Below are 144,179 nucleotides of genomic sequence, written 5' to 3' on the forward strand. Positions count from 1 at the left end.
CGGAAAGTACCGAAACATGGGGGCAGGAACTTATATTGGCAATGTTCTGCGACAGGAGGTGGATGAAACTATAAGTACAGAATTCTAAACAATTCTGTTAGAAAATATTGTCTAAATCGTTAAAATATCGAACAATGAGATGTACTGTTAGTTAGGGTTAAAAGTGAACCCATATATATATATATATATATATATATATATATATATATATATATATATATATATATATATATATATATAATTCGTTAAAAACTATAAGTGCTGAATTTTAAACAATTCTGTTAGAAAATGCGATCTAAATCGTCAAAAATACCGAATAGTGGTACAGTTATATGGGGGCTATAAGAAAACGTGAACCTATATAAATAATATTCTGTGAGAGTAAGAGTATTGAATTTTAAAGAATTCCCTTGAAAATGTGGCTTAAATCGTTCAAATACGAAAATGTTTTTACACAAGAGGAAGAACCCATAAGGAAATCTACGAATCGAATTTTAAACAATACCGTATATAAATGTGGTTGTAGTACCAAATATCGGGAGAAACCGTTGTATGGGGCCTGTTAAAGTATGTATATTATTAAATTAGAAAATTTATTTATAATCAGTAATTGAAATTTTGAATTTATTTATACTTAACATATTTAATTAAATTAAAAATAATAAAAAACTAACATTGATAAAGAAGAAATTGATAAAGAAAATGAACGAAGAAGAAATAAAAAAACAATTTTATTTCAAAATAATAAAATGTTGATGCCCCGTCGCATTGTCCTACAGACAGAGGATATAATCCTTTGACCAGACCCGCCAGAACCTCTGCTTGAGAGTGGAGAGCATCTGCCAACGCTTGGAGTACCTTTTCCTTTTGTAGTTGTCTCCTACGATGTATTCTGGCGGCTGCGATCGCAGACTCGCTTCGATTAATAGATGCCCGGGAGTCAGATTTTCTCCATCGTTTAAGTCTGAAGGCAGGGGTGCTATCTTGTCTGTTTGGCACCATTTCTACTTCTGTGGGCATGTTTCCATCTTTTCCCGAGCTAGCAGCATTTTATCTACAGGTCGGCAAAGCAGGAACTTCGTCTGATTCCCACGTGCCTCCGAAGTGAGGTGCCCTTGGAGGAATGAATCAAAATTGCATGTTTAACGATGTAATGTACTCTTCCACGGCGGCTTGGTTCGCGAGGCTCCGATGAAGTTCCCCGCGTTGTCGCACAATATTTGCAAGGGGGCCCACTGCGTGCATTAAAAAAAGTACGAAAGCGTCAAGGACAATTCCATTAATAATTCTAGGTGAACCGCTTTGGACGTGGAGCAAACGAAGACTGCAATAAACTTTTTGATAGGTGGTCTCTTTCGTATTTTCAATGTAATATCAACAGGACCACCAAAGTCTACGCCTACCATTAAGAAATGACGTAAAGTGTAGATTTCCCCTTATTTGAGTCATGATCTTTTACTTATATCGCCGATAAATTTACCAGCATGACAATTATTAAAATGTAAATCTCTCTAATAGACCGATACGGAATGATGCTTTTTTTGGAAGAAGAAAGGTATAAACGGCGTTAATTCGATTTCAAGCAAATACATTTATTTATTTTGGAAATCTCATCTGAAAATTATAATTCCGAATTGCTTTCAACCTTTTCAGGAATGCCCAATTCAATTCCTGTGTTGTACGACAGATAGATTTCGGAATTTTTCGCATCTTAATTCGATCTACAAATCGAAACATACATGTAACCACTCTCAGAAGCTATTTATAATTCAAAATAATGTTTTCAAAACTTACCTTATGTGTCTTGCTATCTGACCCCAGTAAAAATGTCTGTTTCCTAACTTTCAATAACGTGTGTTCCTCCATGCATCTGAGAATCCACAAATTTGGATCCCAGAAGAAGTGATCGTGTTTACGCATCGTGGAATTTGAATAATATCTAGCCGTGATAAATTACATTTGGAGTCTTCCCATGCTAAACTCAGACGCGTAGGAATCGATTCATCCCAGACGAATTAATTAATACAAATTCTTGCAGGAGCATTTTAGCTTTCATAATAATTGGACACAGAAGTCCGACGGGATCTAATATTCTTGAAGAAATTGACAGAAAATGTCTTTTAGTAGCTTTCATATCTTAAAAACACCCAGAGAATTCCTAATGCTCTTGCAGTTTCTGAACCCAAGTGTAATAATTTTTACTGCAACCTGACTCGTTGAAATCAGCATGATTTGATAACCAGTTAGTTGGTTCGAAGTCTGCTGAACTGAGAAAGTGACAGCCACGAATTGTGACCAAACACTCTAAGGCAGCAGCACCTGTCAATAAATCATACACGTAGAAATTGTTGCGAATAACTTCGGCCCCTATTGGCAAAATCTCTTTGGATAAATCGCTTAAATGGTCTCCAAATGATCAAGGGAAAAGATCTTTTTCGTCAATTAAAACTTGATTATGCATTTTTTCAATATCTTTCATATTTATGTAAACGAATGGAGTAAAGTGGAGTACACCTCTTCTTGAATGGTTGGTCCCAATATCAAGATATCATTAAGCGATAGCTTAGAATTTTTGGAATTTTTTACAATTGTAACAATAGTTCACTATTTTCAATTGAATTAATTAAATGGCATACATTAGAAGTGGACCTCTGCGACTTATTGTATTTACGAGCTACGATCCAACTAGGCGAATTTTTTTGCAAAATTGGAAAACTCGGGTTGCGTTTGATTTAGCCTACATAAAGAAGTTCGTAGAAAACTTCAGGCCCATTTACAAATCTACTTTCCCAGGTTCATTAAAGTTAGGGTTTGTGGGTTCTATATTTTTATGAAGATTACATCAACAAATCTATATTATATTACTTGCTTAAATATTCCATATAGAACTCAATACCAAGAACTTGGATAAAAATTGTGTTAGAATTGGTTGGCACACTACTCTTTCAAAATGATTCTAAATCTGAAATACAAACTAATTTCAGCCGACCACTTTCATGGTTTACTTTAAGCCTCTGTTCCAGGTCCTCAGTTATCAAATTAAGAACCGTAATCTAAAAAGAGATCTAACCAAAATGTATTTCTCAGAACTGTTTCTTACACGAACTAAAGCTGTGGCCAAAACTACGTCTTCATGAAACGCAAAATGGTTGACCGAAGAACTGATAGTAGGGGTTGGTCTTGGTACTTATTCCCTCCTGAATTGCACTTGGCGACAGTATGACCATTTTTTTTAAGAATTAATGCAAGCAGGGACGGCTTTTATAAATCGTTGGAGAACTGGCAGTAAAAGACGAACTATTTGTTATGTTGAGTTACAAAGATCAACAGAATACAAACTTTTCAGAAGATTGTTTTTGCTTAGAAACTCAAAGTGATGTCTTGAAATTCTTCTTCGGCTGATATTTATATTTTGGTCTTGCACCAGAAGATTCTTGAGCAGAGATTTTTAAGCTGGCTAAAGCCTTGGGGTATTTTTTTAAATTATTATTGAATAACTTATTGAATTTTTTATGTTTTTAAATGTCGAGTCTGTATAAACTAAATTTTCAAAGAGACTTATGTTTTCTCTGTTCCATAACCTACAAGAATCTACTAGCTTTGCAATTTTTCTCGATATCAAAAAGGAAAAATCGGTTATCATTGTAAAAAGTTTAACATTCTTTCAGTTCTGGAACAGACCAGATATTTTTGTATTCGGAATATATTCAAATTAGGCAACCTAGATGTGTGCGATTGGGCGCACAAGGAAGTTTCTGGCATATTGTTCCTCCTGTTTTTAAATCAACAGTATTGAACAATATTTCTTTCTCTCGGAAGAAAGATTTAATTAACTAAACTAAACAAAAAGTAAAAAAATATATATTGATAATATTTTTTCTATATTTAGATTTAATTCTCCAAAATAAATGTTTTAAAATTCTTTTTTAATGTGTTAAATTCAATAGAAAAGCTATTTAGAATAGAATTTAAATAATTTAATCCCCTTAGTAAGGGTCTATTAAGTGAATAATTTCTTTCATGTATTTCAGTGCAGTATAAGTTTATATGTATGTACATACATATACATACAAAACATACATACAGGTATATAAAAAGGGAATTTATTTAGAAGATGAGGACAATCAATGTTTCCATTTATTAAGTCATATATAAACAACATTGAATTAATTTTCCGCCGCTTTTCGAGCGATATCATACCAAGAAGAGCACAGCGAGACTCATAGGGTGGCTAACGATCCTATAATTTTCTTAATGACAATGTATAGTATACTTCATAAGTTTTCATAAACTTTCCGTTGATAGCAATATTGTACCGGCAGAATTGTCCTGGAACGCATATTGGCCAATGGACATATCCTGATTCTTAATGCCAATGGATAGTACACTTCATAAGCTTTCTTGAGCTTTCAGTTGATAGCAATATTGTACTGGCAGAATTGTCCTGTACTGGCATATTAACCAATGGAGTTATCCGGTTCCAAGGATATCTCCAGAAATGACCATATTGGCCATTGGCCGGTAATTCCTGTAATTTTCCTAATGCCTATGGAAAGTACACTTCATAAGGTTTCCGAAGGTACCCATATTGTACCGGCTGAAATGTCCTGGAAGGCATATTGGCCAATGGAATTTTCCTGATCGAACGATATCTCCAGAAATGACCATATACCTTGGAATTTACCGGAATTTTCTATACTTTTCATAAAGGCAATGGATAGTACACTTCATAAGCTTTCCGTAGATACCCATATTGCCCGGGAAGACATATTGGCCAATGAAATTATCCTGATCCAAGGATATCTCCAGAAACGACCATATACCTCGAAATTGGCCGGAAATTCCTATAATTTTCCTGCAGCTTATGGAAATGAATTAATTTTCACCGGTTCTTTCTTTATTATATTTTTTATTGTCCACTCGAGGATTTTACTCGAGAAGGAAATTGATTTTTACAGATCCTTTTTTATTTTTTATATGCACTCGGGGATTCTACCGAGTTTTTTTCAACGCAAATTTATTTGTTGAGTATTGCAGTTTATTCTCAAAACCGTTACAATAACTAACTTAATATGTTTACAATTTGTCTTTTATATTTTTGTTTAACTAAAAATTTATCCTTAGCTTGCATTAGTAATTCTACGGAACTCAGGTGATTGAGTTTTTTGCATTTTTTTGTTTTAATTGAACGGACGTTTATTATTGAAATAAATATTAGCTTTTCCAAAATATTGGTCTGATGATCGAGATATTTACAATTGATGCCATGGAAATTTTACAAATGCAACAGAAGCACGTGTTTAGTAAAGTAAAGCACGTTTTAGTAACTCATCATCGGTCGTTTGTAATTGCATTTGAAAAATTTTTGTGATAGAAAATTTTGAGATAAAACTCCCAATAAACCGGATATTGACTTTTGTGCAGAAAATTTAGAACATTTCAAAAAAACTAGCAAATTTATAATCTACTAGTTGGCCCTTCTTTAATGCAAATTTTCTATAGCATAATATTTCACAAATCTCATAAAGGTGAACAATTTTTAACATAAATATTGATCCGACTAAATAGAAATAAATACCTATGGAAGGAGGGCAAAATAATTTCTGAATAGTCAAAGTTAATTACGCTTTTACACCCATTACCATAGCACCTCAGATTGCGCTTTAGAGTCCCCAAGAAGTCTATGTTCTTGTTCATAGTGAAATTCAATGACGAATCAACAAAGTCCGTGTTGTTGTCCGCCAATCGGTAAAAATCACTATAGATCGGCGGCCCTGTGGGCTATATGGGGACTGTACCAAAATATTTACCTATGTTGGCATTTTTCTATAAGATGGTTTTCTACTCACAAAGTAGCCTAAATACAGCAAATTCGATTGGAACATGTGGTCAAGACCCTTGAAAAAGAAAAGCCAAGATGCCCAATAAATGTGAAATCGGGTTGTACCCTTATCCGTGAGTTATGATCGATATCATGACCTCCAGAAGCGATTTAAGGTATCTTGAATGTTTGGGAAGAATTTCTGGAGAATAGAAATCCTTTTCTTACTAAAAGTCCCATTCGCTCTACTATTTTGCACCCTTTAAATTTGGTATTTTACTGATTGTATTCCCAAAGAATATTGCATTTTGAGCTCTCATTGGACGGATTATTGTCACATGAAGAAGTAGGTCCACGCTTTTAAATGAGCCCCATTAGGCTTTTTCGGTCATTTTTGTTTGTTTAAAAGTGTTCGCATCTTCCAGCTGAACCACGATGTAGGTCCTGGAGTTGAAAGGTAGATATCACTTAACATCGTATTTCGCACTTATTTCATTTTTTTTTTTTTTTTTTTTTGTGAAAAAATGTATATAGTGAAAAATTATTCTTTATTTTGTTCACAAAAAAATCACTGAATTCAATATGATAGTACAAACTGAACAAAAAAAAAATACAAAATGTTGTACTCTTACGTTCGTGTAAAAGATTTAATTGTGCTTTTACGTTTTTAATAAAAGACTTGTTGATAAATTAACAAACTTGAGCAAGATTTATTCTGGTTATTTCTGTAAATAAAATACGTTACAAATATGAGGTCGCGCGTTACTACTTACTACTTGTGCGCGTTACAATTGTGATGTGTAGTGACTGAGTTGTCTGAATGACTGAAAGAGACTGAGTGAGAAAGAGTGTAGCTGAGGGTAGTGTGTGTGTATGTGTGCCTTCATAATAGCAATGATGCCTACTGAAATCTTCTTCCGTTGGTGGACTAATGTTGAAGTCTTCTAGTAGGATTTGAAGAGTAAGATTATCATTTTGCTTTGCAGGTACAACATCGTGATCGGCTTCTCTTAGTCTGAGTTGATCTGCGTGAGATCTCACGAGAATTTTTCGATTATTCACTTGAATGAGAGTGTTGTAGGTAACATTTCCCACTTTGTAGATAATTTCACCTGGAACCTAGTAGCTTTTATTACCTTTGAAGTGTTTAGCGTAGACAAGATCTCCAGTAGTGAAATTTCGTTGTTTGGTGCCGTGTTTACGGTTGTACTGTTCCTCCATTTGAATGTTTCTCTCTTGACTCACTGGTAGAGGCTTTGCTTTAAGTCGAATACTGTTCTCATTTTTCGGCCTAGGAATGATTCCGCTGGAGAAAGTTCATTAGGAGAGTTTTTGTTCGGCGTTGAACGATACAATTCTAGGAATGTTTGTAGTGCATTATATGCCGTCTCCTTTCCCTCTGATTTTTTTAAAGATTGTTCGAGAGTGTAGACGAATCTTTCTGCTTGACCATTGGAACTTGGGTGATATCGAACTGTTCGTGTGTGTTTTATTTCTCGTTGAGAACACCAATTTTCGAAATCTGTTGAGGAAAATGTTGTTGGATAAAATTTTTCTGGATTTCCAAATTGTGAACAATAAGTTGTTAGTAACCTTAATGTTGTTGCGGTCGTGGTTGTTAAAGTTTTATATATGACAGGATATTTGGAATATGAATCCACTATTACGAGGTAGTAAATGCTTCTTACAGGACCGGCGTAATCTATGTGAACACGTTCGAGAACGCGTGTTGCTGTGGGCCAAGGACAAAGGTTGGTTTTGATTGGACTTGTTGCTGCGTTTTGGCAATTGCTGCATTTCTTGACGTAAGTCTCTATGTCCTTGTCGATGTTCGGCCAATATACGTAGCTGCGTGCGATAGATTTTCTTCTTTCTGCTCCTATGTGTCCGCTATGCAGTTGTTTGAGAATTTGTTTTCTGTAGCATTCGGGTACTATTATGCGCGTATTGAACATAAAACAATCATCTGTTATTAATATTGAATATTGCCTGCTGAAGTATGGAACAATTGATAAATCTATGTTATTTTTGTTTTCTGGCCAGCCGTTGTATACGTAGTTTGAAACTGTTTGTAAGGTTGGATCGTTTTTGGTAGCAATTTGTCTCATTTTGAAACTAACTGAGAGTGTTGATACAGCGTCTGTGATATCATACCTTATGTCTTTTTCTAGGTTGATGGAAGCTATGATGTACTCATCTGATGGTTTTTTATGTGCGTTTATCAATCTTGACAGAACGTCTGGGGGTCCAAAATCCTTAGTGTTGGTATACTTTATATCGAAATCGTAGGTGAGAAGGATAAGAGCCCAACGTTGTAACCTGTTCGCAGTATAGACCGGAATACCTTTTTTAGAACCAAATATTGTGAGCAATGGTTTATGGTCGGTATGTAGGGTGAATTTTCTTCCGAAAATCATTTTGTGGAAACGTTGTACGGCGAAAACTAGTGCTAGTCCTTCTTTTTCGATTTGACTGTAATTTCGTTCCGTTGGAGTAAGTGATCTTGAGACGCGATGAATGGCTTTGGCACTGTTGTCTGGGCAAGTATGGTATATTACCGCTCCGATGCCATGTGATGATGCGTCCGCTGCAATGTGAATTGGCAGTAATGGGTTGTAATGAATTAGTAGTAAATCCGATGTCAGAATGCGTTTGAATTCGTCGAGAGATTGTTGACATTCTTTGGTCCAAAGGAATTTGTGATCGTTTTTTAAGAGATCATCTAGTGGTTTTCGGATATTTCTCATGTTGTAGACATACTTTCCATAGTGGTTTATGGAGCCCAGTAAGGATCATACTTCTGAAATGTTTTCGGGGACCTTGAGATTCTGTATTGCAAGAATTTTGTCTGGATCAGGGCGTATGCCGTTTTTGTCTATGATTTGACTTAGACAATTGATTGATGGTTTGAAAAATTGACATTTTTTGAATTTGAGTTTGAAACCGTAATCTTGAATTTTCTGAATAACAAATTAAGATTAGTTTGTGATCGTGAAGAGATCTGCTTGCCAAGACTATGTCGTCTATGTACGCTCGAGCTCCTTGGATGTCTGTGCATAGCTCATCCATGATTCGCTGGAAGGATCCTGGTGCTGATTCGATACCTGGAGTGAGGCGATTAAATCTGTATAACCCTTTGTGAGTATTAATAGTTAGAAAGTCTTTGCTTTGGTCGTTGACTTCTATTTGAAGATATGCGTCAGAGAGATCCAAATGACTAAATATCGTGCAATCGTGACAGTCTGATAGAATTTCTTCAGGAGTATGCAAAGGATACTGATTTGGTTCAATTGAATTGTTGAGGCCTGTATAATAGTCTGCACAAATTCTATTTTTACCGCTCCTTCTACTCATGACTATTGGCGCTGCAAATTTTGAAGAATTGACTGGTGTGATGATGTTTTCTTTTTCAAGTCTATCTAGTTATGTTTCTATGTCTGTTCTCACGGCGTATGGTACTGGACGTTTTGCAATGAATGTTTCTTTTGCGTCTGGAAGAAGTTTAATATGCACTTTGATTTTTGTACAGAGGCCCAGACTGCTGTTATCGAAAACAGGTTTGTACTTGCTTCTCAGGTTAGATATGTATTCATCGTTTGATATTTGGCGACACCAAGCTGAAATTGGTTTGTCCCAAATGTTAAAACTTTGTATCCAGTCGATACCCATAATATTTAAGTTATCGATTTCCGTGACGTAGCATTGTAGAGTTAGCGTTTTGTCTGATACATTGATTGACACTTTCCAATTAGGCTGATGCTGTTGGAATTTACGTCTGTTGCAGAATCATATGTTTTGTGTAGGTGTGGTTTACCTATATGATTGAAATATCAGATGCTGTGTCTATTTGTAATTTGACTTGTTTCTCGTTTATCTCAACGGTAGTGCATTTTCGCAATTGTTGGAGTTGGAGTTGTTTCGATGAGAAAACGGCGTTGGCGTTGTATTTTGTTTTGTCCGACTCGACTTTGGCTTTGTCTGTAGTGGACTTGCCTCGTTTTGCATTTTTGCAAAAGTTATCCTTGTGACCTGTCTACTGACACTGTGAACATTTATGATTTTTAAATGGACAGTATTTTGAGCAATGCATATCTCCGCATAACCAGCATGGCGTTTTAGGAATTTTTTGGGAATGCTTGTTGTTGTACTTGGCGAATTTATTAACTGCGCAAATTGATTGCGATTGATGCTCGATCAATGTATTGTCCGTTTTCAAATCTATGAGTCGTTGAGTTTCATCTAAAAGAGTGTTTAGAGTTGTGGAGTCCTTTGCTTCGTCTAGCTATTTGAGTAAACGTAAGCGAATGTCGTTGTCTTTGCTTGATTGTAAACCTAAGACACTTGAATTGATCCGCTTGCATTTTATTAAGCTTGAAGAGTTCGTACTGTAAGTTGACTCTACCGGCGTATTCCTTATAGTCTTCTCCAACAAGTTTTTTCATTTGTAAACACTTGTAGCGTTGAGTTTCTCTAGGGTGTCCTTGAGACTCATTTCTGTTGGATTCTTTGGAAGAACGTAGTTCCTGAATCTTTCGTGAACACTGTTTGACATCTTTCTCCAGAGTAACGCAACTTTGTCATGATCGTCAAAGGATTGGGCTTCTTTCTCGAAAACGTGTTGGTAGCGGTTGTAACACGCTTGGAAAATTAATCCGCTCTCCGGTTCATAAACGAAGTCTGTCATGGAATGCGAAAGAGATTCCATTAATGCTGCCTTTGAAGTGCTGGGACTCGTAGCATTGTTGGTGTTTCCAGTAATCTGTGCTTGAAGTAGATTTGTTAATTGTTCTAGTAACTGCGTTTGAAGATTCATAGCCGTTTGCTGTTCAGCTAGTAATTTCACAATGTTATCGCTTGACATTTTTTTGCAGTTAATTTTTGCGTAGATAAATTGAGATGAAAGAATTTATTTCTTTATTTAACGTCCACGCCGCCAGTTGTTGTACTCTTACGTTCTTATTGTGATGTGTAGTGACTGAGTTGTCTGAATGACTGAGTGAGTGAGAAAGGGTGTAGCTGAGGGTAGTCTGTGTGTATGTGTGCCTTCATAATAACAATGATGCCTAGTTTTTGAAAGTTTACAGTAGAACCCTAACAGGATTTTTGGCGATTTTGAAAAAGTAATTATCTTTTCACTTTGGTGTGAATGTATCCCTGATTTCAGCTATGACCGTGGTCTTGTCTTTACCACATTATCCAATCCATTTTGCTGTATTTAGGCTACTTTGTGAGTAGAGAACCTTACAGAAAAATGCCAACTTAGGTAAATATTTTGGTATAGTCCCCATATAGTCCACAGTGCCGCCGATCTATAGTGAGTTTTACCTATTGGCGGAAAACAACACGGGCATTGTTTATTTGTCATTGAATTTCACTATGAACAAGAACATAGACTTCTTGGGGACTCTAAAGCGCAATCTGAGGTGCTATGGTAATGGGTGTAAAAGCGTAATTAACTTTGACCATTCAGAAATTATTTTGCCCTCCTTCCATAGGTATTTATTTCTATTTAGTCGGTTCAATATTTATGTTAAAATTTGTTCACCTTTATGAGCCAGATTTGTGAAATATTATGCTATAGAAAATTTGCATTAAAGACTAAAACTACGGGCCGGCAACGCGGACCGGGCCAGCTAGTATTTTTATATTTATAAAAGAGTAAAATAATTGACTGACTGATTGACTGACTTAAGGTTTCATCAACGCCTAAACGAATGATTTGAAGGTGTCAGATAAGGCTGGGTTTTTGGACATTTGTACTAGAATAATACGAAATTTGACGAATCAGTAGAGCTAGAGCTCTTAAATTTGGATTGAGGTCGTTGATGAAATGTATGATGAATGTACAAAAGGGTGAAATTTGGAATGTGAATTAAGGGTGAGGAGTAGGGTTGATATAAGGAGGCAGTTTTGGAAATGTGTACTCATGTATACGAAAAGTACTAAACGGTACTAAATTTGGTTCTTAAAAGTTAGAATCCTGAAATGTAAAAATTATATTAATGTCGGAATGTAAGATTGGAAATTTGTAGTTTTATGTACTTAATTTGGTACAATTTTGATTTGGGAAACCTGAAATTTGGAATTAAGATTGCTGTTGGGGTGTAGGATTGGGTAGGAAGTTTTGGAAATTCGTTTTTACGTGTACAACATGGAACTAAATTTGTCTTAATCCAAATGTTTCTCTCACGATCATCCAAAATGTTGACCATAACTTCCTCAGATAAAAATGAAAATCAGACTTAAAAATGAACATCTATTCAGTACCAAACCAACAGAAGTTGACATTGCTAATAATTTAGTGAAAATTCTGTTATTTTTTATTGGTTTTATTTTATACGATAACATATACGTACATTTTGATAAGTATGCTATAAAAATGTGCGAATAATACCACTATAAATATGTATACCTCTTAAATAAAAATTGGAATAAACATGTTTCAACACATTGCAATAATATTTTTAACTTATTATGTTCAATTAAATTGTGCGTATGCATCTTGTAGCTTGGAAACAATATCAGTATAGAATTTAATTTGCTCCTCTATCAAAGACTTTAAAGTTTGTTTCAGATGGATTTCCCGTTCATTTCGAAAATGTGTCATTTCAGCCATAACAGCATAAGACACAATATCAGTACGACGATTTACATCTACCATTTGTGAATTACTCATCTTCTGTTCTGCTGCAAGACGTTCACATTCCTTTCTCTTCTGCATAGCTCCTTTGTGCGTGGACAAAATATCAGGGAAAGAGTTAAGTATTCCCCTATAAAAACAATAAAAATGATAGAAATTATAATAATGTGTATGATTGTTATAGATTAATGCTCTGCAAGTACTGCTAGAACTTAAAAACCTATATAAAAATATAAGTTTTTTTCAAAAATTGTGCGGGTAAAATATGAATTTTTCACAAAAAATGTAAAATGTACATTCAACACAGAGTGGACTGAGTAATATTCGATATTTTGCATCCAAAGCCAAAAGAAGCTCCATCGCTTTTCTAAAATGAGAACACGCTGAACCTATTTCGCTGCCCAGCCAAGCCTACTCACCTAACTCCAGTCTCGTTATGGACACAACCCATACAGGTTGCATCCCTTTTGAGACTGGACTTAGAGGCAGAACCTGATTGAATGGAGTCAGAAAATGGAAACCGAACGAACACAGATGTATGAGCTGCTACAACAACAACAACAGTTGATAATGAATGACCATCAATATTATATTGCAATATGAGAGAAGAAGATCTGGTAAAGCACATATGCTCACATTTGCTTTAATTTAAATCCAAACGATTTAACCTGTACCATTAAAAGAGGCCATTTAAATCGTTTTGAAGTAAACTAGCTTGTTTATCACAATTATGGGAAATTAATAATTTAACATTATCTGCGTATATTAACAATTTCGAGTAATTTATGGAATTAGGTAAATCGTTGATAAATAAAAAAAGAGGACCGGCCCAAGGTTACTTCCTTGCGGAACACCCGATGGAACGTTAATCGATTTGGATAGATAATCTTCAAAAAAAACTAGTTGTGATCTATCTTGTAAGTAAGATGATATCCATTTGATTAAGTTTGTATTGAAACCTATATAATTTAATTTATATGTTTGAAGTTCTTGGTTAACCCTATCAAAAGCTTTACAAAAATCAGTATAAATTGTGTCAGTTTGTTTACGCTGAACAAATCCTTTTATTACTGTTGACGTAGTTTGTATAAGATTTGTTGTAGTTAAAAGACCACTACGAAAACCATGCTGATATGGACACAATATAAATTGAATTTTCAGTGAAATTACTCCAGTTATCAATTTTGGAATGACACTACATTTTGCAATTCCTCTATAACTCGTAAGACTACCAGACTTATGTAAAGGTATAATATAAGATTTTTTTCCACAAAGTAGGAAAGTCACCAAATTTAAGTGAATAATTAAACAATATGGTTGAAGGAAGTGTTAAGTTTTTGAACAATATTTAAGAATTATTGTAGGTATACCATCCTGTATATTTAATTGATTATAAACTACAGACTATTGGACACTTCTTTACGTTGTAGAAAAGGCATACAAATTTGATCAGCCTGAGACAACTTATAAGGATACGAATCTTTAATATGGCAAGATGTACTGGAATAGATTGTGGCAAAAAATCTGCGAAACATTCAGCAATATCTGTGCCTTTGACAAATTCTTTATTGTTATATTTCAAACTGATGGCTTTGAGGAAACCTTTCGTTTTAGGTCAACGAAATCATAAAAAGATTTAGCATTGGATTTAATTTGTTTCAATCTTGCCGAGGTAAAGATCGTACAATCTACGAGACTCTAAAGTATATTTAGATCTAGCAGCAGAGTAATAAGTATAGTTTATTGTTAAGCCTGAGTTTTTATATTTACGAAGAAGCTTATTTTTAGAATTTTTTAAACTTGATAACTTAAGGGTTATCAATGGATATTTATTATAAGTTTTAACTCTAGTAGTTGGAACCCATACCAGTTTAAATCTATTTAAAATTTCATAAAATTTATCAATTACATATTCCAGATTTTTATGGCTGTTACACAGGCACACAGATGCCATTTTACGCAGGAAATTAGGGTATTCAGTTTTCGAAAATTATTTTTTTTTTGTAATTAAGGACTGTTTTAAATGAATCGGACTCGGAGATATATAAAGTTCTGAATGTATGAAAATGCTGTGTTATATTTACAAACACAAATCAAGAATTTTGCCGTGGGAATTTTTTTACGCCGGTTATTTGATAAAGATTTAAGTCATGGGGTTCCGGAGTAATACAAGAAAATTGATATTTATGATGTACATACTACACTCTAGCCTTTCCAAAATCTGCTGGTATCTCTTGTAGTTCGGAAGATATTAGTCATAAAATTCATGAAAGCCGGCCTTCGGCTTGGGATTTTCTCCTCTCCGGTATGTCCAACACCGGCTACGCGATTCAAATTTTTTTTTGCCATAAATTCAACCGACCAAACTTTTACCCTTCAAACACTATTGAAGAGATGTCGAGAAAGAATAATACAGGGCTTTTAATACTATAAAATAATATTATTTATAATAAAGTGCAAAAACCATAATATAATTTTTCCAATTTTTGGCTCCCAAGCTATAATGATATAATGAAACAATAAAATATATTTTGTCCAATTAAACAATAGCTCAGAAAACATTAACACAATGTAATTAAAATGAAAATCGTTCCATTAAATTAACGACAAAAAGAGTTGTTTTAAGAACGGTAAATATGATTGTTTTGAATCACTTAAAACTCAATTAGTAGAAAACAAAGTGCAACCCAAGATGAAAAAACTTGCTGCAATTGCCGAAGAAATAACTTTGGCATTCATTTCGAGGAAAAGATGTAAAACTTTGAAAAGTTTGGGGGAATATTTAACCTATTTTTGGGCCAACTAATATGTCGACAAATGCGAGTGAAGAGCTCATTTATTTATATAACTGAAATGTGCTTTCAATCGCAAACAATAAACGAAATTCTGGCTCTGGGTTGCTGGGAAGTATCTTTGCCTATTTCATGAAGCTATGAAAGTCCTCCTCAACTTTATTGCCTCATATCTATGTGAGGCTGGATTTTTGGTTATGGTCAATGTAAAAACTAAATGTACCAAACTCACAGCGACCGAATATTACTAATATTGAAATTAATGCTAAATCTAAAAAATCGAAAAAAAAATGAATTCTTCCCATTGAAATAAATTATTTATACGCTATTGGAGTAATACATAAAAACTTCGATAATTCGTAATTCAATCAAGGGACCAGCAAATTTTTACGAATTATCGAATTATCGATATTACGAATTAACGAGATTAAAATAAAAAAAATACGAATTATCGAGGTTTTTTCATTTATTAAAATATTTATATAAAAATTCAGAAAAAAAAAACAAAAACTTCAATTCATATAGCTTAAATAAGCACACTTGATTTAAAAACTAAAATAAATGAAATTAAACATGAAAAAAGTCTGTGATATAAGGTTGTTTAAGGCTATTTTCTCGTATTTTATCTACTGAGTTTTCTAAATAGTTAAATAATGATTCGTCAACAGCATGGTTTGATAAAAAAAAGAGCGTAGTTTTTGATTGATGATTTAGCATCTTTTTGGGTCACAACTTCTTCGCGATTGCCAACATCATCGTCATCATTTTCGACTGAAACTTGTTCCAAAATATCGCCATCTCCCAGATTTCCAGTAACACCAACGTCATTATCAACACATTACGTATTCTTCAAATGTAACGACATTCTCGGAATTAAAAGGAATACATTGGAATTCGTTGTTGATATTTACAATCGGTTCATCGGATACATTGTAGATCACATCCTTAACAAAACCGCAAGCTCGGAATCAATTTTGAATACACGATTGGCTTATGTTCATCCAAGCTTTATAAGCCATAAGCATAGATGTTTGTAGTGTAAATACAAATTCTCTTTTCCCATCTATACAACTTACTAGGTTTGTAACCATATCTTTGCGGTATAATGTTTTAAAATTTTTAATTATACCCTTATCCAAAGGCTGCAGGACGGAACTAGTGTTAGGCGATAAGAACTCTACCTTTATATAGCTAAGATCGGGGTACCTGTTGTGTGCAGTGCAATTGTCAACGAATAAAACAATCTTTCTGTTTTGACTCTTCATGCTATTGTCCAACATTTGAAGCCATTCGTTAAATATTTCAGTTGTCATCCAAGCTTTTTTATTGTACCGGTATTCTGCTGGGAACGTTCTTATGTTCTTAAAGCACCTGGACTTTGCTGACTTTCCAATCAATAGAGGCTTTAGTTTTTCCGTGCCATCCATGTTTGCAGCAAATAGTAAAGTCACTCTTTCTTTACTGTGTTTTCCACCATGACACTTTTCATCCTTAAAGCAAAAAGTGTGATCTGGTAAGCATTTATAAAACAGACCAGTCTCATCTGCGTTAAAAATGTCATTGGCATCATAATATTTTATGAGATCCTTAAGTTTTTCTTTCCATTCTAAGCAAACATTTTCGTCGACGGCAGCACTTTTTCCACATATTTTTTTATACGTGATGTTGTTTCGTTTTTTTACCTTATCAAGCCAGCCGTTACTTGCTTTAAAATTGTTCACATTTAACTTTTTTGCGAAAAAATTGGCCTTTTCCATTAATAATGGGCCTGAAACTTCCAAATTAGACTCTCGGCATTGTCTGAACCATAAAACTAAAGCCTTTTCTACATCGGGAAACTTTGGTAATTTTTGCCGTTTTGCTTTGCTGCTAGGAGAAGATTGCAAAATGAAATCTCTCTTTTTTAATATTGAAGTAAGCGTCGATGGAGCGATTTCAAATTGTTTAGCCACGTCAATTTTTTTTGTTCCATTATCAACTGCTTCAATAATGTTTTGTTTTTGCGACAAAGACAAAGTTTTGTTCGTACGTTTGCTTGCCATTCTATGTTTCGCTCTCCTTCTTGTCATACCACCACTGAGTCAGCGAACAAACTGACAATGAAACACACACACAACATCATAAAGAAAAACTAACGGTAAAAGCCGTTGACTGCGCTAAGTGATTGTGTAATTTCGCAAGAATTGTTGACGGTATGCATTTGGTGCGTTACCAGTTGTAATAAAAAGATATTAACAACAAAATTATAACATTTTTATGAGATTATAATTTGTTTTGAGATGAAAAATTTACGAATTATCGAGGGGACCAAAATGCGTGTAAATTTTACGAAATATCGAGATTTTTTCAAGGGACCGACAGTTTATTACGAATTATAGAAGATTACGAATTGTCGAAGTTCTACTGTACTGGTATTTATGTGTTATTTTGAAAGCAGCTAATAGGTGTGTCGCAACATTTTCGAATTTTTGTTAGAGCAATAGATCCTCTTTATCATTTATTCATTTATTTATTATTATTATTTATTTATTTATTTATTTTTTTTTTTTGAAAATGATAAGCTATCAATATTTTAAATGAAAATTATAAAAATGTCATCTGCAAACTTCAAGGTTCCACAAGATTCAAAGTGCATGGTATCACGCAAGTCAGTAACATAAAAAAGGAACAGATGTGGTCCCTAGATAAAACCTTGAGGTACACCACTAAATAGAGACAGTGTGTCAAACTGTTTACCGTTGACAGCAACCAACTGTGATCCATTTCCCAAAAATGAATAAATCTTAATTTTGAGCCTAAAATACACAAGTTAAAGGTATTAAACACATTTAACAGATCAAGAGATAGTAGAACAATTAATTCCCATTCATTTTAATTGTGGAGGATAAGATCAGTTGCCTTTAAAATGTGTTATGTCCTTGATAACAAATTTGACTCTTCAGAATCATGTATAAATATCGGAATGGAAATAAAAACCTTCTACCCTACACCACTATACATATTTAGTAGAGCTCCCGTAACAAAAGAATTTATTTGAAGTAGATCATACCACTTATCAACATTAGGCTTTAGAGCAGTTATAGTTTGGTTTCAGAAGGAACTAATATATAGGAGGCATATCCAATTCTTAATTTGACGGAGACATTTTAATCTTTTATACCACTTCGAGAAGGATTATATTAAAAAAAATATATACTGGAGCCGAGTTCCACAAAATGGAAAATGGGTTTCTTCGCTTGGCCGAAAGTGGTGATCTGCCGAATTTGTCCAACAGTTTGTAAACAAACAAAATGATCGTGTCAGATGAAAATGTGCATCTTCGGACATTTCAACAGGACTTTGGACATTCCAACAGGACTCAGTACCATCGCACTCAGCACGCGCCACCCAAGAATGTTTACAAAATGAGGTTCCTCGCTTCATTGCCAGCGCACAATGGCCACCTAAATCTCCGGATACCAATCCGTTTGACTATTGTGTCTGGAGTATTTTGGAAAGCAAGGTTGGCACTAAAAAATACCAAAGTGTCGATCACCGCAAGCAAGCGTTTCGCCGGGAATGGCCCAAAATACCGAAGAGCAACATTCGGGCAGCGTGTGACGGTTTCATTGGCCTTTTGAAGGCCGTAATTCGTGCCAAAGGTGACCAATTCGAACAAATCTAAACTTATTCTAAAAACTGATGCTATTTCCGACATTTTTTGCTTTCATTCAATTAAATTTGAAAAAAATGTAAAAATTATGTCGTTTGAATTTGTTGCAGTTTTTTTGAACTGATTTTCTCCAAATTTGATGTACTTGCTTCTAGACTGAATTCGGTCGAATGTACGAAAATTCAGGTCATTAGAACTGATATTCAGGTCATTAGGTTTGAACGGTTTGAATAATTTTTTCAAAATGTTCTACCCCGAGTTAGGTTTTTATGAAAAGAAACAGTGGCCACGCCCATTTGGTCGATTTACCTAAAATTCTATTTTGCAATTTACAAAAGATGAAGATATCTGTTCCACAGTATACGACGTAATTTTGATTCGCCCTCCACCCTAGATATCTGCATGAATTCAGAGCAACTGGACACACCTATTTCTTTAAATCAATATGTTAAAAAAAAATATTTTAAAAAGTTTAGCAGTTGAGAACAGCTTTGTTTATTTGTAATTAGGGTGAAAACGTTTTCATGAAAGAAAATTTTGATAAAAACCTCTATAAAAATCGCGGAACTGAAAAAATTGACTCTTCTATTTTGATATGGATTTTTGTGTAGAATTGTTTCAAAATGCATTTTGGAATTGAAAATGCTTAAAATTCTTAAACATTTATTGTGGGTATTGATTTCACAATACCGAAAACTTTAAATGTCAAGTTACAGATAATTCGGTAGAAATTGTAACCAAAACATGCACAATTTTTAGTGGTATTATTATACCTAAACAAAACGGACATATTATAACTTCCTAAGAATATTGTATAAAAGATGAAAGATTAACCTAAATATTTTACACACGAACGGCCGCACACACAGACGGATATAGTTTAATTGACATAGGATTTTACGGTGGTAAAAACTAAATACCTTACAACATGATCTTCTAAAATTTACGAATTTATAATTACTTTTGATTTGGAAAATATTGCTAAGGCCTTTATAATACTGATAATAGAGGTTTGAAAATTGAATTAAATACGATGAAATATCGTAAAGTGGACTTATGTTGTAATTTTTAACAAATGATTTCTAACCTCAAAAATGCTTTTGAGCACTTTAAAATACCTCAAATCGGTCAAATTAGAGTACATTTGGTCGACGAATATTAGGATATAATATTATATGAGGGCTATATCTAAATGGGAACAAATATATAACTCTTGCAACATCAATCATCCTAAGAATAATATAAAAACCTGTGCAAAGTTTGAAAGACACATATTAAATCTATCGTAAATTGCAAATGGTGAACAAAGAGGCTCACGGACATAAAAAATTAATCAACAAAGATTTTTACTCTTTAACATACTTTATGGGATCCTTAACTTTTATAAATCGATGAAACTTTATTTATGATAGTTAAATTAAAGTCATATTGCCAGGATTTCAATTCAGAAATTACTATCGATTTTTTGACCGGTAAATTCGATAACTGTTAGGGTTCTACTGTAAACATTCAAAAACTAGGCATCATAGTTATTATGAAGGCACACATACACACACTACCGTCAGCTACACTCTTTCTCACTCACTCATTCATCATCATATTTGTAACGTATTTTATTTGCAGAAATAACCAGAATAAATCTTGCTCAACTTTGTTAATTTATCAACAAGCCTTTTATTAAAAACGTAAAAGCACAACTAAATCTTTTACACAAACGTAAGAGTACAACAACTGGCGACGAGGACGTTGAATAAGGAAATAAATTCCTTCATCTCAATTTATCTACGCAAAAATTAACTGCAAAAAAATGTCAAGCGATAACATTGTGAAATTACTAGCTGAACAGCAAACGGCTATGAATCTTCAAACGCAGTTACTACAACAATTAACAAATCTACTTCAAGAACAGATTGCTGGAAACACCAACAATGCTACGACCCCCAGCACTTCAAAAGCAACATTAATGGAATCTCTTTCGCATTCCATGACAGACTTCGTTTATGAACCGGAGAGCGGATTAATTTTCCTAGCGTGGTACAACCGCTACCAATACGTTTTCGAGAAAGAAGCCCAATCCTTGGACGATCATGACAAAGTTGCGTTACTCTGGAGAAAAATTTCAAACAGTGTTCACGAAAGATTCAGGAACTACGTTCTTCCAAAGAATCCAACAGAAATGAGTCTCAAGGACACCCTAGAGAAACTTAACAAATTATTTGGTAAGGTAGAAACTCAATTGTCTCAACGCTACAAGTGTTTACAAATGAAAAAACTTGATGGAGAAGACTATAAGGAATACGCCGGTAGAGTCAACTTACAGTGCGAACTCTTCAAGCTAAATGAAATGCAAGTGGATCAATTCAAGTGTCTAATCTACGTCTTACGTTTAAAATCAAGCAAAGACAACGACATTCGCTTACGTTTACTCAAATTGCTAGACGAAGCAAAGTACTCCACAACTCTAAACACTCTTGTAGATGAAACTCAACGACTCATGGATTTGAAAACAGACAATACATTGATCGAGCATCAATCGCAATCAATTCACGCGGTTAAGAAATTCGCCAAGAACAACAACAAATATTCCCATAAAATTCCTAAAACGCCCTACTGGTTATGCGGAGATATGCATTACTCAAAATACTGTCCATTTAAAAGTCATAAATGTTCACAGTGTCAGCAGACAGGTCACAAGGATAACTTTTGCAAAAGTGCAAAACGAGGCAAGTCTACTACAGACAAAGTCAAAGTCAAGTCGGACAAAACAAAATACAAAGCCAACGAAAATACACTACCGTGCGAAAATACACTACCGTGGAGATAAACGAGAAACAAGTCAAATTACAAATAGACACAGCATCTGATATTTCAATCATATCATGATCAACATGGAAATCTAAAGGTAAACCACACCTACACAAAACAAATGATACTGCAACAGACGTAAATTCCAACAGCATCAGCCTAATTGGAAAGTGTCAATCAATGTATAAGACAAAACGCTAACTCTACAATGCTACGTCACGGAAATCGATAACTTAAATATTATGGGTATCGACTGGATACAAAGTTTTAACATTTGGGACAAACCAATTTCAGCTTGGTGTCGCCAAATATCAAACGATGAATACATATCTAACCTGAGAAGCAAGTACAAACCTGTTTTCGATAACAGCAGTCTGGGCCTCTGTACAAAAATCAAAGTGCATATTAAACTTCTTCCACACGCAAAAGAAACATTCATTGCAAAACGTCCAGTACCATGCGCCGTAAGAACAGACATAGAAACAGAGCTAGATAGACTTGAAAAAGAAAACATCATCACACCAGTCAAATCTTCAAAATTTGCAGCGCCAATAGTCGTGAGTAGAAGGAACGGTAAAATTAGAATTTGTGCAGACTATTCTACAGGCCTCAACAATTCAACTGAACCAAATCAGTATCCTTTGCCTACTCTTGAAGAAATTCTATCAGACTGTCACGATTGCACGATAGTTAGTCATTTGGATCTCTCTGACGCATATCTTCAAGTAGAAGTCGACGACCAAAGCAAAAACTTGCACACTATTAATACTCACAAAGGGTTATACAGATGTAATCGCCTCACTCCAGGTATCAAATCAGCACCAGGATCCTTCCAGCGAATCATGGATGAGCTATGCACAGACATCCAAAGAGCTCGAGCGTACATAGACGACATAGTCTTGGCAAGCAGATCTCTTCACGATCACAAAACTAATCTTAATTTGTTATTACAGAAAATTCAAGATTACGGTTTCAAACTCAAATTCGAATAATGTCAATTTTTCAAACCATCAATCAAATATCTAGGTCAAATCATAGACAAAAACGGCATACGCCCTGATCCAGACAAAATTCTTGCAATACAGAATCTCAAGGTCCCTGAAAACATTTCAGAAGTACGATCCTTACTGGGCTCCATAAACCACTATGGAAAGTATGTCTACAACATGAGAAATATCCGAAAACCACTAGATGATCTCTTAAAAAACGATCACAAATTCCTTTGGACCAAAGAATATCAACAATCTCTCGACGAATTCAAACGCTTTCTAACATCGGATTTACTACTAACTCATTACAACCCGCCACTGCCAATTCACATTGCAGCGGACGCATCATCACATGGCATCGGAACGGTAATATACCATACTTACCCAGACAACAGTGCCAAAGCCATTCATCACGCCTCAAGATCACTTACTCCAACGGAACGAAATTATAGTCAGATCGAAAAAGAAGGACTAGCACTAGTTTTCGCCGTACAACGTTTCCACAAAATGATTTTCGGAAGAAAATTCACCCTACATACCGACCATAAACCATTGCTCACAATATTTGATTCCAAAAAAGGTATTCCGGTCTATACTGCAAACAGGTTACACCTTTCGATATAAAATATACCAATACTAAGGATTTTGGACACGCAGACGTTGTCAAGATTGATAAACGCACATGAAAAACCATCAGATGAGTACATCATAGCTTCCATCAACCTAGAAAAAGATGATATCGCAGACGCCGTATCAACACTCCCAGTTAGTTTCAAAATGATACAAATTGCTACCAAAAATCAAAATCCAACCTTACAAACAGTTTCAAACTACGTATACAACGGCTGGTCAGAAAACAAAAATAACATAGATTTATCAATTGTTCCATACTTCAACAGGCAAGATTCAATATCAATAACAGATAATTGTCTTATGTTCAATACGCGCATAATAGTACCCGAATGCTACAGAAAACAAATTCTCAAACAACTGCATAGCGGACACATAGGAGCAGAAAGAAGCAAATCTATCGCACGCAAAAACATTCAAATGGAGGAACAGTACAACCGTAACCACGGCACCAAACAATGAAATTCCACTACTGGAGATCTTGTCTACGCTAAACACTTCAAAGGTAATAAAAACTACTGGGTTCCAGGTGAAATTATCAATAAAGTGGGAAATGATACCTACAATACTCTCATTCAAGTGAATAATCGACAAATTCCCGTGAGATGTCACGCAGATCAACTCAGACTAAGAGAAGCCGATCACGATGTTGTACCTGCAAAGCAAGATGATAAACTTCCTCTTCAAATCCTACTAGAAGACTTCAACATTAGTCCACCAACGGATGAAGATTTCACAACTCCACCATCATCACCGGTTATGCTTCCACAACGCATCACTTCTCGAAGACATCCTGTACAGCCAATATCCAGGACCCCCGAGAAGTCTCAAAAAGGGAGATGTTAGGGTTCTACTGTGAACATTCAAAAACTAGGCATCGAATATTATGAAGGCACACATACACACAAACTACCCTCAGCAACACTCTTTCTCACTCACTCAGTCTCTTTCAGTCATTCAGACAACACAGTCACTACACTACACAATTGTCTTACACTCCAAGTAGCAACGCGCTACATCATATTTGTAACGTATTTTAGTTGCAGAAATAACCAGAATTAATCTTGCTCAAGTTTGTTAATTTATCAACAAGTCTTTTATTAAAAACGTAAAAGCACAACTAAATCTTTTACACAAACGTAAGAGTACAACAGTAACCTTAACTCACATGTAAGTGCTATCGTCAGGAATTACACTGCGGGAAATTACACTTGGGAAATTTTTCGGGTCAAACGTTTTTAGTGTCCATTTTATATAGCTCAACCATACACAAAGGGCCTCAAATGTTTTGGTCTATACTCCGCAAAAGTTATGATAGAGTTTTAAATTTGATACAATTCTAGGGGTTACATGAAGAATCATTTGTACAAAATAATGAGATTTTTAAAATTAAGGATGTTATGAATAGTTTAGTGTAGTCATGTATAGGAATTCTTGGAACCGTCAATCAATTGTTAATTTTCTTCAATTTTTTTGTTAATTTGTTTTAGTGTTTAATTTTAAGTAAGTCTTTTAGGATTAAGGATATTATAAATAATTAATGTATAGAAGTTTTTGGAATCGTCCATGGCCCTGTCGGCTAGGTTTCTGTACTAATTGAAAATAAATAAATAAAAATATCTATGTTTCAAGTCGGGCTGCATTGTGATATAGCACCCCTTTAATGATACATCCCTATTCAAATTTTTCAAATGTTGGTAATTTGAGATTTAAGAAAGAAGAACACATTCTTTCGAATAATTATAAGTATAGGACCAAGTATTGGTATAACCCTTATATGAAGGTATTCGCTGATTACAGCTATTTCCAGGGTCTCGGTCATTTTTCAATTAATTTTACCTTTATTTGGCATCTTAGCCAAATCAAAATATAATCAAAACCCTCGAAGTAGGTCAAGGGCTACCAACACTGTGTATATATATGTGTGTGATAGCCCATGTAAGGTGGTTCTCTACCCCCATATTACCCTAAACAAACATTTTAAGCCAAATCGATTCGAAAATATAATCAAAACCCTCGAAAGAGGTAAAATCAGGAGATACTTTATGTACTTTGCACGTCCTCAAACAGTGTGGCATGATTGACCGTATCAAATGCCTTTGGTAGGTCAAGGGCTACCCACACTGTTCTGTCACACGGCCTGTTCTGGTTCAGTCCTCTACTATGTGTGAAAATGGCGTGTAATGCTGTTGTGGTACTATGTTGTGGATGGAATTCGTGCTGATGGTTGGCAACTGTATAGCTTCCTCTAATGCCGGGGAAGAGTAAAGCCTCAAGAGTCTTAGCTACTGGCGACAAAAGCGAAATCGGCCTGTACGATTCGCCTTTACTGGCATCCTTGCCTGGCTTCAGTAGCGGGACCACCCGGCCCATTTTCCAGGTTTCGGGCACTATGTGGGTGGCTAGCGACAAATTGAGAACTTTCGTTAAGTACTCGACTCCCGGCGTATCCAGCTGCTTAACATTACCATTGAGATTCCGTCCGGGCCCAACGCTTTAGATGACTTAGCGTTACGGATGACATTTGCAACATCACCCATCGTAAACTGTGGTGGTTCCACCTCGGCGGTGGTTCCACTTTTTCCTCTTATGCTCCTGTACCAACCGGTTGACTTCCACTGTCAAATCACTGATTCTAGGATCAGTAGGGTTGGTACGACGGAGATCATCACGCTCGTTTGCTAATCCCGCTGCCTCTGCTGGGAAATTAAGTCTTATCTCGGGTATTCGACCAGCAGGTATATAGCGAGCGGCTGCAGCTCTGATGATGTTTCGGAAAAATCCTTTCTGCTACCCGAACATCAGAAGGGTTGGGCAGTTCTCTGAAGCGGCGGTTGGTGAATTCTCTGAACTCTGGCCAGTGAGCTTTCCCTTGGTTAAGGAAAGTGCGGCGGGAAATTAAGTCTTATCTCGGGTATTCGACCAGCAGGTATATAGCGAGCGGCTGCAGCTCTGATGATGTTTCGGAAAATCCTTTCTGCTAACCGAACATCAAAAGGGTTGGGCAGTTCTCTGAAGCGGCGGTTGGTGAATTCTCTGAACTCTGGCCAGTGAACTTTCCCATGGTTAAGAAAAGTGTGGCGTTCAGAGGTTATGATATAGGGCGATCTGCTTATGGAGACGATTATCGGCAGATGGTCTGAGCCAAGAGAAATAACGGGTTTATCAGACCGGGTGACACTATGGTTAAGTCTGGCGAACTGTGACACTCTCTTCTTATTTGGGTGGGGGCATCCTCGTTAACCGTGCAGAATGTGGAGCAGTCAATCTGCTCTACCAGCGCTGATCCCCTCTGGTAATTACCTAGGACGGAATGCCACAACTCATGGTGGGCATTAAAATCCCCTAGTACCAGGCGGTTATTGCCTACCGATAATGCACTAATATCAGGCAAATAACGCGGCTCACAGCTAATAATCGGCGGGATATACACATTAAGCACCTCTACCTCGGCAGTTCCACACTTGACTGCTACCCCCATACATTCCATGTATGGGTCACTAGAGACTAGCTCAAGCGAGATAGGTCTGTACTGAACAGAATGGTTTAACAGGAACGCTAATCCCCACCTCCACTTCTTGTGCGATCCTTCCTTAGTACGTTGTAACCATAACAACGTTGTAGGCTGCAATTTTCATTCAGCTTGGTTTCCTGCACCGCTGCGATCTTAATATTCCTCCGACTCATAAATTCCACTATCTCATTTATTTTGTCTCGGAGTCCGTTGCAATTGAATTGCAAGAATGATGCCCAATCCGGAGTTGGAACAGCAACATGTGGCGTTAGGCGCTGCGGTGTTGGCTGCTGTTCTGGAGACTGCGGTGGAGTGCCATACTCCGACGACGTCTCTGATGAGGACGACGACGAAGTGGACTCGCTGGGGACTACGTTACTGCAGCAAGTCGCAACATAATCCCTTTCGCTGTAGTCTCGCAAACGCCTTAGTCCGGAACAGTTCTTAAAGTGCACCCATTCTCTGCATCCATTACATCGCACCGAAACAGATCTGTGGTGGATGACGTTCTGACAAACCGAGCAGAACCAAGGTCCGGGGTTTTCCTCAATCCCGGCACGGACCAATAAAATCCGGAGCAAGCATTCCGGGATATGCTGCTCCCAATGCAGAAAAATAAACAAACACAAACATGTACATACTGGGTTGGCAGCCGCTGGCCGAAACTGGGATCTTGTTGTTTCGGGTCAATCCGGTATCGTAGAACCCGCCCCCGTGGGATTGCTCTCCATTGGTAGTACTTACTGGGTGTTAATCTCTTCACTTATTTAAGAGCAAGAGCATTTTCCATTTGTTATCTTATTTTCAATAAACTTGACATGTTTGTTGTTGTAGCAGCTTTTACTGCTGTGTTCGTTCTGATTCTTCTCAGTCTGGTTCTGCTTCTAATTCCAAATTCAAAAAGGAAGCAACCTACATAGATAGGTACAAACGATAACGAGTTAGATACGTAGGTTTGGCTGGGCAGTGCAGCGTGTCGTGTGGGCTACTACTCGTGGCAACTCTTGCCCTTCATATGTGATGGGATACGATATTTACTATATGTTTCTCTTTGACTTCCTTGGCCGCGTCAGAGTGAATACCACTCAGTCCTGCTTGATATGCCTGTTGATCTAGAGGTTCGCACTTATACCAGAGAATGCCATTCACACGATGGTGATTGGGATGGGTCGCTTTATAACACCCAAGCAGGTATTGCATCCAGTAAGATCTCCTTATGTGGATGGTCGACAAGTGTCATGAGAAGGTAGGGGTTCTAACGGCGGTGTTTTTATACTGCGTAGCACTAAAGTTGGCGGACCACACCGAAGCCAAATAGTTTACCTCAGAAGACCCTATCGCGTTGTAAGAGGTCAACAAGGGTTCCTTTCTCCCTGATTCTGGAATTATTAGGATTAGTACGGTGTATCTCTTCTCGCTCGCTCGATAGATATATCCGGTGAGCTCTGGCAGTCTCCCTTTATTATGGTGTGTTCGTTCCCATTAAGGTCTCTACTGAACAGAGTTGCAATACCTCACCTCCACCTCTGGTGCGATCCTTCCTCCATACGTCGTATCCATCGCAACTTTGAAGCCTGCAGATGGGACTTAGCTTCCTCTGCTATATCGGAGCGACCTTGAAGTAACTGCGTTGAAATAAATAGGTGATTACACTACGCTTTGTTGAGTTTCAGGACATAACGACATGAATTAGCTCGATGATAATACTGTTAAACCTCCAATAAGCTATTATATCAGCTACTTCAAAAAATATCTTATCGATGAAGCCCTAAGAATATGGCATGGGAGCGGTTGGAAGTTAGTGTTTAACGAATATATAGTTAGCTATCACTTGGGGTTTTGTAATTCTGTAATTGTACCTTTGGTGGTAGTGATTGCAGAAATGAAAAAAATATTACAAGTTTTATTTGATAGTCGGTTGGCCTTGCATTGCCTAAAACCAATGGCAAGGGGAATATTTTGATAAGTTTTTATGAAGTTAATAAAACATGCAATTTTTTTGATTTTTTATTTTTCAGTTTGAACTTGGCTTCTGGTAGATTATCAATTTATCTTAGTCTGGATATTTTCTGAACTTACTGTAAGCTAATATTTTATCCCTACGTAGAACGGATAAGTACATATTTATTCCTCCAGAGCACGCTGAGCTTTCTATGCGAAATTATAAGGATTGGAAGATCAAATTTTGAAATAAGATAAAATTCGCTTTTTTTAAAATTGAATTTGCGAATGGGTTTTGTTGTGGATATCAGACGACCCAATGTTATGTTGCTCACAATGGGGAAGTGATCGCTTCCGTGAAGATCAGTTTGCGTACGACTTTGTGTAAATTACAGAATAGATGGCAAAAAACAAGTAATGTCAGTGTTGGATAAATGAGTTGGTTTGCAGTCGTATAGTATGCAAACATTATGCATATTAAAGGTGTAACTGATTTCTAAGTCTTATTGATTGTTTTTTTTTTGTGTTTGACACCCATAAAACATTAAAAAAATTAACATTGCCTAAGAACACGATATTAGTTTGTTTTAAAATTAACTTGGGAAGTGTATTAAAGTTTTTAAGTTTTAATCTTATTCTTGTGTTTGTAGGCTAGGCTCAGGTATTTTTTTTTGTTTCGTGTAGAAAGCGTATAAAAAGTTTCATGGAAATAAGGGTTTGTGTGCCACAAGGTTCTGTTCTGCGGCCCTTATTATTTACAATGTACATTAATAACCTATCCTGTCGTATTGTTTGTAGAAAAACAGCTTGTCGTTTGCTGGAGATGCCCAGTTTTTGTTTTTGGGTGATTTAGTGTTTTTGGACGTTCTGACCGTAAATTGACTAAGCATTATTGTGGAAAACACCAACGCTGTGTTTTTTGGTAATACACCCGAAATTTATAACATATATAATAATTTTATAGATGTTGTATGTAAGCTTAATTTAAATAATAATAGTTTTAAAAATATACATGTTCACCAGGTTTAATTGCCGTCAAATTTAAAGTGGTTTGAAGGTTCTTATCGCATATTCCAGCCACATGGCTCTAATTTGATACTTTAGCATTCTAATGGCATGGGTACTACACCCATGTCGTTATTTGTCAATAATAATAATCAAGGTCGGCCAGGAAGACAACTTTTGACAACAATTTGACAGCAAACCTAGCTGAAAGATGGGCTTAGTGGCCGACCTTATATAGGCCATTAACTCAATAGTTTTATTTATAAAATACAATTTCAAATGAAAAAAGGGTGTGCTTGTGGGCTAACAGTAATTTAATGAAATTGAAACAAATTTGAAGTGAATCTCAATGAGGTTTACATCACATTCAAAAACTACTCAATTGCTTTAAAATAATAATAATAATAATAATTTCAAAACGATTGCGAGTGTTATGTTATAAACAAACCCAGCAAGAGTACCAGTTTTGGTTTTTCTTTTAGTGTCAAATAAACTAAAATATTATGTTCTAAGGGCTCCATTAGGACAAAAAAAATAATCGATAACTATAAATTTTATTCATACATATATAACTTTTGTTATTACAATTATCACTTAGCTCTGATTTTTATTTGGTAATACTACTTGCGACAATTGTTCGCCTTCTCTTTTGAGCTTGCCCTTTGCATTTATATAAGGGAATTTTTTCAGCCATTTTCGTTTTCTTCATTGCCTTTTCTTCTATTGTTATTTATATTTTTGTATGAAAATAAAAACACAAAAGTAATTTCCAAAAAATTGTCAATAGGAGCAATGTTTACCCATTTCCATTCGCTCGCACACACAAAAATTTGCCGCAAGTAAACTCGTGTAGTGTTACTTTCTTTATATTAATCTATTTTTTATATTAATCCATTGAGTTAGAAAAATTTGCATTTGCATTCATTCGTCAGTTGAGAAAGGATTTAAAATTAAAAGTTTTTATTTCATAATTTAATAGAACAGTGTTGGAATGTTTGTTTTTGCAAAATGGTCAGGCGCAATCCCATTATTGTTTTTATAAAAACAACTTTTGTTTATTAGTGGAGAACGATGTTAATGTTTCTAAAAGAGACATCAATCCTCATCAGTTACCTTGTTTTTTTTTTTTTTTTTTTTTTTTTTTTTGTCATAGTTTAATTTTTCCCAATGAAATTAATGTATTTTTTATCTTTTTGGAGAGAACCTACCCGCCGTAGAGAACCTACACCTGCACGGCGATTGAAACATTTACCGCAAATTGTTGTAGATTTATTTTAAAACAAACAAACTTCTATCGCGCTCATAGACAATGTAAATTTTTGGAGTGTTATGGGGGGCAAAAAAATGCATAATCTTTACATAATATACGATTGCAAACCAACTCATTTATGTACTTTTAACCCATTCATAACATTGACATTACTTGTTCTTCGTCATCTATTCTGCGTAAATAGAGTCGTATGCAAACTGACCTTCAACATTGGGTCTTCTTATTTCCACGACAAAACCCATCCGTAAATTCAATTTTAAAAAAGCGAATTTTATCATATTTCAAAATTTGGTCGTCCAGGAACTAAGTAATAAGTGTTATCAAACCAATCCTAATAACATAATTTCTGCAATAAGAAACCCGTGTAATTAAACATCGCATAGAAAGCTTAGTGTGCCCTGAGGAAATAAATGCTTATTCGTTCTACGTAGGGATAAAATATTAACATACAGCAAGTTCAGAAAATATCCAGACTAAGATAAAATAATCTACCAGAAGCCAAGTTCAAGCTGGAAAAAAGCAAAAAAGGCATGTTTTATTAACTTCATAAAAAAATGTATGAAGAGATTCTCCCCTGTCATTGGTTTGAGGTAAGGCCAACCGTAATAAAAACTTGTAATAATTTTTTTTATTTCTGCAATTAATACCAACAACGGTACAATTACAGAACCCCAAGAGATATCTAACTATTTTCCAAGTCGCTGGTTGATGGACTCGCTAAACACTAACTTCCAACCTCTCCATTAAGCTTGTTTTTGTTTAGTTTAAGGATGCACAGCTGCACGGAAGTCGGGAACTGCTTCACTTGGAGGCCTTCAAAGGAGACTGCCTGAGCTCACCGGACATATCTATCGAGCGAGTGATCCTATGGCTTTCATTGAATGTGCAGGTATTTGATTTAATTCTGACCATTAATACCCCAAGGTATTAGAGGTCACATCACAATTTGATTCTCAAGTCTATAACCAGCAGCACTTGGGGAGCTGATACGGAAACAATGTTGACCTCTTACAACGCGATAGTCCGGTCTGAGGTAAACCATTCGGCTTCTGTGTGGTCCACCAACTTTAGTGCTACGCAGTATAAAAACACCGCCGTTAGAACCCCAACATGGTGCCTTTTCATGACACCTGTCGACCATCCGCATGAGGAGGTCTTATCGGAAGCTGTCAAAGCAATAACTGCTTGGGTGTTATAAAGAGAGCCATTCCAAGCACCATCTGGTGGATAGGCATTCTCCGCCCGTGAGGTCCGTGAGGAAAGTAATTCATGATCTAGGGAGAGTACACTGGTATAAGTGCGAGTCTCTAGATCAACAGGCCTATCAAGCAGAACTGAGTGGTATTCACTCTGACGCGGTCACGGAAGTCAAAGAGGAATATAGAGTAAATACCGTACTCGCAGAACACTTGCCCAGCATGTGGAAAAGGCCCACATGACACGCTGCACTTTATTCACTGCCCAGCCAAACCTACGCACCTTACTCGTTATCGTATGTTTACAGATTGCGTCCTTTTTGAATTTGGATTAGAAGCAGAACCAGGTTGAGAAGAATCAGAACGAACACAGCAGTAAAAGATACTACAACAACAAACATGCCAAGTTTATTCAAAATAAGATAACAAATACAAAATTCTCGTTTGCTATTAAAAAAGTGAAGTGATTAACACCCAGTAAGTAATATCGATGGGGAGAAAAAATAATGAATCTAGAAAAAGAACTCTTTTTCAGACGTAAAATTTTAAAGTATCTTTCCAGTCAACTTAATCTCCTAGTCAAAATAAATATATTAAATAAAATTGACTATGGCTTACATAATATTTGAAAGTAGTCCAAGTTCTACAATGAGATACATAACCTCTATGTGTCACGATAACATACGTGCGTGCATTACGCAAACCACGCCAATAAAATATTGTTTGAATCCGGATCACCCACGTTAAATGACATGGTGATTGATACAAAAAATATGACCCAAAATCACCTCCTCTATTCATTTATTATAGACGAAGACGTTTTTAAGGAAATTTTGGCGAAGAGAACGCAAAAAACCTTAATTATCTACGAATACGTCAACTTTTATGTAAATGTATGCGAGATAAACTGATGAAATACAATAAAATGCATTCGGTCTAAATGCTCCGGGATAAAATATACATTTCTCTTTCTATTTACAAAAACGCAAGCAACTTTTATTAGTCAGCATGCGGAGTGGAAATTTCTCTACACCGCAAATCGCCGTATGCATCAAATAATCAATTCAATTCAACGTACGCAGTTATCGACGATTATTGCTTAATTTTTGGCTGCAAAATATTGAAGAGCACGTCCTCAATTTTCAGCGCGGAATACGCTGGAATATTATTTGCAATAGATATTGTCAAACTCACCAAATGTAAGACTGCCATGTTTTCCGATAGGCTATCATTGCTTAAAGACATTGCAAAACACGTCTAATACAAAACGAAAGTGTATTAATAAAATTCTAGACTTTCTAATATCCCATACAAATATTATAAAACTATTTTGGCCACCTATTCATATTTGGTTAAAAGATTATGTAAATGCAAATTTACCAGCCAAATATGACTGTATGGCTCCAATACTACATGATTTTTTAATTAAGAAACTCGATCATGGAAAACATTCACTTTTCAGCACTGGCACAACGTTCAAATTAATGTGTATGCCGCCGACATTGACAGGAAACGAATTCCTATATTTTCTCGTATACGAATGGGGTATTACAAAACCACACATCAAAATCTGCTAAATAAAAATTTAGATAACAAATGTATAAAATGCGGCAACACAAACTTCGTCCAACACATTTTGAAATAATGTACCTGTCTCTCACAATGCAACAGGCCTTTCTCAACAATGGCATAGAAATGCTCAAAAGCCTCTGCACGGACAACATCAACAACATTTTATTAATTTTAATAAAATAATTATATTTCTATCTCAAAGTCAATATATAAAATCTATGAGCTGTACCAGAAAATATAATTATTTGAAGTTAGGTCAAATATTTAAATCGCTGTGGTAGAAAGTTTTATTATATACATAATAAAATTGAAGTGAATTTGAAGGAATTGCTTCTGTACGGATTCGATTTTATCGGAATAGAGAGTATATTGAGGGTCCCACACAGTGGAACCGTTTTCTAATATTGGTCTAACAAGAGATAAATATAATTGTTTAGTTGCATATGGATCAGAAAATGATTTGGTTCAACGTTTTATAAACCCTAAGACACCGGATGCTTAATTTATCACAGAAATAATATGGTTATTACATTTTAATTTAGTGTCTATCAAAAGTCCCAGATCAATGAAGGAATCTACTTGAGTAGTAGTAAATCAGTTTTCCAAAACTGCAACAATTTCCCAGTTAAGAGGGTTTTCAATTAACGTGATGTAGACGAAGAAATGCTCTCACCGTTTATCTTCGAAAAAAGTCGGATCACCAGATGTCGTTTCAGGGGTGTGAGTGAAAATATTGAAGCCACTCAATTTTAAAATATTAAAAATAAAAACAACTGTAGGATGTTTGAAAGTTAAAAACTATTCCATAATAAGATATAAATGTACATTACATAATGACATCGAAAAATATGCCATTAATCCAGTGGAATTCTTGAAAAATTATGAAATGTGTTTTCGAAGTCGAGTGGGTCGACTGCGTTAATCAGCGTGTTGACTATGCAAAAGCATGCTAAGATCCACCTGGATAAAAAGACAAAAGTAACTTTTCGTTGTCTATTTATTCATTAGTCTATGGGTCCGTTACCGAAATTTACGGAGGACGACGGTTATAGCGTCACAAAGTTGACAAATGAATATGAAAGATTGCTAATGCCGTTGGGTGTACAGTAACGGAAAAATTCTTGTTTTCTCGACGAATGACGTCAGGCAGTGCGAAATTGTTAATGCCCACAAGTGGGAAGTTTCTAAACGAGAATGAATTTAAAAGTGAAATATGCACAAAAGAAATATTAAAGAAAATGTGTCAAGTATCGAAATGAGTTCATGAGTTAGTCGTCGTTGAGCATTGACCGAGAGCGGACGCATCTAAGGAGCGTAAAGCATATTACAGAATTACTTTTATTTTAAATAAAACCATCTTGACCAAATCATAAGTGGGATTAAGAACAGAAATCTTCAAGGAATTTCATCATTTTGGATAAGAATTGCAGAAAAATACTCAACAGAGCTAAAAACTAAGGCGTCAAAGTGATGTAGTTAGGTTGGGTTGAAAAGAGGGGCGAAGCAATTCGCCGCATGTCCTGTTGGACAAACACTTAAGCCAGTATAGGCCTGTTGTGCGCTCTAAACTAAGGGAAGACGGGCAGATTACAGTCTGTTATATTTGAAATTCAGTTGCCTTTATGAAATTTCTTAACTGTCTTATTTTATTTACCATGGTCTGATTAAGGTCTGGTATGGAGTCGTTCTCTAAGAATTGGGATCCGATATTTGCAAACGCTGGGCATTGTCAGAGAAAATGTTCAATGTTTCGTCATCTTTCCCACATGTCCTGCATATGTTGTTATCTGCACATCCTATCTTGTACAGATGAGCTTGTAGTCCCAGGTGCCGCAAAAGGATGCCTGTTACCTCACTGATCTCTTTTTACATAGTAATAAAAGGTTCTTCGTTCTTATCTCATTGGGATCGCCCCATAAGATTTTTGTGGTTTCCCCTACACCCTCATTGTTCCGCAAAGATATGCGGGCGTTCTTTGCCCATGTCTTTAACACTAGACGTGACGCATTTAGCGGTACTGGATTATCTACTGTTGTATGTATATATTAATATTTGTAAGAGTATATGTAATGCATAAGCATTACATATACTCACAACAATTACTACTTTAGTCTTAAAACATTTAATGTAATTTTATAATCAAAGTTACCTTTGCCATTTCTTACTTACCGTCAATGAATATTGAAAATAAATGAATTCATTCTGTTGTACACACTTATTGGAAATATACGTTCTTATTTAAAGAATGGAGGAAAAGAATTCAAAGAACCAAACGTTTGCTGCCGCTTTATTAACGATGGATTTTAAAGCTTCAAATCTTGCAAAGGAGTGGAAGACATGGCTCACAAAATTTAAAATATTTCTAAGAGCATCAAATCTTGAATCGGAGACTGATAAACGAAAGGTGGCATTGCTGTTACATCATCTTGGAAGTCAGTCGTTAGAGATCTTTAATTCTTTTGACGTGTATATTGATACCGTGAAGTATGAGGATCTAGTGCGAATGTTGGGGTCACATTTTACTCCAAAGGCACAAATTCTTCACATGTAAACAACAAGATAGTCAAACAATTGATGAATATGCAACAATCCTGAAAAACATGAGTTTGAACTGCGAATTTGGAAATTTAAAAAATGATTTGGTTCGCGACATCTTTATATGTGGATTATCGCATAAGTTCTACAATATTAAAGAACGGCTTCTGACAGAAAACAAAATTAGTCTAGAAAAATCGATTGAAATAGCCAACAATAGGTGTTGGCCTAAGCAAATGTAACGACACTGCAAGAAGATGGATTAATGGAAGGTGCTGTTAATGTCATGAGAAAGACGAATTCAGGAGGAATTTACAGCTACAAACAGAAAAATGTCAAAAGTGAAAACGGATATTGTCAAAAATGCGGCCAGAATCACAAATACAAGTGCCTAGCTGAAGGGGCAAAACGTTACAAATGCAACAAATTGAATCATTTCGCCCGAATGTGTATGAACAGAAAAAAATTTGTCAAGCACATGCAGGCAGATGACGGAGAAGATGACGAACGTGAAGATAATCAACGAGATTTTGATTTTTTTGTTGGAGTTTTAAACCAAAGAGGCAAACCATCGGCTGAATGGAACGTTGAGGTAATGTTGAACAATAAAAAGATACAATGTCAAATAGATAGGGGTGCACAGGCGAATATAATGTCGGTAGACATGGCTGGAATGCTGAAAATCAAAGATAACCTGAAGAAAAGTGCTACTAGAATATGTACGTTTAGTGGAGAAAGAATACCAATCCTTGGAGTAGTTGATGTTAAATTTTATTATAAAGAACAGGTATTTCATTCTAAATTTTATGTAGTCAATATATCCTGCAAGTGTATTATTGGTTTAGAGACCGCTACAGATATGGACTTGATTAGACAAGTTAATAATATTTCTATCACAAATAAATTAGTTGAAAAATATTCAGATGTTTTTCAAGGCCTTGGTCTTTTGCAAAAGGAATGCATTATAAAACTAAGGGATGGTATTGAGCCGGTGGTTGAACCACCTCGTAGAATTCCATTCAAAATGTATAAAAGTTTACAAGAGCAATTAGATCGTATGGTTAAAATGCGGATAATAGCCCCAGTGAGTGAGCCAACGGAATGGGTAAGTTCAATAGTTCAAGTAAGCAAACCAAATGGCTCTATAAGACTTTGTTTGGACCCAAGACATTTAAATAAAGCAATATTGAGACCACATCATCCATTTCCCAATATAGAGGAATGTAAAGCAAAACTTAGTGGAGCAAAATTTTTTACAGCACTAGATGCCAAAAGTGGTTTCTGGATGGTGCCATTAGACGACAAATCTTCTATGCTTTGTGCATTTAATACACCTTTTGGACGTTATCGTCCCCGAAATATTTCATGCCGAAATGGTGAGACTATTTGGTGACATTCCTGGGTTGGTAATATATATTGACGATTTTTTAATATATTCATCAAATGTAGAAGAACATTTTAGAACTTTAGAGATGGTGTTAGAAAGAGCTAGGAAAGTGGGACTTCGATTTAATGAGTCAAAATGCAAGTTTTTGCAACATAAAATAAAGTTTTTGGGTCATAGTTTTGATAATTCAGGTGTCCGAGCCGATGACGAAAAGATTAGAGCAATAGTTAGTATGCCAAGGCCAGAAAATGTTAAAGATTTACAGAGATTTTTGGGTATGGTTAATTACTTAGGTTCCTTTATAGAAAATCTTTCGTTGAAGAACAAGCATCTTAGGGAACTTTTACGAAATGACGTCTTATGGCATTGGTCAGATCATCATGAAAAAGAGTTTAACGATTAAAAAAACGAGATTACGAAAGCGCCGGTCCTTACTTATTTCAATCCCAATAAAGATTTAGTGTTATCGGTGGATGCTTCGAAATCGGCATTAGGCGCCACAATTATGCAGGAAGGAAGACCGAATGCATATGCATCAGCATCTTTAACTGAGTGCCAACAAAATTATGCACAAATTGAAAAAGAGTTGTTCGCTATTTTATTTGGCTGTACAAAGTTTCATCAGTACATTTATGGGAATAAGGTAATTATAGAAACAGATCATAAGCCATTAGTGACATTATTTGATAAACCACTATTTAAAATTCCGCCAAGACTTCAACGTTTTATGCTTCGTTTACAATGTTATAATCTCGTAGTTAGGTATAAACCAGGAAGGGAATTGCAAATAGCGGATACACTATCAAGGGCTCCTCTAACAGATGTGGCAATGGCAGAAATTGATGAGGAAATATCACTTCACTGCAATTTTATATATTCTTCTCTAGAGAGTTCATTCGCAGATATGGAAGCAGTGAAGGAAGAAAGTAAAAAGGACGAAACATTTTTAAAATTATTCAAATATGCTAATGAAGGATGGCCTAATAGTAGAAGAAATTTGGACCAAGATGTTATGCCGTATTTTAAGATAAGGGATGAACTAACAATTCTGAACGATATTTTATTAAAAGACAATCAGGTTGTGATACCAAAGAATATGCGGCGAAAGGTGTTGCAGGGGATTCATGAAGGACATATGGGGGTATCAAGGTGTCAAAATCTAGCGCGTCAGACCGTATATTGGCCAAACATGAATAGTGAAATTGAAAATCTTGTATCTAATTGTGAGGTGTGTTTGAAATACAAAAAATCGAATACTAGACCAGAGATTTTGCCACACGAAATTGTAGATATCCCATGGTATAAAGTGGGATGCGATCTTTTTGAATACAAAAACAGAATGTATATACTTGTTGTCGATTATTATTCAAAGTATATAGAAGTCGAATATCTTAATAATGGCTATAATAGTAAGAACGTGATTACTAAGTTAAAATCCTTATTTGCACGACATGGAATTCCTAACATCTTTGTGTCAGACAATGGTCCGCCTTTTAGTTCAAAGGAATTTAAAGTTTTTTGTCGCGAGTGGGAAATTAAACATGTCACATCAAGTCCATTTTTACCAAGATCTAATGGCTTAGCAGAACGGTCTGTGCAGACAGTCAAGAAAATGTTACTAAAATCGTCCGAGAGTAATTCTGATCCCTATGTTGCTTTATTGCACTACAGAACAACGCCAAAAGGTAATATGCCTAGTCCTTCTGAATTGCTTATGTCTAGGTCCTTACGCACTAAAATTCCATTAATGTTAATTCATCACGAGTCAAAAGTAGTTGACAAAAATGAATATAGGACAAAAAGAGAGACAAACCCGTATAATGCGTACTACGCCGTGTTGAGAGTAGTTGTTGATTGAATTTATACATTCCAAAACAGTTTTGAAGTTACTGCTTTGGATTGATGATGTAGTAGTGAAGAGCTCAATGCAAAGCAACAACGACGAACAAAGGAGAAACCACGCAAAGGTAGCTAAACTTCGAGTGAGTATAGTGAGGGTGTGTAAGGTGTTCAAAGAGAGCCAAAGAGAAAGCATCAACGTAGAATGTATACACCCAGCGGATTATTTTGCACATACATCTTCCAACTGAGGCCACTGACAATGTAGGTGAGACTCATCAAAAGCCTGTATGAAATTTCTTCTTACATTTACACAGCGATGGCCCAGGCCGTCAGACGAGTCCGAAATCTACCGACATTGTAAGCGAAGGCTGGATGGGTTCGAAATCTATCGACATCCGATTTAGATGCAAGTGCGATGAACACGTTTTATTATATTTTGTTTTGTTCTTTAATTCTAATTATGGATTTTGTTTTACAATGTAATAGCAATACGACTCATCTAAATCGAATGCTAGTTGTATGCTATTAACCACTGTTATTTCATTTTCTCCTTTTGACAAAATATCATACATTTGGATGGGTATTAAATTGTAATGGCCAGCGGACTACTGGGAAGGTATACTCAAAAGTGTGAGTGAGTAGGACAACGATAGTACATTAAGGAGATTGAAAGCAGGACATAAAGAAGAAGTTTAAAACGAAAAAAGTTAACGTATAAGTTTAGGTCAGTTGGCTACTAAAAAAGGAAAAGTTCTAGATTTGTTGAAATAACGAATTAAAAGGAAAAGTCACCAAGAAAAGTATGAAGTATAAAGTGGATGTGGAAGATTCAGAGTCACAGGAGGATTTTCATGGATTTGATGAAGCTGAGACAGGTGCGAGAGTTAAAGGATATAATGATGACTCTAGCAAGAAGTGTGCATCAGTTAACGCCAATTTCGACAGAAAGGGCTGTCGCGTCAAATGCAAGGTTTAACGTAAGGGATAAAGAACAGCAAGGTCCAGCAGAAGTTGTATCAAGACAATCTGGTTCCGGAGCGTTACATAGTACTGATACCAGACTTCGATCCAATAAGCCTGTAGTTGCTAAAATATACCAGGTTCCATTTTCCCAAAGACAAATTCTGTCAGATATAATTGATAAGTTGCTTCGATGTGGTATTATTCGTCCAAGCCCTATGCAGCATCAGTATTGTTGGTTAAAAAGGCGAACGGTGAAAGTAGTATGTGTACGGATTATCGAGCACTAAATGAAGTTATCATCAAAAAGCAGTACTCGATGCAAGTGCTTGAAGAACAAGTTTCGTTTTTATTTGGAAATAAGTATTTTACAACGTTAGACAAGACATCAGAATATTACCAGATACACGTCAAGGAAGAATCCAAAAAATTCACGGTGTTCATAACACCAGATGGTCTCTATGAATATAATGTAATGTCTTTCGGATTAACAAATGCCCCGATGGTCTTCAAGGAAACTATTACTGAAATAATACGTAAGTTGAAACATCGGAGAAACATTATAAGTTATGGGATGAGCAGAAGCCCAACGATACCATCAAGTCACTCACAACGAACATTAACGACTGGGTCGATCAACTGCAAATGTCGGATAGGAAGCTGAAACACATCTTTGAAGTCCTCAATGGTAATTTAGAAGACGAAGGAAATGAAATTAAGCAGATCAAAGCGGACTACGTCATAGAAAATGGAAGGCTATTTCGAAAAGTTAACAATATGAAACTTAGACTTGGCATGATGATTTGGGACACTTCGGTGAGGAGAAAACTCTCCAAAGGCTTCAACGTGATTTCTGGTTCCCGAGAATGAGACGGTATGTAAAAATCATATATTCAGTCATGTACAGAATGCTGCTACAAAAAGGTAAAAGCGGCAAGGCAGAAGGTGAACTACATGGAAGCACTACCACTTCCATTAAGAAGTGTCAACATCGACCACATGGGTCCCTTCCCAAAAAGTAAGAAAGGAAATCAATATGTATTGTCTGTTCGTTCAATTAGTACACCATCATAAAGCCAACCAGAAGTACAAAGACTGTTCCGGTTATAACAGCGTTGCGAGAAGTTATGTCGATTTTCGGACAGCCACGAAGAATTGTATCGGATAAGGAAACGGGTTTCACGTCTAAAGAATACCAACAATTTGTGGAACACAGCACAATACAACATGTACAAACAGCAGTCTGAACACCAAGAGCTAGTGGCCAAGCCGAGCGGATCAACCAAATAGTTTTGAATGCTTTAAAATGTCTAGTGGGTGATACAAAAAAATGGGCCAATGAGACAACAACGATACAGTGGAGTATTAACTCGCAGCTGAACGCGACTACAAAGTTCAGTCCAAATGATTTAATATTCAACTTTAGTCTCAGAGATGTCAGTTACAATAAATTTACCCAGGCGGTTGAAGAAGAAAGAGAGAATTTCGGTTAAAAAAATTTACCTCTGCTTGCACTCGAGGCCTAGATTGAAACAGTATAATTTTTTTCGTTGGAGATTTCATATTTCCCAATGACCCAAAAACTGAAAACTACTTGCAGCCACAAAATAAAATTGTACTTTATTAATTAACGGAATAAATTGCACTTACGATCGGAATTCGTTTCTGTGTAATGACTCTTATTCGGACAGCAATAGACCATGGTACAGTGAAGACAAGGTAGGATAAGTTAGAGAAAGTTCGAAGTAAAGAACTCTACTGTATGGAGGATTGTAATGTCAGACTTAATATTAAAACAAATACAAGAAGTTATTTTGTACCAAATAAGCATTACAGGTTATTGCATTGATTGTTAATAAATTGAGAAAAAGCATAAACTGAATGAAGAGGAATTTTTTTTAAATTATATTCTAAGCATGGCTCAATAAAAAAGATTGTTCAAATTTAAAGATACGAGGAAAATGCAACTCTATAATATAATCTTTTGTATCAAATAGATATTTTAACAGGCAACAATTGGTTTTAGTTATTTTAAAAAAATTATATTAACAAGTAAACAAGTTAAATAGTATCAGTAAGTTTTGCCGACAGATTTATACCCCCATACTAGAGTTGTGATTATTCTAACTGTTGACTCTTCATGGGGGAGGTTCCGAAGCAGTTGGCAAATATTGTACAATTCGTATCTGACCTAAGTCTGATATAAATATTACAACGTGCCATATTTGGACTATATCGTCTACTTCCAATACTTTATGTGAGATATGTGCAAGTTTTTACCTGATATTGCGGACCGAAACATTCCACTTCATCTAATACAGATAAAAATATTGGTATGTGCAAAATTTAAAGGAAATCGAACATATATATCCAATTTTATACGAAATCATTATTTCCGATAAATTACATATTCATATTAGATTTATGGTTAAGAGAAATATTTTGATATAACAAGTTGTCTAGAATCGCCGATTTGTTTCGCAAGATATGACAGATAAATATAAGTATTGGAAATTTTGACCTTTTGTGGGTGAGGTACCAGGAGAGGTTGGCAGGTATCTATCTATCGGATCAGATTTTGCGTTATCAAAAATGTTAGGAGTGTGAAATTTGATGAGAATTGTATGCTTATTACGGGTTTTATGAGTGTTTTCTCTTTCAAAAATTTGAACCAATCTGGAGGAAGTACAAGAAACAGTGCGCAGACATATACAATTTCAAAGCAGATCTTGTGTTAGTAGAGAACCGGATGCTTATTTCGGATTTTATAATCGTTATGCTTATTTAAAACTTAGATTCTTTTTGAGGAGGTACCAGAAAGTATGGTATTGAGAATGGGATCGGATGTTAATTTCGCGTTTTGACCCTTTGTGGGAGAGGTACCAGAAGGAGTGGACGGAAAGATTCCATCTTCACACCAGATCTTGGGTTAAAAATAAAAAATTGGGATGTGTGTAATTTGAAGACAATTGGACTCTTACATCACATTTTATAAGAGTTACTAGCTGGCCCGGTCCGCGTTGCCGGCCCGTAATTTTAGTCCTTAAAGCTTATTATATCCTCCACCTTGGAAAGGAGGGTATATAAACTTTTTCATTCTATTTGTAACATCCATAAATATTCGTCATAGACCCCATAGAATATACATATGTATATTCATAATTAGCACAAAATTCTAAGTCGATCTGTTTGTTTAAATTACGATACAGCCTACATTATTTGACGTAGGGCATCAACATTTAGCAGAACAATTTGTATTGTGTATAGGATGGTTGGTATTGAAAATGATCTATCGGTCCACGTTTTGGTATAGTCCCCATATAACGATATCTCTCGAAATTCGGTATTTTGATGATTTTTGCCACATTTCTCCTCGGATTTGTCTAACACATATAACGATACCTACCGATATTGGGTATGTTGATAATCCTAGTCACATTTACGCACATAATTGTTTCAAATTTGGTATCTTAGAAGGTTTGATAGATGACAATCCTTGGTATGGCCCCATATAACGGCCTCATTCACTTTATGGTTTTTTGATAAGTTAACTTTGACTAAGTTAACCAAACCGTCTTTCTGGTATATGAAGTTTAAAGTGAAACACGCTTGAATTCAGATACTTTTATATACAAATGTTTCCTTTATCCTAAGGTGGATAATAATAATAGTTCTGCCCGGTCGAATTTAATTTTTTACTTGTTTTTAAAGTAATAAGTAGTATTTGTCATTGAAATTGCGCGTTGGAGACCCCATAATGTCCATATATTTTATCATAGTATAATTCAAAGACGATTAAACAAATGTCCGGTTCCTTAAATCATATGATGGTTATACAAAACGTGATCATTTTTTGCAAGGATGGTTTCTTTCCAAATTACCAACATTTGCCGAAATTAGTATGAAAATATGGTTAAAATGTATGATATACTTGAAATCGGATTGTATCCTTATCCGGGGGTTATGACCAATATAATGAACTGCAAAAGCGATTTAAGGTATCGTGAAAGTTTAGGAAGAATTTCTGAAAGAATATAAATCCTTTTCTCTCTTCTTTTTGCGCCCTTTATATTCGGTATTTCACTGATTTCAGTCCCAATGAATTTTGCATATTGAGTTCTCATTGGACGGATTATTGTCATGTGAAAGAAGTAGGTAGGTCCCCGTTTTGAAATGAGCCCCATAACGTTCTGCCGTTTTTTTTTTTTGTTTAAGTGTGTTCGCATCTTCGAGCTGAAGCACTATGTAGATCCTGGAGTTGAAAACTAAATTCCAATTTCAGACATGAAAGATCGCTATTTAACATCGTATTGGGTACTATTTCATTTTTGATATTTTTCATTCAGAACTCAAAACAATATTTTTATTGGCATGTTTTCCCAAGATTTCATTCCGAAGTTGTATGAATTGTGAAAATCCGTCAAATCGTTCTGAGTTATAAGCATAGCAACTAATAAACAAATTGAAAAAAAAAATCTTCAACTTGTTCGCAGGTTTTTACAGCGAATGTTTAAAGGTCCTTACGAAGTTTGGTCCTTACTATTATTTTGAAATTTGATTCCATTGAAAAAAGGTTCTGTATTTTTTCCCGATTTTAGAGTTTTTGCAATGCAATAGGCTCTTCTTTTTTGTTTTTTTGATTTTTTAGCAATTTTGAATAAAGTAATTATTCTTTAACTTTGGTTTGACCACGTTAAATTATTTTGACATCATCTATTTAGGTCCGCCACTCCATAATTGTCGTCGCTTTATACAACCCAAAAAGTCTACATATAATATTAGAATTCAATAAAAAAAAAAAACACTACAAATGTACATTCCAAAATAGTAAGTCAAAATGGAAAAAATCATGCAAAATAAAACATTACTATTGTACACCTCAAAAGTCAAAATAAAAATTTTCAAATTTCACATTTTTACGCGATTTTTTTGGGATTATATCTATTTCTTCAAGAGACAATTCCTATTTTGTGTGAATCGTTAATGTCAGATCAGCGGTTCTTGAGTTATAAGCGTAGCAATTAACACATAATATTTTGTACAAACGTTCGTCATACCCCGAGTTAGGTTTTTAAAAAAAAAATTATTACACGAGATACTGTTGACTTTCCCTCCAACCCTAGGGATTTATTTGGGGGCTAAGGAACTGACCACGCAAACTTCTAATCTACCTATATATATATATATATATATATATATATATATATATATATATATATATATATATATATATATATATATATATATATATATATATATATATATATATATATATATATATATATATATATATATATATATACATATATATATATATATATATATAAACATTCAAGATACCTTAAATCGCTTTGTAAGTCCTGATATCGATCATAACTCTAATGCACAATCTAAGCTGCTAATATATATATATATATATATATATATATTAGCAGCTTAGATTACATTAATCCGTCCAATGAGAGCTCAAAATGCAAAATTTTTTGGGAGTACAATCAGTACAATACCAAATATAAAGGGTGCAAAATAGTAGAGCGAATGGGACTTTTAGTAAGAAAAGGATTTCTATCCTTCCAGAAATTCTTTGCAAACATTCAAGATACCTTAAATCGCTTTGTAAGTCCTGATATCGATCATAACTCTAATGCACAATCTAAGCTGCTAATGGGTTTAATTTGTTATTCTTCTTTTGTCAATTTTTTTCAATTTGTATTATCATATTGAATTCAGTAAATTTTTGTGAACAAAATAAAGAATAATTTTTCACTTTATACAATTTTTCACCAAAAATATGAAATAAGTGCGAAATAGGATGTTAACTGACATCTACCATTCAACTCCAGGGCCTACATTGTGGTTCAGCTGGAAGATGCGAACACATTCAAACAAACAAAAATGACCGAAAAAGCCTAATGGAGCTCATTTCAAAGCGTGGACCTACTTCTTTCATGTGACATTAATCCGTCCAATGAGAGCTCAAAATGCAAAATTTTTTGGGAGTACAATCAGTACAATACCAAATATAAAGGGTGCAAAATAGTAGAGCGAATGGGACTTTTAGTAAGAAAAGGATTTCTATCCTTCCAGAAATTCTTTGCAAACATTCAAGATACCTTAAATCGCTTTGTAAGTCCTGATATCGATCATAACTCTAATGCACAATCTAAGCTGCTAATGGGTTTAATTTGTTATTCTTCTTTTGTCAATTTTTTTCAATTTGTATTATCATATTGAATTCAGTAAATTTTTGTGAACAAAATAAAGAATAATTTTTCACTATATACAATTTTTCACCAAAAATATGAAATAAGTGCGAAATAGGATGTTAACTGACATCTACCTTTCAACTCCAGGGCCTCCATCGTGGTTCAGCTGGAAGATTCGAACACATTTAAACAAACAAAAATGACCGAAAAAGCCTAATGGAGCTCATTTCAAAGCGTGGACCTACTTCTTTCATGTGACATTAATCCGTCCAAAAACTTCCTCGTAACCGCAGTAGCTGGCTTTCAAGGGCTCTGGGATGGAAGTACACTTGCCGCTGTATCCCTAAATTTCCTGTAGGAAAATATTGACAGAATGGGTGCCACCTCCATCAGTGGATCCGACAATATTGGGCAAACAAAATCCAAACCTCAGTACGGACATCTGGCGTTTAGTTGTCTCCAACACGGAGGGAGGAGGCCTGGTCGTCAAGGTATTCATCGATACAGTTGGCCATGAATACCTTCAGTCGCGTTTGGGGAAGCTGCACTTTGGCACAGGATGGATTCGGTTCCATATAACGCCGTCGTCGCAGCAGGAAGAAGGAAGCCGCATTTGCTTAACGTTGGGCAGATTAATCTGCACCACTGCAAGGTAGCCGCGGCTGAGCTTCTCGTGTCCCTCACCAAATTTGGAGTAGACATAGCCCTAGTCCAGGAACCTTATATAGTCAAAAATAGGGTGATTGGGCTAGGGAGTGAACGGTACATCACCTATTCCACCTCCAATGGAGAAAAGGTTGAAACGTGTATCGTCGCTAAAAGAACTTAAATTTAACCTTTCTAAAAAAATTTCAGCGGAGGAGACGCCACGGCGGTTAGATCAGAGTCACGTGCCGGAAGGGTACCCTTTTTTGTCTTCATCTACCTACCCTTTGTGTACCCGGACCCGCCAGGACAAGTAGTAAAGAAACCGTTCACTGAGCTGGAAAGCAGAGCAAATCTCGTCGTTGGATGTGATGCTAACGCTCGCAAGAGGTGAGTCCATTTTTTATTTTATTTTTACACATAATCTGAAAATATGTAATAGGGGAAATGAGGCTACTTTCAAAATAAGAATATTGAGGAGGTCATTGATCCCACCCTTACTAACATGGGTGAGTCACTCATACTGAGTTGGAAAGTATCCACCGAGTGTTCCTTTTCGGATCACCGGAAGATAACATTCCAGGTATCAGTAGAGGTATTGCATAAAAAACCGCATATGATCCGAGAAAGGCTCAATGGGACAAATTTACGAAACAGACTGCATGAAAGCTGAGATCTACTGGTTATCTTCCAGTAGACTCCGTCTCAGATGAATTTGATAACAAAAATCCTGATTCGGTGCTATGAAAGAACTTGTCCGCTTACCTTCCCCGGCAAAAGGTGCCAACCTGTCTGGTAGTCGAAAGACCTAGCCCAGCTCAGGAAGACAATCAGACGTTTTTATAATAGAGCCAATAAGACCAAACTGGGTACGGACTGGCAGGCTTATAAATCAGCCTTCAACAGGTAGAACAGTGAGATTAAAAAAGCAAAACGAAGGTCTTTTGTTTGCTGTACTGAGCCCATATCAGATGTCAACGCCGCCTCCAGATTCCGTAGATTAATTTCAAAGGACCCCAAATCCATTGGATGCATGAAGCGGAATGACGGAAGTTAGAATGACTCTGGTCTAGAGACACTCAACTTGTTAGCCAGTACTCACTTTCCGAACTGCTAAGATGCGGTAAATGACCAATTGTTAGATCGGTTTAGTCAGCATCGTGGGGCGGAGAATGTGAGTCTGACTGAGAGGATTGTAAGCGCTCCCAAGATTTTGTGGGCTATAAACTCATTCAAACCTTTCAAGTCACCGGGACCAGATGGTATTATTCCCTCCATGCTACAGCATGCATCGATGGTAATAATACCATTCCTGGAGGTGATTTTTAAGACTTGCCTCACATTCCATCGCTGTGGAGGGATTTTACAGTCACTTATATTCCAACTCAGTCACTACACAACACAATTGTCTTACACTCCAAGTAGTAACGCGCTACATCATATTTGTAACGTATTTTAGTTGCAGAAATAACCAGAATAAATCTTGCTCAAGCGATAACATTGTGAAATTACTAACTGAACAGCAAACGGCTATGAATCTTCAAACCCAGTTACTACAACAATTAACAAATCTACTTCAAGAACAGATTACTGGAAACACCAACAATGCTACGAGTTCCAGCACTTCAAAGCAGCATTAATGGAATCTCTTTCGCATTCCATGACAGACTTCGTTTATGAACCGGAGAGCGGATTAATTTTCCAAGCGTGGTACAACCGCTACCAACACGTTTTCGAGAAAGAAGCCCAATCCTTGGACGATCATGACAAAGTTGCGTTACTCTGGAGAAAGATGTCAAACAGTGTTCACGAAAGATTCAGGAACTACGTTCTTCCAAAGAATCCAACAGAAATGAGTCTCAAGGACACCCTAGAGAAACTTAACAAATTATTTGGTAAGGTAGAAACTCAAGTGTCTCAACGCTACAAGTGTTTACAAATGAAAAAACTTGATGGAGAAGACTATAAGGAATACGCCGGTAGAGTCAACTTACAGTGCGAACTCTTCAAGTGTCTAATCTACGTCTTAGGTTTACAATCAAGCAAAGACAACGACATTCGCTTACGTTTACTCAAATTGCTAGACGAAGCAAAGGACTCCACAACTCTAAACTCTTGTAGAGGAAACTCAACGACTCATAGATTTGAAAACAGACAATACATTGATCGAGCATCAATCGCAATCAATTTGCGCAGTTAAGAAATTCGCCAAGTACAACAAGCATTCCCATAAAATTCCTAAAACGCCCTGCTGGTTATGCGGAGATATGCAAAACTCAAAATACTGTCCATTTAAAAATCATAAATGTTCACAGTGTCAGCAGACAGGTCACAAGGATAACTTTTGCAAAAGTGCAAAACGAGGCAAGTCCACTACAGACAAATCCAAAGTCAAGTCGGACAAAACAAAATACAACGCCAACGCAGTTTTCTGATCGAAACAACTCCAATTCCAACAATTGCGAAAATACACTACAGTGGAGATAAACGAGAAACAAGTCAAATTACAAATAGACACAGCATCTGATATTTCAATCATATCACGATCAACATGGGAATCTATAGGTAAACCACACCAACACAAAACAAATGATACTGCAACAGACGTAAATAATAACAGCATCAGCCTAATCGGTAAGTGTCAATGCAACGCAACGGTATCAGACAAAACGCTAACTCTACAATGCTACGTCACGGAAATCGATAACTTAAATATTATGGGTATCGACTGGATACAAAGTTTTAACATTTGGGACAAACCAATTTCGGCTTGGTGTCGCCAAATATCAAACGATGAATACATATCTAACCTGAGAAGCAAGTACAAACCTGTTTTCGATAACAGCAGTCTGGGCCTCTGTACAAAAATCAAAGTGCATATTAAACTTCTTCCAGACGCAAAAGAAACATTCATTGCAAAACGTCCAGTACCATACGCCGTGAGAACAGACATAGAAACAGAGCTAGATAGACTTGAAAAAGAAAACATCGTCACACCAGTCAATTCTTCACAAATTGCAGCGTCAATAGTCGTGAGTAGAAGGAACATTAAAATTAGATTTTGTGCAGACTATTCTACAGGCCTCAACAATTCAATTGAACCAAATCAATATCCTTTGCCTACTCCTGAAGAAATTCTATTATACTGTCACGATTGCACGATATTTAGTCATTTGGATCTCTCTGACGCATATCTTCAAGTAGAAGTCGACGACCAAAGCAAAGACTTACTAACTATTAATGCTCACAAAGGGTTATACAGATTTAAATCAATACCAGGATTCTTCCAGCGAATCATGGATGAGCTAGTCTTGGCAAGCAGATATCTTCACGATAACAAAACTAATCTTAATTTGTTATTACAGAAAATTCAAGATTAAAATTCATCAAATATCTAGGTCAATTCATCGACAAAAACGGCATACGCCCTGATCTAGACAAAATTCTTGCAATACAGAATCTCAAGGTCCCTGAAAACATTTCTGAAGTACTAGGCTCCATAAACCGCTATGGAAAGTATGTCTACAATATGAGAAATATCCGAAAACCACTAGATGATCTCTTAAAAAACGATCACAAATTCCTTTGGACCAAAGAATGTCAACAATCTCTCGACGAATGCAAACGCTTTCTAAAATCGGATTTACTACTAACTCATTACAACCCATCACTGCCAATTCACATTGCAGCGGACGCATCATCACATGGCATCGGAGCGGTAATATACCATACTTACCCAGACAACAGTGCCAAAGCCATTCATCACGTCTCAAGATCACTTACTCCAACGGAAAGAAATTACAGTTAATCGAAAAAGAAGGACTAGCACTAGTTTTCGCCGTACAACGTTTCCACAAAATGATTTTCGGAAGAAAATTCACCCTACATACCGACCATAAACCATTGCTCACAATATTTGATTCCAAAAAAGGTATTCCGGTCTATACTGCAAACAGGTTACACCTTTCGATATAAAATATACCAATACTAAGGATTTTGGATACGCAGGCGTTGTCAAGATTGATAAACGCACATGAAAAACCATCAGATGAGTACATCATAGCTTCCATCAAACTAGAAAAAGATGATATCGCAGACGCCGTATCAACACTCCCAGTTAGTTTCAAAATGATACAAATTGCTACCAAAAACCAAAATCCAACCTTACAAACAGTTTCAAACTACGTATACAACGGCTGGTCAGAAAACAAAAATAACATAGATTTATCAATTGTTCCATACTTCAGCAGGCAAGATTCAATATCAATAACAGATGATTGTCTTATGTTCAATACGCGCATAATAGTATCCGAATGCTACAGAAAACAAATTCTCAAACAACTGCATCGCGGATACAAAGGAGCAGAAAGAAGCAAATATATCGCACGCAGTGAATAATCGACAAATTCTCGTGAGATGTCACGCAGATCAACTCAGACTAAGAGAAGCCGATCACGACGTTGTACCTGCAAAGCAAAATGATAATCTTCCTCTTCAAATCCTACTAGAAGATTTCAACATTAGTCCACCAACGGAAGAAGATTTTACACCTCCACCATCATCACCGGTTATGCTTCCACAACGCATCACTTCTCGAAGACATCCTGTACAGCCAGCATCATTGTTATTATGAAGGCACACATACACACACACTACCCTCAGCTACACTCAGTCTCTTTCAGTCATTCAGACAACTCAGTCACTACACAACACAATTGTCTTACACTCCAAGTAGTAACGCGCTACATCATATTTGTATCGTATTTTAGTTGCAGAAATAACCAGAATAAATCTTGCTCAAGTTTGTTAATTTATCAAGAAGTCTTTTATTAAAAACGTAAAAGCACAACTAAATCTTTTACACGAACGTAAGAGTACAATACCGATGGGTCAAAGATGGAAAGTGGAACGGGAGCTGGGGTCTATTGTGAAAGTCTAAGTGTCCAACGATCCTACAAACTAAACAACGACTGTAGCGTTTTTCAGGCAGAAATCTTTGCTGTCATGAAGGCCATAGAACTGCTGGCAAATAGAATAAATGAACTGGACGGACCGGTGACTATATATGTCGATAGTCAAGCAGCCCTGAAGGCTCTTAATTTATTTACAATCAAATCCATGGCAGTTATGGAATGCAGGAATGCTCTGGAAAAGGTTAAATCGTTTGTTAAACTCTGTTGGGTCCCTGGGCACTGCAACATATCTGGCAATGAATTGGCCAGACGCGGATCTGATTCAGTAGATCTAGAGATTGAGAGCTCAGTGGAGCCACCCTTATGTCACTTCTTCCAAGTACTGCATAAGCATTATCTTGGGAAATTTCAACAGAACTGCCTAACTGGAAGGGGATGTAATGTCTTCAAAAAGATTTTGCCGGTGAACTCCGAAAGGAGATTAAGGTCTTGAAGCTTGTGGTGGGCCTAATAACAGGACACTGCAACATAAAGGCCATGACATAGGTTGTAGTACTCATTACGAACGTCAAATACGACATTTTAAACAATTCCGTTGAATAATGTCTCTAATATCATCAAAATACAGAAAAAAGGGAGGTACCGTTGTATGTGGGGTATATGAAGATCTAGACCTGCATAGAGCATTTTCTGTCATAGGTTGAAGTATCCTTTACGAACTTCGAATACGAATTTTAAAACAATTCCCCTGCTAATGCCGCTAAAATCATTAAAATACCGATATATGATAACGTGGACCCGCTGATCAAGAAAATATATACCTTTTAGGGTCTGACATGGTAACTAAATAGGAGCACCTAAAGAAACAAATATTTAGGGGGTAGCTTTGTTCTACCTTTTCATCACACATAAGCAAAAAAAAAAAATATGTACATCATCTTAAATTACTCTGATTATACAATAAATTGCTGTTCCCAAGTTTTTCGTTTTAAATGAAAAAATATTTGTTTTCAACTTGTTCTTTGTGTTTGTTTATTACTGAAAGTGGAACAAATAATTAAAACAACATAGAACAGACTGAGCTGAAAAATATCATCAAATAAAGATAAAAGGTCAAGAATGAATAGAACTAAATAATAAAATAATATATGTAATATTTTAAATTTACCTATATATGTGTAAACGATCCGAAAATGGAATCCAATCTAGCTTGGGTTGATCTCCGAAATGTTGGCCAATTGTGCAAAAAATATCCCCTACTTTGGACACGGAATCCGCAAGTGACTTATTACCTGATGGGACACGTCTTTCGTCTATAGCAAGAGACTTTGATAAATCCGAAAATCCATCACCAATTCGTTGAAATTCTTTTTTTGATTGCGATTGACATTTTTTTGCCATATCATTTGATATAGCCAGCAAATTTCGTACAGACACATCCATCATATGAATAAAATGTGAGCAACTATCCATCTGAGAATCAACGAAGGATTGTAGCAACTGCTTCTCCGGGGGAGATATTGCCCAACAATATGTTATACCAACATATGTATCGCGCTCCGCTTTTCTTTTGCCCAGTTTCCACACTTTTTCATCCGTGCACGTTAAAAAATGATACCAGACTTCACATTTAGAAAGTACTGGGTGTCTACATACCCAGTCTACAAATTCTTGAAGTTGAACGCGTCGATGTTCAACGAATTGTTCCTCATATCTTCCTGAGATTTGTTTATCTGGCAAAGGTGGAATAGGTATCAAACAAAACTTATCTACAAGTCGCTCGTGCAACCAATCAAAATGCTTGTACCGACGGGAAACCTAGAATAAATATTTTTTTATTATTACTTACTTACATAGTGAAAATATTTACAAAAAGTATACTAATAAATAAACCCAATAGATTTTTTCGTAATTATTATAGCAGAATTAAAATGTTCATAAATTTTTTGTTAGTGTAGATGCTGCCCCCACCGAATAAGAAGAGAGTGTCACAGTACGCCAGGCTTAACCATAGTGTCACCCGGTGTGATAAATGACGTGACTTGGCATCCCTAATTTCTCTTGATTCAGACTATCTCCCGATAATCGTCTCATAAGCAGGTCGCCCGATTTCATAACCTCTGAACGACGCATTTTCCTTAACATGGGAAAGCTCACTGGCAAGAGTTCAGGGAATTAACCAACCGCCACTTCAGAGAACTGTCCAACTCTTCTGATGTTCGGGTAGCAGAAAAGATTTTCCGAAACACCATCAAAGCTGCAGCCGCTCGCTATATACCTGGTGGTCGAATACCCGAGATAAGTCCAAACTTCCCAGCAAAGGCAGTGGGATTAGCAAATGAGCGTGATGATCTCCGTCGTACCAACCCTACTGATTCTAGAATCAGTGATTTGACAGTGGAAGTCAACCGGTTGGTACAGGAGCATAAAAGGAAAAAGTGGCTAGACCATCTGAAGTGTTACAACATTGGAACCGATATGAGTAAGCTGTGGGTAACGGTTAAGTCGCTCTCGAACCCTGGAAAAAAGGATGATAGGACCTCAGTCACTTTAACGACGTAACGGTGACTGATCAAGCCGTGTGATAAAACAGTGTTGGTAGCCCTTGACCTATCAAAGGCATTTGATACGGTCAATCATGCCATACTGTTTGAGGAAGTGCAGGGAACCACACTCTGGCCAAGTTTGAAACGTTGGATAATCAACTATATATTTGGACGCCAGTCGTACGTGGAATTCCGGAACAAGAAGTCCAAAGAACGTAGAGTGAAACAGGGAGTTCCCCAAGGTGGGGTGATATCTCCGGAACTGTTTAACCTCTACCTTTCCGGAATTCGTTGCAGTATCTGCTTGGGTGTTACCGTGAGAGTCATCTCAACCATCATCTGGTGGATATAACTCCTTTATCCAGACGTGTCTTACACGATCTAGTGAGGGAGGTCCAACTAGATCAAGAAGTCTATCAGGCAGGTCTGAGTGACATTCATACCGATGCAGTCGCGGATGCTATCAGCAGTTATAGAATGAATGCCGTCCTCGGAGTCCACCCCCATCCATTGCAGCTGAAGAACGCTAGCTGCCTAGGTAGTTTTGGCGGAATTACGTTCAAGATGGTGTAGCCGTCTCAATTCGTATTGGGCACGAATTGATCAAGATGGGCGTGACGTCAGCCCATTAAAGTAGCCGAATTGTTAAACTTGGAGTTTGAACCAGATTAGCAGAACGCAAACACTTACATGTACTACTGCTACAACAACAACAAAACCGTCACCTCTTAATATATATCCGATAAGGAGATGTAGTTAGCGAGGACAAACATCAATTTCTAACAAAAAAAGGCAAAAATATCGACACTAAGGATGTGGTTAACTCACATTCAACAACAATTTGCCAACACACGTTGATCCTTATCGATAATATCTTTTTTTGTCGAATATGCTTTATTTAATTATACGAGTGCAGCAACTATAGCAGTACAAATTTCCAATGAGACTTGTGATAAGTGGTTACATTTGAATGTGTTATGGTTGAGTTTTTGTGCTGTAGTTACCCACCTGTGTTCCAAATCAACGAGAGTGACGTAATATAGCATTTGCCAACAGAAGAAGACACTGAAAACTTCTCCGCCGGAAAGCAGGCTTCATCATCAGCAGCCAATATGATGCAATCATCTGGTGCGTTAAATAATCCAAAATGCAAGAATTTGATTCCGTTTATGGAAATGGTGCATATAAAAAGGCACATAACCCAATTTCCTGTAAACATGGCTCCTATATAGTGTCTTCATTATTAACAATAAGGTATCAGACCGCAGTTATCTCGCCGACAAAACAACTACATTTTCATTCCACTCGAAGAATATGAGGATATCCGCCACGAAATCAATTGTCACTCTCTTTATCACATGGTCTGCAGGGGTGAGAACAGAGCTAAATGCGCAGTTCGAGGGAAATATAATACTGACCACGAGCTACCCCAAGATTCTAAAGGGTCACATTCGACAGCATATTCAAGTCGTCCCCGCAAGCGTCAGCTATCTGCGACAAGATGAAAAGTAGAAATAAGGTCCTTAAGGTACTTGGGGTGCGGACGAGGATACCTTGTTGACTTCTTATAACGCTATAGTTCGGTCTGGGATCAACTATGCGGCCCAGTGTGCTCTGCGAATATAAATGTTACGCAGTGAAAAGAAATCAAATTTTATCAGGATGAGTCAGGACAGCATCACTGCAGACTTCTGGTTCGGTAGCGGCAAAAAAGGATAGTGGGAAGCACACTAAAGGGAAGGCGAAAGCCGTTTCTGTCGGCAATGCTTCGCAGAAAGCTTTCGACCCAAAACTGGAGGAAGATCATCAATCTGCTCAACGGAGTTTACCAGGTGACCTTAGAGTAGCGGTCATTGGTCAGGCTGACCCCAATGGGCTCGTCAGTGAGGATCATTGATCGATGGGAAGCTTCGGTATATCTACCTGACGGATGAGGTAGAAGAGCGGAATGCATGGACTCGCCGAGCTTAACTTATAGGGGTAATTACCTGCGAAAACAAGGAATCGGTAGGTTTCCTAATTTTAACATTTATGGGCCTTTAATCTCTTTGGGAAGGAAGCAGATTAGCCTCCGTGCTTGCTTCGGAGATGCGGAATGGTGGCTTCAGTGTGGATTCCACTTCCTATAATGGAGATCCTGAAGCTTGTTGAGAAACAGAATGATGGTCTTAGTACTGAAACTTGACGTCTGCTAAACTCCTTGACTAAGAATAACGGGGTGATTCTTAAAGTAGCTACAGATAAGGCCGATGAGGCCTTCCTTAGAAGCCAAGGGGATTCATTGCGAATGATTAACTTTTGCTTTTGCCTGGCCTATCGGCAGGTTAATCTGAATCACTGCCGGCTGCCAAACTCCAGCTAATATTTTTGTCCTTTTTGTCCTGTTTCTTCTGTTACATTAGCTAATTAGTTGCAACATTACACATTGTTTAGCTCGTTGTCTAAAAAGAGTTGCCATCATTTCGTTTCTTATTCGCATCTTTGTGTTAAATAAATCACTTCCCACATATTCCATCCCTCCAGAGATTGCTACTGGCAAACCCCAAATATTATCTATGACTTTCGGCATTAAAAATGGTATTTGCATCCAGGTTTGCACCAGAAACAATGGCTGATGCTATACATTTTTATATCAAATCAAAAATGGAGGGAGATTACTTTTCGAGGCGTTATAATGTTCGAATTGCATTTTCGGAAATGAGATCTTCTTTTAAAATTGTTGTGCCTGAAAATTCACAATTAACTTTTCAATGAATTTTGGCCTGAACGAGCATTTATTAAAGAATTTCTGAAGAGAACCGACAATTTACCTCATTTGCCTCTATGACCAGATTTATTGCAAAAAAAAAAAACAAATAAAAAAGCTGTAAGTTCGGCCGGGCCGAACTTTTAATACCCTCCACCATTTGGTACAAATTCTGTTAAAATCTTAAAAATACCGAATGCTTATACGACGACGTGGGCCTGCATAGGCAACTTTTATCATAAGTTATTACAATATTTAAATGCGAAACTTGAAGAAAAATATGTTTATAATGTAGCTAAAATCATCAAAATACCGAATATGGGGGGTACCGTTATATGGGGGCTATACGAAGACGTGGACCTACATGGCTCATTTTTTGACTTAGGAAGTAGTATCTATTACGAACTTCAAATACCAAATTTGAAACGATTCCGGTAAACAATGTCGCTAAAATCATCAAAATACCGAATATCGGGGGGTACCGTTATATGGGGGCTACACGAAGACGTGGATCTGCACAGATAATTTTCTGTCTTAGGCTGTAGTATCCATTACGAACTTTAAATGCCAAATTTGAAACAATTCCGGCGAATAATGTCGCTAAAATCATCAAAATACCGAATATCGGGAGGTACCGTTATATGGGGGCTATATGATAACTTGGACCTACATGGCCCATTTACGAACTTAACCTGCCTACTGGCAAAATATACATGTGTACAAAAGTTTAGCCTTCTATCTCAATTTGTTCGAAAGATAGCGTGATTACAACAGACAGACGGACGGACAGACAGACGGACGGACAGACAGACGGACATGGCTAAATCGTCTTAGAATTTTACGCTGATCAAGAATATATATACTTTGTTGGGTCTGACATGAGTACTTCGAGGAGTTACAAACGGAATGACAAAATTAATATACCCTTCATAGTATGGTGGAGGGTATAAAAAGCTATCAAAACGTGGCAGCACTAATTTTAATTATTATGTTTTAGTTTTCTCCGACGGTTAAAAAAAATTGTTTGTAACTTTTTTTTTTCTTTTATTCCACATTCATCATAATTTGATATTTATATTATTTATATATCAGCAATGAATTAAATCACTGAAAAAATGAAAGATTCAAATTGCATTTTGATTCTTGGTTACTTTAAAGGACCTTCCATTAGGTGGCTTCTAATCACAGATTCTGAAACCCTTTGCTATCAGAAACAGAAACGAATATTGGATACATTTGAAAATATTAATCGATTTTGTGACATAAATCTTCATCAAATAAATAATATAATAAATTCCCACGACAAAATCCTGTAGCAAAGTATTGTACCTTCCAACTTTTTACATCTGTATGACTCACAGTTATGTAATTGAAGAAAGTCAGTTCGATACATTTAAAACTGTACGGTTGCGTTTAAACGTTTACGTTTAAAGTTGAAAATGAAAGAAACTCGGACCTTCTAATTTCCGTTATAAAATCAATTTTCAAAGTGATCCAAAAAACCAAAAGCATTTCTTTCATCCGAACAGAATTCTAACATTAGAAGAAGTGTGTATTTTATTTATTTATTTATTTATTTTTTTTTTTTTTTGTTTTTGAACACAATCCAAACGAAAATGTTAACAATGATTTCAAAACCGTCAGTATTTAAATTAAACAATAAAGAATTTGTCACAGCATTGATATTGTTCAATGTCTCGCAAAAAATTTCCCACAACCTATTCGAGTACAACCTGCTAAATCAATGATTAATATTCTTATAGTTGTCACAAATTGATCAAAATTGTGTGTATTTTCTACAAAGTCAAGATGTATCAAATAGTTTGCGCAGTTTAAAATCTGATAAATATCCAGGCCGGATGGTATACGTAATATAATACTTAAGTATTGTTCTTAAACATTAGCATTCCCTTTAACTATATTGTTTATTTATTCACATGAATTTGTTCACTTGCCCAATCTTATATTCTACCTTTACATCAGTTTGAAGTGGAATTTTCTAACTCATTTTTTGAGTTAAATAAATAAAATACACTGACAGAATTCCGCTACTGGCAGTCTAAGAAATGTATCAAAATATAGAAGAATTATAAAAAATTAAGTGTCATTCCAAAATTGAAAATTTGCGCAAATTTCAGTACATATTGCAGTAGTGGTCTCTTAGCTATTACAAATCTTATACAATTTACCTGCATATAGTTGTTAATCCAAAATACAGGGTTCCCAAGTAAATACTAAAGTTCCTTTATGAAGTTGAGATTTTAATTGTACTAAATTACTTTTATTTTGTGTATGTTCTAATAAAGAATTTGCAAAAAAAGCAAGCATAATGATACCATTCGCTGAAGAAAACATGCCATGTTTCGCTGAAGAAAACATGCCAAATTTTGAATTTTTTCAACACAAAAGATATGGTCTATTTTATCCGCTAAATATTATCCGATGACCACCCAAATTGGTAGGCTTCTTCCCCGCCCCAAACTCTAGCTACATGCGAAGTTCCGCGTCGATTGGTCTATAATTGCGACCTGTATAGCTACTGCAAAATCCGGCATTTTTCAGTTTTTGGTCCATTTCGTCCCCTAAATATTATGCAATCATGTCCAAAAGATATAGGGTTCTATTCTGACCCTAGCCCCACCTCCATTCTAAATTTCGTGAAGATCGGGCCATAATTGCGACCTGTAGAGTGATTACAAATTAACATGGACAGACGGACGGACGGACATACATAGCTAGATCGACTCAACTCGGCGAGATAGGAAGATCCATATATACTTTCCTATGTGGGAAATCAATATTTCGAGGTGTTACATAATTTTTGGCCCAAACTTATAATACCCCCAACACATAGTGTTGTAGGGTATAAACAGCGACAGAGCTCTATAAAGTCGCTTTCAGCGTAACAAATACTCAATGTTCATAGCGAAATTTTTTTATTTTGAAATATCAAAAATGTCATTGTGTACCTCTTCTTTGTTGATTTTTCTTAAATGCGAACATTTTGAGACTGCAGCATTTGTCTTCAAGGGTAGTTTTAAGACTCCACTGCATTGACTGCTTTAGGATGATTATTGTGACATTCGACTGTATTTTCGTTGCACATAAAATTAGCAACAGTGGATTACAGCTAAATTTTCTTTATTCAGCTATTCTGCAAAACTGCATTGTTCACGAACAAGTGAATAGCTTATTATAATAAATAGGGAAAACGGCAATACTTAGTGAAGAATGGGGACATTTCTGTGAATCAGGAATCTTTTTTAATACAGTCCACTTTAAATAAGATAAGAACATTTGGTTAGCTGAACTTCGAGGTCATTAGATATAAATTATATCGTATTTCCCGTTGCTACATTTGGTGTTCGAGTTAGATTACTTTTCGGTGGAGACACTTTCAGGGAGAAATAGTGCTTCGCTTCATCATTTAATATTTGATTGCAGCGCACACATTCACAAGGGTGCATATGAAATGAGGCTGTTTTACCAACATCCTGAAGAGTACACCAAACCCTGTTTTCGTTGCAAATAACTATGATTGGCTTCACAATATTAATTCACAGAACGGCCATTGCACAGCATAAAGCGAGCGCTTTACTTGCATTAATTGATGGTTGGTAATTATGTAAAAGTGAATGATGCTTTTCTATGCAGCCATCAATTTCGATTTTGAGGTATGCAGCAATACGAATTCTACAACTATTTCACTGAGAGACCTTTGGTTCATTGTGTTCATACTATTTAGAATTAGAAATGTGGGGATAGTAGATATATAGAAGGAGAAGAAAAGATTTATAGAGAGAAATGAAGTTAGTAGAGCGGTCTACCTAGACAGGGAATGGTTTGGCAAATTTGTAAATGATGATGGGATCTATGTCTGAGAAGAACGTTAGAGTTTCTATATCCCACCTGCCAAATAGCCTATATATCTTCTTGGATAAGTGCAAAGTATATAATCAATCGTCCCTATCTCTTCTCATCTTCACATAGTCTATAGTAATCAGGAACACTGATGTCCAATCTTGAGGTCAGATATCTGATACTGCAGTCATCAGTCAGTACTACCACCACTATTCTTAGATCAGATACTAAGTAATAGAGGGAGCTTGTTCTTCTCCTGCAGGTTACCGGTCAGGTGGCCTCAGATACCTTGGCATCTTCGATGAGAGATTTTTTGAAGCAGCTCTAACAGTCTCGTCAATCGGTGTATCAATCAACTGAGACTCATCAGTCATTTCACTCCCTGCTATATTGTTGTCCTGGAACCCAACAAAGCTTAATAAGCCAACCAATTTAAGACACGACATTTAGCGACTTTTGTTATGATAATTTTTACAACCCTGTAATATTATATAAAATTTTGGTGCATTTGGGATGTGCATCTCTGTGATGTTAAGAAAAAGTGCCGTTATTTGGTGTTGTTATTTTTTACATGTTGTTGCTTTTTTTATTATATTATTGCAAAAACGTGCGTTTGAAGCTCGGCGCGATTTTAAAACATCTAGAAGTTCTTGTTTTTAATTAATTGTTTAGAGTTTTTGGAAGGTAAATTAAGAAAGTTTTTATTAATTTTATGTTATGATAGATCAAAGTACTTAGTTAGAAATAGCCAGAGGTAATTGGAGTTCGGAGTCCGATCGAAAACGAATCGAAATTGATGGCTGCATAGAAAAGCATCACTTTTACATAATTACCAACCATCAATTAATGCAAGTAAAGCGCTCGCTTTATGCTGTGCAATGGCCGTTCTGTGAATTAATATTGTGAAGTCAATCATAGTTATTTGCAACGAAAACAGGGTTTGGTGTACTCTTCAGGATGTTGGTAAAACAGCCTCATTTCATATGCACCCTTGTGCGCTGCAATCAAATATTAAATGATGAAGCGAAGCACTATTTCTCCCTGAAAGTGTCTCCACCGAAAAGTAATCTAACTCGAACACCAAATGTAGCAACGGGAAATACGATATAATTTATATCTAATGACCTCGAAGTTCAGCTAACCAAATGTTCTTATCTTATTTAAAGTGGACTGTATTAAAAGAGATTCCTGATTCACAGAAATGTCCCCATTCTACACTAAGTATTGCCGTTTTCCCTATTTATTATAATAAGCTATTCACTTGTTCGTGAACAATGCAGTTTTGCAGAATAGCTGAATAAAGAAAATTTAGCTGTAATCCACTGTTGCTAATTTTATGTGCAACGAAAATACAGTCGAATGTCACAATAATCATCCTAAAGCAGTCAATGCAGTGGAGTCTTAAAACTACCCTTGAAGACAAATGCTGCAGTCTCAAAATGTTCGCATTTAAGAAAAACCAACAAAGAAGAGGTACACAATGACATTTTTGATATTTCAAAATAAAAAAATTTCGCTATGAACATTGAGTATTTGTTACGCTGAAAGCGACTTTATAGAGCTCTGTCGCTGTTTATACCCTACAACACTATGTGTTGGGGGTATTATAAGTTTGATTGGGCCAAAAATTATGAAACACCTCGAAATATTGATTTCCCACATAGGAAAGTATATATGGATCTTTCTATCTCGCCGAGTTGAGTCGATCTAGCTATGTATGTCCGTCCGTCCGTCTGTCCATGTTAATTTGTAATCACTCTACAGGTCGCAATTATGGCCCGATCTTCACGAAATTTAGAATGGAGGTGGGGCTAGGGTCAGAATAGAACCCTATATCTTTTGGACATGATTGCATAATATTTAGGGGACGAAATGGACCAAAAACTGAAAAATGCCGGATTTTGCAGTAGCTATACAGGTCGCAATTATAGACCAATCGACGCGGAACTTCGCATGTAGCTAGAGTTTAGAGCGGGGAAGAAGCCTACCAATTTGGGTGGTCATCGGATAATATTTAGCGGATAAAATAGACCATATCTTTTGTGTTGAAAAAATTCAACATTTTTCATTAAACCGCGAATATTTTAAATCGCGGCGAAATCACAAAGCCATGACAAGGTTACTCCTGATCTTTACATTGATGTTAACATCCAACAAAACGAATATATAGCAAAATATGTGCGATATATATGTCTATCAAAGAAGATATGCTTGAAAAATCTCTTATATGTCGAGAACGGCTGAACTGATTTCGACAGTTCTCATTAATTCAGAATGGCCTCTTGGCAGGAAAGAAACAACGTCTAAAAAATGGCATAAAAATATCTCCATAAAGATGAAAATATTGATTTTGTAACATTTTCTTAAATTTTTTTCAATTTTGTCACATTTTTGGCATATTTTCATTTTGAATTAAACATTTGGTAATATTTCTACAGCTAACAAAACTAAGTAGTTAGGATATCAGGATATTGTATACAGATCGCATTTATGGCCCGATCCTAACGAAATTTTGCATGGGGATCAGATGAGGGTCAGAATAGAAGCCTACTCTTTTTGGAGATAATCGCCATATATTTAGGGGTTGAAATGGACCAAAATTGTCAGCAGGTCGTAATTATTGCCCGATCCTCACGCACATTTGAATGGGGGTTACGGGCATTGCAAAAAGCCAAGCAGTTTCCAAAAATATTCAATGTGTGAAATAGTTTGCCAACTTTTGTAGACAAAATAGGAAAAAGGCCATAGATGCGTTTCAGTCAAAAACCAATTATAAATGTTAATCTTTTGCCACTTCTGAGAGATAATAGGTGTTTGGGAAATATTGGTTCCAGATCTAGGAAGACCATTTACGTGCAACATCTTCCAATAAATTGGAAATGAGCAAATTAGTTAAAGTTGCTATTATTCGAAAATTAGAGAACGAAACCTGATGGTTTTCTTTTATTATTTGTCACAATATCTTGTGGAATTCTTCCGAGTATCTCGCCTATATAAACTGTATCGTTTATTATAGTGTTGTAGGGTATTCAACGGTCGGCCCCGATCGACTGCAGCCTTTGCTTACTTTTTTTAATCTACATTTCGAAATTTAAGTTCGTTGAATAGCTATGAAAGGCTCGAAAATGTGGAATTTCAGTCCAGAAAGAAAAATGTATCCTGTACAAACATTCAAATGGGGCGAGTATTCTAACTAAGTGGAATGCCCCAAAATAACAAGCAGATTGAAAACAACAGTAAATAAAAGTCTTTTAATATTTATATTTATGTAATACCGGAAGCTTAGTTTTATTCTATGTCACCATTGTTTTCTTAAGCATGTCAATAACCTAAATTTTGCACCAAAGGAAAAAACTAGTTTCGCATAACTAGCAGCAAATTTTAAGAGCAAGAAACATCTGGAAAAGGTCGACAGTTATTTGTTACAAAAATAAAGAGCCAGAAACCATCTGGAGAAGAAAGAAATTTCCTGTATAAACCAAGCACCAGAACAATCTGGAGCCCTCAATATTAAATTTATAAGGAAGGTTACAATTGTAAAACAGATTCAATATGGACCTATTGGAAAGAAGAAAGGTGGAGTTCTGCAGCAAAAAACTGAAGGAGAAGGATATCGACCGCAATGATTCTGAATAGAGTCTAATTAAACTTTAATAATAGGCAGTTCAGGTCAAGCACTCCCTGTCAGACAGTGGCCGCTATTGAAAAATTGTGGGTATTGAGAAATTGTGCATTTGTGAGAAGTCAGAGGGCTCTAGTACAGTTGGTCACAGGTGGAGCTATCCACTTCAACATGTTCGAGAATATTGATGACGCAACGTTGGTGGCGTACGATGCATCAGCATATGTTCTCTTAATGGAAGATTCGTTAAAATTCAAGGAAAAATTTCGACGCTAATATAGGTCGATCGTACATCATCTCAGCAGAGATCAGGGAGGAACTTGGCAAGTCAAGTTAATCTACCAAAAATTACAATCCCTCAATTCAAGGGTGATTATTCGAAATGACAAACGTTTGCTGATATTTTTGGGAAAATAATCAACGAGCTGGCCTTGCCATTAGTCAAAAATGTGTTATCTCAAGGCCAACGTGACTGGGGAAGCCATGAAGCTCATAAGGTACCTCGAGTTGCCTAAGGCGTTTTACAACATTGATTGGAAGACACTCCAAGTCAGATACAAAAACAAGAGAGCTCAAATATACTTCAGAGGATATTAAACCTGCCCAACATGTCTGGCGATAGCAAAGCCATAAGCAGAAAACCAGTCAACAGTTGCGAATAGAGCCCAATTACTCCTTGCAAGCCGCACGCATTGCTATCAAGGCCAATAATGGAAGAAGCTTTGAGCTTAAGGCAATTAATCTGGTGTCAGAACGACTTGTGCAGAGGTTGGGTATTCCAGCATTTTATCGACGGCGTTGGCGGAAGATCAAGAACCCCAACCCACAGAGTCGACGTGGAACTTCAGTCGCTGACAAGCAAATTCAGAATGCCTATAGATGCTTCGGTTTTTCCCAATATAGTGCCACAGCAACCAAGCACTGACATCGACATTACATCATGGCCAATTCCAGATAAAAACAAAGCTAGACGTTCCCCACTATTTTCAAACAACCGGGATTAACGTATTACTTGAAGTAGAGTTGTACTTCTATCTGATTCTATCACAAGAAATTCGAATGTCCAATCGGATTGCTAGTGGAATAATTCAGGCAAAATCAGGAACTGTAGTATGCACAGTTTTCGTAGAAACCGTGTAAAAATCACTTCAAAATACAACAGTCAATGAGAATGTGAAAAAAATCTCCAGGTCAATAATATATACCGTATGAATTTTATAAATATTCCCCACAACTTTCTAAATGCGATTCTTATGATGTTTAGTAAGATATTTATAATGGAGAAAGTTCATCATGTTTTACACAATCAATATTGATACCCCTTTTTAAAAAGGACGATCCGAACAATGCTGCAAATTACAGAATATTATCACTAATGGACACTGTATCAAAAAATTTGCATTGCACCGCATCACACATTGGCTACCCAAAAAATTGTACTAAATTAACTTAAACTAGTAACCGAAACACCGTGTAAAAATCACTTCAAAATACAACAGTCAATGAGAATGGTCGTTTTGTGGTGCGAATACCGTATAGACAAGTGCTAGTCGACAAAGGGGATCGCAAATATCAGTTAATCGTATTACATGTTGAATACGTTAACACATGGTACGACGTGCGCCCCATATCTTGCAACAAGATGTTTGAAAAAACTAGCAGATACGAACATACAAAAATATCTATTGGCGGCGCTGGTACTTCAAAAGAATTTTTACGTTGACGATTGCAACGGCAATTAAGATGCAGAAACAGCTTAATAAGTTACTGCTTGAAGCAGGATTTAGACTACAAAAATTGTGTGCTAGCCACTTGAAACTGCTGCATGGAGTTCCTCCAGAAGATAGAGAAGTAAATCGTAATTTTGACAAGCTTTTGGAATATATATGGATTCCCCAAGCAGACCGATTTAGTTTGAAGAGTGATGTGAATGAATCTGAGAGAGAGTCTTAAAATGTTAAATGATTTCAAACTACCCAGACACATGTTCGATGGAGAGAAACCAACAAAAAAACAATAAAAAAAAGTCAAAAGTCGGACGGGCCGACTATCTGATACCCTACACCACTATGCATATTCAGTAGAGCTCCCGTAACAAAATAATTTATTTGAAGTACATCACACCAGCTATCAACATTTGGCTTAGAGCAGTTATAGTTTGGTTTGAGAGGGAATATTTTATCCAAATAACATTGCCATAGCGTGCATGATATCATTTCGAGAAGGATTATATTAAAAAAAGTATTTTTGAGCTCTACAAGATATCTTGTACTAAATATCATTGTTGTCGAATGCATAGTACGCATGTAAGGGACTTAAAAACCTAAATCGGATGAAACATATGTATGGCAGCTATAGCTATATCTGAACCGATTTTCTTTAAATTTGATGTACTTGCTTCTAGACTGAATTCGGTCAGATGCACCAAAATTCAAGTTATTAGGACTTATATTGGCCGTTTTGTACACAATTAAACCGAAATCGGGTTCGTCTTTGAGCCAAACAAATATTGTTTGCAAAATTTCATCTCGATCGGATTATAAATGCAATCTGCATTTCGTTCACCCAAGCGTCAATAAATAAATAAAAAATAAAATCTAGCTTAGCCACAAAAAAGCCTACAAGCTACCGGGTACGGGAAAATCCACAATTTAATATCAAAACAACTGAGTTCTCTGAGCTAAACAAGAGAAATGAAACCACCGCTCCTTATATTCTGATACTTTGACTCACCCAACTATAAAAAAATTCAAATATAGAATCATCTATCGAAAAACTAATCGTCACCATGAATTCTTTTATGACAAGTATGCAAAGCATGATGCAAGAAATTGTGAGAAATCAATCTTTGATTATGTAAATAGTTTAAAAACAAAAAAAAAAATAAAATTCGAAGCTGTTTTTGGAACGCAAACGGCTTAAGCCAACATAAACACGAGGTCGAAAACTTTATTCAGTCACTCAACATACACATTTTACTGGTTTCTGAAACTGATTTCACTTCTAGAAACTTTTTTTGAATAAACGGTTACAGTACATACGACACTAAACACCCTAGTGGGAGAGCTTGCGGTGGCACCGCGGTGATAATTTCTAATAAAACTCAGCATTACCCCATGCCAGAATATAAGTTTGACCACCTACAAGCTACAACAGTTGCACTATCTTCAACGAATACAGCTATATCTGCAATATATTGTCCTCCGAGACATAGTATAAGCAAAAACGAATTCGCACACTTTTTCTCATCTCTTGGTTGTAGATTCATTGCAGCTGGAGATTATAATGCCAAAAACACCTTCTTACACTTATTACACTCAGAGGTAGACAGCTTTTAAACTCCATTTCGTCCGCTAAACTGGACGTGTTATCTACTGGCCAGCCTACTTACTGGCCTTCAGACCTGCAAACACATCCTGAATTAATTGACTTTGCGGTAACAAAGAATATTAAGAAGGAACAAATGTCCGTGGTACCCTCGTTTGACTCGTCGTCAGACCATTCCCCAACTATAATAACATTAAATGATGTTCAACTCGCAACTTCCCCGGATTATCTACCAAATAAATATACAAACTGGATGAAGTACAAAAAATATATCAGTACACATGTGAATTCTAACACTTCTCTAAAGTCCGGAGAAGAAATTGACAATGCAGTTAAAATATTTACCTCGATACTCAACACCGCTGTCAATGTTGCCACTCCCACTAAATTTTCTAAACTAGAAAATAATTCCCACAATCCATCGACCATTCGAAAACTCGTGTCTGATAAAAGGAAGGCCAGAAGGGAATGGCAGAAGCGCCTAGGTTTCGGGAAAAACTAAAAGAATGTGAAAAACTCTTACAACAAGCACTCAGATTAATGGATCCCACAGAGAGAACTGACTACAGCTTATGGAAAGCCACAAAAAACTTCAATAGACCTACACCCACGAATCTCCAATTCGCCTAGAAAATGGGACTTGGGCAAGAACTACAGAAGAAAAAGTAAACGCATTTGCCAAACACCTTGAATCTGTATTTACCCCAAATCCCGGACCATCGACAGTTGTCCAACCTTTAATTGACGACATTGTTCCGAATCCAATACGATTTTCTCTAAAAGAAATCGAAAGTTCTATAGCCTCGATGAAACTAAAAAAATCCCCGGGTAAAGATAGAATTACTCCAAACATGCTCAAGAAATTACCAACACCGGCCGTTAAACTATTGTTATTTATATATTATATATTAAAAGCATTCTTCGAGTAGGGTACTTCCCGTCTGTATGGAAAGAATCCTGGAAAAGATCCAACGCAGGTAAAATCGTATAGACCTATCAGTCTTCTATCTATACTCTCAAAGCTGTTCGAAACAACATTACTAAGAAAGTTAACTCCCCATATTACTAGTAGCAATGTTATCCCCGACTACCAATTCGGATTCCGTAAGAACCACAGTATTATTGAGCAAGTGCAGCGCATAGTCACAAACATTAGAATGGCATTCGAAAGGAAGGAATACTGCTCCGCTTATTTATAGACATTTCCCAAGCGTTTGACAGAGTGTGGCATCTTGGAATTCTATACAAATTTTGTGAAACTCTACCTAAAAACACTCATAAACTTTTTTGTAGTTATTTGTCAAATCATACGTTTGTTGTTAAATCGAAAGACGTACTTTCAAATTCGAGAAAAATATTGGCAGGCGTCCCGCAGGGTAGTATCTTACGACCAATTATGTATGTATCTATCTCGAAATGCACCTGGACCGAAGACTTACATGGAAGCAACACATCGATGCAAAAATCACGCAAATTAAACTAAAAAAGGCCAATCTTGAGTGGTTAATTGGTATACGTTCTTCTATTAAATTAGAATACAAAGACTGTAACAAAGCCAATTTGGACTTATGGCATACAGCTCTGGGGCACAGCTAGTCCTCTAACGTAAGTAAACTACAAAGAGGACAATCGAATATACTTCGATCTATTACAGGTGTACCATGGTACATAAGGAACGTAAACATCCACAAGGACCTAAATATACTTACTGTTGAAGAAGAAATAAAGAAGTTTTGCCGAAAGTACTTAAACAAACTATCCGAGCACCCAAAAAGGCCAGCCAACTCCTACTATTCGGAGGACACGATAGACTGCGCAGACATGACACTCTTTCTATCATATAGTTTATTTTTTGGTCTTACTCTCTCATTATTTTCAGCTCTTGTCTGGCCAACTGAACGTCGCCCACTGTTATACTTCTACAGGTAGTAGATAGTAGTATGCTAAATTAGAAGCTGAAACCGAAAAGACTATTATTGTAGTCTGCGGGAAGATTAGTGAAGAAATCGATAAGACTATTACTGTACTCCGCGGGATGATTACGTATAACTGTATCAAAGCAACATTATATCCGTAAGACTATTTCTGTAGTCCGCGATTCACTTAGATATAACTGTATCTAATCTACTCTTAACTACCCACTCAATTAATTCACGGATATAACTGTATCCACAAGCCCACAAAAAGCACACATCTATATCATAAAAAAATTAACAATAATTAATAATTAAAGCATGAAAAAAATATGGGGTGATTGTATTGACAACCTACCTATAAAAAATATTAGTATATAAGATATGAAACCTTATTGTTATTTTCATTAAATATATGAAAGATTCAATAAATAAAACAATAATAAAAAAACAAAATTTTGTTCACAAGAATCATGGACGGACTGACATGCATAAATAGACTCAGAAAGTGATTCAATGAATATCCTCAGAAGTAAATATGGGTCTATCTCGCTTCCTTCTCCCTGTTACAAACAAATGCACATAATACCACTATGTGGTGTAGAGTATAATGAGATACATACATTTGTAGATGCCTAAGAAAACGCGTGTGGAGCTGTGATGTATCGCAGGGCATTGCTGGAATGTATATAGTTAGCCTCCCTTGTTCAAAATCAAAAATAGCACCAATAAAGGATATCACTTTGCCACGGTTAAAGCTTTGTGCTGCTGAATCAGGAGCAAAACTTACTGCTTAAGTCAAGGCCGAAAATCTAAGGATTATTTTCTGGTCAGATTCACAGATTATATTGTCCTGGATCAATTCAGAACTTTCAACACAAGGCAGATCGCTATGCACTCAAAGGCGACATGTGGGGCAAAGGATTATCGAGTAGATTTTTTATCCAGAGACATGAAACCACATGGATGTATGATGTGGTTTTATGGACCCACATTTCTACACGGAAATTATCCTCTATGGTCGAATCCTTACTCAAAGAATAGAGAAAATCGAACTGATCTTGAATTTAAGACGAAATCTCGAGTGTCCGCAATTGCCTCAAAGAGTGGGTTACACAGATACCATCTATGGAATCAAACACAAGATTTCATATAGTCGACTACAACGAATTGTCGGTCATGTGCTGCGATTTGGCAAAAGGATAGAAGGACGCAAGCATGGAAGCTCGACAGAAGTATTGACCCCTATGGAGTTGAATCAAGCAACGCAACTAGTAGTCAAAACCACCCAGGTGTCGGATTTCGTGAAAGAAATACAGCAGTTGTGGAAACAAACAAAATCAAGTTCCATACACAGTTGCATACTTTGCAAGATCCATTTAGAGAATAAAGACTGTGGTTCACAATTGCTACTCGAAACTTCAAGGGGAAAAGGTTGGATCATCAAGGGAAACACTATGTCACGGAACATTGCAAAATTGCATAATGTGCGCCCGAGCGTATCTGAAGTTATATAGTCAAATGATGAGCAATCTCCCACCTAGCAGAGTTACGCCTGCAATGGCGTTTATTGTGTCCGGCGTTGACTATTGCGAGCCGTTATGGGTATATTACAAAATACGAAGCAAGATACTAAACAAAGTCTACATCGCTGTTTGTCTGCTTCGCAACGAAGGCTGTGTATTAAATATTTACAGACCTGACAACGGACTCATTTATTGGAGCACTGAAGAGATTTATGGGTAGTCGAGGAAAATGTAAAACTTTGTTGTAAAAATCAGCACGGTGAATTAAGTCACATGCTCAAGAGAAGGTATTGGTTTCCACTATATTTCACCAAGAGCTCCACATTTTGCTGGCTTATGGGAAGCTGCGGTAAAGTTAGCGAATCAACTGTTGCTTAGTACCACAAGTTGTGCACCCTTAACCCACGAAGAGTTGGAAACAATTGTTATTGAAATAGAGGCAATCCTGATTTCCAGACTTTGGAGTCGTGGACTCGGAATCTGACTGTCACAATTGAGAAGGCAAATGAAGACAAGCAACATGTTATAGAGCTGGTAAGGAATCAGACATACATATATTATTTATTCAACAATCATATGAAAATATGAGTCAAAGAGCCTTCGCCAACATACAAGTAGAAATGAACCTGCTGGCAAATAAGGTGAAGAAGGATGAAGATATTGCAGAGGCAACACAATCATTTATTTTCTCCACTTCGCAGCTCATGCTACTTTCATCAAGGTTGAAACATATAGAAGATAGAATCAATGATGTTTTTCATGATCGTATGAGATAAGATAACGTTACGAATTTCTTCAAATTAATGAGGAGTAAGCAAAGGATCCTAAAACCCATATCATTTTCGAGATTCTCCCTCCAATAGTGGATCCTATGCTGCGATCCGGGCGATTTATTTCAATATTACTACAATCAGCCACATTGGCAGCATCAGGATGAGTTTATATAGCTTACAGCAGAAGAAATGACGCAGATGCATACATGCCACAAATGACGTTTTAATTTGTAAGCGAAGTGTAGCAGTGGCGATCGGTTCCGTTTGTACGATGTGAACCTCCTATTTTATAAATCATCAGAAAATTGTCGTCTTATGACTTGGAGTCAACCATCCATCACCAAATTTGGAGACAAATGGCACAAAAGAATCAATGGATGTTTACTCTAGCCAATTTAACAGAATTGTGATTTGTTTGTGGCTGGATCTTTAGAGATTGGGCCCGATTGTATCTTAAAAGACAACACTTTTAAAATATACAAAACAATAGGGCACACATCATATCTGAGACTCAAGCCACTGGATACCATAATCTCTTCCAGAAAGCTCGTCTTGCTCAACGAAACAACACCTGACACAAAAGCTAAAAACTATTGAAATCTGAACCTTCTACAACTAATGAAATCGACAGCCATCATACCGTCAGCTATCTAGCTCTTTGAGAAGATTATACAATGTAAATAGTGTTCCTATACAATCTTGTAAAATCAGCGAGATTCGATGGATACTATTTGAAGATCGTCTGAAGGAACTTGTCTTTACGGCTGAGGAAGATCCGAAAAGAATACAGTTTGGCAGCGCAACCCTTTACAAGGGCGTGAAAGTCATGTGCTGTGAAAACGAGGAATCTAAGGAATTCATAGTAACCGCAGTATCTGGTGCTGTGAAAACGTGGAATCTAAGGAATTTTTAGTCACCGCAGTATCTGGCTTTCGCGACTAGGAGGAGGGAAACAGCAGCTACTTAGCATCATGCAGATTAATCTGCATCACTGCAAAGCGGTTGCTGCAGAACTCCTCCTAAAACTCCTCACAAAAGCTGAAGTAGACATAGCCCTGGTTAAGCATTGTAAGGTAAGGACGAGCATTGTTGCCAAAAAGAGTTTAAATCTGATCTTCCTTAGCAACTACAGTGGAGGAGACATTACGGTGGCGAGAATGGAAACTAAATCCGGGAGGGTTCTCATATTCATTTCTCTCTACCTACCGTATGAGCGACCAGACAAACCTGGCCACGAAGTAGAGGAGCTGCTTAAAGATCTGGGTAACAAAGAGCATCTAATTATGGGCAGTGATGCAAATGCACACTACTCCCAATGAGGCAGCAACGATGTCAATGTCAGATTCTCAAAATATGTAATAGGGGCAATGATGCAACATTTCAAATCAAAGACAGGGCAGAGGTCATTGACCTCATCCTCACTAATAAGGATGAATCTCTTATACAAGGCTGGAAAGATTCTCTTGAGTGCTCGATTTCAAATCACCGGATGATAGTTTTCAAAGTCTTAGTAGAGGGAATTCTTCGAAAACCCAAGAAAGGCAAATTGGGAAAAATTTGCGGATCTGGCTATACCTAGACATCACTGTTTCGACAACATGGTCTTAACCTCAACCCTCGATATAGACAACTCCGTAAATGTGATAAAGAATGCCTTGCTTGATTGCTATGAAAAAGTCTGTCCGCTAACCTACCCAGACAGGAAATGCCGAAAAGTTTGTTGGTCAAAACAAGTCAAGCCAAGTTAAGGAGAGATAGTAGACGACGGTACAATAGGGCCAACAAGACCAAACTACGTACGGACTGGGATGTCTATAAGATATCCTTCAACAAGTACAACAGTGAGATCAATCCGACATTTTTCGCATTCATTCATTAACTATAAAAAAAAATTAAAAATTATGGCGTTTGACTTTGTTGCAGTTTTCTTATCTCACCCTGTACCGATGAAAATATTGTAAGATGTGTAGAATTAATTAACTGAATTGGCACTAGCTGGTAACAAAAAAGAGAAATGGCAAGTATGTCAATGAAACAACGTGTTATAATTGCAATCAATACGACCATAAAGCCGTCAAATGTCCGAAAATCCTCCAATAAACCATTCATAAAGAAAGATGGTGAAAAGTCTGATATTGGAGCGTTTATGGTACGCAAACATAGCAACAATGATTGGTACTTCGATTCCGGTGCCACAGCCCATATTTATACCCTACAACACTATGTTTTGGGGGTATCATAAGTTTGATTGGGCCAAAAATTATGTAACACCTCGAAATATTGGTTTCCCACATAGGAAAGTATATATGGATCTTCCTATCTCGCCGAGCTGAGTCGATCTAGCTATGTATGTCCGTCCGTCTGTCTGTCCATCTGTCCATGTTAATTTGTAATCACTCTACAGGTCGCAATTCTTGCCCGATCTTCACGAAATTTAGAACGGAGGTGGGGATAGGGTCAGAATAGAACGAGGGGTTGAAATGGACCAAAAACATGGGGTTATATTTAGTGGGAGAAATAGACACTAACATTTGTGTTAAATACAAGTCAAAATTTCCATTAAATCGAGAATATTTTTAGTCCCGCCGAAATCACAAATAGATGAACAGGTCAATTCTGACCGTTACGTAGATACCGGCAGCAAATATATCGGATGTATATAGCGAAATATTTACAATGTGTATAAGCAAAGGAAGGGGATGTTAGTTAGAATGCTTATATCTTAAGAATGGCTGTACCGATTTTGACAAATTTTGTCAATTCAGAATGCCCTCTTAACATAAGTTTATAAAATCTAAAAAATCGCAGAAAAGTATGCCAATAATGATGTTAATCTGGTTTTTTTTTTATTATTTTGTGACATTTTTTTTATTTTTTCATATTTTTATCGCATGCAATTTTTTCAATTTGACTTATAATATTTTGTAATATTTTTTCACCTTACAACACAGGTAGGGGATATTATATAAGGATTGCAAATATCGTCCGCTCCTCACGAAGCCTTTCACAAGGCCTATTGTTTTCAATGATGTCCGTATTATATTAGGTGTTGAGATGGACCAACAACTAAAAATTTTCCTGATTTTGCAGCCGTTATAAAGGCCACAAATAGAAACCAAAGGACACGAAATCATTTTGTGTAAAAAAAACCAGCATAACTTACAGGCGATATCCGAAATACACGAAAGGCGAACTTCTAGCTTTTTTATGCTGATTTCGTTGACGAATATAGCCAAATATCGTAGACGAGCAAATCATATAGATGAGTCTAAATTTGGAGATACAGAGGGGCTTCTTGCTTTTGGAGATGATTGCAAAATATTTAGAGGTTCAAATTAACAAAAAGCAGAAACGTTTTTCCGATCACACAATTGAAGCCAATCGAAACGCCTGTGAAGGAAGTTAAGGACTGGGAAGAATTCTAGCACTTTGGATGACCATTGGATTATATTTAGCTGTAAAATGGTCTACAACAACTAACAGACCGACGGAGTGCATAAATATTGGGCAAATGTGACTAGTCAAAATCCTAATTTCAAAAGCGAAATCTTACAATATGGATTTGGACATAAGGGGACTTGTAACATATTGTAGTGTTGTAGGGTATAATATAGTCGGCCCCGCACGACTATAGCCTTTGCTTACTTGCTTTTTAAGTAGGAATTATTTACTGATCGATATGTAGAGACGATACGAAGAGAATCATATCAATCTATAATGCGTGTGTACAGAACTGGAAATGTGTACATGGTTTCATTGGTGGGAAACTCCAAGACATTTAAATACGTTCTGACACGTTACAGATTGATATGGGTGAGTCTTACAGAACTTTATGCTATGTTCTCATTGCACTTTCAATCATGTTGTTCGCTCTCAGAATTAGGTACACGAATTAACCCGTTCATACGGGCCGATTCGTAATTCATAGTAGAATAATTCCTTTTTTCAAAAATTTTGTTTGTTGATTTTAATGGAAATGGAATTCGAAAATACATGAAATTCTCACTAATATGAATAGAAGAAATTATTGTTTTTTATTATCGTTAATTTTACAATTTTCATTCATGTTTTTAACTTTTTGTGAAAATGTTGACATTTTGAACATATTTTTGTACTTTTTTTTTGTCAAGCATTTTTTCTGCCGATACATAGATTTTGAAAATATTGCATCTTTTGTTTACAGTTTTCTGAGGAAATTTCAACTCGTGGACAAAATGCTTACCTCGAATGAGAGAGAAAACAAAATTTTACTTTCGTTTGAATGTACATAGGGTAAGTGTACTAGTAGTCGGCACTTTTAGGATTTTCGATTTTTCAATCTTTCAACATTTTGAGTGAAATCTTTCAATTGCAGAAAAGTAAAGTTGTTCAGATTCCAAAATTTGTTTAGTTTTCGAAATAATAAACAAAAATTGAATTTATATTTATTAAATTGGGATAATTTGCAATTTTACTAAATTAGTAGTTTTTTGCCAACCCTTTACAAGGGCGTGAAAGTCATGTGCTGTGAAAACGAGGAATCTAAGGAATTTCTAGTCACCGCAGTATCTGGCTTTCGCGATCTTTGCAAGGCTGCGACCAGGTGGCTGTATTCTTAAAGGATATTCCCTGCCTTAAAGTATTGACAGCTTGGGTGCCACCACCATCTGTGGATCCGGCATGCATCCTGACAATACTGGCTAAACAAAACCCGAACCTCAGAACAGACAACTGGCGTCTTGTCAGTTCAAGCACTGAGGGAGGTGGCCTGGTCATCAAGGTATCTATGGATACGAATAGCCAGGAGTACCTTCAAGCTCGTGGGGACAAGCTGCATTTCGGCGCCAGTTGGATCCGTTTCCGGCTAACGCCGTTGCATTAGGGGGAAGGAAACAGCAGCTACTTAGCATCATGCAGATTAATCTGCATCACTGCAAAGCGGCTGCTGCAGAACTCCTCCTAAAACTCCTCACGAAAGCTGAAGTAGGCATAGCCCTGTTTAAGCATTGTAAGGTAAGGACGAGCATTGTTGCCAAAAAGAGTTTAAACCTGATCTTCCTTAGCAACTACAGTGGAGGAGACATTACGGTGGCGAAAATGGAAACTAAATCCGAGAGGGTTCTCATATTTATTTCTCTCTACCTACCCAGCGACCAGACCCACCTGGCCACGAAGTAGAGGAGCTGCTTACAGATCTGGTTAACAAGAGCATCTGATGCAAATGCACACTACTCCCAATGAGGCAGCAACGATGCCAATGTCAGAGGTGAGTCCATTTTTGATTTTATCTTGAAATATATTTTCAAAATATGCAATAGGGGCAATGATCAAACAAATCAAAGACAGGGCAGAGGTCTTTGACCTCATCCTCACTAATAAGGATGAATCTCTTATACAAGGCTGGAAAGATTCTCCTAAGTGCTCGATTTCAAATCACCGGATGATAGTTTTCAAAATCTTAGTAGAGGGAATACTTCAGAAACCCAAGGAAGGCAAATTGGGAAAAATTTGCGGATCTGGCTATACCTAGACTTCACTGTTTCGACAACATGGTCTTAACCTCAACCCACGATATAGACAACTCCGTAAATGCGATAAAGAATACCTTGCTTGATTGCTATGAAAAAGTCTGTCCGCTAACCTACCCAGGCAGGAAATGCCGACCAGTTTGTTGGTCAAAACATTTAGCCAAGTTAAGGAGAGATAGTAGACGACGGTACAATAGGGCCAACAAGACCAAACTACGTACGGACTGGGATGCCTATAAGATATCCTTCAACAAGTACAACAGTTAGATCAATCCGACATTTTTCGCATTAATTCAATAGCTTTAAAAAAAATTAAAAATTATGGCGTTTGACTTTGTTTATCTCACCCTGTACAGATGAAAATATTGTAAGATGTGTAAAATTAATTAACTGAATTGGCACTAGCTGGTAACAAAAAAGAAAAATGGCAAGTATGTCAATGGAACAAAGTGTAATAGTTGCAATCAATACGACCATATAGCCGTCAAATGTCCGAAAAATACTCCAATAAACCATTCATAAAGAAAGATGGTGAAAAGTCTGATATTGGAGCGTTTATGGTGCGCAAACTTAGCAACAATGATTGGTACTTCGATTCCGGTGCCACAGCCCATATTTTTTTAAATAGGAATTATTTACTGATCGATATGTAGGGACGATACGAAGAGAATCATATCAATCTATAATGCGTGTGTATAGAACAGGAAATGTGTACATGGTTTCATTGGTGGGAAACTCCAAGACATTTAAATACGTTCTGACACGTTACAGATTGATATAGGTGAGTCTTACAGAACTTTATGCTATGTTCTCATTGCACTTTCAATCATGTTGTTCGCTCTCAGAATTAGGTACACGAATTAACCCGTTCATACGGGCCGATTCGTAATTCATAGTAGAATAATTCCTTTTTTCAAAAATTTTGTTTGTTGATTTTAATGGAAATGGAATTCGAAAATACATGAAATTCTCACTAATATGAATAGAAGAAATTATTGTTTTTTATTATCGTTAATTTTACAATTTTCATTCATGTTTTTAACTTTTTGTGAAAATGTTGACATTTTGAACATATTTTTGTACTTTTTTTTTGTCAAGCATTTTTTCTGCCGATACATAGATTTTGAAAATATTGCACCTTTTGTTTACAGTTTTCAGAGGAAATTTCAACTCGTGGACAAAATGCTTACCTCGAATGAGAGAGAAAACAAAATTTTACTTTCGTTTGAATGTACATAGGGTAAGTGTACTAGTAGTCGGCATTTTTAGGATTTTTGATTTTTTTATCTTTCAACATTTTGTTGAAATCTTTCAATTGCAGAAAAGTAAAGTTCTTCAGATTCCAAAATTTGTTTAGTTTTCGAAATAAGAAACAAAAATTGAATTTATATTTATTAAATTGGCATAATTTGCAATTTTACTAAAATAGTAGTTTTTTGCCAGTAGACGGCACCATTTTCCAATGCTCGGCATGTCTGTTTGCCAGTAGTCGGCATATGATATTTCAGTAAAAAAAATATTATTTTGTATATATGTTTTTATTTCAAATAGTATAAAACAATGCTATATTACTAATTCACAGTTTAATCCAGAATTTGAAATTAATTTCGTTTTTAAATAGTGTTTTATTTAACTATCAATCTAAACCAAATATAGGTAGAAAATCAATAGTAGTAAGGTTACCTTCAGTAACGTATTTAGAAAGCCAACACTTATTTTTAAAAATGCCACCGCTATCTAAAACGTCAAAAAGCTGATTTAAAAAACGTTCTTGGTCAAAAAGCACAAATAAAAGCTACTGGCGACTCAAAACTATTTTTTATTTGAGTAGTTTTTGGATTATTTTTTAATACTTTTCTCAAGTTTTGGTGAAATTGGTCAAAAATGATATTTTTCGAGTAATCGACACCCCCTGTCGACTACTGGCAAATCTCTTTTTTTGCTGTTCCTAATGTCGGCATTAAATAATATAACAGAAAAATGCTTGATTTGTATGTTTTTAAGTTATAAAATGATCTTAAGACTGTTCTTTACTATTATAAAACATTTTCGATTCCAAATGTATTAAATTTAATTTACTTCAATCTATTATTAAGTTGACGCCACCACTATTTTATTCTTTACAAACAAGCACTATCGCACGCGTTGGAAGACATTCACTTACGAAACCCGTTTTTCTCTCGTAAAAAATGATCGGAGCTCATTTGTTTTTTGCAATTATTTCATTATTTGGTCAATTCTATTCTTAGTTATTTAAGTTTAAATTTCAAAACTGCCGACTACTGGGACATGCCCATCTTAGGCGCACTTACCCAATGCCATTCAACATTGTAGTTTCAGCTTAGTTCTGAGAGTGATTTGAATGGAACAAAGAACAAAAATCTTTGTTCGCTCAGCAAATGTTGTGTGGGGAATTAAGTAGATATTTCCTAATTAATGTGCCATGTAAACTTAGCATTATATATAAGGAGAAAGTGTAGGACTAAGAATGCAACCGTGTTTCACCCCGGTATTTATAGAAACCCGTTTTGAAAAACAGAATGGAGTATGACGTATCTTATCAAGAAATTGTGGGAAGTTTTATGCTGCACAGGCCAGGTTAAGGTACAACAATGATTATGTTTTCTAATTTCAGAATGGTTGTGTTTCATGGAACTCAAAGAAACAATTAAGAATGACATCTGCACAAGAAGCATTATGGTTGGGATCGCTATCAAAGTGCAATAGGTTAGGTTCGATTAAAGGACGCGCGGTTGTCTAATGGTAACCGCTCCACTCACAGACCCGCTGGTCCATTGAGTTAATCCTAAAGTACAAGAGAAGATAGAAAGAGTATGGGGAAAAGGAAGCATCACTTCATACGTGTTAAACATAAAAAACTATGTATCGAATATCTAAGTACTAACGACATATCAACTAAATTGATCAGAATATTGCCATTTAGGATGACATCTGTTTTTCAAAACCGGTTTCTATAAATACCGGGGTGAAACACGGTTGTATTCTTAGTCCTACACTTTCTCCTTATATATAATGTTAAGTTTACGTGGCACATTAATTAAGAAATATCTACTTAATTTCCCACACAAAATTTGATGAGCGAACAAAGATTTTTGTTCTTTGTTCCATTCAAATCACTCTCAGAACTAAGCTGAAATGTGTGCCATCCCTAACAAATGAGAGCATTTATCGAAAAACAACAAATTATGACATTTAAAAATTCAAAATATTAAAATTTAATTAAATTAAAAAAAATGGGAAGACTAAAAATTATGAATGAAAACTAAAATGTTGAATGGCATTGGGTAAGTGCGCCTAAGTTCGGCATGTCCCAGTAGTCGGCAGTTTTGAAATTTAAACTTAAATAACTAAGAATAGAATTGACCAAATAATGAAATAATTGCAAAAAACCTCAACCGTGTTCTCTGCTCTCTTTCTGTAAAAAAATCTTTTTTTACGAGAGAATAACGGGTTTTGTATGTGAATGTCTTCCAACGCGTACGATAGTGCTTGTTTGTAAAGAAAAAAATAGTGGTGGCGTCAACTTAATAATCGATTGAAGTAAATTAAATTTAATACATTTGGAATCAAAAATATTTTAGAATAGTAAAGAACAGTCTTAAGATCATTTTATAACCTTAAAACATACAAATCAAGCATTTTTCTGTTATATTATTTAATGCCGACATTAGGAACAGCAAAAAAAGAGATTTCGACAGGGGTTGTCGATTACTCGAAAAATATCATTTTTGACCAATTTCACCAAAACTTGAGAAAAGTATTAAAAATTAATCCAAAAACTACTCAAATAAAAAAATAGTTTGGAGTCGCCAGTTGCTTTTATTTGTGCTTTTTGACTAAGTAGGTTTTTTTAAATCAGCTTTTTGACGTTTTAGATAGCGGTGGCATTTTTAAAAATAAGTGTTGGCTATCTAAAGGAGAAAGATCAATTCACAAATTCCTAATACAAGAAAGGTACTTTTTTCTTTTTTTATTAAATCTCATTTTTATTTTAATTGAAAAGTCAATACGTTACTGAAGGTAACCATACTATTCTTGATTTTCTACCTATATTTGGTTTAGAATGATAGTTAAATAAAACACTATTTAAATTCTGGATTAAGCTGTGAATTAGTAATATAGCATTGTTTTATACTATTTGAAATAAAAATATATATACCAAATAATATTTTTTTTACTGAAATATCATATGCCGACTACTGGCAAACAGACATGCCGAGCATTGGAAAATGGTGCCGTCTACTGGCAAAAAACTACTATTTTAGTAAAATTGCAAATTATGCCAATTTAATAAATATAAATTCAATTTTTGTTTATTATTTCGAAAACTAAACAAATTTTGGAATCTGAAGAACTTTACTTTTCTGCAATTGAAAGATTTCACTCAAAATGTTGAAAGATTGAAAAATCGAAAATCCTAAAAGTGCCGACTACTAGTACACTTACCCTATGTACATTCCAACGAAAGTAAAATTTTGTTTTCTCTCTCATTCGAGGTAAGCATTTTGTCCACGAGTTGAAATTTCCTCTGAAAACTGTAAACAAAAGATGCAATATTTTCAAAATCTATGTATCGGCAGAAAAAAAAGCTTGAATAAAAAAAAAACCAAAAATATGTTCAAAATGTCAACATTTTTACAAAAAGTTAAAAACATGAATGAAAATTGTAAAATTAATGATAATAAAAAACAATAATTTCTTCTATTCATATTAGTGAGAATTTCATGTATTTTCGAATTCCATTTCTATTAAAATCAACAAACAAAATTTTTGAAAAAAGGAATTGCAACAACAACAAGTAAAAAATTTTGCAACAACAAAATATTATGGTATCCCGAACAAACAAGACAACACTGTTCTATTAATAGACAAGGCTCGGTCGACTAGGGGTTTTTGTTGTAGCAGACAAAACCAACTTACATGGTTATGCTACTTCGTTCAGCTTGAATGAAAGCATAACAAGTGGAGAAAGATGTAAATGTTTATAAGTGTGGTTGTAAGATTTAGAAGACTTTCCAAAAGAATTTAAGTTTTATTTAATTCTTACCCCTTGGTAAACATAACCATCGTTCTCCACTAATAAACAAACGTTGATTTTATAACAATAGAGGGATCAAGTCTCACCATTTTGCAACAACAAAATACTATGGTATCCCGAACAAACAGGCCAACACTGTTATAACAATAAAACATGAAAACATACTTAATTTTATTGGATTATGTCACATTTATAAGGAATTCAAAAGGATATACTTTGAAAAAATGTGGCGAGGCCGTGTAATTACAAAGAATTATTAAATATTAAAGATCTCTTTTCATTTTTAAATAAAAATGTGTACATGAATTAACAACCATATTTTATGGCAAGGTGACTTTTTTTTCAGGATACCGTAGTTATTTTGTTGCAAAATAGTTATGATTAATCCCATTATTGCTGTTTTTATAAAAACAAAGTTTTTTACTAGTGGTGAAAGATGGTAACGTTTACCAGGGAGAAAGATGATAATGTTTACACCCTGGTAAATTTTATAATTTTCCTCACCAATAAAAAACGTTGTTTTCGTAAATGTTTATAGTCAAATTGTTTATGTGTTTTTATTGAAATGCATAGTTATGTTTATCTAAATAAATGTTATTTGTTTATAAAAACTGAATTTGTTACGTTTATTTATTGAATTGCACAATTGTGCATATTAGTTTTATGTAAATTAAATACTTTTGTTTTGATTATTGATATCCTTGTTTCAGGTAGATTTCTTCAATTTGGGGTTTACTAAGCTAATAGACATAAGTTTTATAACTAAAAATTCATTTTTATTTCATTTATACCGACATTTCGTCAATGTTTGTAGAAATCTTCAGGGGATACTTAAAAAAAAAAACATTACATTTAATTAACTCTTCACGAATATATTACAATAGAATTGAATTAGGTTTACATAAAGTATTTCGTGAAGTTCAAAACGTTAAAAAACAACACAAAATCTGAAAAAGACTACTATATTGCAAGGCGTAGCTAATACTTTTTGTTGTTGTGTCCTCTTTAAGGTTAATTTTACTGTTTATTTTTGTAGTATTCTTAAGCTTTCTATAGTTTATCTTTTATCGTCTTTGTTTTCTTTGTCTAATATTTTGACGTTTTCAAAATTTGCTTTGTGTCCCGTTTTTGTTTCGTTTTAAACAAAAAAAAAAACATGTATTTTTAATATCATACTATTACGAGTTTTTGCCGTTATTTTAAATTATAGGTTAAACAGTTCAAGAGATATTATCCCATCTTTCATTATACAGATCCTCGAATTCTTGTTTTTAAATTCCTCGTACGACTCATGGTACAATGAAGAGAAGGTAGGCCAACCAAAAAAATTGCAAGTATAGAGGTCTACCTGTTTGGCTTGTAATGTCAGAATTAGTATCAAAACAAAAAAAAATCAAACAACTTGTTGCATTTATTTTGAATAAATAATTGAAAAACGCGATAACTGAATGAAAGGTCAACACTTCTTTTCAAAATCATGTACTATATGTCTCTAAAGGATTATTTCGCTACAAAAACTCTAGATTTTGTCGATGAATACGTTGAAATAAACATTTTGAAAACACCCGAATTTTTTTGTTATTGAAAAGAAAAAGAAATAAAGATGACATTAAGCCAATAAAATAAAAAAATTTAAATCATATGTTATCATAGCCCTACCTTGATATCATTGTACCTTGGTACGACTGACCAACGACTTTAACTTGTTATGCTGTGCAATTTCCGGAGCCCAAGTTTATGATACTGGTAAACTTTTTTATACTGGGGAGAAGTAATGTCTCCAGCGTCTTCGCTACTGAGGAAAGAAGCGATATCCACCAGAAGCGGCGGGACCACCCTGTTCATTTTCCAGGCTTCAGAAACTAAAAGAGTATCACAATAAAGTCAGGACACAGTGCTTTGGATGCCTTTGTGCTTCTGATGACATGTACCGTATAATCTGTGGGTACCTCCTCGGCTGGAAGATACCGTACACGGCGCAGAATTCTTTTCTTAGCCTTATCACTCTCAGGTTGCTGGATGCCATAATTCATGATAAGCATTGAAATCCACTTAAAGAAACTGATTTTATCTTGCAAAAATGAGCTATTTAACAACGGGATGAAATCGTTAATCACATCCACCTCGGCGGCTACGCACTTGACCGCTACCCTCATACATTCCATGTATGGATCACTAGAGTCAAGCTGACACCAGATAGGCTTCTACTGGACGGAGTGGTGCAAAACGTTGATCTATTACAACTTGGACGACGAGGACGATGGCTCACACACATTGGGGCAGAAGCAAACAATGTCGTCCCTATCGCTGAACTATTGTATCCGGTTTAAACCGGAGCAATCCCGGAAATGCACCCCTTCCCTGCATCCGTTTCGTAATGATATCTCATAAACATTTTACCAGCAAAATAAATTTAAATAAGGACAGAATAAAGTAGTACCATATGTGCTTGAAGAAATCCACATGATTCTTAAATATACTTTCTGTTTTTAATTTACAAATTTTCTATATCTTATGTTGAGTTTAGGGGCTATGCTCGGATTGATCTGAAATATTTATCACTAGCAGACATTTTTAATCTGATTACGGGAAAATATGTTTTTTCTTGGGGAAACACATGGTCATCCGACAGGAAAGTACGCATGCCAAATCCGGTTTTTATCCGGTTGGACTGAATCTATTGATACAATAATAATATCGTTTGAAAGCTTATAGAAAAACCTATCCAAAATTTAGTATTTTAACCAATTAAGAAGTAATGCAAGAAAATATGTTATTTTGTACAGGAAATGTCTTAAAAACCCCCAAAAAGTCGAAAATGACCCCATTTTGGGATAATAGGATTTATATACTACCTTGTTATCTAATCTTTTTTTTTTCAAAATGGTTCAATAGCTCTTGTAGTTCCAAAAATATTAACTTGAACTTGGCTTTTGAGAAAAGCTAGGTTTTGTAATTCTTTTGCTTAGATGTTTCGAATTCGCTGTTGGACATATACTAAAAAAAGAAAAATTCAACCCAGACCGGAGACTCGCTACTTACAAAAAGTATAAAGTATTGAAAATATAAATTGCCCGGTGTTGGACATACACCAGAGGAGAAAATCTCAAGCCACAGGAATTACGAGGCATATCGAGACATATATAATATGGTTCATAAAACTTTGGTTCAACATTTGGTTCATAACCCATAAAAAACCTATTTCCTTTTTATACCCTACACCACAAGGTGGTCAGGGTATTATGTCTTTGCGCATTTGTTTGTAACAGGCAAAAGGAAACGAAATAGACCCATAGTTCCTTTTGATGATCTGCATAGAATCACATTCTGAGTCGATTTATGCATGTCCGTCTGTCCATATATTTTTGTAAACAAAGTACAGTTCGCCATCATTGCCCTATCCAGATGAAATTTTGCACAAATCATTTGTTTGGCCCAAGGACGAATCCTATTGAAGTTGGAGATAATCGGTTAAATTTTAGATATAGCTCCCATATATATCTTCGTCCGATTTGCCTTATATTGTGCACCAAACGTGTAATATCAGCCCGAATAGTGTGGAATTTTGCACATACAACCAAATTAGTCCAGAAAATATGTATGCCAAATTTAATCGAAATTGGTTCAGATATAGCTATAGCTCCCATATATATTGTTCATCCGATTTGTTATATTTGTTACCCACAGCCGTAATATGTACTCCGTAACAACGATATTCAGGGATATATATCAAATACAGCTCAGAAATATCTTTGTATCTTTATACGATTTCAAATTAATTGTGCACCAAATGGGCAATACAAGTCCGAATTTAAAAGATACAAATGCTTCGGCATATTTAGTCCTTTGAACTTTATCAAAAAGTCGGCCCGCCCGACTTTAAGACTTTCTTTGCTGTTTTTTTATTTACATTCGTTTATTTATCGATATTTTTGCGTCTTTTTAAGTACCATTAATTTTTTAGTATTTTCTTTTTAGTATATACGCCACTCGACTCACTTAAATTTTTATACCCTCCACCATAGTATGGAGATTATATTAAGTTTGTCACTCCGTTTGTAACAGCTCGAAATATACATTTGAGACCCCACAAAATATATATATTCTTGATCAGCATAAAATTCTATGTCGATTTAGCGATGTACGTCCGCCTATCCGTCTGTGAAATCACTCTAGCTTCCGAACGAAATATTAATAAAATTTTACTCAAATGTATACTATGTCTGCAGGACTTTTGGTATTGAAAATGGTCATGTAGGTCTACGTTTCGGTATAAGCCCCATATAACGGTACCTCCCGATATTCGATATTTTGATAATTTTAGCGACATTATTCACCGGAATTGTTTCAAATTTGGTATTTGAAATTCGAAATGAATACTACAACCTAAGACAGAAAATTATCTGTGCAAGTCCACGTCTTCGTATAGCCCCCATATAACGGCACTTCCCGATATTCGGTACTTTGTTGATTTTAGCGACATTATTCACCGGAACTGTGAATTTAGCGATGTACGTCCGCCTATCCGTCTGTGGAAATCACTCTAGCTTCCGAACGAAATATTAATAAAATTTTACTCAAATGTATACTATGTCTGCAGGACTTTTGGTATTGAAAATGGTCATGTAGGGCCACGTTTCGGTATAAGCCCCATATAACGGTACTTCCAGATATTCGGTATTTTGATGATTTTAGCGACATTATTCACCGGAATTGTTTCAAATTGGTTATTTGAAGTTCGAAATGAATACTACAGCCTAAGAGAGAAAATTGTCTGTGCAAGTCCACGTCTTCGTATAGCCCCCATATAACGGTACCTCTAAATTCGTTCTAAATGGTGGAGGGTATTCAAAGTTTCATTCCATTTTCATTTATTTCATACAATTCAATATAAATAAGCCAACATGGCCAAAATCTTATATTAACATACAACAGTATAAAAACAGTCTATAACCAAATTAATCTAAAAAAAAAAAAAAACTAAATAAATAACAAAAATTATCAACCAATAGTAAAATATATACAAAAAATAATAATAATAATTTAAATTTAATAGCAATTTAGCAATTAGACCCTCAGACAAAACTCCTCTACCAAGCTGAACAACAGTTTAGCAAGGTAGAGAGGAAAAAGGCAAGAGGCATCAATACACTTAAGCGCTAATCATCACTCGTTTCAAACCGAGCGAATGTAGCTACTACAAGTATAGCAAAAAAAATCCTTAAAAAAGAAAAAAACAATAAAATTATGTACTACATGGAAAATAAACAACCATAAAAATGGCCCCCCAGCCAACAACTAAAAAGAAATAACAAAAAATAACCCGCAACCAGAAACTCATTGAACAGACAAATATACAAAACACCTCTTCTTGTACATATCAAAAGAACAGGTAAAATTACGCAGGGTCAGAGGGAGCTGATTCCACAATCTCGCAACTCTCACAACAAACGCCTTCTCACCAACTACAGACGAAAATCTTGGAAACAGCAATTGCGGATTTCGAGATGATCTACAAAACACAAACTTATTATACAAAGGAGAATTAACATTCCTCATAATTCGGTAATGACACAAAAGAAGGCGATATTCAACATATCTGTCAAATGACAGTCCAAGAAACTTAATAACATACTGTGTTACACGATCACTACGGCGAAACCCAAACACATATCTAACAATAGAGTTAACAAGTTTGCGTACGCGCAGAATTAGGGAAGCATTCGCCCCAGAGATGACTTCCAAACAATAGTTGACATGAGACATTAATAAAGATCTGGCAGCCATCATCCTAACAAATGAGCAAATGAGCTTGAAGACTATATAGCCTCCGCATCTGAAAACGCACACGAGACAGCAACGAATCAACATACGCTGAAAAATTAAGTTTGGTGTCAATGACTACACCTAAACATCTCATCTCATCCACAACATTAACCACAAAGGAGCCAACACAGATGCACGGCGTAGGAACATAACGAGGACTATTAAACAGAACAGCTTCTGTTTTATTCCAATTTACAGACAAACCATTAGAGGAGATCCACATAGAAAACAATCTTAAAGTAGTGTTTGCCACATTTTCCAACTCAAAGAGATCTGCACTTCTAAAGAAGACATGAATGTCATCCGCATACATGAAAACTACACAACTGGAATTAGACACAGACCCCACAATGTCATTAATGAACATAATAAAAAGCAGAGGGCCAAGCACAGATACTTGTGGGACACCACACCGCACAGCACAAACATCAGACTGAACACCCCTGTGAAACAACAAACTGAGATCTTCCACTCAAGTACGACGATATCAATCTACACGAAGAAGGAGAGAAACAAAACTTGTCTCTCAGCTTACAGAGCAGAAGCGTATGATCCACAGAATCAAAGGCCTTAGACAAATCAAGGCCAACAAGCAAACCAACATCAGAACTATTGAACACGTCACGAATGAGATCAGTGAGGGCTAAAAGATGAACCGTGTTGCTAGAACCACGCCGAAATCCAAACTGGGAACTACTCAAATAGTTACGGTCATCCAGAAAATCAACAATCGCATCCTTAATAACATGTTCAACCAATTTCGACATAGCCGGCAGAATGCTTATAGGTCGAAGATTCGTCTGATGATAAGAACTCCCCTTCTTCGGCACAGGCACCACACGAGCAACCTTCCACGCAAGTGGAAAGGTTGACGTCATAAAAATACAATTTAGAAAATGCAGAAAGTGACTACAAATGTAAGGGAATACGCATTTGAAGAACTTAATAGGTATGCCATCAACACCTACAGCATTTGACTTAATATTCCGCAAAGCACGAAACAAATCATCCATGTACACACAGTCAAATCTAAAAGAATCAAAATCATTGGCCTCACTAACAACAAAATCACGAGACGAACCTAAATTGCCAACACTACAAAAGTAATTATTAACAGCATTGACATCAATAAATGGTACATCACAACCATCATCAAGACAACCAAACGACTTTAACGACTTCCATATCTGCACACTACTCATACGACCAAACATTTCCTCATAAAATGTCCTTCTTTCATTACGCATGACAGCCTTACAGCGGATTCTATAGATACAAAATATCTGCCTGTTGCGAACCGTACGACGCCTACGCCACTCCAGATAAGCCTGATCCCTAACGTAACAGGCCGACTTTACCACATCCAACCCCAACCAAGCATCATTTTTTGGGCGAGAACAGCTGGTAGCAGTAGGTACAAAAGACAACAAATTTTGAAACAACAAATCGAACAAAGCCAACTGTTGGTCAACATCACAGAGGACTAAAATCAAAATTGCAAACATAATCTTCCACACCCCGCCAGTCAGTCCTACGAAAATCCAGGAACTCAATAACCTTTTCTTCAGCAAGAACCGGGAGTTCAACCCCTCCAAAAATTAATGCATGGTGGGAAATACCAGGGCACTGCCCCTGCGAGGAAAAATTCACAGTCAAGGCATCAGAGACCAGGCAAAAGTCAATTAATGAGGTAGTGCTACGAGCAACATCAAGGTGAGTCGGACTGGAATTGTGTACAACAGAAAGCCCAAGAGATCTGCACAGTCTTCGCATTGATAAAGAATTCAACGGTTTAAACAAATTATAGTTAAAATCGCCACAGACAACAATGTTCGCATATGAATCAAAAATACCCTCATGGATAAGACTAAATGTGTCTACATCCCCACGAGGTAAGTAGACGACAGTAAAGAGCACTGTAGTGCCGCCCAGGAAAAGCTCAGCAGACAAAGATTCACACACACCATAATTCTCCGATCGGTAAACCACCTTATATGACAAATTATCACGTACATATAGCATTACACCTCCACCAACGCGGCCAACACGGTCATTACGCAGAACCTTGTACCCCGGAACCATCAACGACCTCGAAGAAACTGCAGGGTTAAGCCAAGACTCAGTCACTGCAAAAACATCAATATCACTACCAACAAGCATACATTTCAACTCATCAACCTTATGATTATATCTAGATGGTCGCAAACTTTGACAATTCAAGTGACCATACGTAAGTTTACCATGGAAGCAAGAAGAGACATGCCTGAAAAATTGAGCATCCCTGATCACGGGTCCGAGATTCCCATCAAGGGACATAGAAATCAAAAAAAAGGCTGGGGAGCATAATTATAGAAGTTAGAAAAGTCATAGAAAACAATAAAATAAGAATAAATGCAATAAAATAAAAATATAATAAAATAAATTTATAATAAAGCAAAAATAAAGGCAAAATTTGTTATATTAACAATTCACTTGGCCCAAGAAAAATTATCAAAAAATAGTGAGATCAACAACACTAGCATACCTTAAATATCTAAGCAAACAACTATTATACAGCATTACCATCACCAAGCAGCAAACCAGGAGCAGAATTCAGCTGCACGCCACTTACTGCACACTGAGATCGATTGGCCAATTCAAAAAGCTCACACTGCTCAAACATCGTTTTCACTCCATCAGGGAGAACCACTTCAACTAAAGGCAATCTAAAACTCCTAATGTGCTTCTTCCTCAGCAAATCACGACAAGCAAACACCAGCTTCGAAGTTGACTTAATCAGGTGATCATTTATGTACACCCGGGATTCAAGAAGACAATCCTCTATTACTTCCCTCAAAAGTATATGCCCCCTTTTGGCAAAATTTCGCATCAAAGCATCTCTGTCCTGAATGGAGTTAAATTTAACAAGAACCGCTCTACGATCAGAGATGTAGCAGCAATGATGCAAGTCACGAGGCCCCAGATGTAATCCACAAACCTTGGCAATATTAACAACTTGCGCTCTAAGGTCTTTAACATTATTAGGCAGGCCTCTGATAATTACATCTGAACGGTTCAGTCTGCGCTGAAGCATAGAATTAAACAATTCCAAATCTCGAATTCTACCCAACAGTCTTTCCTCCATACTCGCAGCAGTGCTCTTCACCTCACTAACAGCTGACTTCAGTTCATCCACTGATCTGCTGATTACACTCAAACTGCTTTTCACCTCAGAAATTTGAACACTATACAACTCAAACAGTGCATCAGCTTTGGCTTTGAATTCACGTACACACTGGTCCATGTAGATATCCATCTGTTTCTTCATGGTCAAAAGCAAGTCATCTTGCCAACGGCGCACAGTGTCAGAACTGCCAACAACAACATCATCAACAACAGAGGCACAAGCAGCCGGGGACATATTCGGCACCGAATTAATAAGATTGCCACGATCAACTACCCCAGACACACCATCACCACCAGCAGACCGCACACAGGCACTACAAGTGTATCTAAGAGCCTTATTAACTCTAGCCTCAGCTTCAGACACACCCACACAATCCAAATGAAAAAAATTCACACAACAGTGCATCCAATTTTGTACTTAGATTTTGCAATATGTTCATTGCAGACATTGCAGATCAATTGGGACGGCATTTTAAATATGTGCAACTATGCGCATCTACCAGCAAGACAAAGCAGCAGAAATATTTTGTTGTGGCACTCCAGAAAAGCTGCAATTAACACGTAACTCCAACAACAGTGAATGGCAAGGAACTCCAAAAATAGTTTTCAAAATACTAATAGCCAATTACTACTGCACAAACTTCAAATTTTGAATTTTAATTATTTTCCTTGGCACAGCAAATAATTTATAGACTGTCCATGTAGGGATCACTCGATCGAATCCATCCATCCATCCCGGCCGAACTTACAGTTTTTTTGTGTTTTTTTTTTTCTTTTTTTTTTTTTTTTTGTTTCAGATATTTATTTATTATATAACTTTAACAAATTCGAGGGTATTTAATTATAAGATGAAATGTAGCCATTACATACATGGTTTCACGTATTCATGCCAATCTTTGAACAGTAGAGGATATTATAAATTCCACGGCAACGGGTTCTACGATACCGGATTGACCCGAAACAACAAGATCCGAGTTTCGGCCAGCGGCTGCCAACCCAGTATGTACATGTTTGTGTCTGTTTTATTTTTCTGCATTGGGAGCAGCACATCCCGGAATGCTAGCTCCGGATTTTATTGGTCCGTGCCCGGACCTTGGTTCTGCTCGATTTATCAGAACGTCATCGCCCACAGATTTGTTTCGGTGCGATGTAATCGATGTATATAATGGTGCACTTCAAGAACTGTTTCGGACTAAGGCGTTTGAGAGACTACAGAGAAAGGGATTATGTTGCGACATGCTGCAGTAACGTAGTCCCCAGCGAGTCCACTTCTTCCTCGTCCTCATCAGAGACGTCGTTGGAGTATGGAACTCCACCGCAGTCTCCAGAACAGCAACCAACACCTCAGCATCTTACGCCACATGTTGCTGTTCCAACTCCGGATTGTGCATCATTCTTGCAATTCAATTGCAACGGACTCCGAGGCAAAATAGATGAGATAGTGGAATTTATGAATCGGAAGAATATTGGCTGCTCCACATTCTGCACGGTTAACGAGGATGCCCCCACCCGAATAAGAGGAGAGTGTCACAGTTCGCCAGACTTAACCATAGTGTCACCCGGTCTGATAAATTACGTGACTTGGTAACACGTCATGTCTCTTGGCTCAGACCATCTCTCGATAATCGTCTCCATAAGCAGGTCGCCCGATTTCATCACATCTGAATGCCGCACTTTCTTTAACCATTGGAAAGCTCACAGGCCAGAGTTCAGAGGATTCAGCTGATGTTCGGGTAGCAGAAAAGATTTTCCGAAACATCATCAAAGCTGCAGCCGCTCGCTATATACCTGCTGGTCGAATACTCGAGATAAGACCAAATTTCCCAGCAGAGGCAGCGGGATTAGCAAACGAGCGTGATGATCTCCGTCGTACCAACCCTACTGATCCTAGAATCAGTGATTTGACAGTGGAAGTCAACCGGTTGGTCCTGTACCAAGAGGAGGAAAAAGTGGTTAGACCATAAGAGGAAAAAGTGGCTAGAGCATCTGAAGTGTTGTAAGATTGGAACCGATATTAGTAAGCTGTGGGTAACGGTTAAGTCGCTCTCGAACCCTGGAAAAAAAGGATAATAGGACCTCAGTCACTTTTTACGACGTGACGGTGACTGATCCGAAGAGGTGCGCGGAGTATTTTAACCGACAATTTGTCGAGCATCCCGAGAGCGACAGGGCGAAGCGAAGAGTACTACGTCGTATCATATCTCTTCCCGCTGAGGAGGATCCACCACAGTTTACAATGGGAGATGTTGCAAATGTCATCCGGAACGCTAAGTCGTCCAAAGCGTAGGGCCCGGACGGAATCTCAATGGTAATGCTGAAGCAGCTGGATATACGAGTACCTAACGAATGTTCTCAATTTGTCGCTAGCCACCCACATAGTGCTCGAAGCCTGGAAAATGGGCAGGGTGGTCCCGCTACTGAAGCCAGGCAAGGATGCCAGTAAAGGCGAATCGTACAGGCCGATTTCGCTTTTGTCGCCAGTAGCTAAGACTCTTGAGGCTTTACTCCTCGCCAGCATTAGAGGAAGCTATACAGTTGCCAACCATCAGCACGAATTCCATCCACAATATAGTACCACAACAGCATTATACGCCATTTCCACACATATTATAGTAGAGGACTGAACCAGAGCAAGCCGTGTGGCAGAACAGTGTTGGTAGCCCTTGACCTATCAAATGCATTTGATACGGTCAACCATGTCATACTGTTTGAGGACGTGCAGAGAACCACCCTCCGGCCAAGTTTAAACCGTTGGATAATCAACTATATGTGTGGACGACAGTCATACGTGGAATTCCGGAACAAGAAGTCAAGAGCCCGTAGAGTGAAACAGGGAGTTCCCCAAGGTGGGGTGATATATCCGGAACTGGTTAACCTCTACCTTTCCGGAATTCCTCGCCCTCCAGACGCAAACCACAGCTATCTGCGACAAGATGAAAAGTAGGAACAAGGAAACCTCGTTGACCCCTTATAACGCGATAGGTCGGTCTGTGGACAGCTATGCGGCTCCAGCGTGGTCTCGAATACTAGTGCTACGCAGTGGAAGCATATCCAGACATGCCAAAACGCTGTCCTGAGAACTGCGACAGGGTGCCTCCTTATGACACCAGTGGACCATCTACATGAGGAGGCGAAAGTCCTTCCCTTACGTCATCATAATCATATGCTTTCGTTGCAGTAACGGCTTGGGTGTTACCGTGACAGTCATCCCAACCATCATATGGTGAATAAATCTCCTCCACCCAGGCGTGTCAGGAAGGACATACACGATCTAGAGAGGGAGGTCCAACGCTTTTAGAGAAAATCTTTAGATGAAGAAGCCTTTCAGGCAGGTCTGAGTGGCATTCATACCGATGCAGTCGCGGATGCTATTAGCTGTTGTAAAATGAATGCCGTCCTCGGAGTCCACCCTCATCCATTGCAGCTGTAGAACGTCAGCTGCCTAGACAAACCAGGGTAGTTTTGGCGCATTTACGTTCAGGATGGTGTAGTCGTCGCAATTCGTATTGGGCACGATTTGATGAAGATGTGCGTGACGCCTACCCGGCGTGTGATACAGGCCTGCACAATACGCTGCACCTCTTTAATTGCACAACCAAACCTACCCAACTTAAAGTAGCCGAATTTCTACACCTGGAGCTGGAACCAGATTTGCAGAACGCAAACACTTGCATGTACTACTGATTCAAAAACAACAACATAAAGAGAGTCGTTGATTTTGGAGATGTTACATTCGAATAAAACATGACCAACCGATAGTGTACTATTACAAAAATGGCATTTGGCAGGATCGCAGTGCTCATAATAGTGTATTAAAATTAGTTTGTTTACTCGGAATCGAGCTAATGTTATACAATTTGCTGTTGAAAGAGATTTAAGAAAATTGGGTCTAATGTTAAATGGATTTATGGATCTGAAGAAGGTTTCACTTTAATTCCAAATTTCCATTTTTAAGTTAGTTCTATTTGAATTGTATTGTGCTGTAATTTCCATAGGAAGACTTGGTACATTGGTATTTTAGAGTGCCTTTTTAGTCAATTCATCAGCTTGATCATTTCCAAGAATTCCTATGTGGATGGAATCCACATTATTTTCATGTTATCGGCACATATTTTGGGTAAAGCGTAGGTCAAAATTCCTTCGTGGTTTCGATTTAGTACCTTGATTACATTAAGACTATCAATGCAGGTAAGTGTTTTCCCGATACTTGCGAAGCGTGTGTCATTTCTTCAATGACATCTGCTAGCTCTGTGGTGAATACATCTACTCTGTCTGGTAATCGTCCATCACAAATGGTTGCATAGAACTAAGATTTTCTTAAGAATTTTAGAAAGTATGGACAGCAGGGTATTGGTCTATAGCTCTCTATTTGGGAAAGATTTTTCCCGGGTTTTGGTATCAGTGATAGGATTGCGATTTTTCATGCATGTGGTCAGGTTATAAATATTACAGAGACTTTATTGATAAAAAGGGCGTTTCTTACAATAGGAAAAGAGAATTTATATCGTGATGGTGTTATACCTTTCAGTGTTGCCAATGTTTGGTTGGGTTCGATGACATCATATCGAAATGTTGTTTTGGGGCGATTACATTTGAACTAAAGGCGTCGTCAGAGCTCAAGAATTCCGTTGATATTTCTTTAGTATTTGTTATAACTCTATCCAATTTTGTTATGGATGGAAAATTTGTAAGTTTAGGATTTCTCAAATTACTAAGCCTGTTCCAGAGTTCCCTAGCATCCAGAAAAGGATTTACCACTTTACATGCTATTTTAACCATTGTACATATTTTTCTGTAACTACAATCTTTCTCTTGAGAACGACGTTTTTAGAACTTTTCCAAGCTTTATTTCTGTTTTAGATTAGTCTAGCTATTGTGCTGTTAAACCATATGGGAGCATGTTTTTTTAAGGTGTTCTGCTTATGGGGAGAGATTCATAAGCTATAAGTCGACCAATTTGGGCGGCTTCCCTGTTAACTTTATCAGATTCCTGAAAGCAATTATTAAATGTAATTAACTTGGATTGGAATAATTCCCCGTCGGCGTTCTTGAGAATGTATTTTGAAATGTATTGTATATTATCATTCGCATAATTATGGCTTTATATTAGGATATGGAAGTGATCACTAATTTTAGCATATCCAAACGGGACCATGGCAAAAATGGAGCAATGTCGGGACTGAACATTGAGACATCTATGGCTGTTAATGTGTTGAGTGTGGTAAGTGCGGGGGAGCCATCATTAAAAATAACTAGTCCCCTGTATTCAGCAAAGTTTTCCAGATATTAGCAGAAGCAGAATCTAAATAGGATTTCCAGATAGTGCTATGAGCGTTAAGGTCTAGAATAATAAGATGGTGACTTTCTCCAGAATCAAATATTGTGTAGATCATTTCTTGGTTCGTAGTCACGTCATGTTCTTTATAAATATTTGTCAGTAAAATGGAGTTTTTAGAGTCTATTTTAAGGGTTTGGAAAAGAAGCCTGCCTTTGCATAGGTATAATTCTTATGATGCAAAACTTTGTAACCGGGTAAATTTAAATAAAACCTTAGATATTCCATTTAAATAATTTAAAGGTGAGATTAGACATTATAAAATTAATTAAAAATAGCTTTTTTATGTTTTTAAGTGTTTTATTTATTGAGCGTCTGTATGTTTCCCGGGTTAATAATGACGTTTAAAACTGTTTTTTTTTTTTTTTTTTTTTTTTTTTTTTGAAAATCTGATTGCATTGATCTAGTTCGATTGATACGCGATATTGTCTCTTGAGGTGATTCCATTGTCGGATGGAATGTGGTGTGTTATATTTTCTGATAATTGATTTGTTTTTGAGATTTGATTTGATTAGGTGCCGATGATTCGTCTGTTGATGAGCTGGTGAGTGTTGTATTTTGTATCGAAGATGATGATGAGTCAATATTTGTGGTTGTCGGGGTGTTGTTGCTGTTGTTAACAACTTCTGCGAATGTAGCTTTTTTTTAGTCCGGGCGGAGTTATTAGTTGTGTGCTTGTATTGCAATTTAAAGTGTTCCATGCTTCTCGAATAGTGAAACGATTATCACGTTTTATTTTATTAACAGATTTGTGTTTTAAAAAAGTTTACGATGGGTGATGTTGCAAATGTCATCCGTAACGCTAAGTCATCCAAAGCGTTGGGCCCGGACGGAATCTCAATGGTAATGTTGAAGCAGCTGGATACGCCGGGAGTCGAGTACTTAACAAAAGTTCTCAATTTGTCGCTAGCCACCCACATAGTGCCCGAAACCTGGAAAATGGGCCGGGTGGTCCCGCTACTGAAGCCAGGCAAGGATGCCAGTAAAGGCGAATCGTACAGGCCGATTTCGCTTTTGTCGCCAGTAGCAAAGACTCTTGAGGCTTTACTCCTCCCCAGCATTAGAGGAAGCTATGCAGTTGCCAACCACCAGCATGGATTCCGTCCACAACATAGTACCACAACAGCATTACACGCCATTTCCACACATATTAGTAGAGGACTAAACCAGAACAGGCCGTGTGACAGAACAGTGTTGGTAGCCCTTGACCTATCAAAGGCATTTGATACGGTCAATCATGCCACACTGTTTGAGGACGTACAGAGAACTACCCTCCGGCCAAGTTTGAAACGTTGGATAATCAACTATATGTGTGGACGCCAGTCGTACGTGGAATTCCGGAACAAGAAGTCCAAAGCCCGTAGAGTGAAACAGGGAGTTCCCCAAGGTGGGGTGATATCTCCGGAACTGTTTAACCTCTACCTTTCCGGAATTCCTCGCCCTCCAGACGGCATTGAGATCGTAACGTATGCGGATGATTGTACGATCATGACGTCGGGTCCAGTGGTCGATGACATATGCGAAAGGTTGAACCCCTATCTCGCGGAGCTTGCCGCATACTTCCACGCGAGGAATATGAAAATATCCGCCACGAAATCAACGGCCACACTCTTTACCACATGGTCTGCGGAGATGAAAACACAGCTGAATGTTCAGGTCGAGGGGAATTTAATACCGACCACGAACTACCCCAAGATTCTTGGGGTAACGTTCGACAGCATGTTCAAGTCGTCCGCGCAAGCCACAGCTATTTGCGACAAGATGAAAAGTAGGAACAAGGTCCTCAAGGCGCTAGCCGGCAGCTCTTGGGGTGCGGACAAAGAAACCTTGTTGACCTCTTATAACGCGATAGGTCGGTCTGTGGTCAACTATGCGGCTCCAGTGTGGTCTGCGAATACTAGTGCTACGCAGTGGAAGAATATCCAGACCTGCCAGAACGCTGCCCTGAGAACTGCGACAGGGTGCCTCCTCATGACACCAGTGGACCATCTACATGAGGAGGCGAAAGTCCTTCCCTTACGTCAGCATAATCATATGCTTTCGTTGCAGTACCTGCTTGGGTGTTACCGTGAGAGCCATCCCAACCATCACATGGTGGATAACTCTCCCCCACCCAGGCGTGTCAGGAAGGACATACATGATCTAGAGAGGGAGGTCCAGCGCTACAAGAGAGAGCCTCTAGATCAAGAAGCCTATCAGGCAGGTCTGAGTGGCATTCACACCGATGCAGTCGCGGATGCTATTAGCAGTTATAAAGTGAATGCCGTCCTCGGAGTCCACCCCCCATCCATTGCAGCCGAAGAACGTCAGCTGCCTAGACAAACCAGGGTAGTTTTGGCGCAATTACGTTCAGGATGGTGTAGTCGCCTCAATTCGTATTGGGCACGAATTGATGAAGATGTGCGTGACGCCTGCCCGGCGTGTGATACAGGCCCGCACAATACGCTACACCTTTTTAATTGCTCAGCCAAACCTACCCAACTCACTCCAGAGGATCTCTGGCTACAGCCCGTTAAAGTAGCCGAATTTCTAAACCTGGAGCTGGAACCAGATTAGCAGAACACAAACACACACATGTACTACTGCTACAACAACAACAACAACTCCAGAAGATCTCTGGCTACACCCCGTTAAAGTAGCTGAATTTCTAAACCTGGAGCTGGAACCAGATTAGCAGAACGCAAACAAATACATGTACTACTGCTACAACAACAACTTAAAACGGCTATTACTTAAACAAACTATGGATCACGAAAATATTGAAATATGAAGTCCCGTCCGAAGCCCTGCTGTCTGGGACATATAGCAGGTAAGAACATATTGAGCCCCGGCCGAGGAACATCTTTTTATAAAAGCTATTACGTACGTAAAAATTGCAAGCCGAACCAATCATAGCCCCTAACTCAACCTGACCCCACGCAACAATTACTTTGCAGTAATCAGGTTTAAAAATACCTAACTGTGATAAAAATGTTAGACCAATTCGAGCATGACCCCATGTTATTAGTTACAAGCTAAAATCTAGATGCACTTTATTCGGACTTCTTATTTGGATTTTAAAACCGTTCAAATGCACTTTTGCAATGGAATTAAAAATACTATGGCCGGATGAAACATTTAGTAAGAAGCTGAAATTATCTTCGTAGTAAACTACTTAGTAAACTAAACTCGTAGTAAAATTCGTAAAATTAGCTTATCTTAAATTTGTTTTGTATTAAATAAATGTATTAAATATAAGAGAAACCTGGGCTTATTTAACACCTGCTACAGAGTAGATTAAAATTTTCAACTCAATGCAGAGATATTGAATAGATGGGCACATGGTTCGATTTTTACCCACGTTCGTTGTTTTCCTAATGTCCCGTTTTACATTTAGAGGTTTAAACCCGTACCGTAGAACTCGATAAAACAAGGCGTTCATACATAAATTGTAAATACCGCACGTCGGGATAATGATACTCGTATTGTCAGGATGAAAGCGACTACAAGTGGGAAACATTGGGGATAATTCTGAGATGATCTCTTAAAGAACTTAAGACCAACATAATTTGTTCTAATATTTGTCACGTATACATTTTAAAATACTTACAGATATGTTGTTAAAGCTGGGAGTTAATTGATATGCAATAAATGTTTTCATTCCCTTAAATTTTGACTCCTTTTTGGGACTGGCAACAATAACGGAATATGAATGACCTTCATTTGTTTGCCACTGATAATAGGTGTCGTTAGGAACAATTTTAACCAACTCATTATCCGGTAATTTGTCTTTATTGCCAAGACCGAGTATAAAAGAATCCGAACTTTTACCAAACATACTAGATTTTTTTAATGTTGAAGTGTTATTTCCAGACAATGTTGCAGGTAGGGAATTATCTTCGTTTGGCGTGGCTGGCAAATGTCTATTATCATAATTGCTACCGGAGTGCGGAAATGGTTTGTCCGTGATTTTAGAATTTATGCTGTTGCTAGGGCCAATTTCGGAGTATGTGTCATTGTCATCATCCCAATCATCCTCCCAGTCATCGCCGTCGTTATAGTCATCAGCCGTTGAGTCATATCTTCCAGTGTTATGGTGGCTATCAGAAACTGATTGTGAAACGTGAGGTTGTTGGTGGTGTTTTGCTTCCACAGCTGACATTACTTCCACATATGCTGCAGGGAATAGTCCTACACTTCCCGTGTTTTTATTTTTCCCTTTAAAATAGGTTTTTGTATTTAACATCAAAATGAACTATGCGCAAAGTACTTACCTTCCCACCACCCTTCCCCCACGTCAGTGCGAGTCACTTGCAAAACATCCCCAACAGAAATAGATATTTCTGATGTACCAGGCTCTCCGGAAAATTCATATAATGCTCGAACATATGAAGCCATGTTGGTCGTACTATAAAAAATATTATTTTTGCAAGTCAATCAAAAAAATATAGGTGTCGGTCATAACTAGGGATCTAACAACGGATACAGTACTACGAAATCAAATAACCGGTACTATTAACAAGGTAGTCGCATGGTACAATAAGGAGGTAGATCAGCTTCGAAAAACTAAAGAAATACAGCCCTGAGGCTATGCCCGCTTCCTGTCAGAATTATTCAAAATTACATGCAACAAGTTGTTTTCATTTATACGATATTTTTTGTTCATTTTTTAAATGAGTCAAAAAGCGCGAAAGATGAGTGAAATGCCTGGATATTCTCTAAAAAATGTGATCCTAGATGTTCAATCTTTCAATTCCATGGCAAATCTGGTATCCATCATTAATGCGCGCCCCGCAATTTAAGTTTCTTCCAATTACTGATTTTGAAAATATTTTATTTTTTTTTTTTTCAAAACACTAAATACATACACAAAATTGGCAGTGGTCGGGCACACTTAGAAAAAAATTGGTATCAGCTGGTAGCTCTACCTTACCTTTTCATTGTACCATGGGTAGTCGTGTTAAATGAGTGGTGCAATTCGAAGTATAGACAAATTCAGTGTTGCCATATTGAAGAAATTTTACACATGTGTAGACAAGCTCTATAGACAATTTTACACTTTAAGGATTGTCATCTACCAAATCAGCTTAAATACCAAATTTGAAACAGTTTCTGGATTCTCAAATTAACGACTATCGGTGGGGGCTAAACAAAAATGTGGACCTATACATGCATTGTTTCCAATTTTTAGAAAAATCCGCGAAAAAATGTGGCGAAAATCAACAAAATACCGAATATCGGGAGATACCTGGTTATATGGCGCCTATACCAAAACGACAATACAAATTGTTCTGCCAAATTTTGAAGCTCTAAGTCAAATAATGGGGGCTATACTATATATCATGGCTCAATAAGAAAGGTTGCTCAACTTCAAAGAAACAAGAAAAATTAAACTCTATACCGGAGTCTTATAGCGTCAAATATATTCTTAAACATTCAACAATTGGTTTTGTTTATTCTACTCTATTTTCACAAATTTTCTATATTGGGGAAAACCCACAAAATATGAATGAAATATTGGGTAATGGTATTTAAAAAGACTCAAAAATATCGATAAGTAAACGAATTTAAATAAAAAAAAAATATTGTTGTGCAATTTTTTTTATTTCAAAAAAACTATGCTTTTTAAAATAAAGATAAATAGTATTAATATTAATAAATGGTGAAAAATAAACACATAACAAGTTAAAAAGCAGTAAGTTCGGCCGGGCCGAACTTTTAATACCCTCCACCATTTGCAACGAATTTGGAAATTTTCAAAAAATAAAATCCTTAAAAAATTCTGTTAAAATTTTAAAAATACCGAATATAGCCGTTATTTTGGGGTCTATACGACGTGGACATGCATAGGCATTGTTGGTCATAAGCCATTACCATATTCAAATTCGAAACTTGAAATAAACGGTGAACAATGTAGCTAAAATCATCAAAATACCGAATATAGGGAGGTACCGTTATATGGGGACTATACGAAGACCTGGACCCGCACAGACAATTTTCTGTCACAGACTTTAGTTCCCATAACGAACTTCAAATACCAATTTTAAAACAATTCCGGTGAATAATGTCGCTAAAATCATCAAAATACCGAATATAGAGAGGTACCGTTATATGGGGGCTATACGAAGACGTGGACCTGCACGGATAATTTTCCGCCTTAGGATGTAGTATCCATTTTGAACTTCAAATACCAAATTTGAAACAATTCCCGTGAATAATGTCGCTAAAATCATCAAAATACCGAATATCGGGAGGTACCGTTATATGGGGGCTATACGAAGACGTGGACCTGCACGGATAATTTTCCGTCTTAGGGTGTAGTATCCATTTTGAACTTCAAATACCAAATTTAAAACAATTTCCGTGAATAATGTCGCTAAAATCATCAAAATACCGAATATAGGGAGGTACCGTTATATGGGGGCTATATGAAAACGTGGACCTACATGGCCCATTTACGAACTTAACCTGCCTACTGGAAAAATAAACATGTGTGCAAAATTTTAGCCACCTATCTCAATTCATTCGAAAGATAGCGTGATTACAACAGACAGACAGACGGACAGACAGACAGACAGACAGACGGACAGACAGACAGACGGACATCGCTAAATCGACTTAGAATTTTACGCTGATCAAGAATATATATACTTTGTTGGGTCTGATATGAGTATTTCGAGGAGTTACAAACGGAATGACAAAGTTAATATACCCTCCATAGTATGGTGGAGGGTATAAAAATAATCAATAAACAAGTTAAAAAGCAGTAAGTTCGGCCGGGCCGAACTTTGAATACCCTCCACCATTTGGAACGAATTTGGAAATTTAAAAAAAATGTAATCCTTAAAAAATTCTGTTAAATTATAAATATACCGAATATTGCCGTTATATTGGGGTCTATACGACAGGGGCCTACATAGGCATTGTTTGCCATAAGCCATTACCATATTCAAATTCGAAACTTGAAATAAACGGTGAATAATGTGGCTAAAATCATCAAAATATCGTATATAGGGAGGTACCATTATATCGGAGCTGTGCGAAGACCTGGACCAGCATAGACAATTTTCTGTCACTGGCTATAGCATCCATTACTAACGTCAAATACAATATCTCAAACAATTTCAGTGGGTATTGTACCTAAACTCGTCAAAATACCGAATATAGGGAGGTACTGATATATGGGGCCTATACGAAGACCTGGAACTGCATAGACATTTTTCTGTCACAGACTGTAGTTCCTATTACGAACTCTAAATACGTAATTTGAAACACTTCCGGTGAATAATGGCGCTAAAATCATCAAAATACCGAATTTTGGGAGGTACCGTTATATGGGGGCTATACGAAGACCTGGACCTGCATAGACATTTTTTTGTCACTAACTGTAGTTCCCATTACGAACTCTAAATACGTAATTTGAAACAATTCCGGTGAATAATGGCGTTGAAATCATCAAAATACCGAATTTTGGGAGGTACCGTTATATGGGAGCTATACGAAGACGTGGACCTGCACAGACAATTTTCTGTCATAGGCTGTAGTATCCATATCGAACTTCAAATACCAAAATTGAAACAATTCCGGTGAATAATGTCGCTAAAATCATTAAAATACCGAATATCGGGAGGTACCGTTATATGGGGGCTATATGAAAACGTGGACCTACATGGCCCATTTACGAACTTAACCTGCCTACTGGAAAAATAAACAGGTGTGCAAAATTTTAGCCTTCTATCTCAATTCGTTCGAAAGATAGCGTGATAGTATGGTGGAGGGTATAATAATTGAGTTATATAAGGTTGTTTGTCTAAGTTGTTATAATTTTGTAATCGTTGGGTATGGGTAGGCATCGAAAACTGAATTCACTCACTTAAACCATGCAAATTATTATCTTTTATAATCTGGTTGTAGCTTTTGGTGCTTTTGGAACACTCGCACCAAAAATAATGTTCTCTCGACCATTTGACGATTCGTCCAGATCTGGCATGTTATGTATGCCTAATAAGTTGTCTGTTGGTGCTGATTTCTGGTTGAGTGGATATTATTGTGGATCTTTCGTAGCGAGTACTCCCTAGATGGCATTAGAGCTACTACATTATTGGTAATCTTATTTCCTACCTTAGTAGAAATTGGTTCTCTCTGAATATTTTGATTATTGGGCTTCCTTTCTTCCCATTGACACACTTGTGGATTTAGCGGGCCTACCATAAATTTAAAATTTTTTTGTAACTATTTCTCAACTACAATTGGTTTTATAACCTTTTTAGGTCTTTCCTCGATATTTCTGTATTCCACTTCTTGCCTAATTAAGGAATTGTTACTATATCTACAATATTTTCTTCTACTATTTTTTTTCAATAGACAGATGTTTTCAATATTTTAAATAAACTTTCCTTTCCGAAGGACTTAGAGGTTTCCTCACAAGCACCATTAGACAGACTATTTTTTCCTTCGAAAACCCTCTTTTATACCCTCCCTGAAATCAATGGCAGTTTTCCAGCAATCGACATTTTCCCCAAAGTTTTTTGCCATACATTTTTTCTAATCAAATACGAATCGTCTCTTTCTATCCTAAAATGGATTTCTCGGCCTTTTTATTCATTTTAAGAGCACCAAATAAAATAATCATACTTAAAGAGGCTCAGGTGTATCGGTAAGACAAACTTTAGAACCGTCAAAAATCACATGGGTACAAAAACAAAGTAGAACGCACCATAGAGAACAAGCGGGGGTAGGCGATGACGGTAAAATTGTATTGTTCCAACTTTTTTTCTTTAATTATTAATATTCGTTTCTTTCAATTTGCAGTTATTATTTGCTACATGCTTGATTATGGAGGCCAAAAAGGTCTCGCCCTAATGGGTTTCCAGCTGGACTTCATTTTTGGGAGCTCTCGCAACCATATTCCACTTGTTACATGATTTCGAATAAATAAAAACGCGAAAACTGAATGAAAGTTTTTTTTTCAAAATTATGTTTAATATATTTGTAACGATTTATTTCGTCACAAAAAGGGTGTGAAGCATTTTGGTTACAACCATTGTACAATAAGGAGTTAGAACAACTTCGTAAAACTACAGAGATACAGCCCTGAGGCTATGCCCTCTTCCTGTCAGAATTATTCAAAATTATATGCAACAAATTGTTTTCATTTATTTAGTAATTTTCTCATTTTTAAAATGAGTTAAAAAATATGATCCCAGCTGTTTAATCTTTCAATTTCATAGCAAAAGTGTTTATTATCCTCAATATGTGCCCTGCAACATACGTTTGTTTAAATTATTGATTTTCGAAATAATGTGTTTCCATTTTTCTTTTACCTTTCTATTGTACCGTAGCCCATGAAAATCATAAATACACAACCAAATTTGATATGACATTAAATCGATTTGTACCAGCACCCTACCCTCATTTCATGATCATAAACAATGTACTCACAGCTTATTATCAAAAAATCGGGTCAGCAGATTGCATCGTTTCAGGGGTATAAGTGAAAAAATTGAAGTCACTCAATTCTTAAATGTAACAAATAACAAAGAAACTGTAGGATATTTGTCAGTTGAAAATTGTTCCATAATAAAAGAAATGTGAAAAGTACCTGGTGATCTCGAAAAATACGGGAATAGTCTAGTAAAATTTTTTGAAAACATATTTGTGCTTTTGAAGTCGAGTATGTCGACTTGGTACAATGAAGAGAGGCTAAACAATGCAAGCATGGCAGAAGAATACAGGTAGATGCATCAACGCTTGGGAGCGTTGATATGTCAAAAAATTTTAAATGTTTTTTTAAATATAAGTAGATTTTTATATGTTTTCCTATACTACGTCATTCGGAGGCTATTATAATTCGCCTTTTTCAAAAATTTTTACAGATTTAAATAATTTTTCATTTAACATTTTCAATTCCAAAATTGGTTTGACAGTTCATTGTCCCAGCAGCTGTGTCGACGCGTCTACCTATATTCTTCTACCATGAATGCAAGTATAGAGGTCTACCTGTTGGATTATTGAATTGAAAATGCAGAAAAATAATTCTTAAAATATTTAATTTTAGTGCTTTCACATCTTTCCCCTGAATTTATAGTTCTTAGCTGTTGGTCCTAATCTCTCAACACTTCAAGCAATCGCTAGATCGTGGAAAAGGCGACATGCCTTTCAAATTGAAGCCAAACAGCATACATACATAAAGTATTCTACATTTTGCAATTTTAGAAAATATGAAATATACGAATATGTTATCTAACTTGGTGTCGCTGATCCTTAACCGCAAAAAAGTTTCTGAACAACCGCCTTTGGTGTTTTGTTAAGTACAACGGCGATTTTTCCTATTATTAGGCAAAAAATATGTTCATATTGCCCTACAGTCAAATTTTATTTAAAAAAGGGTATACCTATTGTATATCAAGAAATCGAATTAAATCACAAAACGTCATATCGAGTTTGACACTAATATTACTGTTAAGTCAAATCAGAGCTGTTACATGTAATAATTATACCATGATCAAAACCATAAAAAACCAACACATTTGCCACGAAATTGAAATTAAGAAGAAAACAATAGACAAAAACCCTTGAAGTATGAAATTGTGTTTATAGATTCACGTTTTAGTTTGGCCCCATATAACGGCCTCACCAACTTTATGGATTTTTGAAAAGTTTAAAGTGGAACACGTCCACCAACCAAAGGTGGAGGGTATTAAAAGAACTTAACGTTTTGTTACGTATTTATACCCTACACCACAAGGTTGTCAGGGCATTATGTCTTTTTGCATTTGTTTGTAACAGGCAAAAGGAAACGAGATAGACCCATAGTTCATTTTGATGATCTGCATAGAATCACATTCTGAGTCGATTTATGCATGTCCGTCCGTCTGTCTGTCCGTCCGTCAGTCCATGTATTTTTGTAAACAAAAGACAGTTAGCATTTATTGCCGTATCCAGATGAAATTTTGCACAAATCATTTGTTTGGCCCAAGGACGAACCCTATTGAAATTGGAGATAAATGGTCAAAATTTAGATTTAGCTCCCATATATATCTTCGTCCGATTTGCCTTTTATTGTGCACCAAATGTGTAATATCAGTCCGAATAGTATGGAACTTTGCACATACAACCAAATTAGGCCTGAAAATAAGTATGCTAAATTTGATCGAAATCGGTTAAGATATAGCTATAGCTCCCATATATATTGTTCATCCGATTTGTTATTTTTGTCCTCCGCAGTCGTAATATGCACTCTGTAACAACAATATCTGGGAAAATATAGCAAATACAGCTCAGAAACACATTAGCTAAATTTTATCCAGATCGGTTCAGATTTAGATATAGCTCCCATATATAACTTCGTCCGATTTACATTTTATTGTGCATCAAACGTCTAATATTTTTCCAAATGGGATGGAATTTGGCACTTACGACCGAATTGAGTCTAGAAGCTAGTATGTCAAATTTGGTGAGGATCGGTTCAGATATAGCTATAGCTCCCATATATACTGTTCATCCGATTTGTTACCCACAGCCGTAATATGCAATCCGTAACAACGATAATCAGGGAAATATATCAAATACAGCTCAGAAATATCGTTGCCAAGTTTTTTGAGATCGGTTCAGATTTGGATGTAGCTTCCATATATATCTTTATACGATTTCAAATTAATTTTGCACCAAATGAGCAATACAAGTCCGAATTTAAAAGATACAAATGCTTCGGCATATTTAGTCCTTTGAACTTTAAATTATAATTATAATCTAGCGTGTTTGATTGAATTCTCCCATACAAAACTTTTAATTGTTATGCGGAGCTCTACTAAATTAGCAAAGTAGTGTGGGGTGTCATAAAGTCGGCCCGCCCGGAAAATTCGTTGTGATGATGATTGGATCAATGCTAATCATATTACTTTTGCTCGGTCTCTTCGCGATTTTGCGTTTAGAACCTACCAGCGAGATAGAACTGCGGATAATTGGAAAACTTTTTGCAAATATCGGAACAAGGTGAAATCTGTTATTCGACGTGAGAGAAGAAGATATTATTCCAAAAAATTCAATACTATGGGCTCAACTGCTCTTTGGAGGTTTCTGAGAGGATCTGGACTTATGGGTGATGATGACATTGCTTGTGACCTTGATGTTGATGTTGTGAATATGTCGTTTGCTTGTACTAATTCGCTTTCTAATTATTTTGATTTCAATGCTATAGATGAACCTGAAAATAGTTTTTCTTTTAACTGTGTCTTTGTCAATGATATTTTTATGATCCTAAATCGAATTAAATCGAAGTCTATTGGTGTTGATGGAATAACAATTGATTTTCTTAAACTTATTTTTCCATATATCTCAGACTTTCTTCTGGATTTGATTAATTCTGTGCTCACTTCTTCCGTGTTTCCATCGCAGTGGAAGAGAGCGCGGATAGTTCCATTGCCTAAGCGTAATTTTGTAAATGGTCCTGAAGACCTGAGGCCGATATCTATTCTCCCTGTGTATTCGAAAATTTGTGAGCATGTTATGAAGGACCAAATACTAGCACATGTTAGCCCTCTCATTTATAATGGACAGTTTGCGTTCAGAAAGAATTACAATACAACAGGTTTGATGCTATACATGACGGATATTATTAGGAATAATGCAAATGTAAACATTAACAGTGTAGTTGTGTCATTGGATCTTACGAAAGCATTTAACTCTATTTCTCATGTATATTTGGTACATAAACTTAATTCTGAGTTTAATTTTTCTGCAACCGCTTGTAGGCTTGTTGAGTCTTATTTGCATGATAGAAGCCAATTTGTTGTTCTTAATGGAAAATCGTCAAATGTGCTGTCTCTTACATGTGGTGTACCACAGGGTTCTGTCTTAGGTCCTTTGCTGTTTGTGCTATATGTGAATAGTCTCAAGGAATGCTTTTCGGACTTGAACTGCAAATTGCTCTTGTTTGCTGATGATGTCTTCCTTGTCTTTAGTAATGTTTATGACTCGCAGATATTATTCGAGACGGAAATTAATGATTGTCTAGCTCGTTTTGAACAGTGGTGTTTTGATAACATGCTGGTAACCAATCCTGTGAAAACTAGAGCCATATGCTTTGGCAATTTCTCATCTCAGCTTAATATTTTTCTTAATAGAGATAGAGTTGCTATTGTAAATTGTCATAAAATTTTAGGTTTATTTGTTGATGATAAACTTTTATTTGACACACATGTTGACTTTGTTCAAAGGAAAGTGTATAGTATTATCCGCAGGTTATATTCTACGAATCTTTCTCTTCCGATCTGGGCCAAAAGGAAAATTGATTATGCTCTACTGATGCCTCATATTTATTATGGCTTGGAGGTTATGTCTGGCACAATAGAACGTGTGTCCTTGAAGTTAAAACGTGTGGTTAATTCCATTACCCGCTTTGTCTTTGGAGTTAGACTTGGGCAGCATATATCTGACTATGTGGATATTTTCTTGGGAATTAACTTTGAACGGTTTGTTAATTGTAGGGTGTTATGCTCTTTTTATAAAATTGTGAAAACAGGTGTACCTGCTTTACTAAAGAATATGTTTAGATTTGCTATGTCCTCGAGAAATATAATACCTAGAATATACAATTCTACTTTTGAGAGATCTTTTGTAATACGAGTTGCCCGTTTATGGAATTATTTGCCTACTGAACTGAGAATATTTTCACCGTCTAATAATGCTTTTCGCTTAAAACTTATAGGCCATCTTCGTAATTCTGATCTTCATATTATCTAATGTATATTATTAGTTTGTTAAAAACAGTACATGTTTTTAGTACTTTTATTTTTGAGATATGTATGTACACTTATTTAAGGCTTGTTGCTTTGTTGCTATCACGTCCTTTATTTATTATTAATATTAATCTCTTTTTTAATTTTTGTGTAGTTATGGCTGGGGAGCCAAATATATTGACTTAGTTAAAATTAGTTTTAAGTTATTATTTTCTACTTGGAGCATAATTACGTTATTAATACTATTCATTGGCCTTGGAGGCTTTAGTATTATGGTATGAAATGAATAAATAAATAAATAAATAAATAAAATGGGCCATTTATGTCCACGTTTTGGTATAGGCCCCATATAACGGTACCTCCCGATATTCGGTATTTTGATGATTTTTAGCGACATTATTCACCGAAACTGTTTCAGATTTGGAATTTGATGTTCGTAATTTATGCTACAGCCTATGACGGAAGATTGTCTGTGCATGTTCACGTCTTCGTATAGCCCCCATATAATGGAACCTCCCGATATTCGGCATTTTGATGATTTTAGCGACATTATTAACCGGAACTGTTTCAGATTTGGAATTTGATGTTCGTAATGGATACTACAGCCTAAGACAGAAAATTGTCTGTACATTTTGACGTCTTCGTATAGCCGCCATATAACAGAACCTCCCGATATTCGGCATTTTGATTATTTTAGCAACATTATTCACTGATTTTTTTAAGTTTTGCATTTGAATATTGTAATGGCTTATGACAAAAGTTGCCTACGCAGGTCCATGTCGTCGTATAGACCCTAATATAACAGCTACATACGGTATTTTTAAGATTTTAACAGAATGTTTACGGATTTTATTGTTTTTGAGAATTGCCAATTCGTTCTAAATGGTGGAGGGTATTCAAAGTTCGGCCCGGCCGAACTCACAGGTCTGTTCTTGTTTAGATATGATAATAATTTTTATTTAAAAACCAGTAAAAAAAGTCTTAAAGTCGGGCGGGCCGACTTTATGACACCCCACACTACTTTGCTAATTTAGTAGAGCTCCGCATAACAATTAAAAGTTTTGTATGGGAGAATTCAATCAAACACGCTAGATTATAATTATAATTTAAAGTTCAAAGGACTAAATATGCCGAAGCATTTGTATCTTTTAAAATCGGACTTGTATTGCTCATTTGGTGCAAAATTAATTTGAAATCGTATAAAGATATATATGGAAGCTACATCCAAATCTGAACCGATCTCAAAAAACTTGCTAGCAAAAAGCCTCATACCCCAAATGAAATCCTACGTTCCGTTAATGAAATTTGTCATTGATTTTGAACCAACGTAGAGGTTCATTGAATGAATGAAAAAAGTTTCATTGAGTAATGTAAATAATGAAATTAACGAAATTGTTCATTAATATAATTAAAATCCTTCATTTATTCAGTGAACACATACATTAATGCAATGACATTTCTCCATTAATACAATATAACTCTTCATTAATGCAAAACTTACATGAATGCAGAATGAAACTTCTTCACTAATGGAACGAAGCTTATTCATGAATGCAATGAAATTTAAAATTTGGCTTTTAAATCTTACTGATATCTTATGATATCATTTTTATTTAACTTTATATATATATATATATATATATATATATATATATATACTAGCTGGCCCGGTCCGCGTTGCCGGCCCGTAGTTTTAGTCTTTAATGCAAATTTTGCATAGCATAATATTTCACAAATCTAGCTCATAAAGGTGAACAAATTTTAATATAAATATTGATTCGACTAAATAGAAATTAATAACTATGGAAGGAGGGCAAAATAATTTCTGAATAGTCAAAGTTAATTAAGCTTTTACACCCATTACCGTAGCACTTCAAATTGCGCATTAGAGTCCCCAAAAAGTCTATGTTCTTGTTCATAGTAAAATTCATTTACGATTAAACAATACCCGCGTTGTTGTCCGCCAATCGGTAAACATCACTATAGATCGGCGGGCCTGGGGACTATATGGGGATTGTACCAAAATATTTACGTATGTTGACATTTTTCTGTAAGATGGTTCTCTACTCACAACGTATCCTAAATACAGCAAATAATGGCCAACTCAGTTGAAAAACGTGGCCAAGACTACGGTCACAGCTGAAATCAGGGATACATTTATATAAGAGTTTTACCAAAACGTGGCCCAACCAATATTCTCTTTTGGGTTACAAATTCAATAGAAAACAAAATTTTCTTTTCTGACCACCAATTAGGGGATACTCCAATGTGAGGACTTTACTTAAATAAATTCCTATGTGACAATTATCTGTATGATGGTTACCTAACCCAGAGTAGCATAAATACAATTTTTAGCCAAATCAATTAATGAATGTGGTCAAGACCAAAATGGACCCTACTCTGAAAATTTTTTACCTTTATGCGAAGAGGTTCTCTACCTCCTTAGAAACAAAGATGCCAAATAATGGCCAAAATATTAAAAAAGTGACCAAGACACTAAAAATAGCTTAAATCATACGATGGTTATATAAATATGAAATCGGGTTGTACCCTTATCCGTAAATTATGATCGATATCATGACCTGCAAAAACGATTTAAGGTATCTTGAATGTTTGGGAAGATTTTCTGGAAGGATAGAAATCCTTTTCTTACTAAGAGTCCCATTCGCTCTACTATTTTCCACCCTTTATATTTGGTATTTTTATGATTGTACATTGGACGGATTATTGTGACAGGAAAGAAGTAGTTCCACGCTTTGAAATGAGCCCCATTAGGCTTTTTCGGTGATTTTTTTTGTTCAAATGTGTTCGCATCTTCCAGCTGAACCACGATGTCGGCCCTGGAGTTGAAAAGTAGATGTCAGTTAACATCGTATTTCCCACTTATTTCATTTTTTGGTGAAAATTTGTATATAGTGAAAAATTATTCTTTATTTTGTTCACAAAAAATCTACTGAATTGAATTAGATAATACAAATTGAAAAAAAAAATTGACAAAAGAAGAATAACACATTGAAAAAATCTTCAACTTGTTCGCTGATTTTTTACAGCAAATGTTTAAAGATCCGTATATAGTTTGTCAATAGAATGTACTTCTATTTTAAAATTCGATTCCATTAAATTATTTCGACATCATCTATTCCGTTTCGCCACCACATAATTCGGTACTACACTTCCATGTAACTCGCCATCAATTTAATTTCTCAAGAAATCAAGTCAATTAAATAAATTGGTATTAATATTTGAATTCAAAAATAAAATATAAAAACACTACAAATGTACATTAGAAAAAAGTAAGTCAAAATGGAAAAAAATCATGCAAAATAAAACATTGCTATTGTACATTTGAAAAGTCAAAATGAAAATGTTAATATATCACATTTTTACGCGATTTTTTTGGATATTATCCTTTTCGGAGAGGAGACAATTCCGAATTTGTATGAGTCGTTAAAATCAGTCCAGCGGTTCTTAAGTTATAAGCGTAGTAACTAACACAACTTTCTTTTATATATATATATATATATATATATATATATATATATATATATATATATACAACTGAAATTACAAGGAGAATGAATGCCCTGTAAATTTGTCAAAAATTAAGAAAATGAGAAAGTTTTTCTTGTTTTAAATTAGGTACTTTATTCACTTTTCAAAAACCTAAAACATAAAACCAAAATTCATTTATATATAAAAAATAATGTTTGGTAAAGTCAATTAACCCGATTTTGGCTTGGACAAAACAAAAGCAACTCTGTTGTACATTCATATAACCGCTGCAATTTCAGTTGTTTTTACTGTGATATTAATCGCTTTTTGCTTCCTTCGACAATTTTGCTTGTCATAAATCCTTTCTGAGAAGTTTTTTTACAACAGTATGTGTTTTTCTTTTCGTTTTTTAAGTACTGCCAAAAAAAAAAATTTAAAAATGGCTAGAAGCAAATACAGTACCTGAATAAAACAGCAAATTATTAGTGACTATCAAAACAACATATCACAGAAAATAATTTCCGAGAAATATTTCATAAATATTTATGTGACTTCATAATTATTTCTGTATACTAAGTCGGTTTTTTGAAACTGGATCAGTAGTAACAGTCCATAACGGATGAAGGCCGTGAAAAACTTCAGCCCGTACTGATCCACAAATTGTGAGAGAAATAAAAAAACAACTATTTAAGAGTTCAACTGGATTGGTGAGAGAGCAATCATTGGATATAAGCTCGAGATCAGTGCGTAGACGAGTAGTGGCAGCTGGCCTGCATGCCCGTAAGACATCAAAAAACCATTTATATCTGAAAAAATCAAAACGGCTTTCGGAAACGATAATATTAAGTGGAATCAAGCTCAATGGAAAAAACATTATTTCTGGGATGAGTCTACGTTTAATATTAAAGGCTCAGACGTGAAAAATTTTACGGTGAGAAGACCAAAAAAATGAAGGACTCAAGCCGCAGTGTTGCAAAGGTACAGTGAAGCATGAGGGAGGGTCAAAAATGGCGTGGCGCTGTTTTTCTTTCTATTGACTTGGACCTATCCATAAAATAAAGGAAGTTGTGGATCGGTTTGTTTACAAAGGTGTGTTGGACATCACGTTGTTCCCTTATGCTGAGTAAAATATTCGGCTGATTTGGGTGTTTCAGCATGACAATGATCCCAAACTTGTATCAAAACTTGTCAAATATCGGTTGCGAGAGTCAAAAATTCATGTTTTGTTATGGCCGGCACAATCATCTGACCTAAACTCCTTAGAAAACATTTCGAGTATCGTAGATAGGAAGATCAAGAGAGATTAGGAAATAAATAAGCACAACATTTTCTAAAGAATTCGGGGTGCCTGGGAAAGCACACCCAAGGATCAAATTGAGCGTGTTATAGATTCAATGCCTCTTAGGAGTGCAGCTGCTATCAAAAATAATGGTTATGCTATCGACAACTAGCCAAAATGTAATTATTTTAAAATAAAAAATCAAAAGTTGCTTTAGTTTTGACCAAGCAAAAATTGGGTCACTTTAGTTTTCCGCATATTTTTTTTCGTTCAAAATTATTTTTGTATTTTTATTTTCTTAAAAGTGAATTATGAGGGGTTTAATTAAATTTAATTAAAACTGGAATAATAATTACGATTTGTTTATTTTTGCAAAAGTATTGTCTTTGCCACCTTGGAAAGGAGGGTATATAAACTTTTTCATTCATAGACCCCATAGAATATACATATGTATATTCATAATCAGCACAAAATTCTAAGTAGATTTGTCCGTCAGCATGTCTGTTTGTTTAAATTACGATACAGCCTACACTATTTGACGTAGAGCATCAAAATTTAGCAGAACAATATATAACGATACCTACCGATATTGGGTCACATATACGCACATAATTGTTTCAAATTTGGTATCTTAGAAGGTTTGATAGATGACAATCCTTGAAGTATAAAACTGTCAACAGAGGTTCCCCTTTTGGTATGGCCCTAAGTCACTTTATGGTTTTTTGATAAGTTAACTTTGACTAAGTTAACCAAACCATCTTTCTGGTATATGATGTTTAAAGTGAAACACGCTTGAATTCAGATACTTTTATATAAAAATGTTTAATTTATCCTAAGGTGGATGATAATAATAGTTCTGCCCGGTCAAACTTTATTTTTTTTACTTGTTTTTAAAGTAATAAATAGTATTTGTCATTGAAATTGCGCGTTGGAGATCCCATAATGTCCATAACTTTTATCATAGTATAATTCAAAGACGATTAAACAAATGTCCGGTTCCTTAAATCATATGATGGTTATACAAAACATTTGCCGAAATTAGTATGGAAATATGGTTAAAATGTATGATATACTTGAAATCGGATTGTATCCCTATCCGGGGGTAATGACCAATATCATGAACTGCAAAAGCGATTTAAGATATCGTGAAAGTTTAGGAAGAATTTCTGAAAGAATAGAAATCCTTTTCCCTCTTCTTTTTGCGCCCTTTATATTCGGTATTTCACTGATTTCAGTCCCAATGAATTTTGCATATTGAGTTCTCATTGGACGGATTATTGTCATGTGAAAGAAGTAGGTAGGTCCCCGTTTTGAAATGAGCCCCATAACGTTCTGCCGTTTTTTTTTTTTTTTTTTTTAAATGTGTTCGCATTTTCGAGCTGAAGCACGATGTATATCCTGGAGTTGAAAGCTAAATTCCAATTTTAGACATGAAAGATCGCTATTTAACACTGTTTTGGGTACTATTTAATTTTTTATATTATTCATTCAGAATTCAAAACAATAAAAAATGTACACTTCTATATAGTTTTTAAATTGAAAACATTTCACACCAAAAGGATTTTTTTTATATTTTTATTGGCATGTTTTCCCAAGATTTCATTCCGAAGTTGTATGAATTGTAAAAATCCTTCAAAACGTTCTTGAGTTATAAGCATAGTAACTAATAAACAAATTGAAAAAAATCAGTGAAGCATGAGGGAGGGTCAAAAATGGCGTGGCGCTGTTTTTCTTTCTATTGACTTGGGCCTATCCATAAAATAAAGGAAGTTGTGGATCGGTTTGTTTACAAAGATGTGTTGGACATCACGTTGTTCCCTTACCCTGAGTAAAATATTCGGCTGATTTGGGTGTTTCAGCATGACAATGATCCCAAACTAGTTATAAGCATAGTAACTAATAAACAAATTGAAAAAAATCTTCAACTTGTTCGCAGGTTTTTTACAGCGAATGTTTAAAGGTCCTTACGAAGTTTGGTCCTTACTATTATTTTGAAATTTGATTCCATTGAAAAAATGTTCTCTATTTTTTCCCGATTTTAGAGTTTTTGCAATGCTATAGGCTCTTTTTTGATTTTTTTGCAATTTTGAAAAAAGTAATTATCCTTTAACTTTGGTTTGGTTAAATTATTTAGACATCATCTATTTAGGTACACCACTCCATATTTGTCGTCGCTACTACCAAAAAGACTACACATCATATTAGAATTCAATTAATAAAAAAAAACACTACAAATGTACATTCCAAAATAATAAGTCAAAATGGAAAAAATCATGCAAAATAAAACATTACTATTGTGCACCACAAAATTCAAAATGAAAATGTTCAAATTTCACATTTTTACGCAATTTTTTGGGATTTTTTCTGTTTCTTCCAAGAGACAATTCCGATTTTGTGTGAATCGTTAAAATCAGATCAGCGGTTCTTGAGTTATAAGCGTAGCAATTAACACAACTTTATTTGATATATATAGATAGATTAGCCCCAAATAAATCCCTAGGGTTGGAGGGAAAGTCAACAGTATCTCGAGTAATAATTTTCAAACCGATATCTTCTTTATCTGGCGAATATAAAGATTTTAGATATTTTTTTTTCTAGATTTTTTTTCTTTAACAACCTAACTCGGGGTATGATGAACGTTTGTACAAAAAATTATACAAATCGGTGCAGCCGTTTTCAACTCATTCCATTACCAACGAATTGTAATACTAAACCAAATCATTGTAATAAAAAGCATTGTGAAGAATGTTATCAAAAAATTGCCAAAATAGGGATGATACCATGAATATTCATTGTAAACGTATGAAATGATGTAAAACATGTATCAATAGCTCTGTTGAAGTTATTTATAGGCATTAAATAACCATCTAAGTATAAACAAGTAAAAAAACATTAAGTTCGGCCGGGCCAAACTTTTAATACCCTCCACCTTAGGGTAAAAGAAACATTAGAAGAAATGTGGCAAAAACCATTAAAATGACGAATATTGGGAGGTACCGTTATATGGGGGCTACACCAAAACGTGGACCTATAATTACAATGTTTCGCCACACGAACTAGGACCCATTATAATCCACAAATACAAATTTTTAGACAAATCAGTGAAAATGTGGCAAAAACCATCAAAATACCGAATATCGGGAGGTACCGAAATATGGGGGCTATATCAAATCATGGACCCATGCATGCAATGTTTCGCCACCGGAGCTGGAACCCATTATGACCAACAAATACCAATTTTCAGACAAATCCGTGAAAAAATGTGGCATTAATCATCAAATTACCGAATATCGGGAGGTACCGTTATATGGGGGCTATACCAAAACGTGGACCCATACATGCAATGTTTCGCCACCGGATGTGGAATCCAATATGACCCACAAATACCAATTTTTAGACAAATCCGTGAAAAAATGTGGCATTAATCATCAAATTACCGAATATCGGGAGGTACCTTTATATGGGGGCTATACCAAAACGTGGACCTATACATGCAATGTTTTGCCACACGCACAGGGACCCGTTATGACCTACAAATACCAATTTTCAAACAAATTCGTGAAAAAATGTGGCATAAATCATCAAAATACCGAATATTGGGAGGTACCGTTATATGGGGACTATACCAGAACGTGGACCGATATATCTCATTTTCAATACTAACCATCCTAGACACAATGCGAATTGCTCTGCATAATTTTTGCGCTCTACGTCAAATACTGTGGGCTGTATCGTGATTTCAACAGACAGACAGACAGACAGACGGACATCGTTAAATCGACTTAGAATTTTATGCTGATTATGAATATATATACTTTATGGGGTCTACGACGAATATTTAAGGATGTTACAAACGGAATGACAAAGTTAATATACCCTCCTTACCAAGGTGGAGGGTATAATTATGCCAATTATGTGTGCCAGATGTGTGAATTATTATGCTTTAAAAACTAGACTAGAAAGACTAAAACTACAGACTGGCAACGCGGTCTGGGCCAGCTAGTATTGTATAATAGATTAACCTAAATATTTCACACACGAACGGTCGCACACACAGACGGATATAGTTTAATTGACATTGGATTTTACACTGGTGAAAACTAAATACCTTACAACACGATCTTCTATAATTTAGGAATTCATAATTATTTCTGATTTGGAAAATATTGATATGACCTTTATAATACTGATAATTGGGGTTTGAAAATTTAATTAAATACATATATAAATCAATTGTTGTTTGTTGGTAATGGAATCAGTTGAAAACGGCTGGACCCCGAGTTAGGTTTTTAAGGAAAAAAATATTGACCGCGCCAACTTTTACGCCCACAATCATTATCTTCGCCAGATAATGAAGATATCGGATTTATTTTGACGCTAAGAAACTTACCACGCATATAAAGTTGTGTTAATTGCTACAAAAAAAGTTGTGTTAATTGCTACAAAAAAAGTTGTGTTAATTGCTACGCTTATAACTCAAGAACCATTGATCTGATTTTAACAATTCACACAAAATCGGAATTGTCTCTTGGAAGATATAGAGAAAATCCCAAAAAAATCGCGTAAAAATGTGAAATTTGAAAATTTTCATTTTGACTTTTGTGGTGTACAATACTAATTTTTTTTTGCATGATTTTTTTTTATTTTAACTTACTATTTTGGAATTTTTTTTTTGTAGTGTTTTTTTTTTTTTTTTTTTTGAATTGAATTCTAATATGATGTGTAGTCTTTTTGAGTAGTATAAAGCGACGACAAATATGGAGTGGTGGACCTAAATAGATGATGTCAAAATAATTTAACGTGGTCAAACCAAAGTTAAAGTATTATTACTTCTTTCAAAATTGCTAAAAATCAAAAAAAAAAGAGCCTATAGCATTGCAAAAACTCAAAAATCGGGGAAAATAGACAACATTTTTTCAATGGAATCAAATTTCAAAATAATAGTAAGGACCAAACTTCGTAAGGACCTTTAAACATTCGCTGTAAAAAACCTGTGAACAAGTTGAAGATTGTTTTTCAATTTGTTTATTAGTTACTATATTTATAACTCAAGAACGTTTTGACGGATTTTCACAATTCATACAACTTCGGAATGAAATCTTGGGAAAACATGCCAATAAAAATATAAAAGAAAAAATCTTTTTGGCGTGAAATTTTTTCAATTTAAAAACTATATAGAATTGTAAATTTTTTATTGTTTTGAATTCTGAATGAATAATATAAAAAATGAAATAGTACCCAATACGATGTTAAATAGCGATCTTTCATGTCTGAAATTGGAATTTAGCTTTCAACTCCAGGATCTACATCGTGCTTCAGCTCGAAGATGCGAACACATTTAAACAAAAAAAAAAAAAAAAAAAAAAAAAACAAAGGCAGAACGTTATGGGGCTCATTTCAAAACTGGGACCTACCTACTTCTTTCACATGACAATAATCCGTCCAATGAGAACTCAATATGCAAAATTCATTGGGACTGAAATCAGTGAAATACCGAATATAAAGGGCGCAAAAAGAAGAGGGAAAAGGATTTCTATTCTTTCAGAAATTCTTCCTAAACTTTCACGGTACCTTAAATAGCTTTTAATTAAGGAACCGGACATTTGTTTAATCATCTTTGAATTATACTATGATAAAAGATATGGACATTATGGGGTCTCCAACGCGCAATTTCAATGATAAATACTACTTATTACTTTAAAAACAAGCAAAAAAATTAAGTTCGACCGGGCAGAACTATTATTATCATCCACCTTAGGATAAATTAAACATTTTTATAAAAAAGTATCTGAATTCAAGCGTATTTCACTTTAAACTTCATATACCAGAAAGATGGTTTGGTTAACTTAGTCAAAGTTAACTTATCAAAAAACCATAAAGTGAATGAGGCCGCTATATGGGGCCATACCAAAAGGGGAACCTCTGTTGACAGTTTTATACTTCAAGGATTGTCATGTATCAAACATTCTAAGATACCAAATTTGAAAGAATTTTGTGCGTAAATGTGACTAGGATTATCAACATACCCAATATCGGTAGGTATCATTATATGTGTTAGACAAATCCGATGAGAAATGTGGCAAAAATCATCAAAATGCCGAATTTCGAGAGATAGCGTTATATGGGGACTATACCAAAACGTGGACCGATAGATGATTTTCAATACCAACCATCCTATACACAATACAAATTGTATATGTATATGTATGTATATTCTGAATGAAAAAGTTTATATACCCTCCGTTCCAAGAAAATTACGGGCCGGCAACGCGGACCGGGCCAGCTAGTATATATATATATATATATATATATATATATATATATATATATATATATATATATATATATATTTATATATATATTTATATATATATATATATATATATATATATATATATATATATATATATATATATATATATATATATATTATATATATATATATATATATATATATATATATATATATATATAGTTTTAGTCTTTAATGCAAATTTTGCATAGCATAATATTTCACAAATGTAGCTCATAAAGGTGAACAAATTTTAATATAAATATTGATTCGACTAAATAGAAATAAATAACTATGGAAGGAGGGCAAAATTATTTCTGAATAGTCAAAGTTAATTACGCTTTTACACCCATTACCATAGCACCTCAAATTGCGCATTAGAGTCCCCAAAAAGTCTATGTTCTTGTTCATAGTAAAATTCAATGACGATTAAACAATACCCGCGTTGGTGTCCGCCAATCGGTAAACATCACTATAGATCGGCGGGCCTGGGGACTATATGGGGACTATACCAAAATATTTATGTTTGTTGACAATTTTCTCTACTCACACAGTAGCCTAAATACAGCAAATAATGGCCAAATCAGTTGAAAAACGTGACCAAGACCACGGTCACAGCTGAAATCAGGAATACATCTATATAAGGGTTATACCAAAACGTGGCCCAACCAATATTCTCTTGGGGGTTACAAATTCAATAGAAAACAAAATTTTCTTTTCTGACCACCAATTAGATGTGAAAGTGGACTTGGCGATACTCCAATGTAGGACTTTACTTAAATAAATTCCTATTTGGCAATTATCTGTATTATGGTCCCTACCCCAGGGTAGCATAAATACAATTTTTAGCCAAATCAATTAATGAATGTGGTCAAGACCAAAATGGGCCCTACTCTGAAAATTTCAAACTTTATGCGAAGAGGTTCTCTACACCTTAGAAACAAAGATGACAAATAAGGCCAAAAATAGAAGAAAGTGGCGAAGACCCCAAAAATAGCTTAAATCATACGATGGTTATGTAAATATGAAATCGGGTTGTACCCTTATCCGTGAGTTATGATCGATATTATGACCTGCAAAAGCGATTTAAGGTATCTTGAATGTTTGGGAAGAATTTCTGGAAGGATAGAAATCCTTTTCTTAGAAAAAGTCCCATTCGCTCTACTATTTTGCACACTTTATACTTGGTATTTTACTGATTGTACCCCCAAAAAATTTTGCTGTTTGAGCTCTCATTAGACGGATTATTGTCACATGAAAGAAGTAGGTCCACGCTTTGAAATGAGCCTCATAAGGCCTTTTCGGTCACTTTTGTTTGTTTGTGTGTGTGCGCATCTTCCAGCTGAATGATTTAAGAATAGCCAAAGTTAATTTCTTTTTTAAACCCATTAGCACCTCAGATTGTGCATTAGAGTCCTCTAACCCCTAACCATGTCGGTCTCCTTGTCCGCCAAAAGGTGGATTTGAAGGGGTACTATTACATGGAGAAAAATCTAAATTTGTAGATTTGTTGAAATTTTTATGTATTTTTAGCCAAATCCTTTGAAATATGATAAAATCAGGAGGTACCTTTATATGGGCACTACTGCGAAACATCGACCTACATTGAAAACTTTCTTCACCCCTTATAATCCACGATGACAAATTGGGGCCAAATCAAAAATAAAGCAGAACAACATAGCATGTCAAACTGAAAAAAATCACGTGATTTAAATAAGTAAAAATAGTTTTATCCACCTCATAATTGAGGGCAGACTGATTTCAGAATAGTCAAATATAATTACTATTTTATACCCATTACCGTAAGATGGGAATTAATTTTATTTGTCATTAAAATTGTAAGTTGGAGACCCCATAAAGTCCATATTTTTCATCATAGTATAATTCAAAGGCGATTCAACAAGTATTCGGTCCCGTGCTACTTTCTTATATTTGTAATTTGTTCATGTTTCCACAATTTATTTCATACAGATATACATCCCAAATCTACGTTCCCAACCAATGTTCTCTTGGGGGTTACAAATTCAATAGAATACAAAATTTTCTTTTCTGACCACACATTAGATGTGAAAGTGGACTTGGGGATACTCCAAGTGGGGACTTTACTTAAAGAAATTCCTATGTGGCAATTATCTGTATGATGGTTCCTTACCACAGGGTAGAATAGATACAATTTTTAGCCAAATCAATTGATGAATGTGGTCAAGACCAATATGGGCCCTACTCTGAAAATTAAAAATTTTATGCGAAGAGGTTCTCTACCCCTTAGAAACAAAGATGCCAAATAAGGCCAAAAATAGAAGAAAGTGGCGAAGACCCCAAAAATAGCTTAAATCATACGATGATTATGTAAGTATGAAATCGGGTTGTACCCTTATCCGTGTGTTATGATCGATATTATGACCTGCAAAAGCGATTTAAGGTATCTTGAATGTTTGGGAAGAATTTCTGGAAGGATAGAAATCCTTTTCTTAGAAAAAGTCCCATTCGCTCTACTATTTTGCACACTTTATACTTGGTATTTTACTGATTGTACTCCCAAAAAAGTTTGCTGTTTGAGCTCTCATTAGACGGATTATTGTCACATGAAAGAAGTAGGTCCACGCTTTGAAATGAGCCTCATAAGGCCTTTTCGGTCACTTTTGTTTGTTTGTGTGTGTGCGCATCTTCCAGCTGAAGCACGATGTAGGCCCTGGAGTTGAAATGTAGATGTCAGGTAACATCGTATTTCGCACTTATTTCATTTTTTTGGTGAAAAGTTGTATATAGTGAAAAATTATTATTTATTTTGTTCACAAAAAATTTACTGAATTCAATATGATAATACAAATTGAAAAATGAATAATATATAACAAAAAAAGAATAACATATTGAAAAAATCTTCAACTTGTTCGCTGATTTTTACAGCAACTGTTTAAAGATCCTTACAACGTTTGTCAATAGAACGTACTATTATTTTAAAATACAATTCAGTTGAATTTTTTTTTTCGATATTTTCCCGATTTGAGAATTTTTGAGATCTCCTTTTTCGTGATTTTTTAGCGATTTTGAAAAACTAATCTTAATCTTTTAACTTTGGTGTGACCGCGTTAAATTATTTCGATAATGTAGGTCGATGTTTCGCAGTAGAGCCCATATAAAGGTACCTCCTAATTTTACCATATTTCAACGAATTAGGCTGAAAATACATAAAAATTTCAACATATCTACAAATTTAGAATTTTCTTCATGTAATAGTACCCCCTCAAATCCACCTTTTGGCGGACAAAGAGGCCGACATTGTTAGGGGGACTTATGAGGACTCTAATGCACAATCTGAGGTGCTAATGAGTTTGAAAAAGAAATTAACTTTGGCTATTCTTAAATCATTCAGCCCTCAATTATGAGGTGTATAAAATACAGTAAATTCCAAATTACTGCTCATTTAACTAAAAATTAAAAATTAATCGACCAGTACGTGAACACTTATAACAGTCATATCTGTGAATAATTATACTTTGACAAATATGCATAATAGACAAAAACAACGGGGCGGCAACGCGGACCTGACCAGGTAGTACATATATCTATCTATATATATAAATGTAAGTTGTGTTAGTTACTACGCTTATAACTTAAGAACAGCTGGACTGATTTTAACGATTCACACAAATTCGGAGTTGTCTCCTCTCCGAAAAGGATAATATCCAGAAAAATCGCGTAAAAATGTGATATATTAACATTTTCATTTTGACTTTTCAAATGTACAATAGTAATGTTTTATTTTGTATGATTTTTTTCCATTTTGACTTACTTTTTTCTAATGTACATTTGTAGTGTTTTTTATATTTTATTTGATGGCGGGTTACATGGAAGCGTAGTACCGAATTATATGGTGGCGAAACGGAATAGATGATATCGAAATAATTTAACGCGGTCACACCAAAAGAAAGATAATTATTAATTAAAAAATAATTACTTTGTCAAAATCGCTAAAAAAAAATCACGGAAAAGAGATCTCATTGCAAAAATTCTCAAATCGGGAAAAAATCGAAAAAATTTTCAGTGGAAACGAATTTTAAAATGATAGTAAGGGTCTTTAAACATTTGCTGTAATAAATCAGCGAACAGGTTGAAGATTTTTTCAATTTGTTATTCTTCTTTTGTCATTTTTTTTCAATTTGTATTATCATATTGAATTCAATGGATTTTTTATGAACAAAATAAAGAATAATTTTTCACTATATACAATTTTTCACCAAAAAAAAAATGAAATAAGTGCGAAATACGATGTTAACTGACATCTAATTTTCGATTACAGGGCCGACATCGTGGTTCAGATGGAAGATGCGAACACATTTAAACAACCAAAAATGACAGAAAAAGCCAAATGGAGCTCATTTCAAAGCGTGGACCTACTTCTTTCATGTGACAATAATCCGTCCAATGCAAAATTCTTTGGGAGTACAATCAGTAAAATACCAAATATAAAGGGTGGAAAATAGTAGAGCGAATGAGACTCTTAGTAAGAAAAGGATTTCTATCCTTCCAGAAATTCTTCACAAACATTCAAGATACCTTAAACCACTTTTGCAGGTCATGATATCGATCATAACTCACGATAAGGGTACATCCCGATTTCATATTTATATAACCATCATATGATTTAAGCTATTTTTGGGGTCTTGGCCACTTTTTTCATTGCTTGGCCCATATTTGGCATCATTGTCTCTAAGGGGTTAGGGAACCATCATACAGATAATTGCCACATAGGAATTTATTTAAGTAAAGTCCCCACATTGGAGTATACCCAAGTCCACTTTCACATATAATGTGTGGTCAGAAAATAAAATTTTGTATTCTATTGGATTTGTAACCCCCAAGACAATATTGGTTGGAAACGTATATTTGGGATACACATCTATATGAAATAAATTGTGGAAACATGAACAAATTACAAATATATGAAATTAGCACGGGACCGAATATTTGTTGAATCGTCATTGAATTATACTATGATGAAAAATATGGTGGATAAAACTATTTTTACTCATTTAAATCACGCGAAATTTTTTTCAGTTGTTGTTGTTCTGCTATATTTTTGATTTGGTCTCTATTTTTCATATTGGATTATAAGGGCTAGAAGAATGTTTTCAATATAGGTCGATGTCTCGGAGTAGTGCCCATATAAAAGTACCTCCTGATTTTACCATATTTCAAAGGATTTGGCTAAAAATGTGTATTTGGGGGTGAAAATCTTACACAAAAATTTGAACATATCTACAAATTTTAGGATTTTTTTTCTATATAATAGTACCCCCTCAAGTCCACTTTTTGGCGGACAAACAGACCGACATGGTTAGAGGGACTTATAAGAACTCTAATGGACAATCTGAGGTGCTAATGGCTTTAAAAAAGTAATTTACTTTGGCTATTCTTAATTCATTCAACCCTCAATTATGAGGTGTACAAAATACAGTAAATTCCAAATTACTGCTCATTTGAATGGAAAATTATGCTACGATTTTTACCATACAAAAAATTAATTTGATCCCTTACATGGGGATAAGATTGATATATACATTTTAATAGATTTGTATAGCACATCCACACCTTTGAAGTCCACGGTTTAAATATTGAAGCCCACGGCTTAAATATGGGTACAGGTATTTAAAAAGCCTTTTAATCGATTAGTACGTGAACACTTATATCATTAATATCTTTGAATAATTATGCTTTGACAAATATGCATAATAGACAAAAACTACGGGCTGGCAACGCGGACCGGGCCAGCTAGTATATATATATATTGCATATTTGTCAAAGTAAAATTACGGGTCGGCAACGCGGACCGGGCCAGATGGAACATATATATATATTTTTATATATATATATACATACATATATATATATATATATATATATATATATATATATATATATATATATATATATATATATATATATATATATATAGATATATATATATATATATATATATATATATATATATATATATATATATATATATATATATATATATATATAACAAAGAACAATATGTATATATATATATATATATATATATATACCTTGGAAAGGAGGGTACATAAACTTTTTCATTCCATTTGTAACATCCATAAATGTTCGTCATAGACCCCATAGAATATACATATGTATATTCTTAATCAGCACAAAATTCTAAGTCGATTTGTCCGTCTGTATGTCTGTTTCTTTAAATTTCGATAAAGCCTACATTATTTGACGTAGAGCATCAAAATTTAGCAGAACAATTTGTATTGTGTATAGGGTGGTTCGTATTGAAAATGATCTATCGGTCCACGTTTTGGTATAGTCCCCATATAACGGTATATCTCGAAATTCGGTATTTTGATGATTTTTGCCACATTTCTCCTCGGATTTGTCTAACACATATAACGATACCTACCGATATTGGGTATGTTGATAATCCTAGTCACATTTACGCACAAAATTCTCTCAAATTTGGTATCTTAGAAGGTTTGATAGATGACAATCCTTGAAGTATAAAACTGTCAACAGAGGTTCCCCTTTTGGTATGGCCCCATATAACGGCCTCATTCACTTTATGGTTTTTTGATAAGTTAACTTTGACTAAGTTAACCAAACCATCTTTCTGGTATATGAAGTTTAAAGTGAAACACGCTTGAATTCAGATACTTTTATATAAAAATGTTTAATTTATCCTAAGGTGGATGATAATAATAGTTCTGCCCGGTCGAACATAATTTTTTTACTTGTTTTTAAAGTAATAAGTAGTATTTGTCATTGAAATTGCGCGTTGGAGACCCCATAATGTCCATATCTTTTATCATAGTATAATTCAAAGACGAGTAAACAAATGTCCGGTTCCTTAATTAAAAGCTATTTAAGGTATCGTGAAAGTTAAGGAAGAATCTCTGAAAGAATATAAATCCTTTTCCCTCTTCTTTTTGCGCCCTTTATATTCGGTATTTCACTGATTTCAGTCCCAATGAATTTTGCATATTGAGTTCTCATTGGACGGATTATTGTCATGTGAAAGAAGTAGGTAGGTCCCCGTTCTGAAATGAGCCCCATAACGGTCTGCCGTTTTTATACCCTACACCACAAGGTGGTCAGGGTATTATGTCTTTGTGCATTTGTTTGTAACAGGCAAAAGGAAACGAGATAGACCCATAGTTCCTTTTGATGATCTGCATAGAATCACATTCTGAGTCGATTTATGCATGTCCGTCCGTCCGTCTGTCCGTCCATCCGTCCGTCCCTCTGTCCGTCTGTCCATGTAGTTTTGTAAACAAAGTACAGTTCGTATTTATTGTCCTATCCAGATGAAATTTTGCACAAATCATTTGTTTGGCCCAAGGACGAACCCTATTGAAATTGGAGATAATCGGTCAAAATTTAGATATAGCTCCCATATATATCTCCGTCCGATTTGCCTTTCATTGTGCACCAAACGTGTAATATCAGGCCGAATGGTATGGAGTTGTGCACATACAACCAGATTAGGTCTAAAAATAAATATGCCAAATTTGATCGAAATCGGTTCAGATATATTATATATATAGATATATCACATATATTGTTCATCCGATTTGCTATTTTTGTCCTCCGCAGCCGTAATATGCACTCTGTAACAACAATATTTGGGGAAATATAGCAAATACAGCTCCGAAATACATTTGCTAAATTTTTTCGAGATCGGTTCAGATTTGGATATAGCTTCCATATATAACTTCGTCCGATTTACTTTTTATTGTGCACCAAACGTCTACAATTTGTCCAAATGAGATGGAATTTGGCACTTACGACTGAATTGAGTCTAGAAGGTAGTAAGTCCAATTTGGTGAAGATCGGTTCAGATATAGCTATAGCACCCATATATAGTGTATTTATTTATTTATTTATTATATTTGTTACCCACAACCGTAATATGCACTCCGTAACAACGATATTCAGGGAAACATATCAAATACAGCTCAGAAATATCTTTGCCAAATTTTATCGAGATCGGTTCCGATTTGGATATAGCTCCCATATATATCTTTATCCGATTTCAAGTTAATTGAGCACCAAATGGGCAATACAAGTCCGAATTTAAAAGACACAAATGCTTCGGCATATTTAGTCCTTTGAACTTTAAGTTACAATCATAGCGTGTATGAACTTTTAATTGTTAAGAGGAGCTCTACTAAATTAGCAAAGTGGTGTAGGGTATCTTAAAGTAGGCCCCGCACTTTCTTTACTGTTTTTTTTTTTTTTTTTTTTTTTGTTTAAATGTGTTCGCTTCTTCGAACTGAAGCACGATGTAGATCCTGGAGTTGAAAGCTAAATTCAAATTTCAGACATGAAAGATCGCTATTTAACATTGTATTGGGTACTATTTCATTTTTTATATTATTCATTCAGAATTCAAAACAATAAAAAATGTACACTTCTATATAGTTTTCAAATTAAAAAAATTTCACGCCAAAAAGATTTTTTCTTTTATATATTTATTGGCATGTTTTCCCAAGATTTCATTCCGAAGTTGTATGAATTGTGAAAATCCGTCAAAACGTTCTTAAGCATAGTAACTAATAAACAAATTGAAAAAAAATCCTCAACTTGTTCACAGGTTTTTTACAGCGAATGTTTAAAGGTCCTTACGAAGTTTGGTCCTTACTATTATTTTGATATTGGATTCCATTGAAAATGTTGTCTATTTTTTCCCGATTTTTGAGTTTTTGCAATGCTATAGGCTCTTTTTTTTTGATTTTTTAGCAATTTTGAAAAAATTAATTATCTTTTAACTTTGGTTTGACCACATTAAATTATTTTGACATCATCTATTTGGGTCCACCCCTCCATATTACTATTATTTTGAAATTGGATGCCATTGAAAATGTTGTCTATTTTTTCCCGATTTTTTAGCAATTTTGAAAAAAGTAATTATCTTTTAACTTTGGTTTGACCACATTAAATTATTTTGACATCATCTATTTAGGTCCACCACTCTATATTTGTCGTCGCTTTATACTACTCAAAAAGACTACACATCATATTAGAATTCAATTCAAAAAAAAAAAAAAAATCATGCAAAATAAAACATTACTATTGTACACCACAAAAGTCAAAATGAAAATTTTCAAATTTCACATTTTTACGCGATTCACATTTTGGGATTTTATCTATTTCTTCCAAGAGACAATTCCGATTTTGTATGAATTGTTAAAATCAGATCAGCGGTTCTTGAGTTATAAGCGTAGCAATTTACACAACTTTATTTGTAGCAATTAACACAACTTTATATGCGTGGTCAGTTCCTTAGGCCCCAAATAAATCCCTAGGGTAGGAGGAAAAGTCAACAGTATCTCGTGTAATAATATCTTCATTATCTGGCGAATATAAAGATTTTAGATAAATCAAGATTGTGGGCGAAAAAGTAGGGGCGGTCAATATTTTTTTCTTTAAAAACCTAACTCGGGGTATGATGAACGTTTGTACAAAACATTATGCAAATCGGTCCAGCCGTTTTCAACTGATTCTATATATATATATATATATATATATATATATATATATATATATATATATATATATATATATATATATATATATATAATATATATATACTAGCTGGCCGGTCCGCGTTGCCGGTCTTTATTGCAAATTTTGCATTGCATAATATTTCACAAATCTAGCTCATAAAGGTGAACAAATTTTAATATAAATATTGATTCGACTAATTAGAAATAAATAACTATGGAAGGAGGGCAAAATTATTTCTGAATAGTCAAAGTTAATTACGCTTTTACACCCATTACAATAGCACCTCAAATTGCGCATTAGTGTTCCCAAAAAGTCTATGTTCTTGTTCATAGTAAAATTCAATGACGATTAAACAATACCCGCGTTGGTGTCCGCCAATCGGTAAACATCACTATAGATCGGCGGGCCTGGGGACTATATGGGGACTATACCAAAATATTTATGTTTGTTGACATTTTTCTCTACTCACACAGTAGCCTAAATACAGCAAATAATGGCCAAATCAGTTGAAAAACGTGACCAAGACCACAGTCACAGCTGAAATCAGGAATACATCTACATAAGGTTTATACCAAAACGTGGCCCAACCAATATTCTCTTGGGGGTTACAAATTCAATAGAAAACAAAATTTTCTTTTCTGACCACCAATTAGATGTGAAAGTGGACTTGGCGATACTCCAATGTGGGGACTTTACTTAATTAAATTCCTATGTGGCAATTATCTGTATTATGGTCCCTACCCCAGGGTAGCATAAATACAATTTTTAGCCAAATCAATTAATGAATGTGGTCAAGACCAAATAGGCCTTACTCTGAAAATTTCAAACTTTATGCGAAGGGGGTCCCTACCTCTTTAGAAACAAAGATGCCAAATAATGGACAAAATATTAAAAAAGTGACCAAGACACCAAAAATAGCTTAAATCATACGATGGTTATGTAAATATGAAATCGGGTTGTACCTTTATCCGTCAGTTACGATCGATATCATGGCCTGCAAAAGCGATTTAAGGTGTCTTGAATGTTTGGGAAAAATTTCTGGAAGGATAGAAATCCTTTTCTTACTAAGAGTCCCATTCGCTCTACTATTTTCCACCCTTTATATTCGGTATTTTTCTGATTGTACATTGGACGGATTATTGTGACAGGAAAGAAGTAGTTCCACTCTTTGAAATGAGCCCCATTAGGCTTTTTCGGTAATTTTTGTTTGTTCAAATGTGTGTGTGTGTGCATCTTCCAGCTGAACCACGATGTCGGCCCTGGAGTTGAAAGGTAGATGTCAGTTAACATCGTATTTCGCACTTATTTCATTTTTTTGGTGAAAAATTGTATATAGTGAAAAATTATTCTTTATTTTGTTCACAAAAAATCCACTGAATTCAATATGTATTACAAATTGAAAAAAAAAATGACAAAAGAAGAATAACACATTGAAAAAATCTTCAACTTGTTCGGTGATTTTTTACAGCAAATGTTTAAAGATCCTTATATAGTTCGTCAATAGAATGTACTTCTATTTTAAAATTCGATTCCATTAAATTATTTCGACATCATCTATTCCGTTTCACCACCACATAATTCGGTACTACACTTCCATGTAACTCGCCATCAATTTCATTTCTCAAGAAATCAAGTCAATTAAATAAATTGGTATTAATATTTGAATTCAAAAATAAAATATAAAAAACACTACAAATGTACGACGTGGGCCTGCATAGGCAACTTTTGTCATAAATTATTACAATATTTAAATGCGAAACTTGAAGAAAAATCTGTTTATAATGTAGCTAAAATCGTCAAAATACCGAATATGGGGGGTACCGTTATATGGGGGCTATACGAAGACGTGGACCACCTGCACAGACAATTTTCTGACATGGGCTGAAGTATCCATTACGAACTTCACATACGAAATCTGAAACAATCCCTGTAAATAATGTCGCTAAAATCATTAAAATACCGAATATCGGGGGGTACCGTTATATGGGGGCTATATGAAGACGTGGACCTACATGGCTCATTCTTTGACTTTGGATGAAGTATCCATTACGAACTTCAAATACCAAATTTGAAACGATTTCGGTAAACAATGTCGCTAAAATCATCAAAATACCGAATATCGGGGGTACCGTTATATGGGGGCTATATGAAGACGTGGACCTACATGGCTCATTTTTTGATTTAGGATGTAGTATCCATTACGAACTTCAAATACCAAATTTGAAACGATTTCGGTAAACAATGTCGCTAAAATCATCAAAAAACCGAATATAGGGGGGTACCGTTATATGGGGGCTACAGGAAGACGTGGACCTGCACAGATAATTTTCTGTCTTAGGCTGTAGCATCCATTACAAACTTCAAATGCCAAATTTGAAATAATTCCGGTGAATAATGTCGCTAAAATCATCAAAATACCGAATATCGGGAGGTACCGTTATATGGGGGCTACATGATAACTTGGACCTACATGGCCCATTTACGAACTTAACCTGCCTACTGGGAAAAAATACATGTGTGCAAAATTTTAGCCTTCTATCTCAATTTGTTCGAAAGATAGCGTGATTACAACAGACAGACAGACAGACAGACAGACGGACAGACAGACAGACAGACACACAGACAGACAGACGGACATGGCTAAATCGTCTTAGAATTTTACGCTGATCAAGAATATATATACTTTGTTGGGTCTGACATGAATATTTCGAGGAGTTACAAACGGATTGACAAAATTAATATACCCTCCATAGTATGGTGGAGGGTATAAAAAAGCTGTAAGTTCGGCCGGGCCGAACTTTTAATACCCTCCAGCATTTGGTACAAATTTGGCAATTTCCAAAATTAAAACCCGTTAAAAATTCTGTTAAAATCTTAAAAATACCGAATGCTTATACGACGACGTGGGCCTGCATAGGCAACTTTTGTCATAAATTATTACAATATTTAAATGCGAAACTTGAAGAAAAATCTGTTTATAATGTAGCTAAAATCGTCAAAATACCGAATATGGGGGGTACCGTTATATGGGGGCTATACGAAGACGTGGACCTGCACATACAATTTTCTGGCATGGGCTGAAGTATCCATTACGAACTTCACATACGAAATCTGAAACAATCCCTGTAAATAATGTCGCTAAAATCATTAAAATACCGAATATCGGGGGGTACCGTTATATGGGGGCTATATGAAGACGTGGACCTACATGGCTCATTCTTTGACTTTGGATGAAGTATCCATTACGAACTTCAAATACCAAATTTGAAACGATTTCGGTAAACAATGTCGCTAAAATCATCAAAATACCGAATATCGGGGGTACCGTTATATGGGGGCTATATGAAGACGTGGACCTACATGGCTCATTTTTTGATTTAGGATGTAGTATCCATTACGAACTTCAAATACCAAATTTGAAACGATTTCGGTAAACAATGTCGCTAAAATCATCAAAAAACCGAATATCGGGGGGTACCGTTATATGGGGGCTACAGGAAGACGTTTACCTGCACAGATAATTTTCTGTCTTAGGCTGTAGCATCCATTACAAACTTCAAATGCCAAATTTGAAATAATTCCGGTGAATAATGTCGCTAAAATCATCAAAATACCGAATATCGGGAGGTACCGTTATATGGGGGCTACATGATAACTTGGACCTACATGGCCCATTTACGAACTTAACCTGCCTACTGGGAAAAAATACATGTGTGCAAAATTTTAGCCTTCTATCTCAATTTGTTCGAAAGATAGCGTGATTACAACAGACAGACAGACAGACAGACAGACGGACAGACAGACAGACAGACACACAGACAGACAGACGGACATGGCTAAATCGTCTTAGAATTTTACGCTGATCAAGAATATATATACTTTGTTGGGTCTGACATGAATATTTCGAGGAGTTACAAACGGAATGACAAAATTAATATACCCTCCATAGTATGGTGGAGGGTATAAAAAAGCTGTAAGTTCGGCCGGGCCGAACTTTTAATACCCTCCAGCATTTGGTACAAATTTGGCAATTTCCAAAATTAAAACCCGTTAAAAATTCTGTTAAAATCTTAAAAATACCGAATGCTTATACGACGACGTGGGCCTGCATAGGCAACTTTTGTCATAAATTATTACAATATTTAAATGCGAAACTTGAAGAAAAATCTGTTTATAATGTAGCTAAAATCGTCAAAATACCGAATATGGGGGGTACCGTTATATGGGGGCTATACGAAGACGTGGACCTGCACAGACAATTTTCTGGCATGGGCTGAAGTATCCATTACGAACTTCACATACGAAATCTGAAACAATCCCTGTAAATAATGTCGCTAAAATCATTAAAATACCGAATATCGGGGGGTACCGTTATATGGGGGCTATATGAAGACGTGGACCTACATGGCTCATTCTTTGACTTTGGATGAAGTATCCATTACGAACTTCAAATACCAAATTTGAAACGATTTCGGTAAACAATGTCGCTAAAATCATCAAAATACTGAATATCGGGGGTACCGTTATATGGGGGCTATATGAAGACGTGGACCTACATGGCTCATTTTTATACCCTCCACCATACTATGGAGGGTATATTAATTTTGTCATTCCGTTTGTAACTCCTCGAAATACTCATGTCAGACCCAACAAAGTATATATATTCTTGATCAGCGTAAAATTCTAAGACGATTTAGCCATGTCCGTCTGTCTGTCTGTGTGTCTGTCTGTCTGTCTGTCTGTCTGTCCGTCTGTCTGTCTGTCTGTCTGTCTGTCTGTTGTAATCACGCTATCTTTCGAACAAATTGAGATAGAAGGCTAAAATTTTGTACACATGCTTATTTTGCCAGTAGGCAGGTTAAGTTCGTAAATGGGACATGTAGGTCTATGTTATCATATAGCCCCCATATAACGGTACCTCCCGATATTCGGTATTTTGATGATTTTAGCGACATTATTCACCGGAATTGTTTCAAAGTTGGCATTTGAAGTTCGTAATGGATACTACAGCCTAAGACAGAAAATTGTCTGTGCAGGTCCACGTCTTCGTGTAGCCCCCATGTAACGGTATCCCCCGATATTCGGTATCTTGATGATTTTAGCGACATTGTTTACCGGAATCGTTTCAAATTTAGTATTTGAAGTTCGTAATGGATACTAAATACTAAGTCTAAAAATGAGCCATGTAGGTCCACGTCTTCATATAACCCCCATATAACGGTACCCCCCGATATTCGGTATTTTGATGATTTTAGGGACATTATTTGGCGGAATCGTTCCAAATTTAGTATTTGAAGTTCGTAATAGATACTGCAGCTTAAAACAGAAAATGGGCCATATAGGCCCACGTCTTCATATAGCCCCCATATACCGTACCCCCGATATTCGGTATTTTGTTGATTTTAGCGGCATTTTTTACCGGGATTGTTTCAAATTTCGCATGTGAAGTTCGTAATGGATACTTCAGCCCATGCTAGAAAATTGTCTGTGCATGTCCACGTCTTCGTGTAGCCCCCGTATAACGGTACCCCCCATATTCGGTATTTGGATGACTTTAGCTACATTATAAACAGATTTTTTTTCAAGTTTCGCATTTAAATATTGTAATAACTTATGACAAAAGTTGCCTATGCAGACCCAAGCCGTCGTATAAGCATTGGGTATTTTTAAGATTTTAACAGAATTTTTAATGGATTTTATTTTTTGGAAATTTCCAAATTTGTACCAAATGGTGGAGGGTATTAAAAGTTCGGCCCGGCCGAACTTACATCTTTTTTACTTGTTTGATTTAGGATGTAGTATCCATTACGAACTTCAAATACCAAATTTGAAACGATTTCGGTAAACAATGTCGCTAAAATCATCAAAAAACCGAATATCGGGGGGTACCGTTATATGGGGGCTACAGGAAGACGTGGACCTGCACAGATAATTTTCTGTCTTAGGCTGTAGCATCCATTACAAACTTCAAATGCCAAATTTGAAATAATTCCGGTGAATAATGTCGCTAAAATCATCAAAATACCGAATATCGGGAGGTACCGTTATATGGGGGCTACATGATAACTTGGACCTACATGGCCCATTTACGAACTTAACCTGCCTACTGGGAAAAAATACATGTGTGCAAAATTTTAGCCTTCTATCTCAATTTGTTCGAAAGATAGCGTGATTACAACAGACAGACAGACAGACAGACAGACAGACAGACAGACGGACAGACAGACAGACACACAGACAGACAGACGGACATGGCTAAATCGTCTTAGAATTTTACGCTGATCAAGAATATATATACTTTGTTGGGTCTGACATGAATATTTCGAGGAGTTACAAACGGAATGACAAAATTAATATACCCTCCATAGTATGGTGGAGGGTATAAAAAAGTAAGTCAAAATGGAAAAAATCATGCAAAATAAAACATTACTATTGTACATTTCAAAAGTCAAAATGAAAATGTTAATATATCATATTTTTACGTGATTTTTTTTGGATATTATCCTTTTCGGAGAGGAGACAATTCCGAATTTGTATGGATCGTTAAAATCAGTCCAGCGGTTCTTAAGTTATAAGCGTAGTAACTAACACAACTTTCTTTTATATATAGAGAGAGATATAGATTAAAAAGTACTGACAACGACAGTTCTTCAGCACCAAATAAATACTTAGGGGGATGGAAAGTCAACAGTATCTCGTGCAATAATTTTCAAACCGATATCTCCTCTATATTGGCAAATATAAGGATTTTAGATAAATCAAAATCGTGGGCGCAAAAGTGGGCTTGGTCTATATTTTTTTCTTTAAAAACCTAACTCGGGGTATGACGAAAGTTTTTACAAAAAATTATGCAAATCGGTCCAGCCGTTTATATATATATATATATATATATATATATATATATAGTATATATATATATATATATATATATATATATATATATATATATATATATATATATATATATATACTAGCTGGCCCGGTCCGCGTTGCCGGCCCATAGTTTTTGTCTATTATGCATATTTGTCAAAGCATGATTATTCAAAGATATGAATGTTATAAATGTTCACGTACTGGTCGATTAGTTTTTAATTTTTAGTCAAATGAGCAGTAATTTGGAATTTACTGTACTTTGTACAACTCGTAATTGAGGGCTAATTGATTTAAGAATAGGCAAAGTTAATTACTTTTTTAAACCCATTAGCACCTCAGATTGTGCATTAGAGTCCTCATAAGTCCCCCTAACCATGTCGGTCTGTTTGTCCGCCAAAAGGTGGACTTGAGGAGATACTATTACATGGAGAAAAATCTAAATTTGTAGATTTGTTGAAATTTTTATGTATTTTTAGCCAAATCCTTTGAAATATGATAAAATCAGGAGGTACCTTTATATGGGCACTACTGCGAAACATCGACCTACATTGAAAACTTTCTTCACCCCTTATAATCCACGATGACAAATTGGGGCCAAATCAAAAATAAAGCAGAACAACATAGCATGTCAAACTGAAAAAAATCAAGTGATTTAAATAAGTAAAAATAGTTTTATCCACCTCATAATTGAGGGCAGACTGATTTCAGAATAGTCAAATATAATTACTATTTTATACCCATTACCGTAAGATGGGAATTAATTTTATTTGTCATTAAAATTGTAAGTTGGAGACCCCATAAAGTCCATATTTTTCATCATAGTATAATTCAAAGGCGATTCAACAAGTATTCGGTCCCGTGCTACTTTCTTATATTTGTAATTTGTTCATGTTTCCACAATTTATTTCATACAGATATACATCCCAAATCTACGTTCCCAACCAATATTCTCTTGGGGGTTACAAATTCAATAGAATACAAAATTTTCTTTTCTGACCACACATTAGATGTGAAAGTGGACTTGGGGATACTCCAAGTGGGGACTTTACTTAAAGAAATTTCTATGTGGCAATTATCTGTATGATGGTTCCTTACCACAGGGTAGCATAAATACAATTTTTAGCCAAATCAATTGATGAATGTGGTCAAGGCCAATATGGACCCTACTCTGAAAAATAATAATTTTATGCGAAGAGGTTCTCTACCCCTTAGAAACAAAGATGCCAAATAAGGCCAAAAATAGAAGAAAGTGGCGAAGACCCCAAAAATAGCTTAAATCATACGATGGTTATGTAAATATGAAATCGGGTTGTACCCTTATCCGTGAGTTATGATCGATATTATGACCTGCAAAAGCGATTTAATGTATCTTGAATGCTTGGGAAGAATTTCTGGAAGGATAGAAATCCTTTTCTTAGAAAAAGTCCCATTCGCTCTACTATTTTGCACACTTTATACTTGGTATTTTACTGATTGTACTCTCAAAAAATTTTGCTGTTTTAGCTCTCATTAGACGGATTATTGTCACATGAAAGAAGTAGGTCCACGCTTTGAAATGAGCCTCATAAGGCCTTTTCGGTCACTTTTGTTTGATTGTGTGTGTGCGCATCTTCCAGCTGAATGATTTAAGAATAGCCAAAGTTAATTTCTTTTTTAAACCCATTAGCACCTCAGATTGTGCATTAGAGTCCTCATAGGCCCCCCTGACCATGTCGGTCTGTATGTCCGCCAAAAGGTGGATTTGAGGGGGTACTATTACATGAAGAAAATTCTAAATTTGTAGATATGTTGAAATTTTTATGTATTTTCAGCCAAATCCATTGAAATATGGTAAAATCAGGAGGTACCTTTATATGGGCTCTACTGCGAAACATCGACCTACTTTATCGAAATAATTTAACGCGGTCACACCAAAGTTAAAAGATTAAGATTGGTTTTTCAAAATCGCAAAAATCACGAAAAAGGAGATCTCAAAAATTCTCAAATCGGGAAAATATCGAAAAAAAAATTTCGGACGAAGATATATATGGGAGCTATATCTAAATTTTGACCGATTATCTCCAATTTCAATAGGGTTCGTCCTTGGGCCAAACAAATGATTTGTGCAAAATTTCATCTGGATAGGACAATAAATACGAACTGTACTTTGTTTACAAAAATACATGGACAGACGGACAGAGGGACGGACGGATGGACGGACAGACGGACGGACGGACATGCATAAATCGACTCAGAATGTGATTCTATGCAGATCATCAAAAGGAACTATGGGTCTATCTCGTTTCCTTTTGCCTGTTACAAACAAATGCACAAAGACATAATACCCTGACCACCTTGTGGTGTAGGGTATAAAAACGGCAGACCGTTATGGGGCTCATTTCAGAACGGGGACCTACCTACTTCTTTCACATGACAATAATCCGTCCAATGAGAACTCAATATGCAAAATTCATTGGGACTGAAATCAGTGAAATACCGAATATAAAGGGCGCAAAAAGAAGAGGGAAAAGGATTTATATTCTTTCAGAGATTCTTCCTTAACTTTCACGATACCTTAAATAGCTTTTAATTAAGGAACCGGACATTTGTTTAATCGTCTTTGAATTATACTATGGTAAAAGATATGGACATTATGGGGTCTCCAACGCGCAATTTCAATGACAAATACTACTTATTACTTTAAAAACAAGTAAAAAAATTATGTTCGACCGGGCAGAACTATTATTATCATCCACCTTAGGATAAATTAAACATTTTTATATAAAAGTATCTGAATTCAAGCGTGTTTCACTTTAAACTTCATATACCAGAAAGATGGTTTGGTTAACTTAGTCAAAGTTAACTTATCAAAAAACCATAAAGTGAATGAGGCCGTTATATGGGGCCATACCAAAAGGGGAACCTCTGTTGACAGTTTTATACTTCAAGGATTGTCATCTATCAAACCTTCTAAGATACCAAATTTGAAAGAATTTTGTGCGTAAATGTGACTAGGATTATCAACATACCCAATATCGGTAGGTATCGTTATATGTGTTAGACAAATCCGAGGAGAAATGTGGCAAACATCATCAAAATACCGAATTTCGAGAAATACCGTTATATGGGGACTATACCAAAACGTGGACCGATAGATCATTTTCAATACCAACCACCCTATACACAATACAAATTGTTCTGCTAAATTTTGATGCTCTACGTCAAATAATGTAGGCTTTATCGAAATTTAAAGAAACAGACATACAGACGGACAAATCGACTTAGAATTTTGTGCCGATTAAGAATATACATATGTATATTCTATGGGGTCTATGACGAACATTTATGGATGTTACAAATGGAATGAAAAAGTTTATGTACCCTCCTTTCCAAAGTATATATATATATATATATACTAGCTGGCCCGGTCCGCGTTGCCAGCCCGTAGTTTTTGTCTATTATGCATATTTGTCAAAGCATAATTATTCAAAGATATTAATGATATAAGTGTTCACGTACTAATCGATTAAAAGGCTTTTTAAATACCTGTACCCATATTTAAGCCGTGGGCTTCAATATTTAAACCGTGGACTTCAAAGGTGTGGATGTGCTATACAAATCTATTAAAATGTATATATCAATCTTATCCCCATGTAAGGGATCAAATTAATTTTTTGTATGGTAAAAATCGTAGCATAATTTTCCATTCAAATGAGCAGTAATTTGGAATTTACTGTATTTTGTACACCTCATAATTGAGGGTTGAATGAATTAAGAATAGCCAAAGTAAATTACTTTTTTAAAGCCATTAGCACCTCAGATTGTCCATTAGAGTTCTTATAAGTCCCTCTAACCATGTCGGTCTGTTTGTCCGCCAAAAAGTGGACTTGAGGGGGTACTATTATATAGAAAAAAAATCCTAAAATTTGTAGATATGTTCAAATTTTTGTGTAAGATTTTCACCCCCAAATACACATTTTTAGCCAAATCCTTTGAAATATGGTAAAATCAGGAGGTACTTTTATATGGGCACTACTCCGAGACATCGACCTATATTGAAAACATTCTTCTAGCCCTTATAATCCAATATGAAAAATAGAGACCAAATCAAAAATATAGCAGAACAACAACAACTGAAAAAAATTTCGCGTGATTTAAATGAGTAAAAATAGTTTTATCCACCATATTTTTCATCATAGTATAATTCAATGACGATTCAACAAATATTCGGTCCCGTGCTAATTTCATATATTTGTAATTTGTTCATGTTTCCACAATTTATTTCATATAGATGTGTATCCCAAATATACGTTTCCAACCAATATTGTCTTGGGGGTTACAAATCCAATAGAATACAAAATTTTATTTTCTGACCACACATTATATGTGAAAGTGGACTTGGGTATACTCCAATGTGGGGACTTTACTTAAATAAATTCCTATGTGGCAATTATCTGTATGATGGTTCCCTAACCCCTTAGAGACAATGATGCCAAATATGGGCCAAGCAATGAAAAAAGTGGCCAAGACCCCAAAAATAGCTTAAATCATATGATGGTTATATAAATATGAAATCGGGATGTACCCTTATCGTGAGTTATGATCGATATCATGACCTGCAAAAGTGGTTTAAGGTATCTTGAATGTTTGTGAAGAATTTCTGGAAGGATAGAAATCCTTTTCTTACTAAGAGTCTCATTCGCTCTACTATTTTCCACCCTTTATATTTGGTATTTTACTGATTGTACTCCCAAAGAATTTTGCATTGGACGGATTATTGTCACATGAAAGAAGTAGGTCCACGCTTTGAAATGAGCTCCATTTGGCTTTTTCTGTCATTTTTGGTTGTTTAAATGTGTTCGCATCTTCCATCTGAACCACGATGTCGGCCCTGTAATCGAAAATTAGATGTCAGTTAACATCGTATTTCGCACTTATTTCATTTTTTTTTGGTGAAAAATTGTATATAGTGAAAAATTATTCTTTATTTTGTTCATAAAAAATCCATTGAATTCAATATGATAATACAAATTGAAAAAAAATGACAAAAGAAGAATAACAAATTGAAAAAATCTTCAACCTGTTCGCTGATTTATTACAGCAAATGTTTAAAGACCCTTACTATCATTTTAAAATTCGTTTCCACTGAAAATTTTTTCGATTTTTTCCCGATTTGAGAATTTTTGCAATGAGATCTCTTTTCCGTGATTTTTTTTAGCGATTTTGACAAAGTAATTATTTTTTAATTAATAATTATCTTTCTTTTGGTGTGACCGCGTTAAATTATTTCGATATCATCTATTCCGTTTCGCCACCATATAATTCGGTACTACGCTTCCATGTAACCCGCCATCAAATAAAATATAAAAAACACTACAAATGTACATTAGAAAAAAGTAAGTCAAAATGGAAAAAAATCATACAAAATAAAACATTACTATTGTACATTTGAAAAGTCAAAATGAAAATGTTAATATATCACATTTTTACGCGA

At 35.7% G+C, this 144,179-nt stretch overlaps 2 protein-coding genes and 1 long non-coding RNA gene across 4 annotated transcripts; 1 reads left to right on the forward strand and 2 right to left on the reverse strand.

The window, feature by feature from the left end:
- Positions 1-12,118: 12,118 nt before the first annotated feature.
- LOC101901712 (sorting nexin-33) lies at positions 12,119-101,994 on the reverse strand. 2 transcript variants are annotated; one of them, XM_005188426.4, is made up of 4 exons: positions 101,775-101,993; positions 101,111-101,718; positions 53,484-54,133; positions 12,119-12,591 (listed from the first exon to the last, which is right to left on the reverse strand). In XM_005188426.4, the coding sequence occupies exons 1-4, from the start codon at positions 101,896-101,898 to the stop codon at positions 12,300-12,302; spliced, it is 1,674 nt and encodes a 557-aa protein (XP_005188483.1). In that variant the 5' UTR covers positions 101,899-101,993; the 3' UTR covers positions 12,119-12,299. The 2 variants fall into 2 exon arrangements, with proteins under 2 accessions (XP_005188483.1, XP_019894079.1); XM_020038520.2 differs by lacking the exon at positions 12,119-12,591 and adding an exon at positions 53,319-53,397 and having other exon boundaries at positions 101,775-101,994.
- Positions 12,598-18,137, reverse strand: LOC109613547 (tigger transposable element-derived protein 6-like). Its single transcript, XM_020038521.2, has one exon. The coding sequence runs from the start codon at positions 17,320-17,322 to the stop codon at positions 16,222-16,224; it is 1,101 nt and encodes a 366-aa protein (XP_019894080.1). The 5' UTR covers positions 17,323-18,137; the 3' UTR covers positions 12,598-16,221.
- LOC109613548 (uncharacterized) lies at positions 49,961-52,216 on the forward strand. The gene is made up of 2 exons (XR_002195062.2): positions 49,961-50,434; positions 50,768-52,216. It is a non-coding gene; the product is annotated as an uncharacterized LOC109613548 (long non-coding RNA).
- Positions 101,995-144,179: the final 42,185 nt, after the last annotated feature.

Source organism: Musca domestica, unplaced genomic scaffold, assembly GCF_030504385.1.
Source record: "Musca domestica strain aabys unplaced genomic scaffold, Musca_domestica.polishedcontigs.V.1.1 9, whole genome shotgun sequence".
Classification (NCBI taxonomy): Eukaryota; Metazoa; Arthropoda; class Insecta; order Diptera; family Muscidae; genus Musca; species Musca domestica.

Excerpts from the sequence above, each read along its gene's own strand:
- LOC109613547 (XM_020038521.2), bottom strand. The coding sequence starts at position 17,322 with ATGACAAGAAGGAGAGCGAAACATAGAATGGCAAGCAAACGTACGAAC.
- LOC101901712 (XM_005188426.4), bottom strand. The coding sequence starts at position 101,898 with ATGGCTTCATATGTTCGAGCATTATATGAATTTTCCGGAGAGCCTGGT. Across the intron at positions 101,719-101,774 it reads GGGGGAAGGGTGGTGGGAAG|GGAAAAATAAAAACACGGGA; the intron begins GTAAGTACTTTG and ends CCTATTTTAAAG. Across the intron at positions 54,134-101,110 it reads CCAGCTTTAACAACATATCT|GTTTCCCGTCGGTACAAGCA; the intron begins GTAAGTATTTTA and ends TATTTATTCTAG.